This window comes from Argiope bruennichi, chromosome 9, assembly GCF_947563725.1.
Source record: "Argiope bruennichi chromosome 9, qqArgBrue1.1, whole genome shotgun sequence".
Lineage (NCBI taxonomy): Eukaryota > Metazoa > Arthropoda > Arachnida > Araneae > Araneidae > Argiope > Argiope bruennichi.
Genome location: NC_079159.1, coordinates 53,381,093 through 53,484,508, shown reverse-complemented (window position 1 = coordinate 53,484,508; position 103,416 = coordinate 53,381,093). Strand labels below are relative to the sequence as shown.

The following is a 103,416-nucleotide window of genomic DNA, read 5'->3' as shown; positions in this document are numbered from 1 at the left end:
CTGCTTCAAAATAGAACAAGAATAATACTCAAACAAACATCTAACTTTACAGCATATTACAAAAATAAGAAATTTTGTAAAAATGAAATTATTAATAATTAAAAATTCTAAGGACTGAACTATATAATAGTTATTAATGAATATAAACAGAAAAGATGTAATATTAAGAAAAAAAATTCAGAACATATTTCATTTCTTTAAGTGTTTATATATATATATATATATATATATAAAGTAACCAATCTAAAGTAAGAAAAAGTTTGAAAACGAAACAAAACAGTTTCGAAATCGCAACTAAAATTTATTACCTATTTAAACTAAAACCAAAAAGGAACTTCATAGTATTTAGAGAGCGCAATTGCAGCTACTTCTAAAACACAGATGAATTGATACAAAAGTATTAGAATCAAGTTAATAGGAAAAACAAAAATCAAATAAAAAATAAACCAAAAAAATTATTAAAAAAATATTAAAAAAGAATCCGGCCTGAAGACTTTTTCAAGGGTCACCCTCAGGCAGGGATTCAAATAAAGGGATTTTTTCTGTGAGGACATACAGACATAAGTCTAATAATGATTCCTCGTGACCCGAAAATCCCTTGAAATTATGCTCAAGAGATATACCATTTTAACAGAAAGGAAATACAAAATAACAAATTAGAAAAAAAACCACAAAGTAAAAATACAATAAAAACAAAAACAGCATTAAAATTAAAAATGAAAAAGCCAGACAATACCATCCAACAGTGAAGGAAACTTTAAACAATCGATTGTGATTTCCTGTTTTTAAAAGTTAACTGTAAATTATGTAAACAGAGGTAGGCACCCAGCGCCATCTATTGAGTGATCCAATTTGCAAGTAAAGTTCTATTTTTATTTGATTTTTGTTTTTCCTATTAACTTGATTCTAATACTTTTGTATATATATATATATATAACCTTTTTAACGAATATCAAAAGAAGACTAAATATTATTAGATAATTAAATGTGTGGTTATTCATGTGCCAATATAAGGAACATTTATAATTTATCTATTAGTTTTTAAAAAAATTATTGAATACTTAAATTACAGTTATGGTAAGAGACTGAAACATGAATATTTCAAGTATTACTTATCATTTTCAGTTTTACATCAGTAATTAATTTTAATCGAGATTGAAAAAAAGCATTATCGGGATTACAGTGGAATTTTTCAGATCTGTAGATATATGTAAGTTTAACAGCAAGTAGATTGAATAAAATTGATGAAAGCACATTTTCAATAAATTGTTTTATATTTTCACACTACAAATATATTGGAATTTTGTTTCTACTGCTTATGACAACCCCCAACAAAATTAGGAAATATCTAATAATTCTTGAGGTAACAAGGTCAAAACCATAGAATCAAACCTACAGATTCATAGTGTTTATTATGTGAAAAGTACAAATATAATAAATTAAATATGGTGATATAAGTTACAATGCTGAGAAACAGATTTCAAAATGACATAATATAGTTTTGGGTAAAAGAAAAAAAGGAGTTGGCATTTTTATTTTAGCATTGTGTATTTTAGTCATAAAAAAGGTACTATTCTAAAAAAATAAACATACAGTATATGTAAGATTTTTGTATCAAAAATTTTGTAAGGGGCCATTTATGTATTGAAATAAGAACAAACTTATGGAATTTGAATCCCTGGAAGAACTTTTGAATTTATAAGTCTAAGCCCATTCATTTCAGAATTATGAGGTAATAAAATTTTGATCTCCTAATATTAAAATAAATTTTTTTACTTTTATTTATATTGTAAAAAATAAAAAAAAGAATTTACCTCATTAATTATATTTTGAAAATATTAGCTACTCAATACATTTTGCATACTTTATTATCATCAAAAGACTATTTTTAATACAATGATAAGTTTCAAAATTAGTGTTAATAAAATTTTTTAAACAATAACACACTTAAGTACAAGTGTAAATCGAAGGACAAGGACATGTAAAATTTCAACTTATCGCTAAAGGTCATTTTTCTGTTACATTAAACTTTCTATATTGCCTGTAAAATAATGTATTTAGGAACACATTTCAAAATGTCAAATGCCACTGATCATGTATTCCTTGAATCAAATATCATTTATCACACTGTTATAATGTGAGAATATCTTTAAAAAAGTTTATCAGTTGAAAGAATAAGAAATCAAAGAAGAAAAAAATACTTTCCATTAACATAATATCCATTGATCTATCTCAATTTTTAAATGTGGGAAATCATCTCTTGTTGTTGTAGAAGCTAAAAAATTTTTTTCTCGTTACCTCATATAATATTACTTACAGAATACAAATTACTTAAATAAGAGAATTTTACTTTCTAATAAATACTTTGTAAGATTGTAATTATTTAATTTTTACCAACATACTGACCAAATTATTTTTCTTTATAATTAATGCATAGCGAACTCCATATTTTGTAGCAAGAAAAGAGCTATATGGGTTTAAAATTATTAATATTTGCATGCCAGGTATTTCTTGCGAAAGTCCCTAATTTCATAAAATTAAGTTTCCATAATTCTAATTATTATAATATTGCATATAATCATAAATGGAATAAAAAATCAAGCATCAAAATATTATTAGATAAGATATTTATATTAATTTTGTGAATGCAAAATTTGTTTTACAAATATTTATTGTATATACAAAAATAAACAATTTTAAATTATTCACAAAGTATTAATTAATGTTTTAGTTTACAACTACTTCTGCCAGGATACAATTATATATTTTTTAATTGATATTTAAAAGGCAGAAGTGAATCAAAGAAAATTTCAATATATTTGAATACAAATTTCAGTTTACTTAAATGGATAAATTTTTTGGAAAATAAAAGTTTTGTGAAAACTGCTCTTGATAAGCAAAAATATTTTTAATAAAAAAAAAATACAATTTCAAATGAAATGTACTTTTAAATTATTATTTAAAAAAAATATTTGATTTTTTTTAAAAAAAAGAGTTATTAGTGACTTTTTTTATAAAATATTTACAGTCATTTCTTAGACCACAATTTTATGAAGAATTATTAATTATGTATGGCACTGTTCTTCTACTCCTTTTAAAAAATGTAAACATTTAAGAACGAACGCAAAAATTAAACATATCTTTTATCAAACTTTTATGTATAATCATGGTGTTAAATTACATTTAGATATATTATAATGATTCGTAATCATTTTTATCTATTTTATTACACCATTTAATGTATTTGGTTAAAAAATGTCTATTAACTACATTCATTTTATTGTGTTTAATTTTAAAAAAAGTTCTAATATAAATTATTAAATTGGATACTTTTTAAAGACATTAAGGAATAAATATATATAATTATTCCTATAGTTATTTGTTTAATTATATATACTTATTCCCATAAGTATGCCAGGTTTTAAATTTTTATTCATATCAAAAACAACAAAATGTGTGATAAATAATAGTTTTGAAAGGACAACAATATTGGAAATTTAAGATACACAGACTAAATAACTGAATATTAAGAATGATGTTCTGCCGTTTTGTGATGCATATTTGTATACATGTCTTGATATAATGAAATCATTCGCAATCAAAAAACATTTATTTAGAACATTAAGTTCCTGATAAAGAATGGAAGAAAAATTATCCATATTCATCAGTAAATGAAATGCAATACTTTTTCGCATGTGCATAAAATAAAATGGTGTGCCCTTCCATGTCTGTTTAAACAATGATGATAAATTCAGTATGTACAGCAATGAATCTCCAAGAAAAATCATAAAAAGAATAAAAATAAGTTATTTTGTTTTATCTTTCACAATCAGTATGATATTAATTTTAACACTATTATTAATATATGTTTTAAATATATATTAAATTTTGCTTATGCAACAAAATTCTCCATTTTGATACTTTCAATATAATTGCAATTCAGATTCAGATGCAATTTAGTATGTACTAATAAAAGACGAACACAAAGATTAAATATGTCTCAAACAAGACTTTACAATGCTTTTGAAAATTTCATTACGGAAAAGAATCAAACTTCTCATAGTTATATTATGTTATGCAGCAATTAATTTTAACATGGAAATTAAACTTAACAGTTGCTCTTAAAGCTTCACAAAAATTAAAAGGAATACAATTACTGATATCCAGAGAATATATAAATCTTACAGTATAAATATAGAAACAACCCCTTAACATAAAATGTCAAATAGTGTGGTAACATAATTTGTATTCTGGGTATTTTTCTATTGGGAATCTATTCATGACATGGAAAGAAAAAGGAGTTGGAAATTTCAAAGTTTATAAAATTTCAAACATGTAGACAGTCTGTTATGTAATTTATAGGTCAACATCTTTTAATATGTTACTAACTTTCAAATGATATTTTTAGTTTTCATTATGTAATGATCGACAACCAAGCTAGATGGCTCCTTTTTTTCTTGTGACTGTACTATATTACAAGGCCTCTCTTTAAAATTTTTCAGATGATTTCAGTTCCACAGTTATTAACAACCTTTTTCAAAGTCAATTTATTTTGATAAATTTGTGTAAATGTTTTTTAGTTATTATGAATGCATGACACCCATGCAATATTATTAAGCAAGGAACAACTTAGCTGATATTCTGTATTTATAAATATCACAATATCTGAGTGAACATAATTAAGCAGAAATGGGAACTGGACAGTTATATTTAATAATGCATTATCGTAACATGTTATAATTCATAGAATTCATATTTTTTACAAATTTATTTATCTCACAACTAGACTAATAATGCCTTTTCAATCAATTCCTTCAAGACTAGGTGGCTAACCAATAGAAAATCTGCCAGTGACAATATGCATAATTATATTTTAATGCCAGTTCCTTACTTTTTCAAACTATAAAATGGTCTAATTAGAAAACATCTTTTCTTTGAGTACATCTTTTCTCGTATCTCTTATTAATAAGTTAACAGTTTGATTTATATTTTACTTATCAAAAGTAAAAACTCCTTCTTATTTTTAACCCCAACTGTTTGTTGATGAATAAAATATTCTGATGGATAAATGTTGAAATAAAGGAAAATATGATTTTGATTACCTTTAAGCATTTTTATAAAGATTTAATAGAAATAGATATTCTTTTTTTTTAATTGGTGGTTTTAATAATGTTTACATTCACTTCTATAATATATAAATACCATTTTCTTTCATACAATGTATTAATAAAATATTTGAAATGCTTTGACTGATAGGATCATGTTTTCCAATTCTGGCATGTTTTTTTTTTTAAGTCTATTCTAATACCTGAGTATCAATGTTTATAATTCTCAAGAAACCATTCTAAACTCAATAATTATTTATCTGCAACATGTTATTAACACAACAATTATTCCTTATGTTTAAACATTTTTAATATCCAAAATATTCCTCATTTGCTCTAAATGAAAAATATTAGGTGGTTGCATAAAAGTTAAATTCCTTTTTTTTTTCTTGCTCCCGAAAGCTGTATAATATGGATATAACATTTATTTCAATAATTTTGCAATTAGTATTAGAAATTTAATTATGTGATATCAAAGATCTTGTAATTATACTAATTCATGCAAGAGAAATTAGTTCTTCATGGACAGATCTTTGTTTTAAAAAATTTAAAAATGGACAATTTTTTTTTTTTAATGCATGCCAAATTTAACAGTACATTATGAATGAATAAAATCCTGCAAATTTTTGACTGATCATAAATCTATTTCTTTGCCTTAAAAAATTCAGAAGAGAAATTTTTTTTTTTAAATGGACTCAAGTGGGAAGGTGGTATCAATTTCTAATGTGCATTTTACACCTAATTATATCAAATACCAATTTCTCCAACTGCATGCTATTTTCCTTAACAAAATCAGTCTTACTAATTTGCATATAAATGTAAAATATTTTAAATTGTAATTACAGCATATATTTTAAGGACTATTTTAGAATAGATATTTTTTTTTCATAAAATTACTTAGTAAGTTTCAGTTTAGGCAAAATGGCCTTAATGAAGCATTTAATAAATTACTGATATTATAGAAATAATTAAACTGACATCGTTGAAGTAATCGGCAAAAAATGTAAAATTTTAGTAAATTTATTGTGAAAAGATAAAACAGAACAAGGTGTAAAAATGGTTTAAAATTTGAAAAACAAGCTAATAATTTTTAAGAATTCAAAAAAGCAAATATCAGGTGCTTGACAGATGTGATTAATGTAGACAGTCTCAAATGCTGGATTTTGCAGATATCAGATATAAGGGTGTGATTAATTGAAATGGCACATTTTCAGTAAAAACTCAAAGTAGGATACTTAGCAAAACATAACAATCTAAAGTGTAGATAACAATCTCATGATTTTAGCTAATATTAGATTACCACTTTTCAACAATAGGCATCCATGGAATTAATTAACATCTTACCCTGATTGTTCTTGCTATTTTAATTGTTAAAGAGTATTAATAAGTAGTTTTTTTTTATCACGAACTGATACTGGAGTATTTCAAAATGGGCAACAGAATGATAATTATTGTCAAATTATTTCCTTTGATGTTCAAATGAGATGGTACCCAAAAGAATTTAAAATCCTTTGGATGGGGGGGGGGATAGCTGAAAAATTGTCTCGGAAGTGTTACAATTTATTTAATAATCCACACAGTTTAAATTTTTATGTTATTCTGCAATAAAGTAACACTACCATAAATCTGCTTCTCACTATAGGAAGGTTTGAGAATTATATCATCACAAAGCTGCATTTTAATAATAAAATAATTTACACAAGAAAACTTGACAATGAACTTATAGTTAACAGTTTTTCTCAGAGCCAGTTCAATGTACTTACAAGTTTTACTAAAATTTTAAGCCCAACTGGACATAGGAGAAATGAATAATTATTATATAGCACAATAGTAGATCTTTATAGTGAAGATCTGTTATATAATAAAATACAAATATTTCAAATATAAGTATTTTTTTAAAAAAATTATTTAAAGTAACTCTCAGTTCTTTGCTCCACCTCTTGAGAAGTTACTTTCAATAATTTATAGTAATTAATATTTGATATAAAAAAAATTTCAATTTTTTCAATTAATAAGAAATAATTGGTTGAGAATTTTTTGACCATTACTTGACGTTTGTCTTCTTTTTAATAAGGAATATTCATTTATAATTAACTACCAACTCATCTATTAAGATCATTAATTTTTCAGCATTGGAAAAAATCAAATTTCTCCTCCAAGTGTCTTTTTATATTATTATTGTGAATCATCTCACTTGGGCTGGCATAATTAACGGAGGGCTCAAGGTGTTAAAGAAGCACAACAGCCATCACTAAGGTGACCTTCAAAGCACCATCACCAGAAATCAAATTTAGAACCTATTAAATGACAGTAAATTGCATTTATAAAAACTACCAGAAACAACTCACCTCCATTCATGGTTCATTTAAAATATAATCAAGAAAATACCAATGTTAGAAAACAAGAGCTCAGCCAGAGGACAAAACTACTTGCCATAGATTACTGATCTTGAATGCCATAAATTACAGATCTAAATCTTGAATGCCATAGATTACTGATTTGCTTCTGAAATGGCCAGATAAGAAGAAGATAATTTATATTAGTAATTTTTTTTCTTTCCATAGATATGAAAATTGTCAGATTTCAAAAATTAAGTCACACATAAAATTATTCACTCCAAAAACTTATTTCTCAGAGATGAAAGTAATATAAAAATAAATGTAAATTTGGATTTGCAAGATCTTCTTGTACTTAAAGTTACTTAATATTTTTATCAAAGCATTTAACTTGTGAAATCTTCCAAAAAATTTTTAACAAATATAACTAATAAAAAGAATTTATAAATTTAAGTCTGCAGCTATATTTTTATCAACCTTCTCTTTAAAAATAAATTTAAAAGTAATAAATGTGTTAAGTCAAATTGTACAAATAATAAACAGTATAGATAGAGAATTGGTATTTTACTTGTGTAAATGATTTGCTATAATAAACAGTAGCTAAAACTGAAGTGAATTTTTAAATTAGTCAGTCAATATAAACAACATATATTGATTTCCTAATCCAAAATATGCACCAAAGTCTTTAAAAACAAGAAATAATTATATTGATGATTCTAATACTTAAACTATTATGATCAAGAAATCAACTGAATTTTCACAAGACACCAAAGGCAAAAATAATGTGCTACATTTCATAACCAAATTATAATTTTTAAAAATAATTATATTTGGTTTCTAAGTAACTGATAACAAAAAATAATTTTATTATTACATTTGCTTAACTATATTGTAATATGATCTTTTAGGTTTTTTTTTCCTCCTGTCTTGCATGACAATTTAAACTAGCTATAAACAAATTTTCATGACTTAATAGCAAAAAATATCTATAAAAACTATATTAGTTACAGGTAAAAATTTTAATAATATTATAATTCCCTTTAAATTTAGTTTTTAGGCCATACAGGAGTTAGGAGAGTTTTAATAGCCTGGCTAGAATTTTTCCATTTTCATGCAAAAGCTAATAACCAATTTGACTATTTTACAGGTGTCTAAATGTTTTATTAATTAGTACTTTGTTATAACATTTACCAATTACATTTTAAATGAGTAAAGATGTCAAAAATGTCTATGATCAAAGTTTTGAAAAGAAATAAAATGAAACACATATATGACTTATTTTCTTTATCGCTTCACACAATTCCATTTTTAGATATTACACAGGACTGTATCTACATTTCTTTTAAATTACAAGCAACACCAATTTAAAAAAATTTCAACTATAAAAATGAATTTAAAAAACAATAGTGAGCATCATATACATCAAAGAATCAAAACTAAAAGTTAATTTACATTTACTGGTAACTGCTTTGCTGTAAAATTAATTTAAATAAATCTGAAACAAGAAAGGGAGAAAAAAAAATGGCACTAAAATTAATGAGTACAAATCCAACAATGGTTTTAACACAAGTTTCTTTAGAAGTTGGAGCAATATTTTTTACACACAAGTAATCACACATTAAATTTTACAGATCATGATTCCTAACACTTCACATTCCATCATCTTTGAAATTTTAATACACTTCACAAAGAAATTTTAGTTTTATGTTCTTAAATTTATCCACTGCACGATGAATGCCCTACTTCCAATGTCTCAAATAGCATACATGGTTGCACACAACTATTTATGTTAACTTGTACTCTTATAAATTATAAGAGAAGTTTTTGATCATCAAAATCTAACTTCAGTGATGGCTTCAGCTTTGACAACAACAAAAAAAAATGCCACAGAGTTTTACACATGTGCAGATATTCTTGCAATGAATATGGAAAAGTATGCAAAAAATAAGACTTTTCAAAATAAAAAAAAAGTATGAAAGAAATAGAACAGTACTGCACAACACAGCCTAAGACAGCTCGGTGGCCAGTTTGCTTTGCACTATAGAAGTTTTACGTGCAGGCAAATCTTCCGGAGTTGGTATAGCATTACCTACGGGTGCCGCGATTCCAGCTTGCTGTGCCACAACAGGCACTGCTGGCCTTGCATTACCTCTAGCTTTGGCCATGTTATAATCACCAGAATCAAAGTACTTTTGTCCTTTTTGTAATCGTTTCTGGAGAAAAACAGAACCACCAGGTCGAAGAACTTGGGGATACTTAGCACGTAGTTTGGCCTCTTCGCTCTTTTCGGCCTCTTTCATCTGATTTTCAGAAGGGTTTTCTTCGCTTACCTGGCTAGCAGCTTCACTTGCATCAGTGTTTGCAGACATATTCACAACTATGACAAATCAGTTACTAATGTCAAAACCGGTAATGTTTTAAGATTGGTCTGATTGAAAATAACGTCTAGTTTCACTTAAATAATATTAAAAACAAATAAAAAATAAAGAAAAACTTCTTTAAATGATAATGACAATTAAGTCAAAATCGGTTAAAAGTTAACCACTCTTTGTAATACAGAAAAAAACATTCAGTCAAAAAGACACAACATGAACATCTGCAACAACAACGGATTTGCAATGACGTCACAGATCGTGAATGCTGCCAGAAATTTCTCTTCGGTTCAAACGCTAAAAATGGAGAAATGAAGAATGTCCCTACGTGCTCTCACAGCGTTTCCCTAACAAATAATTTTATTTTGAAAATCGTATTTAAATAGAAAGAACTGCTACCTTAAACTAATTAATATATAATAATTATTTTCATGATAAATAAATGAACAGGAACTGTATCATAAAGCAATGGCTGAATTTCGGTTCGAACTCAAAAAGATTCTAGAAAGTTATGCTTTTTTTTAGGTTAATACTTTTCTAGAATTTCTCATTGTTCTATTTGCTATGATATGAAGTCAACAGTTCTGAAAAGTGTTCGTTAGAATAAAAAGTTTTAAGAACTCTTTTCGGTACTCTGCTGAAACTCAAGGCAAATTCCACGTCTCAAGAATAGATTTAGATGTTAAATGACAAGAAACATTCGTTCTCCAGAATTTTTTTATTTTTTATCTTTTGGATAAATCTAATATAAAATGTCCACATTACGAATAATTCTGACTGTAATTTAAAAAAATAGCACATTTAAAGAACTGTTAGCATTCATGCTGAATACTGAAATGTATGCAAAGGTTACTTTCTGACTCGAATATTAATTAATGCAACGTTTCTAATGCAGTACCTTGAATTTTTTTCCCTTCAAAGTAATCAGTTACAACTGTTCTATTTTCAGATAAATATTAGTTAAAAAGCAGAAATAAAAATAAGAAAAAAAGTTTTTCTTACAAAGCTATTGGGTAAATTGTAATTTTATGTACTCTTATTTGTGGTACACAAAATTGCATTAATGCTTAGAGAAAATTTACAGGCAAATAGGTGACATAGAAATCATTGGTTAAGAGAATGCTATCTAATAAAAAATTTCATAAATTTTATTATATTCTCTTTCCAATTAGGTTAGATCCATCAATGGCTCATTTACACATTATTCTGTCCTAGATAGTGAACAATATGATTTTTTTCCTTTAATGAACTAATCAATTTAGTTTCACAATTCAACTCTTTTTTAAATTTTATCAAATTAATAATTGTTGTTTTAGATTATCTTTCACTTTCTCGAACATGAAATATGCAAAGACAAAGTATTGTAGATATCAAAAAACTCAATTTTTAGATTTTTAAGAATCTGTACATTTCCGACCATCCTAAATGCGCAAAAACACATTTTTGAAATTATGCATTAATCTTTCTATGAACACTATGACTCAAACACTTTTTGAGTAGACAAATGCAACTTGGCATAAGGTCTTTACACCAAATTTGTAGGATTCTATCAAATTTTAAACGAAATCTGGCCGTCTAGTATTCCAAATACAAGTAAACACGATATTTTTAAAACTTCAAGATCTAAATAAACAGAATTTAGTACATCGATTTAACATCTAAAGACTAGATGTGTATTAAGTTTTGAAACAAGTAGATTAAATGGTTAATCATGTATTGGTATGTACTTTAACGCAATAACTCAAAAGCATAATTATTTAAATAAATGAAATTTAATACATGGTCTTAGCATTTAACATATAAATACATATCAAATTTTGAATGAAATTTGTCGAAGAGCTGACAGTTTGTACATTCTCGTACATGTATGCACGGAAATTAAAAAACACAAATAAATGAAACTTGGTAAATGATTTTGTTACAAAAATCGTAATTCTGTATTAGATTTTAGTACCAATCGGTTAAAAATAAGGTGTCGAAAACATATATTTTTTCTATACTATGAAGTACAAAATGATCATGTACAGGAGTTTGAAAATAAAAATCTGAATGCTAATCATGTTCTCGGGCTTACTCAATATCCACATTTTTTATAAATGGATGCATAACGCACCTACTAGAAAGTATACGAGAAACTTTCGAGGGGACTATACCCATTGGTTTTATTATTTATTACGATATATAACTTCCGCAGCTTACATTTTATACACAATTATATTTAAGCAGACTTTTCAAAAACATGAAATTTTTATGTAACAGCTGAGACTGTTAGAGACATAAGGGATTTTGTGACACTCTGCAACAATTTAAAAGAAGATCTGGCAATCCTATCAATTATATATTCATATAATGTAAACACATATTTTATTAAGCAATTTCGTGGCCGAAAAAAGAAGACACTTCGAAATTTTTTAACTTCGCTTCATTCCATCCCTGGAGCCATAATTTATGTACAAGTAAGCAGCGACGAGACACATCAATCTATAGCGCAACACCTGAGCAAGAGAGCGAAATATTTTCCCCCGGATATTATATACTATGAGATTCTGATAGGGATTTCTTTGCAAGTGTCGATTTAAGCAAGGGAATTACAGGTATCTTTTAAAAGAATTTGTGTAGCTTGACAGATTTTTATCCCTTCACTTGGAGGGTGGGAACTTACCAATTTCAGCAGTTTTATAAAACTCGTGTAGCATTAATTAAATAAAAAGAAGAGGGATCAGGAAATAAGAGACCATTTTAGAATTAAGTTAATATGGGTTATATTAAGATAAAATTTAGGAAATAAAGTAAATAAAATTTAAATTAGATTTAAAAATATAATTACATTCATGTATGATATTTTGTTTTAAAAGTGATGATATGCATTGACTCAGAAGATCGGAAGAAATTTAATATCAAAAATTTGTAAACGAATGAAGGCAGAGGGAAGCAATTTGCACAGAATGGATAAAAATAAAAACTTTTTTTTTTTTGTATGTGTGTGAGTAAGAAACCGAAATTCAATGGCTATATAATATAAATTAAATTTCAGATATATCTATTGTTTGAAGAATGACCAATTTTATAAAATAAAACCTTTGTAATTCTCTTCAAATAAAACTCATTTCTTTCTGGTGAACACCATTTTATTTTCGGACACATTTTTTGTGCCTCTTCAGGTAGACTGTTGCAGATTAGGACACCAATCACAAATGGATGCCACGATTAGATCACAGAATCGTTCCTACTCACTACTTCCTATACAAAAAAGAATTAACAAAAGCTTCTTACTCGACAGATACGCCATCTATCGGCGTGAAGCTCTAACAACCTTGATTGGAGTAGGTAGCGAATTAAGGACTTTTGCAGTCTTTGTTTGGCAATGCTCGCTATGAAGTCCCTCTTTTAACATTTGGACAATTTACATTTCAATAATTGAAATTCAATACACATGTCTGTTGTTTTAGTCTAAATTTTTGTATTTTAATAAATTTGTGAAAATTATATGCTTTTAATTATTTATTTATTATGTGTGTATCATGGAAAAAATGATTAAATGATTTAAGTAAGTAAGAAAATTCTCAAAAAAATATCCCTCCCTCCCATAATTATAATTAATGATTTGCTTAACAACATATAAAAGTATTTCTTCGCAATGACATTTTACAAATGATTATTAAACTTCAAACAAATATGACTATTTGTTTGAAGTTTAAATATGACTATTATATCATTATAATAGTCATGAACAAATATGACTATTAAATATCACATTAAAATGAACAAGTATGACTATTTTATTGGACTTTTTTCAAGTCGAATTTAACATTACCACTTAAAAGAATAATTAATATTCTAATACATTATAAATAAATAATAATTTTACTTAATTTTATTTAATGATGAATTCAATGTAAACATGTATTGCATTCGTAATAATTTACAATTCATAGATTTTTTTTTTCAAATTGTTTGTGCAATTTGGCAACTAGGCAAATAATAATTTTTAAATCAGTCTGTAGTTTTTCTCGCCTAGCTGTTTCGTCAGAAAACTATAATAGATTTAGTTATATTTACAGTCTGTTTTGATGATATATAAAAATATTTGGAAATTGACCTTGAAATTAACGAGGTTGATAAATAAACAAGAGCCCTCTCTGAGTCACACCATATGGAGTAGTATATGACCTTGACGAAATTAAAATGCACTAGGTTTGTTAATACGGTAGGTCTTCGATTTTTAGTTAAACTACTGATATTTTTTAGAGACAGAACAATAAAAAGTTGACCAGACCTTTCATTCACATAGCTTATATGACTTGTCCATATAAAGATTCAATATTTATAAAAAAGATAGACTCTCAAAACATAAAGGAAATAAAATTGTAATTGAATTATTTTCTTCGAGTTCTTAGACAATTTTATTCTTAATTTTTCATAATTTCAGTTTGTAAAAATTTGAATAAAAAGTTTGTTCAACTACACGAAAAATGGTAAGGTATCTTTGAAATATGATCTAATATGTAAAGAAAGCTCGAGGCCTTCGAGAAAAAAACAGAGCAATAAAATACAAATAAACTGTTGAATCCAAAAATTGTAATTGTTACAACAAAATATATGAAGTTATCATGTCATTGTAAATAATCATATTATTAGTGAGAAAAAAAAAAAAAGAAAAAGAAAAAGGAGAAGAGAAATATTTCGTCTGGATTTCAAATTAGGAATGTCAAAAATGTTACGTAGCTAAGATGAAGGTACATTTTGTGAATAAAAATGACCATTTTTGTAAAATAAATAACATATGAATTTAGTTTATATTCGCTCTAGAATTTTGATTTTATTTTTACTTTTTGTGTACGTAGTATATACGAAAGATATACGTAGTATATAGAAAGAAAGTATTGCAATCGTCAAAAAGTTCGGCCAAGAGATTTTGATGAGTCTTCTCACATCAGAGTCCGAAAAATACATTTTTGACATTTAATTATGTCTGACTGTGAATACGATAACTCAAAAATGTTTTGAGCTAGACTAATGAACTTTAGTATGTGGTATTGTTGTGTTGTGACTTATGGCATTTTACAAGCCCGCTGACAGTTATCTGTCAGCAATTTAAGTCAAGTGAGTATGGTCTCTTGTTTTTTCAGTAGGGCCAAGAGTACGATTTAGCTACTTCATGCGTCACATTCGCTTGCACAACCCCTTTTACAAGAGGGCACATTCACACACCTCACAGATAGAACACAGAAAAAGAACAACCATGCCCGAACCGGGACGCCCAGATGACGGGAAAGACGCGCTACCCCTATGCCAGGACGCCGGCATATGGTATTAGTTTGATACTTTTATATTAAAGGTGTAGATTTCTTTCCCGTTTTGAAAGAAATTTATTCTGAGGAAGTTTATGCCTTTGACTCTCCGAAAGCAAGCGAACACGATTGCTACAAAACATAAAGAGCTAAATAGATGAGATTTGCTGCGCAACCTATACTTTTAACCCTCATCTCCGACTAGCCCGAAGGCACACGAAAAAATCTAAATGACCGGACCCCCGCAACAGCAACACTGGCGGGAATTGTGGCTGAATCCTGTCTTTAACCGGCCATGGTACAACCCTTCCCTTGGGAAATGCGTACTGTCATCGATGGGAGGCAGTTGACCCCCACCTTTTTTTGTACCCACCAGGGTGGTAGAACCAACCACCATATCGGAAGTTTCTCACCCTCGATTGCTAAGGTGCTAAAAAATAAGACCAATCAATGGACTCTTGGAAGATACATTTGCATGCACGCAAATACAACAACAAAAGAAAAAAAAGATGAAGGAAGAAAGAAAGACATCTGAGATAATTAAATTTAGATAAGATCTTGCTATTAAAATTGTAGTTCAGTGTCAAACTTTAATCGTTAAAAAAAGAAAAAAAAAAAAAAAAAAAAAAAAAAAACCTGCGCAAATGTTATCCAAAATGCATATTTAGTTTTTTTTTTTTTTCTTTTTCTTTCCCTCTTTCTATCTCTTTCTATACCACCGAACCACAAAACGTTCATAAGCAGGTCTCCGAAAATAAAATTCTGCACTTTAGTAGCATTGAAGCCATTGCCCAAGGTGACGATGATGAAAGCTGGACGTAGAGCTACAAAATATGGCACAGATATACTTTGGATGGTGTGAATGTGCATTTCGGAGCAATGTTTTTTGAAATCTCAGTTAAATAGAAATTCAGTTGAATTTTGGCGTTTTTCCGAAATAACTTACAAAAATATTTATGCGTAGAAATCGATTTTACACCTTTTCAAAATTTAGAAAATTGTCTTTTTAATGATATAAATTTGCAAATTTCCGTTCAATTTTGGCAATTTTTGAAAAATATTATTTTTAACAATTTCTAACAATAGATTGCATTGTTATCTTGAAATTCAAATTGTTTTCACGGTTTCATCTGCTATCTATCTTCTCGTGTGATTTTTTTTCCTCACTGTCAAAAGCTAAAGAAGAAGGAATCTGTATAACATTTGTGAAATTTTCAAAACGAATAAAAATGTAATGTTACAATATCGCAATGTTACAATATACAGATGGCAGATGACTCAGATATTTACATTTTTAATACCAGTGTGATGTTATTGAACTGTTTCCATTAGAAGAGTTCTTGCATACAGTTAACAGAAGTAAGACATTTAAAATTATGAATTTAATATCAAATAATTTCGCGGAATCATAGTCATGAAATTATATATAAGTGATTTATTAGAAATCAACCATAACCAATATTCGCGTCGAACTAGCTGGCCGCCAGAGGCAACTAGTTCGAAAATTATTTTTAAAGAAATATGGGCCTAAGTGAAGATTAGTGTGCACCAGCCGATTGTCGCCAATATTGCAACCCATCGGATCCCTCTTATAGCAACCGTACTGCTGTTTTGTTTACTACTTTTTGCAATGGTTGAGTTGTACTTAAACTACAATTAAATTATGAAAAATGTTAAATTAAAAATATTAAAAAAATATCGATTAAAGATTTTACTTTTGTTATTTATTATAAAGAAATTTAAGCTTATAATTAAAAGTTATTTTCTTCTTTCTTTTTTTAATGTGAATACGAACAGAAAATATTTATTCTTTTGCAATTTTTAATTGTCAGTATTCGCTTTAAAAGAATCGTCTGCATTCTCACTTTCAAAGACAGCTGCAAATGGAATTCTTCGCAGTTCTCGTAATTCTTTTGGTGTTATAACGGTTGGTTCCCTTCATAATTTGTTATGTCGGGATTATTTCGAACCTGTAGAATGAAGAGCGAGTTAAATATGCATACATATATATTTTACGAGTTAATGAAATTAGGAAAGGATGCTTGTTTGAAATTTTGTATTGAGAATGGTTTGATATCGAACCGGCAGAATGGATGGAAGGTGAGTGGAATATATTCTTTTACAAGTTGATGAAGGTGGGGAAAGTATGTTTGTTTGAAATTTTGTATGGAGAATGTTCCGATTGCTTATTTATCCGTTTTTTCTTTTCTCTTGGTTATGTACTGTTTCTGTTTTCCACACAGTCTTTATGTTCAATGTGCTAGCGAAGCTACTAGGTTCCCGCTCCCGCTGCTAGCGAAGCCGTAGGATGTTTTTTTAAGTTAAAAAATCCTGCCCGGTGCCTTCTACAGATGCCGAAGGCATCTGTAGAAGGCACCGGGCAGGATTCCCTCTGAAATCCGTTCGTACAACATCATTCTTTCTTTTCAATTGATTATGTACAGTTCATGTTATCCACACAGTCCTTATGTTCAATGTTCTAGCGAAGCTACTAGGTTCCCGCTCCCGCTGCTAGCGAAGCCGTAGGATGTGTTTTTTAAGTTAAAAAATTCTGCCCGGTGCCTTCTACAGATGCCGAAGGCATCTGTAGAAGGCACCGGGCAGTATGAAAAAAAAAATACTTATCAGTAAAAAGTTCTAATTAGATGGCGGGAAATAGTAACCGTAACTGTTCCGCGGAAGTATTTGTTTATTTTGTCCGCCATCTTTATTGGCGACTTGGCATTGTTGGCGCAGTTGGGTGCAAACTAAAATTCACTTTTACCGAAATATGAATTTTAACTTTGCCGATTTTCTAATATGATGAATGTAATTGAGTATAAAATACGAATAAATATTTGTTTCCACTATGCAGTTTATTATGCAAAAATATATGAAAAGAATAACTTATCAAAATAAGAATATATGATGGCATAAAATGTTTAACGAAAATAATAAACCCACCATAGATGAAACACGTTCTTCCTGACCATTCACTTCATTCTCCATAAACATATCGGTTAGATAAAACAATTGGGGTACTTGTCAGTTTTAACAGCCACCAAAAAGCGCCGAGAAAAAATGTCGCCAAATTATAAAAATAAACTCAAGTGCATAAATATAGATCAAATCACGTGCGAATTACTTGCTATATAGTTTGACAAATGAAATCGCCAAACTGGCGAAATTTTTTCTTGGCGCTTTTTGGTCGATCTGATCAATAGATAACTTAGTGATTGCTGTTTAACGATAAAAAGCCATTATTAAATAAATTTTTGCACCGAAAACAAGCTGGGGTGGATCCTAGGACAGCCCACCTCTTGTCGTCTTTTAAGAATTCTCGCCATACGAGTGCCGATAACGTCGCCAATGTGGCAACCTAGATGGATTTCTTAATTTATTTTTATTTTTTATTATATTTATTTTATTTTTATTATTATTTATTTATTATTTTATTATTATTTATTTATTTATTATATTCATTTTTATAATATTTATTTTATTTTATTTATTATCATTTCTGGCCTTCAAGTATCGTTTTTTAATTGAAAAATAATAATAATAACAAATATTCAATTAGTAGTCAACTTGGCGAGATTTCAAATAAGTCGCCAAGAGATGGGCCCATCTAGGATTTTACCACAAGCTGAATTACAGCAAGATAATAGTGGATTTAGCACTAAGATAATACTTCTTCTCAGTGTGACATTATTATTCGCGCAACTTTTGACTAAAAATTCAACAAACACACAAATTGCGTATGTAAAACATATTGCACCGTTTGACATTTTTTTGTTATAGCCACGGCTAAAACTGCTTTTTATGGTCACCATTTTGAGTTTATTAATGCAATAAAAGAAAATTCATAATGAATCCCGAAGAATGTTCACGAAAACGAATTAAAAACATACTTAGAGGGTCGGGGAAAAAAAATATGTTAGAAGTGCATTACAGTTAGATGATATTACTTTGAAGGAGATGCAATAAACATTAAATTGATAACTGTCATTTTAAGACAACATTACCTATGGTTTTACTTTCTCGCATACGAAGTATTCAGAAAGTATTGATAATCGTCAAAAAATTCGAACTCGAGATTTTGAGGAATCACCTGTTTCAGACTTTCCTGAGTTCGAAAAACACAATTTTGCGAAATGTCTGTCTGTTTATCTGTGACGAAGATAATTCAAAAACGCTTTAACTGACGGTTGAAATTTGGCAAACGGTCTTTACAATCAAATTTTCAGACTTCTATCAAATGTTGAGTAAAATCTTTTCAGAGGAAGTCCGTCTGTCCGATTATAAGTTAACATGATAGTCAAAACGAAAAGAACTTTACAAATAAAAATTGGTGCACAGAATTAACATGTATAGCGTAGACACCAGTCAAATTTTGAACCAAATTCAAGATGAGGGTAGACTGTTTGTTGGTCTATACTCTCAAAAACATGTAAACGCGTTAATTTAAAAACGTAATGATTTAAATATAACAAATTTATTATGAGATTTTACGACTACAAGAGAAGTTTTGTGTCAAATTTTTGTTTTAAACGTGTCTAAAACACAAAAACCATTTTGCCATACTGGACCAAAATGCCATACTGGATACTAATAACGCATGCCATGGGCTAATCGCCAAATAACTCGCCAAGGATGACACAATAGATTCAATAAAAATGGTATATTCATGCAAAAACATTTCGTAACTATTGTACGCCAACGCCATGATAGGACAAGTTTATTAGAGCATACGAGAAATTTCTGGGAAAACCACTTCCGCTGGTTCTATTTCCATGAGTCCATTTTTAAGTTCATTAATGCAATAAAAGAAAACTCACTATGAATTCGGAAAAAATTTAATGAAAATTACTTTAAAACTTATTTAGATTATCGGAAAAAAATGTTAAGGTGAATGGCAGTTAGATGAGATTACTTTGAAGGAGCTATAATAAATATTAACCCTTAAATTGATAGCTGTGATTTTAAGACAACATTCCTTATGCTTTTTTTAATTCCAGTAATATGCATATAATATTTATTAATGCATTAGTGCTGAGAAAACAAAATGGATCTGACAAGAAACTTATTACAGCAAATAAGAAACATCACAATATAACAGCATAAATATCATAAAATTGACATTTATCTAATTCAAAATCATTTGGTATTCCAGAACATCAAACGATAAACAAAACAGTGATCACGTAGGAAAAAATCATGTATACATATCATGAGTTCAAGATCTGATATCGTAAAATGAAACGATAGCATTATCTGCTTCTTTCATTGAACTCTGTTATCTATTGTACTTCAAAGGGATTTCCCAATTTAAGTTCAAGCGATACCTTTTTTTTTTTTTTTTTTACTTCCTCATACACTAAGCATACAAAAAGTATTGTATTCATATATATTTTTAAAAAATGCGGGAATGATCAACCAAAAATTTTCTCGCATACTTTCCAATAAAAGTGTTATTTCTGAGAATGCCTTGCATGGCATTGGCGTAGTTACGAAATATTTACCTTTGGCATGAATTTAACGTTTTTATCGTGTCAGCCTTGGCGAGTTTTTCAATCTTTGACATGCGGTCAATAGTATCCTAAAATGAAATTTGTATTTTACACGCGTTTTTCCGACGATTGAAATAAAAATTTGACACAAAACTACACTTGTAATCACAAAATGCCATACGAGAGTTGTTATATTTAAGTCTTTCCGTTTTTGAGTTGTCGCGTTTACATTTATGAAAATATTAACCGACAGACGGTCAACCTCTTGTTGGATTGGATACTGTGCTATAGATGTCAAGTCTATGAATAGAATTTTATTTATCTAGCTCTTTTCGTTTTGTAGTTATTTTGTTAACTTATATTCGAATAGTCGAACTTCCTCCGAACGGAGTTTGCTCACAATTTGATAGAAATCTACAAATTTGGCATAAAGACCGCATTCCAAATTTTATTCATCTAGCTCTAATCTTTTCTGAGTTACCTTGACGGATATTTTCCAAAAAATGCGTTTTTCGAACTAAAAGAGGTTTAAAACGTGAAAATTTTTTGACAGTTACAATATTTTTTTCTATACTACGTATACGAGAAAATAGAAAATAAATAAATAAAAAAAGTTAAAATTTTGATGTATCTTCCAATTTCAAACCTTCCCGAGTCTGAAAATCCAATTTTTCGAATTATGCCTATTTGTCTATGAACACGATAATTAAAAAATGTATTAAGATAGAAAGATGAAATGTAATGTGTAATTTTAACACTAAATCTGTAGATTTATATCGAAATTCGGATGATATTGTTTGAAGGGAAATCTGGCTTACAGTCTCTATGCTTGGAAATGAAAATAATAATTCAAAAACTCAAAGAACTATATAGATGCAATTTGAGACACAGATTTATCCTCATAATTGTAGACGCGAGTAAATTTTCGACCAAATATATAAAAATGGAAGCCATTTCTTGGTTTTTATATTCATATGCACGTGAACGCAATAAATCGAAAATTTAACACCACAGATAAATAAAATTTAATATATGAAATTGTGGCAAAAGCTGTATACCTGTGTCAAACCTTAGGTCCAATCAGTATATATGCAAGTCCAAAATGCACACTCAGTTTTCTTTACTATATTACAGAGCACAAAATGCAGTATACTGCGTTATTACGAGAGGAAATTGAGATGGGGTGTGCACTACAATTAAAATTCCAAAATTTGACGCCTAGCTCTCTACCATCTCATATATTTGGGTATACAGACAAGGACAGATGGAGAAAAATTAGAGAAAAAAAAAAAAAAAAAAGATGCAATATAGTTTAAGTATACGGAAAAGTCGAGATCAGAACACTTTTGCACACTGATTACTGTTTGAAACAACCACGTAATGTGTAATGTATTTATTATAAAAATATAATAAAATTCTGATAAAATGTGAAAATGCTGGTAAAGAAAATCCAAAGGGTATAAGATGTAAAGACTAACAGGCTCTGAAAAGACAACGACGTTTTATTCTACACAAAAGCAAGAAACACATGTAATAAAACTCATTGTACACTTGCAGTAAATAGCAACACACATGAAACTAATCGCTATTAAACAGCAGCAACAGCAGAAAGCTTTCAGAGAATTGGTAGATCTGTACTCCAAAGAGAGGTTTCGGTCAGTAACTTACTTGAGCCATGACTATAATATAATAGACTTGAGCTCAACGCAACTGAATATTGATTCTTTCGTTTATGTGCCTTTGATTTTTATACCTCCCATGACAGAATGAATATTCTAGAACAAAACAGGAAAGTTCGAATGGAAATTTCTTCTTTCATTTTTATTAGTTAGTCACCTCAGGCGACCAGATGGGTCGTAGGGAGTATTGACAATATTTGTTTCCAGATAAATCATTTGTATTTAACTCCGTGTTCACGATCTAATGGAAGATTCTGGATCCTTCAATTTTTCGCCAAATAGGTGCGAAGACTAAGGGGTCACTAACCCGGCAAAATTGGAGCTACCTCTCACCCTTCCCAAGAGACTACATAAATGAATTCGAATTGAAGGCATAGTTTTGGAAATAGAATAACCAAATTTAGCACATAGTTATATTTAGATAGCAGGCAATTTTAATAAGCTTTCGTAAGAAAAAGTTTTCCAAAAGTCTTATTATATATATATATATATTATTTGTTGTGAAGCATGATGCAGTTTGAAGACAATGAAGATACTTTTAATTTCGTGACGTCGTTTTATTTCACTATGAAGAAGCAAGCATATGTACAAGCGATGCGCACACAGAGCGACACAGAAACGAATGAGGGAAGAGCTCTTGGACATTTTATCCCTGGTCTTATATAACCTATGATTTTGATAGGGAAAACATTTCTTCACAGTGCTAATGTATTATGAGATTTCGATAGGGATTTTCATTACAGGCGCCGAGAAGGTAGGGGAAACAAAGGGAGATTTTAAAAAAGAATTTGCTTGATCAGCGGTATGTTATCTCTTCACGCGTAGTGTGGGAAAGTTAGATTTTAGCTGATTCAACAATTTAACAAAGCTTCTCTTGAATTAATTAAGTAGAGACTGTGGAATTGGATCACGAAATAAGAGAATATTTTAGAATGAAGTTACTATGGGCTAAATTAAGATGAAGTTATTATGAAAATTAATTAAATTGAAATTAGAGTTAAAATATCATTACATATATATATAGGATTTAATATTTTTTCTCAATAGTTTCGGATTATACAATTGTACAAAAACCATATGTGTGCACCATTTTAAAATTCCAAAAATGAGTTCGTCAACAATACTATTTTTTTCCTGTTACAATTTGTTTTCCTAATTTCAAAATATTTTAACAATTTAAATATATTTTATTACAATTGTTATTATTATTGAAATGAATAAAGAGGGATTTTTAGCAGCAAAGTTTGTCAATATCCGAGTAATAAATATATTTTTTTAAAAATTTCAATGAACGAAGAAAATTTTGACGACAGCATTTAAGAATAACATTTTTTTTTTTTTTTTTTGATCAAACAGATTTTACAACACTATTTTCAATATTTTAAATGCTGAAATTGCACTCCAGCGTGTTTTTTCAAATGCCTTTTTTTGTGTTCACTTTGTTACTGTTATACAAATAAGGATATCTTTATCTTTATTTTTAGAATAAAATAAAGTTAGAGGAATCAAGCCTCAAATATCATCGTGCTACGTTGCTTCATATTATAAGCTAGGAGATCTTTTTTTTTTTTTTTTTTTTTAAGAATTACAATTCAACATCACATTACACTCACTAATATCAAGATGATGATAACGCGGTAAATAAAAGGTCTATCGGTTCTTTACAAGAGTTAAAGAGAAAAACATTTATGGCCGGTTGTCATGAAGCTGAAAAATAATTGCTCATTCCAGTTCAGCTGTGCAGATATCGAAAATTATTTCGAAATTCAGCAAATAGAAGTTACAAAATGAAGTAGTTGATATTATATAAATAAGACTTATGTTTTGATAAACAAACCTAAAATACTTTAAATGTAAAATTCATTTTGTAAAGATAATCTGAACGAGAATATAAAAGAAGTTTCTTTAAACGGAACTAAACAGTGTTTGCCATATATGACAGTAAATATGTTATTTGACATATTGAATACTAGCCGCTTTAATCGATCAGATTGTTCACCAGCTTGACTTTTTAAGCAGAGAAAAATTAATGTGGATTGCATTATAAGAAATCAACATGTTATTTGATACAATTGAAAGACATGAATTTAATAAAATCAATCTATTACAATTTACTGGATTACAACATATTAAAAATGTATTACTACGGAATAAAAGTGGAAGTGAAAATCCTATTAATTCAAAGAGAACAATTTTTCAAATTTTAATATTAACTAATCTTTGGCAAAAACACAAGATTGAGTGTTTTGATGGATGTGTTTGAATTTCATCCTAACCGAGTAGAACCAAAATAATTTTTTTAAAAAAGGTATTAAAAATACTTAAAAAAATGTACGAATGTATGAAAATGATATAATAATAATATAAGTTTATAATTATAATAATAAGTAATAAAATAATGATGTAATAAGTTTATAATTAGCTGTTCCCATTCGATAGTAAGCAAGAGCGATTTCCCTACCTCGTACATTAGCGTACATATATATATATATATATATATAGATAGATATAAATAGATAATCTATTTACATATAGGGTTGAGCATATGATCTCGAAGTACTGAATTTGGAGGTTGAAAATATGCATTTCTAAGGGATTTTTCTGGAAGGATGGGGGGGGGGGGATTTTGATTAGAATTTTAATTTAAAGACAGTGGGGGTGGTATCCCCCGAACTTTTTTTCCATACACTTTAATAAAGGTGCTATACCCCACCACCCTACAAAAATTTGTGAACTTTGGATAAAGCTGAGAAGAGCTTGTAAAAATTAAATTATTGTTGTTTTTCTTAATTACACAATAATTTATTCGATAGTGAAGATTGTGTCCTGGGTGAAATGAATTGAAGACACAGGTTGTCTTTTATGTGGTTTATTGGTAACATCAACAACAAAAGGCACATGATTACGCCATAGTGTAGTAGGCCTAGAGAACTACACATAAAATTTCTCGGGAGAGTGAGTGAGAGAGAGCCGAGATCACACTCTCCCTAGTAGAGGAGTCAAGTTCCCTTCTACTGGAAAAAAGGTATACTAACATCAACAGGGAGACCATGTAATATTTACATGATTGGCAGCTAGCTCCGCGCAGGAAGACCACGAGGTTAACTGAATTCTTAACACAGCTTGCATAGTACAAAATAGATGATAAATCTGTCCATCGAATTTTATTCATCTAGTTAATATCATTTTGTAGTTATCAGGTAAACTATTATTCAAACATTCGGATAGATAGATTTCCTCTGAATAGATTTTGCTCAAAATTTGGTGTTAATACCCTATACTAAATTTCATCTGCCTAGCTCAAAGTGTTTTTGAGTTGTCTTTATCACAGACAGAATTTTTTTAATGTGTTTTTCGAACTCACGAAGGTCTAAAACGTAGAAATTCATCAAAATATCGAGGTCGAGTTATTTGACGATTACAATGCTTTCTTTGTATTTTGTATATTAACTCTTTCTAGGGCCGTGGGAAGTATGCTTTCCACCAAATTTATCAATCTTTGTATGAAATTATATAGGTTGGCATAAGTTCTGACAAATTTTTTTAGTAAGTCAGAAACTTAGAGGCTTCAGTTCTTTATCTCAGATAAAATGATGTGTCTTGATTTGTTACTTAATTATTAATTAACCAAATTAATTAATTAATCAAATTAAATGTATCTAATAAGCTAAATGAATCCCTTTTCTTATTCTAATTTCAAGCCTAAAAATATTTTAACATAATATGACTAGAAAAAAATGGCCTTTTAAAGGGTTAAAAAGCAAAAATTAAGTGAGATTTCTGCAATTTTCCCAAAGATAACTTTCTAATTGTTATGGCATAAAGTTGATTTTTTACTCTATTTTAAAAATTTATATAACTGTCTTTTTAATAATAATTAAGTTTTCATTCAAATTTTTACCAAATTTTGGCAACTTAAAAAAAGTATTCTTTTAAATAATTTTCAACAACAGATGTCACTGTCGCAATGGAATTTAAACTGTTTTAATTGGTCCATCAAATATTTAATCGCATGGTATTTTTTGCCATTGTTGACAGCTAAGAAGGAAAGACTTCATTTTTTTTTTTTTTTTCTTTGATGACAAATGAGGAGGAAAAAGACAGTGAAATTACATTATTGCAAAGGACAATGTGCAGTTTGAAATAGATTACTCAGACTCTCAAGTCTTTAAGGTACTATGTTGTCATGAGTCTTGACCCCTTAGGAATCTTCATGTTATTAAAATAAGACAGCTTTAATGGCTGACACAATTCGATGTTTGAAAGACAGTTTACAAATTTTGCATTAGAAATTTAATTAAAATAGACACAACCAATATTTCCTAAAAGCCAGCTGTTGTTGAAGGTGGCTAGTAAAAATAAAATAATTACATTGAAAACATGATATGTTACAGAGGTACTAATCGAAGTAAATAGGAGGGGGGGGGGAGACAGATTTCGATGCTGTTACGTCATATTCTTTAACCCTTACCATAATAATCACTGTTATTTATTTCTTGCATTCAAAATGAAGTAATGCACACATAACATTATAAGCAACTGCGATGAGATCGTTTTTAATAATAAAAAATAATTATTGTAAATTGTCCCTATCCCCCTATATTTTTATATAGGGGAAAAAAGATTTCGATGGAAGCTACTGATAAATAGATAAAAAAAAAAACTTATACCATTGTTTCAATACTTACTGCAACTAACAGGACATTATTTTATGGATATGCGAAGTTTTAGTTAATGCGTCACTGAAGACAAAAGAATTAAATAGACTGGAAGGTTTTTAATTTTTTTAAAAGAAATTGGGAAACTTTACTCAAGAATTTCGAGAATTCTGGTATTTAAAAGTGATTGGCTTAAAAATAATTTCATAAAAATAAATTATATACTTCATTTTGTTTCAATTCTGTGGATTAGAAAATTTGCAGGTGTTTTATTTCCCATAAGGCAGGTGGAGTTAACACACACATTTCTCTTTATTATTAGTAGAATTGGATAATAAGGATTTATTTTGTATTAAATAATAAATCCTAAAAAATAAATTCTATCACTTTTTTTTTCACAATATTAGTTCTATAACACCGACTTATTTTGAACCGATATTTAGACGCAAAATTTTAACAATATAATCGAAAATCATAACAGCATAGGTAAGCTAAATGTTGTAAGAGCACAAAAATGAACAGCAGTTTCCTCTCAATTTTCTCATGTATTTAGGCAACCCAACATTTTTGTCTGCTTTTTTTCTATCCTCCTCTACTTATCTGGATATATAGCGAGGGGGTAGGTAGTGAAGGGAGGGAAGCGATAAGCCCTCAAAGATCAAGGCAGTTCGCAAACCTGAGTGACCTTTTTTTGCCTAGTGATACAAAAGCCTGGCCTTTAGTCCATTGTACCTATTATTTATATTTGGGTTCCACTCTTAAGCGGCCGCTCCACGTGAGAGTGCAGTTTATTCTTCACCCAGTTGAGTGCCGTATTTGCGATAAGGCAGACAGGGGATGTGACAGGCCTGCGCCATCTAAAGAGGTCCCAAGCCACTGAAAATTTAGATTCTTTTTTTTTTTTTTCCCTGAGCTCAGTTAGAATTTCCCTTCCTCTAAAAAATGGCCCCATCTAATTCTGAAAGAAATTAAAAAATAATCCTTTTTATTGGATTAACTTTCTAAATATTTTTTTCAATTCAGATTTATTTTCGCGTCGGTAATAGAAAAAGTTAAAATTCTGCACAGGCAAAAGGAGACAATAAGGAAGTCTCTGTTTTCATTTTTAAAAATATTAAAAAATACTAAAGCAATTTTAAGTCAAAATTATTTTTCTATTTCTAGATTATTATTATTTTTACTGGAATACTGTGTGGAATGGAAGGGGTGGTTCGCTGTAGTGAAGATTTTCTGAAAACTAGGATGGCTGACTTACATTTATTTCCAAATTCTCTACTAGGCTTGTCTCAATAACACAATCTAGATCATTTTGTGCTTGTAATATAATGAAATTGACGTGTTTTGATAGTCTTTCCTTCCATCAAATAGATCCAAATTTTTTTTGATTGCATAGCAAATTTAATTTATTTAAATCGCTGTATTTTTTAATCATCGCGTCCGATTACTCCTAAATGTACAGTTCAACAAATAATCCCCTCTGTGATGTTTGGCCGCCAATGGCGACGTCTGCGGAAAGAATTAGCGAGATTCGCCGTCACCGTTTTTTTTTTTTTTTTTAAGATTATATATATATATATATATATATATATATATATAGAGAGAGAGAGAGAGAGGAGCTTGTGTGGCGGAGGGAAAAGTGCATGGTTGCGTTTTGATTTGATTTGATTTTAAACAGATATTTCTTAAGAAAGTCGGAGTGGTGCCTTTGTTTGAGATACGTTTTTTTTTTTTCCCCTTAAGAATTATAACACGCTCGTGTCATTACCCCCCCCCCTTTAACAGATTTGTTCCAAAATTTAAAAAAAAAAAAAATATTTTGAGATGTGCACTTCTATTCTCCGAATATATATACGCTAAATTTGGTAATTCTAGACCAAAAACCTGCTCAGCTGAGTGCCAACATACTGTTACAGAAATTCAATTCCACTAAGTTCAAAAAGTCAACGGGTTCGCCTGCAGTGTCTATAAAACAGGGCTCGCAGCAAACCTCGTAAAACAGGCCTCAATAGCAAACAACGGCGTTTATTAACACATAGACACGAATATATAGTCGATAAATAAGACGAGACGTACACACGCAATACACAGAGCACACTTAGAACAAATAGCAGCCCACAAGTAGTAAGCGGTAGTAAACAACAACCACAGCACACAAAGCGGCCAGACAGAATTCAGCAGGAGGAGGGAATCTACGTAGCTACTCTCTACACTCTCTCCAAATGTCTGCTATTCTTCACTGTCTTCTCGCTTATGCTGTATTCAACTGACGACTCACTGCTGCTTCTATAATAAAATCCAAGATTCGGTTCAAAGCTGAATTCATCAATCGCTCGAGTTACACTCAACGCCTGCACTTCGCTGGAATGATACTGGACTCGCTATACGATTTCATACCAAATACTGGACTGATTTCAGCTTGGGTAGCCAGCATTTTATATCTTCCGGAGGAGAGCAGAAATGATTATCGAATAATCAACATATTTCAGATCCTATTGGCTCTACCGCCAAAATTCTTGAAGATTCTAGTATCATCCATTTTGTCGCCATGCCCGGGGATCACTGATCCGATCAGTATCTAATAGAACTGATCGTAAAACAGTCTTTTCGACGATGGAATAACCATGTTGGTAAGCAACATTGTAGATTGTAGCAAAACATTCTCCTTTAATATCAGTAGAGATTGAACTTTGAAAAATGTGATGTAGCAGTTCTACTCAATATGAATATAATAGTTGAAAATTACATAGTTGGCTAAAAGAATTCTCATTTGCTATTTCATCTGAGGAACAACAGATGAAATTTTTAAATAGCACGGCTCTTTTACTTATTTGGCTACAACCAATCTTCTTATAACTTGTCTTAAAATTCATTGCCATATAGACAAAATTAGGCATTGTCTTGCAAGTATTATGTTTATCAATATAAAAAAAAATTTACTTTCATATCACTAAGTATCAAACATTAAAATCTCAGGGAGAAAAAAAATTCTTAATTTTTAAATTTTATTATCTGTTATGCAGAAACATTTGTTGCACAAAAATGATCACAAAATCAAAAATTATATGAAAACTAATTTTTAAATAATGATATTTTTCTTTTTGAAAAGCTTTTTTGTTCCCAATAACTTTTAGAACAAAAAATTACCCGGATCAGTTGCTATTTTCCTCCTTCAGAAGTGGTGTTTCGTTTTTGAATCCTCTTTTTAAGTTAGATAGCAGACTTTTGATGATTTATTAGAAATAATGTACATTTTTCTTATATCTGAAAATACAACAGATAGCAGCTCCTCTTAAAAAGGATATTAATTTTGTTAAAAGACAAATAATTTGTTTTTAGTTTCAGTTTATTCATTCATTATCACTGTTTTTGCACAGAAAAATAAAATATCTGTGCCTTTGCAAAGATTAAAAAAAAAAAAAAAAAAAAGGATGGGTCTAAATAAAAATTACAAAAGTGTTTTACTACTCATTAAGACATTTTAATTAAAATACAATACTGTCCAAGTCAATTGTGTATGTGTCAACATTCCAATAAAAACAGATAAACAAATACCATTACTTTATACAATAAATTATATTACAAGCTAAAATAAAGTTACAGTTATAACTTTTTCTTTTTTCGTTTCTTTGTTGAGCCATTAGACACATTCTGTTTAGGATTTTCATTTTTATACACAGCATGCCCACTTTCCTTTAGATGCTCAAACAACTTATTTCTTGACAAGAAGTTTCTATTGCATTTTTCACAAATTGTATTAGGCTAGAATAAATGTAAAAAACATTTATATTTAAACAAAGAAATAAAATTTTAAAAACTGCATTTATTAGATGTAAGCTTTTTATGGGTGGTGGGGAGAGGAATCTCATAAACTGTGGATTTGAGTAATTACAAAAAAAATTATTACCTTTTCTTTGATTTCTTCCTCAATATCTTCAGAAGGAGTTTCAGGAACTTTTTCTTTCTTAACTTTGATTTTCTTGTCCTTCTTGTTAGATGTATCACTGCAATAGTTAGTTATTATGAATTAGAATGGTATCTGTATTATTACTTAGAAATTATAATGCAAACAATTATTTTTATTATGAGGATGCTATATTATATCTGTATGACAATGGTGTGCAATTATAAGTTTATACATGGAATTGAATCATAAAAGAAATTAAAATAACTTTTGATAATAACAGAAAATTTTGATATCCTAGGTTAGTTTTAATTCAGGAAGTAAAAAAAAAAAAAAAAAAAAAAAAAAAAATACACAATAAAGGAAATACGTTAAAAAAAAAGCAATTAATTTCTGGCAGAATAAAAATGAAACATTTGTTACAATAATTATATTTAAAATACAGAAAATGCTTTTTCTGAAGTAAATATGAACTTTTGAATCTTAGTTTATTTATAACATTTATATTTTAAATAATACAATTGAATTAATTTTTTTTTATGGTTTCTTGATGTAAAAGTAGCATATAAAAGACACCGTATTTTTAATTAAGAGTAAGCAAGTAAGCAAAAAATAAAAATGAACCTCAACTAATTAGATAATTTTTACTTCGAATTATAATTAAAGTAGAATCAATTTCATATTTTATTAACACCACAATATATGTATCTTCCATACAATATTTTTTCAATTTAGTTTATTAATAAATCTATAAAAGAAAGTTTTTTGTGTAAATAATTTTTTGAAGCAGCAAGCTAATATACATATGGAACTGTTTTAGGACAAAAATCATTGAATAATATTAAAAATATGTTAGATAGTATAACTATAAAAATTTCAATATTTTAAAAAAGTACAATAAATGCATTACTTTTTGGGTGGCACTTTGGTATTTGTACAATTTGATTCTTCAGGTGGATCTACAATGGTTACTTCTTCTAACTTAGAACTCAATTCTTCTTTATTTTCAATATCATCCTGGAATGTATATTTGATCAATAATTTTTAATTCTTAAAGCAAAGGTACTTTAAGGCTACACATGCCTAGCAATACTAGAAACATTTTAGAATCTAATGCATTTTCCTTCAAGTTATTAACTAAAAAATATAATTCAGATAATGTCAAAAAATATAATCCTTATATAATAACTAATTTTACAAGAATTCTTTGTGTGTTAAAAAACAATTTAACAACTAATTATTTTTGATGTAATTATGCTTTAATAAGAATTATGTAAAAAATATATATAATATAAGATAAATCAAATTTAACAGATCCTCCCCTTTACTGCGAATAGCTTAATATATAAGAAAGGTAATTTTTCATTTTCATTTAAAATTTAATTTCAAAGAAAATAATCGATTATTCAGATTTCTGATAATAATAGAAATTTTTTATCTCAGTTATCAATTATTCTATGTTATCTAAAAACACAAGTTTTAAAAATATGCGTAAGAATCCCAAAAGGCTCATGGAAAAAACATTGTGATTGTGAAAAGAAAGTCTTCAACTAGTTCATTAAATGCTGAAAGCATGAACAGCTGAGAAATTAATTTTAAAGAAAAATTATTAAAATTTTCCAGACATTTACTAAAGAAAAACAGTATTTTTATGTGTTATGATTGAAGCTTGCTTTTCAGATGCTTATATTTTGGTAATTCAATTACAGTTCTTGGATAAAATCAGCCTAAGAAGTATTTAGTTTCTATTAATTAATATTTTTTCACAAGACCAAGATATAATTTATCTAATTTTATTATAAACAAGTAAACAAGATTATTTTATACACAAATAAAAAAAAAAACTTTTTATAGAAAATAATCTTACATTTAATGTTGTTTCTGCCAAAACATTCTTATTTTTCTTCTTCTTCTTTTTACTTTTTGAAGAAGAACTACAAAAATTTCATATATTTTAGTTATATAATAATTATTGATGAGAATATAATATATTAATAATATCACAATTAGCGAGGGTAGAACCCTTTTAAGACTATGCATAATTTGAATATAATTATCATCATTAAATAACACAATATTACAATTTGAATCATTAAAATTTTCTTTTAAACATAATTTTTGTATAGCAAGACATTTTAAACTATGGCTTACGCTATCACTTTTTATAAAACAGTATTAAGGTAGCAAAATTATCCAAAATGCAGTTTTCTTTCTTACAAATTCTCTAGCATTTGAAAATGAAATTTTTTTAATTACTTTTATTTGAAGTTTTTAAAAATCGTTACTTATTTACATCTTTTTCAAAAACTTTTCTTCTCTTTCTTTCTTTTATTGTTATTTTTCAAGAGATATGAAAAAATTTCTAACAAAAATGAGTTCTCTGAGTTACACTGAAATCCAATTAAATGTATATGATTTTGTGTTCTTACCTTCTAACTAATTCCTCTAATAATGCTTCACTGGTTTTTTCAGCATCAGAATCGGTCATTGGAGGATTCTCTTCATCAACAGCATTCTCCTCATCATTTTGCAAGCCTGCTTCTTCTTCTTCCATTAAATATTTCAGAAGAGCTACATTTTCTTTGTGCTTTTTCGAATTCTCGTGATTTTTCATTCTGTTAAAAAAAAGTTAAAACCAGTAAATTAAATATTTACAAAACTAAAGTAAAATACAAAATACCATTATTAAATAAAAGTTTATTTTTTCAATTCAACTTAACTTAAATTGGTTTGTTTATCATTTAACCTCAAAGAGTATAGAAAAAATATATGTCAACATATGGTTGATCATATAGCATGTATTATATACAATAATGTAGAATAGAATAATTACTATTTTGAATTATTAAAAAAAATTAATCAGTTTTCTTTTTCTTCTAATGAATAACTCTAAGACAAAACATGATAGTTGGATTATGCTTTACATAAAAAAATAATATTAAACATATGGTTTTATTTTAAAAAATAAAAGGAAAGAGAAAACAAAACAACCAAAGCCTGTCATTTGTGGAACACTCAATATGAGAAAAACAAAAATTTGAAAAAGATTTTTTTTCCCTATAAAATACACTAAAATGTTCTTAATTTCTAATTAATATATACTCTAGAAACAATTTCCAAATCATTTGGATTTCATCTCCAAAACCATAATTTCTGAGTTGCAAAAGTGAATATTTTCTCATAAAATCAAATTTTCTTAAAATCATGAAGGGTAAAAAAATCTTTAAAGAATTCCATGCTTATTTCTCCAAAGTGTGTTACACACATACACATGCACACACACAAGGAAGTAAAATCTTTGATAAAGTTTTAAGAACAAAAATGCAATTAAAGGTTTTGATGTAAAAACAAAAATTTTAAAACATTTGCCAATAAAATTAACTAAAGCAATAAAATGATAGTCACAATTATTTGCATATGCTATCATAAGGTCAATCACGATTAAAGTCATTACATAGACGCTTAAAAATATTAAGAGATAATAATATAACATCATATACAAAAGTTTTTTTGTTTTTTTTTCATGATAGAAACTTTTTTTAAATTTAAACAAAACACTTTTTTTATACTAAACATATCAACATTTTTTTAAAGACAGAATAAAGAAAGTTATAAAACTAAAACATTTTTTTCTTCCAGATTAATCTCAAAATATCATTCACAAACAGTTAAATAATAATAATGATGCAATTTAATTAATATTTTAATTTAGGGACTTTTAAATAACAGCCGTTAACAAAGAATGATATTAAAATGAGAGCCTTTAAATATTGCACTTGAACGAATTATTTATTTCAAATATTTGAACTGCTGTTTAATGTAATATGCAACATTACGAAGATAATATATATACATACAGATACACATATATATACATTTTTGTTTCATAGAAAGATTCATTTCCTTTTAAATAAGAATGGTATATACGTACGCTTTTTCAGATCTAAAATCCTTTTCACAAGCAACACAATACAAAGCATCTGGTTCCTCTTCCTCTTCTTCATCTGCATAGGAACAGTATACATATAATATATATACATAAAATTTACAAGTGCATATTTGCATCTGTTAAATGTCATCATCTTATAATTAAATCATATCATCTCTTATTTACTGTCATTTGTAAATTCAAATATATGAAATGTAATAAGGAAAATATGTCAGATATTTTGAAAATTTTTATTAATAATACAAGTAAACAGTAACCGAAAATATTATTAAGGAAAAATTAATTAAAATGATAAATTTCATTATAAAGCACAATATTAATTAAATATTTAATTTCTCATTAACAAGGAAAAATGTTTACTACTCTGGATTTTCATTTTAAAAAAAACTCTGCACCAACCTGCATCATTTGTAGCATTATCACCAAATGTTTCGTCTATTGCAGTTTCAAGTTCATTGAATTTATTTTCTAACTCTGAATTTGACAGCCATTCAGATTCTTTATAACTTTCCAAAGACCTAAAAATATATATTCCTTATAGAAACATTTAAAAACAATCATACAAAAATTATAGAGGTAATTCTATAAATGATTTTCATGTCACCTATACTATTGCTGTTTTTGTTTTTAAATAAATATATTATTTCATTTATTTATATAACAAACATTTTTTTTAAAAAATTGTCTTAAAAATGAATACAATTTTAAGGCTGAATCAGCAGAACAGATTCCTTTAATAATCATTGTTGATAAATGAAATTGTAAAAAGACGAAGAAAGATGGATTGATTGGAATGCTTTTTCTCTAATGGCAGAGCTTAACGATGAATAAATTTTAACTGACTGAACTTGTCTTTGAAACATTATTGTTGTTACACATCCTCCCCTCAACCATGATCTATATAAACAAGTAAATACCGGTTTTGGAAAAGAAGAATTAATAACGGAATGATAAAGGAATAAAAAGGCTTTGAAACTAAAAGTTTTCAAAGAAATTTTTCTTTTCAGTTCAAACTATGATTAAGTAAAACCTGAATAAAACAATGTGCGATTTATTTAAATTCCCTCAACTGGTTCCTTCTTTAGCTTAGTTACAAAATCTGTATTAATTTTCCTTCAGTTCATATTAGTATACCTTTTTTAAAAGTTTATGAATACTTTATTTTCATTTAAGATGGCTTTAGCATACATTTATTTAGAAAATTGAAACTTTTATTTATCATTAAATTCACAGAGCAAATTAGTCACATTTGACAACTATTTGATTCACCCTTTCTCTAAAATGAAGTAATAATTCAATTAAATTGATGAAATAAAATCTGTTTGTTGTTTAAAATAGTTTATATTTATTTACATTAATTTTTTTGAGTAAAATCTATATAACAATAATACTTCAAATTGTACAATACTTACTGTACCAAATAATCCCTTATTTAAAAAATTAAACTTAAAATTTACAAGATTGATTTTTATTCAATAAATTAAATTTTAAAGAAAGTCAAATGAAATTTTAAACGAGCTAATGCACTTCAAAATATGAAATCAAACTTAATTCTTATGAAATTCCTACAAAATTCTTGAAAAAATGAAACTTTTAGATTTATTAGTTAAAAATTTGAAACCACTTTATATAAGTAGCTCCTTGAAAAAATATTTGACTTTGTGTGTGTGTGGATTTCTTAAAGAAATGTACAGGAAATTATGCCCTTTGCAACTTTATTCAGTGATATATAAAATCCTCTTAACATTCCCCAGAGCTTAAATTAATATAATTGAAAAGTTAAATTATGGCATTTAAAGACATTACCAATCAGTAATCAGATTCTCTCTTTTGCAGAGGGTTTATTAATAGTTGGGACTTAGATACCAACATATTGATATTGGGTTAAAACTTTTTATGAGTAGTGGGTGTATGAGTTGTATGATAATGGGGGCCATTTTGCATTCACCTCAATACCTGACTATGCTGTTGTGATGGAATGACTTTTATATTTCTCTAGATACATTAGCATTGTGGGAGAATGATTGTAGTTATTGCAATTTTAATTAGTATAAATACCATTCTCATGCAATAATTGTTTCAGAAATTATTAACAAAAATATGCATAATTTTAAATTAACTTCTAATTTAAATTCAATTAATTTTGCATTTTAAAAATCTGATAGTATTTTTATTTATTTTTTTTAAATTGCACATAACAAATTTCCTCAAGATTGAATTAAAAAAATTAAAATATGTATTAGTACTTATAGTACTAATCATACATATGCATATCAGACAGTAAAAAAATTCATCTTGTAACTTAAATAATGGACTCTAGAATCTTTCAATTTCTCTGTTTCTTACACTTTCACAGTGAAATAAATATAACATTAAATGCAATATTTTCTTTAATTCTGTAGGCATTCTCAGAATCTAACAGAATCATTTTAATATTACATTTTTTTCCCCTTTAAAGAACATTTATCATATGCCTGGATTATAATAATATGAATAACTAATTACTTACCTACTTTTAAATGACCATTTCAGCTGGAGGGGGGGGGCCTTTAAAGCTTATATAAATATTTTGTGGATAAAATAACATTTTTGATTTTGCAAATGTGCCTTTTTTTTTCATTAACATAAGCTCAGAAGAAAAATAAGGGAAAATTATACTCTAATCAAACACTATTAATCTGCATACATATTTGTTAAGGTATAAAAATTCATCACTTGTTTCGTTCTAAAAGCTGCTGCTTTCGTATTTCTTCAGCTCGCTTTGCTTTCTCTATTTTTCTTTCTTCTTCTTTTTTCTAAAAAATTACAAAATAAATATAAAAACAAATAATATAATAATATTGAAATAGTAGCACAATAATACAGACTTCAGACACCAGAAGTATTCATATTTTTAAAAATATGCTGCCAAACACACTCAGAGAATATCTTATAGAACCTTTCAGATGCAATATTCGAAATTTAAATCAAAATATCACAACAGTAAGGTGGATAACTTAAATTCTATTATTTATTATTTTTATTTCATTAAAATCCAGTCAATACATTGCAAATGCATCAACATTATTTTACTGTAGTTTATGTTCATTGTAATATAAGATCTTAAAAATTTGGTACTGCACAAAATGAAGAATAATCATTGCTATTTAATTTAGGAACATTCTAGTTATTTTTGCAAAGGAATATTTTAAGCAAGCAGAATAAAAATCAGAGAGGATAACTTACCTTTTGAGCTTGAACTCGTTTATCTCTTTTTCGAACAAAAGCCACTAGAGCCTGTAAAAAAATTATTTTTATACATATAGCATACTGACATATAGATCTTTCTATACCTTTTACATAACACAAATGAAAAAAGAACTGCATAAGTTCTAATCTGACATAGATAATGAAAGAAAATAATTTTAGGGCAAAACTTCTTGTAAGTTTATGAAGAAAATTATACTTATTTTAAAATCATGAAAAGAAAAATACCATTATTTATTAATGTGAATATATATTACTTTACAGACAGAGAACACATAAAGCAGTTGAAGCCTCTTCTTTAAATTTTTAAAAGTACTTATATTTCAAAAATCAGTAATGTTTTAATAATATCAGCAAGTGATTTATCAAGGTGCTTTTACACACACACACACACACACACACACACACACACACACACACACACACACACACACACACACACACACACACACACACACACACACACACACACACACACACACACTTAATTTTAATTTAATTCTATATTTGTTTCAATGATCTTTCAAATAAATATGAATTGTAAGAAATTTGTTTTAATAATAAGATTGGAAGTTCTTCTTCAATTAACTTCATTAATATGTACTGAAATTATACTTCATGAATATGATTTCATCACCAGATTATAACCACAAATATACTCAGATTGACTGCAGTACAAAAATGTTACTCAAATGTGTTATACGTGGATAGTGAGAATGAATTGTTGATCCAGTTAGTTTATAACAGCTTATATCACAATACTGAGATATAGCATATATATACTGAGCATAATACAGGAATAAGAATATATTACCAAAAATTAAAAATATGCTGCCTTTTAAGAAGTATTTGAAATAAACATAAATTTTTCTAAATTAATTTGTACGAATGATCAAAAATATTTCACAGTACAATTTGAATTGATTTTTTAAATGTTGCTATTAACAGACAATAATTCAATAATTAAAAAAAAAAAAATCCTTTAAAATATTTTAGGAAAACTGAAGGAATTTTAAGTTAGAATTTATTTTAATGCATCTTAAGAATTATTTCTAAAATTCTGAAAGTTATTTGAGTTATTTATATGGAAAGGTCTAGATCATTAGTTTTATATAAAAAAAAAGTAATAAAGAGAATTTTTATTAACTTACTCGGACTTCTTCATTTCTAGCCTTCTTGAATTGCTCTCTCAGTTTCTTATTATCTTTTTCCATTAAACGAATGACTTGTCGCCCAGCTCCCGATTTTCGAGCCTCTGTTAGGTCATACTTATCAACCCATGAGTAAGACTTGGCTGTACAATAGCTTTGCCAATAAGCATAAAAATTATGGACTACCTAAAGCAAAAGATTAAACACTGTTAGAATATAATTAAGAACTGAATACTGTTTACCTCAAATTTTAAGCTATTTTTTTCCTTCCATTCTTTTACAAACTTAGAAAATTAAAAAATAAAAATTTATTATAGCCTAAAAATCATAATATATTTTTTAAATATTTACTGAAAAACATTAAAAAGTGGAACTCAAGATATCAAATTGTTACAGTAACAAATATAATGTTTCTATAAAAATGCTGTACCTCTTCATATGAACTATATGAATATCCAAAACTTGGCACTTCAAGTTCATCGTCAGAATCTAGAAATGGTTTATCTTCAGCAGCGATTTTTTCAAATACTTGCCTATATACAGTATAAAATCCCTGCAAGCAAAATACAGTTATAAATAGAATATTTCTTTAACACACATAAATATCAAAAACAGGAAATAATAAAAACAACAGTAGAAAATGCAATCTTGAATAATGAAATAAAAATTTTACAAATAAATAATTTTATTAACTGAATTGAAAAAAGTGAATAACTTTATGATTTAAAGAATTAAAAATTACTGTAAGCAAGCATTAAAAAAACATTTCATTTAATCAAAATAAAATTTATAATTTTTATTAGGTTACCAACTGTAATTATCAGTCATAATTATTAGTACAGAATAACAGACAATAAGTTTCCCCTAAGCATATTCCTTCCATATTTAAATGCACACACACATGCAACAACTATAGAAAACTTATGAAAAAATAGCCAAGACTGCAAAGTTTCCAGAATAAGATTGATTTTCATTGGAGAATATTAGTTACGTTAAAGTACATAAAATTTCAATCAAAAGAGCAAAAAAAAAAAAAAAAAAAAAAAAAAAAAATCCCACTCTAACTTGAATTTTAAAATTTTTTAGATTACTATATGAATAGAATGGCTTGATAATTGAGATTAAATTTAGCCATTCAAAATATTTTAAGCATATTTTCAAGAAAGTTTTTATTTAATTCCCAACATAAACAGAAATAAAAAAATTTGTAACAAAAATTATTTTACCTTTTCTTCATCATTGTAACCTTTAAAACAACTGGCATTAAAATACTGGTAAACATTTAAAGAATCATCCTTATAAGCTTCTTCAGCATCTAAAAATACAAATAAAAAATAATGATTCATTAAAATTAACAATGATTTTGGCAGTTAAAAATGTTCTGCAAGTATCTTTCATTTGAAATTTAAAATATTAACCTCTAATTTATCTAAACATTTCTCAAGCATTGTTAGATTACATGCTTCAAAAAAAAAAAAAAGTAAGTAGCATGAAATATAGCTAGTTTTATATAATGCGACGAAATACTGTAAAAATTGAATAAATGAAAAGATATGTTATAGAGTTAAAAATATAGGTTCAAAAAGGTTTTCACCTCCTCTTAAGATTTCTTCTTTATGACGATCATACCAAGCTCTCTCTTGAGGATCTATAAGAGTTTCATAAGCTTGCTGTATAAGTTGAAATGTTTCAGTTGCTTCACTAAGCCTATGAAGGTTTTTATCTATAAAATAAGTGAAAATATTAATTGCAGACTTGGATAAAAAGAGAATATTTTATTTCTTTTAAAAAAAGAGAGTGAGAATAGAAAAAGAAAAGAAAGTACACTAACATACTAACCACCTCATCAAAAATATTAGTTAAGTTTAATTTCAATTAAATCTCTTATGTATAACATGATGTTCATAGTTTTTCTCAAAAAGATAATTTTAAGCTTCAAATTTTAATAGACTACTATAGAAATAATTACATATTTACTGTGCAAATGAGCATTTTTTAAATCTAATGTCGTCATACTGCCAGTAAAAAATATAACCACTTGGGTAATGTACCTTCATACTGCCTATTCTTTTCACAATAATGATTCATTTTTTGTTTTTTGTTTTTCAGGTAAGTGCAAAGAAGAAAAAGAGATTCTGTTTTTATCTTTAAACAACATATAAAGAAATCATGAGATTTAAATATTTGATGAAACAGTAAAAATGCTTTGTATTTTATTACAATAATGAAATGCATGAAAAATTTTATTGTAATATATAGATAGTAAAAATCACTTTTGTGCTAGAATATTTTTGGATGCAATAAAAAAAACTGCTTTTTTTTTTTTAATTAACTGAAATTCCAAATATTATTTTTTTTAAAAACCCTTCTCAGATACACATTTTTCCACTTTTCAATTTCTACCTGTGTCAAATTTAATGACTGCAGGTCTAATAGTCTATTCTGAAGATTCCAATACACTCACATCTCTTTTACTATAACATAACTTCATACTGAGAAAATTATCACATAAATTGAGTTGATACAATCTACTCTAATCCATTTTACAATCTCTAATTATCTAATGATTTCTGATAGTAGAAACGAATTTTCTGAATCCAAAATATTAATTATAAAATGAATTATAGTGCATATTTTTAGTATAAAAAATTAATGACATAACTAGAACATGTCAAATAAAAGAGATATGGAAGAAAATTTGGGTGTTAACATATAACATTCACAAGTAAATTTATATTATTAAAAATATATAAATTTACACATTAATTTAAAAAATATGAGATTCTTTAAAGGTTGGAAATTAATGGAATGATAAGAAATAGAGATATTTACAACTGTAATTGAATTAAAGAAATATTTAATAACAATTCCTACATATTCAAATTTTCATAAACTGAAACTAGTCTTAAAGAATGGTCCTTAAGAGTATAAATAACCTCGTGAAAGGAGTAAAAGAATTACTAAAGAATTATATCTAGATCAACAACGTAATACAAAATTTTTGTAAAATTTCTTTTATTTTAAAAGATAAACTACCTTAAGCGCGATCATCTGAATTTCCATTTAAAAAAAAGTCAGCAAAATCTATAAATTAATTTAATTAAAAAGTTTAAAAAATAAAAAAATGAACAACTAATTGATATATTTAATAAACATCAAAATGATGTTAGTAAAAATAACCTCAAATAAAGAAAAAATAATAAAAGTTGTCCTTATTTTTAACATTACCAGGATGCCATTCTAAAGCCAATTTTCTGTAAGCTTTTTTTAAATCATCGGATGTACAATCTGGTGATACTCCAAGTACTTCATAGTGACATTTCATAACTGCAAAAGTTTTCTTTGATGCAGAATAAAAAGGTTAGTATTTATTACTGAAAAGCTCAGTATTTTGCCGCGGTGTCTTCTTTCAGTTTACACAACATGCATCACGGCACATGCTCGTCATGAAGTAGGAGTGTATAAAGCCTGATCTACAAACATTGTATACGTCAGGCAATCGCGTATAATTGGCTGAAAAATAAACCAATAAGAAAAAAGCTTCGGCTCAATTGTAGCTACAGTAGTTTTTGTCCAATAGTTCGTTTCCATTTAGCATTGTTTCGATTAAATGAAAAGTTTTCGATTAATACTTTTTTTGCTTCCTGGACGAACAGTGAACGATAACTTTTATGTATATCAATCCGAAACTATGAGTTCAATTAACATTATTTCAAATCCCTCTGTTTTTCTAGAAGTTTATCTAAATTTCAACAGTGGCTGAATCTTTCTAATATCAAATACGGTGAAACATTTCGGGATGTGACTTCTATAAATCAATGAATTGTATGTGAAAATACAACCTCTATTTACTACATCCCGAATAGCTCGTTATCTGATTCTAAGATAATATTACTATTTGCTCATTATGTTCCAAGATATATATTATTTTAATTTCACTTCTTTAAATTTCACAAAAAAAAGAGCAAAATATTAAGAGAATTCATTAATTAAAAGGATTACTCCATTATATATTAAACTTGGTAACGATTTTTCTTAACAGAAATATTTAAAATGTTGCATTGTTTTTTAATAAACTAATGAATATATTAGGTCTATAGTAATCCATATAATAGAGTAACTTCCAGTTTGTAAAATCAAATGTTTCTGTAGATTGAATTAATTGAAATACATTTAATTAATCCCGTTTTTCATCCACTTTATCACCAGCCGTTAATATGGAAATATTCACAAACGAAAAATACATTCTATATCATACCATGGAATTTGTTTCGAAATAAATGATGTTTTATATTTTAAAATTATTATAGACTCGCTTATAGTATGAATATTAAAAATGAAATGTTTATTCTACTTGTTATGATTTTTAATCTTATTATTTTAATTTTTTTTGGGGGGGGAGGGTGCATTTGAAGAATTAACCACTTATTTCCTGCAAAATAATAACAACATTTTTTTTAATTGCAATTTTTGTAATTTTTAAGAATGCCTTTCTTAACATTTCTCGTTAAAAAATATTTAATCAAATACTACACTCACTAAGAGACATGCGAATAATTTTTTAATTCCATAATAGGAAAACACTGTATTTAAATTTTTGAAACTGTAATTAAATCTTTTTTATTATTATTTAAGATTTTTTTATCACATATTTTGACATCTTTTCTGTCATAAATTTCTTGGAAGTCAAATTTTCTTTTTCTAGAAAAATATTTCAGAATTCTTTTCTTTTTAAACTTCAGTTTAAGATTTTATTCTGTATGTTAATTTCTTTTCTTACACCTACAAATTTTACACTTTCTCATATTACAAACTAAATTAAGTTATAGAATATCTATATCATAATAATGATATTGAAAATGCAAGAAATTTCATTTATTGGAAAAAACCCGAATGTTTCTGAAAACGAAATCGTTATTTGTATTTCAATGATTTTATAGTAATACTTACTTGCACAAAAGTAAAGCCTGTAAAATATTCGTTTGATAAATAGTATAATATCAGAAGCATGATTATTTTAAAACAACATTCTGTAAGTTTAATATCCGAGGTGAAATAGCGCCCAGTTACCTGGAAAGGTAATTAAACATATTATCTAATATTTAATTGCACGTAATCTTACGTTATTCTATGATGTCAATTTCTTTTTTACCTGATATAAGATGAATATTGGATTCCAAAATTAAATTTGCTTGCTACACTTAATTTATACCACGAGTATGAATTGATTTTTACAAAAACTTCGTTTTATTTATTTATGAATGTTAACTATATTTAAATATTAATAAAACATTTTTGCCTATACAGATTATATTGTTACAGATTATATTTATTTGATGATCAGTTGTATATTTCGCAAATGCGTTTAATTTGTTCTTCATGCACAATACATTATATTTTTTATGTGTAAATATACAGGGTGGTCAAAAAAAAACTTCCCCTATATATGAAACCCTAGCGGCCTATCCACTCAACCAATCGAACCAAAATTTCAGACATGGTTGTTTGAAGATATGCGCTGGACATTGTGATGATTCTAAACAAAGCAGAACTCATGGTTACGGTTACAGTGAGAGAATTTCGAAATTTTCTAATAGCAACGCCCACTTTTTCCTTGCGCAAATTGATCAGCGTATTGAAAAACCACAAATGGCGTTGGAACGATTAACGTGTGACGAAAATTGCCGGAGTAAAGCATTTGCAAAGAACATTATAAAGGACTAATGACAATACAGGGAGGAAAGAAAAAAAAGCTTTTATTGGAGTGGAAAGTTATAATTACAGGTTTTCAACGTGTTCGCCTTCGCAGGCGACAACGCATTGCATTCGGAAGATTGTGGACAACAATGTCGAACATAACATGAAAGAAGGAATCTGCATAACTTCACACGTGTTATGACATCTTGCAATTCTGACACATCTCGTGGACCAGGCGTGTACACCTTAGATTTCAGATAACCCCAGAAGCAGAAATCCATAGAAGTGTGGTCGGGGGATCGCGGTGGCCACGAAACCGCAAAGTTATGAGAGATGACTCTATCACCAAAGTGTTGTTGCAGCACTCATCGAACACATTGGGTGACGTGTGGAGGAGCCCCATCTTGCATCCATACAATGTCACTAATGACATTTCGTTGCTACTGTTTAACCCTGTGAATTATGCAAGGTGCGTCAAAGCTTCCCCTCTCTGTGTTGTCATTAGTCCTTTATAATGCTCTTCTTTGTAAATGATTTACGCTGCTAATTTTAGTCACACGCTAATCGTTCCAACACCATTTGCGGTTTTTCAATACGCTGATCAATTTGCGCAAGAAAAAAGTGGGTGTTGCCATTAGAACATTTCGAAATTCTCTCACTGTAACCGTAACCGTGAGCTCTGTGTTGTTTAGAATCATCACAATCTCCAGCGCATACCTTCAAACAACCATGTCTGAAATTTTGGTTCGATTAGTTGAGCGGATAGGCCGCTAGGGTTTCATATATAGGGGAAGTTTTTTTTTGACCACCCTGTATATTATATTCACTAAATATTAGAATTTTTGTTCTAGAAGGAGGGGGAGGTAATTGAAACTGGGGGCATAATATGATTTTTTTTCTTACCCCTTGACATTATCAGTGATATTACAAAGTTAAATAGTGCCTGCGGCATATCAATTTCTATCCATTTGTCATATTTGGCCTAGAAAAAGGGGCATTTTCCACGAACACGCTCTAAAACTGGCATCCTTAGCATCCTCTTATATTCGATATGTTTCCGATTCCGTTTGTTTTAAGAAATATTTAATAATTTAAAAACCTTCATTAGCCATAAGGAATTTGTAAAAAGATGGTGGCTAAAATTTTATAAATTGAATTAATATCTTTTCATCTTTCCTGGAGATATAAATGAAAATAGAGCATAAAAATCTTTTGCCAGTTAATTGTTAATTAATAAGATTATGATAATTATTATGATTAATAAGTAAGTTACAGAAAATGAAAGCGAAAAAAACTTAATGGAATCTAATATTCAAAAATATATATTTACAAATTTGAATTATTTCAACAGGTTTTTATTTTAACTCGCTTTCATCTCTGTATATTTGTATGTTTGATACAAATTTTTCAATTGATTTTAAACTAAACTGAAAATGAATTAAAAATTTGAAATTTAAAAAATAACTCAGAACTGTACGACAATGCATAATTAAATCGCTTTCTTATATGTTCTTACAAAATTTTGTCATCTGGTGTAGTTTGCCGAAGCGTTATTTTAAAATTGATTACAAAATTTCACATCTACAAACTAAAAAAAAAAAAAAGCCTCACAAAAATAATTGTTTAAAAAATTTTTTAAAAAAAATGTACCACGTTTTTAAAACGGACTTTCAAAAGTATGAAATAATTTCTCTTGATTGCGAACAGATTCCTAATATTACATATATTGTTCAGAAAATTTGTGGTTTTTAATTTTTAAAATCACATGCACAAAGAAATTAACTCCCCGATTTTCAATACATATGGAATTAAGGAATACAAAAATGAAGCTGAAGATCATTTTTTTCAAAATAATGAGACCGATGGAAAGTTTTGTTTAATTTTTTTTATTAAATAATAGTTAGCCGTTAATGATGCAAAAAATAAATTATTTTGAATTATTTTTACATTGAAAATATTTTTGAAGATTTTAAATGGAATATGTTTTCATTAAAAATTTTGTTGTACAGTGTTTATCAAAGAAAATATATTTCATGGATCTAGTACTTTATTTTCACAACAATTATTGAGTTATTTTCATTAAATTTGAGGAAATGCAGGAATATAATCCAGGAACCGAATGTCACAATCATTCACCAACATATAACTGATAAATAGACTTAGAACTACCAAATTTAATGAAGATACAGTTTGAAGGTTAAAAAATGTCCATTTAGGAGAGTTTAAAAAATTTTTGCTGGGATTTTAATTATCTAAAAACTAACCAAGACATAACGCAATTTATTATATTGCAAAAATAATTAGTTTCCCAATTAATATAAAATTTAAAAAATATATATTTAATAATACCATTTCCAACTATTTTCCATCTCCTCCCCCCAAATATTATTAAATTTTCTAAAATAAATTACTAATTAATAATAAAAATTACTAATCTTACTCTGTTTCCATTTCAGACACTAATGTACTCAAAGTGAATGGATACTATATATATATATATATATATATATATATATATATATATATATATATATATATATATATATATATATATATATATATATATATATATATATATATATATATATATATATGGATTAAACAATATAAATATTTGAAATTATTTTACTAAGGGAATTATGAATATTAAAGTATGCATAAGATAATAAATTAAAATTAAACAAAATCAGCATTGCCAGGGAACAAACTTGTCAGTGAAAACGATATTTAATAGCAAACATACATTTGATAAAACTCATTCTATATAAGGAATAAGGGAATTGAATCACCTCATATCAATATTATATCCACTAGGGAAGCAAGAACAACCCACTATGAAATAAAGTTTCTCATGCCCATATCTGAGGTATTCTCAGGTGGCATCAGCAAGTACAGTAAAGCTGCACTTTATTTATATTCATGTTCGTTATTCTATAGCTTTTAAGTATGATGGAATGTGAGATCTTCGTTTGTGATAACTACTGGAATGAAGTTCCTAAAATATTAAGTAAATGAATAGTAATATTTTTTTTTCACATATTATTATTCATTTTCTAAGTTAATAAATAGCTATATCTGGAGGCATTTTTATCTTATCTCTATTTTTAAATGGTAGCTATCAACTTGTGCTTAACCTCACTTGTTTAAATGTCAGCACCAGATTAAGCGCCAAAGGCGCCCTTAAGCAATGAAAATTTCGGGGAAATCCTTCCCACTGCAAAAGTTTCAAAACCAGATATTTACTAGCGATTTTAATTCAATATATATATATATATATATATATATATATATATATATATATATATATATATATATATATATATATATATATATATATATATATATATATATATATATAAGCAGATTTTAAGCAACAAATATATCGACAAACAGAAATAAAAAAATAATTAATTCGTGAATCATCTTCGATAGTGTTCATTTCAGCATTTCGGTATAAAAAATTTTAATTAAAAGTTATTTTGAAACAAAGTGCTGAAGAATTTTTTAACAACTTCTAAATATTCAAACATAAGGTTTATCCTGATTGTTGACTTGAGAATCAGACAACCAAACAGAAAAAACAAACAAACGAAAAAAACAAACAAACTATATTACTGATCTGCCAATGAATTTTAAAGCAAATAAAATATCTAAAATTTAAAAATCACTTTATTTTAAATTTAATATGTTCTACGACATGGCTTTTGATAATCTAGCTAAAGCACACCATTAAAACTGCATTCAAAATACTGCAAAAAAATCTCAAGGCGTCGAAACTCTTCAAAGCTATTTTGCAAATTTTTGAAATCTTTTTTTTTTTTTTTTTTGAATTTTTGAAATAAATAATATTGATAAAAAAGAATAAATTAGAATTTTTTTTTTCAATTATTTTTAATACTTTTGAACATATTTTGTGTTTAAAATCTGTTTTAAGCATTTCAAATGCGAGAAATAACCCTTCTATTAATAATAAACATTCTTTTTGTGAGATTTTTCAAATTTTTAGCCTATATTCAAATTATATGTTGAGCAACTTTTCAACGAACTCATTCCGAAACTACAACTCGAATAGAATAAATAATAGAACAAAAAAAAAACATTTTTTTTTATTGTTCTTAATTTTCTTTTAAATACTCTTCAATATGAATTCAAGTTACAAGGATTCTGACATTTTTTTAATTTCAAATAATAGTTCTTTATTTTATGCCATACTAGCCGCCTTTGGTAACCAGCTGGTCCGACGGGATTGATTGGTACTAAAATTTCCAATTGAATATTTTATGTAGCTTGTTAATAGCTTCCTCAGCAAATTTACACGTTTTAATAGATTGTAACATATACTATTTCTTTAAATCTGCAATGCATCTCCTTAATTTTTCTGTCATTTTATCTAAAATTTGAACTTTAATATGAAATAGAAATGATTAATCTAAGTTAACTAATGCAAAAATTTCTTGCTGAACTGTTTAGAAAGAGTAGCATTTCAAATTTTTTTCTTCATTTCTGTTTGTGCAATGAAAGTTTAATTGTTCATAGAACAAATTTTTAAAATGTTTATAAAAAAATCTACTTAAAACAAAAACCTGCCTTGGAAAATAGGCCACATCTTTCATAACAATATAAGAAAAATCGAGTATGAAATATTTGTAGCAATTTTGAAAATGATACGAGTTTCTTCACAACAGTGATTGCATTATTATACTGAAAGCTTAAAAAATGCATTAAAAAAAAAAAGGCAAAAAAGTATTGCAATTAAATTGGTAATTATTTAAAAGACAATTTTTTTAAATTTTAATATGGCGTAAAAAGTTATTTTTGTATTATAATATTTTCAGTAGTTATGGGACAAAACGTAAACATTTCGTTTTTGTTAATTAATTAAAGTTTCAAAAAAAAAAAAAATAGTTGCACATTCCTACCCATCAAAATACGCGCACACACACATTTGATCTATGATCTTTCAAAACAAATCATTTTACTACTTACTAAATTTCAATGGGAAATTACTTCATCAGATAGCTTTAACTCTGAATTATTGATATACAATGAAAATAAGAAGAATAATGACTAATTTTAAAGATTTCCAAATGTTAAGTTTTATTGATATCACTGAATCATCATGATTGATAAATTAGGAAAAGTCGTTGAAAGAGGCTAATTATACTAATGCAATCTAGTCAAATAATCAAAAATATCAAAATATGAGTAAAAAAAAACTGCAAGGCAGCATTTTTATTGCTTTAAATTTTTTTCCCCAAAATATACCATTGTGTCAAACACCAGAATATTCGACTGAATAAAGGAGGGATAGAAAAATAAATAAATAAATAAAAATAAAAATAAAATTGTTTTTTTTTTTTTGCATTTTAATAAAAATATGAGAAATTTTTTTAAAAAAATGTTATCAATTTTAATAAAGTTTATAAAATAGTTCGTCGAACATTAGGATAGCTTAGTGGGTTTAAGAGTTTATTATTCTTTTTGATTAAACGATAATTGATGAAGGTTATTAGTTTTTTTTAAAGTTGGATTTTGAAGTTAAATTAAAGTATTTAAAAAAAAAAAAACAACGTATATTTATTTTTTGTTAGAATATTCGATTTTTACTTCTTTTAAAAACATGATATTTAGGCAAAAATTAGGAAATGTTTTATTTTAATTAAAAAGATCCATATTCACTTCCGGAAAAAAATATATTTATTCACAGAAATATAACCAAATTACAACCAATGTTTATAAATTTTAACATGCTCGGAATTTTCAATCAGAATTTTAAAATATTGAGTTTAGCCACCAGTGAGGATCGAACTCACGACCCCTGGTTTACAAGACCAGTGCTCTAACCACTGAGCTATGATGGCTCGATCAATGTGGCATTTATGATGTACTAACGCGATGTAGGAATTTATTTGGTAAAAATCAATTATTCTTTGAAATAAATTTAATAACATTCTAATTTTTTAATGAAAAAAATTTAATTCACCGAACATATACTTCGTTTCATTGATAGCTAATATGCTAAAGAGCCTTTGAATTTTAGTACCAATTATGCTTCCGCACGGTTGTAAGTTTTTATTCCGCCTGTTTTCAAATATCGCTTGTCAACAATTAATTACAAGCGGTTTTTTAGAATTCAGGTAATTTCAAGATTTGAAAAATCAAAATAATGAAACGTTTTACTTCGTCTAAAAAAAAAGCAGAGAAAAGGGTAGAAGAAATCGGAAGAAAATTATATAAATTCCTTTACATCCGAGATTAAAAATTTTAATAATAATTACTAAAGTGAACGTTATTATTTCCCGCCTTTTTCACTAAAAATTCAACAAAGTAATTGAAAGGGGAAAAAAGAGATTAAAAATGTTTTGAAATTCCCTTCAATTGTAGTAGAAGTTTATTTAAGTTTCATTCAACAGATGGTGCCACGTGTTAATTCCTTCGTTACTTATGATCTTAAATTATGCATATATTTTTAATTTAGAGTTTGAAGAAACATTTCTTGTTAATAGGCAAAATTTCTTTTATTAGATAAAATTTCTTGTAGTATTTTAAATGTTTTTTTGATCTAGTTGACTTTAGTTCCAACAGTCATGTATATTTTCTATTGAACTGCTGAGTACTACAAAAATACATCCGTGCAATTTCTCTTTACGTTATATAAATCATGAAATCTTTGTTGCTATGTATTTTATGATGAAAAAAAAGCTTTAATATGGTTATAAAATGAGAATTTTGTTAAAATATTAATACTTTCCATAATATTTAAGAAAAACAATGTTACATAATTGTAAAATATCCAGTAAATCATGTATCACAATGATTTCTCTCACATGATAGGCGTCGCCACCATAGCTCAGTGGTTAGAGCACTGGTCTCGTAAACCAGGGGTCGTGAGTTCGAACCTCACTGGTGGCTGCTTTGAAGATTTTTTTTTTTTCTTCTTTACATTTTTGGCACTAATACAGAAATTATTTTTAGGCTTTAGAATTAAATTAAAAAAAAAACACTGTAGGTACACAAAATTACCAAATATTTTCTTTAAAAAGAAATTTTTAAGAACTTTTTAATTAAAAAAATATTTTAATCAAAGACATGAATATGAGCAAAAGAGATAAAACATTGTTTTATATAAATTTATAACGATTCCCCCCAAAAAAAAAACACTTAACTTCGACCCATTTTTTTTTCGTGTAAAAAGCATTTTTGACTTGACGAATTTTCAAATAGTTTTTCTTACTGGAGCTATTAGAATTCGATAATGAAAATGTTTCATAATTAGGTTTTCCATTTAATTTTGAAATATAGAGATATTGATACCGAATCTCTCTTTAAAGCATCAATGATTTAACGAAACTTATTTCATGGGATTCTGATTCATCATGTGATTTCTTGGACAGTACATCAAATCACAAAAAAATCTTCATTTGAAAGAATTAAATGACGCTTACAACGCTGTACTCTACAACGTAAATTCATACAACGCATTACTTATTGATTGTTGGAAAGAATTCCATTCAAGGTTGTTTGCTTGTGCTCCGCCGTACTTTTCTTTATTGTTTATATAAATAAGTTTCCAATTGTCTATTTCGCTGTATAAAACGGTAGTTGAATACACACAAATAAATTTAAAAAAAAAATTGTAATTTTGTAAAATTTTATCTTTTACAATATATATATATATGTCCTTTAAATATTTTTAAATTCCTTGCTTTTAAATTATTTTCTATTGTGAAACTTTATGAGTAATTAAAAAGAATTACCAACTTTTTTAACGACATGAAAAATATATTTTTAACATTTTGAAATGTTATGATATAGTCAAAGAAGTAAAATGCTACAACCCCACCCCCCGTTTTTGAAAGATGTAAGCATTATTCTTTTGACTTCAGTGAGAGTAAGGACATGAAATTCTGTCATGAATATAAACTTGCATAATCGAAATGAAAAAATGTAAGACATTCATTCTGACCGAAATGGAAATGCTCTCTTTGGGGTGGGGCGCAGTGGAAAAAAAGAAAAAAATACATTCAGTAGAGCTAAATATATGAAATAAAAATTTAAAAAGGTTGCAGTCTTCTTATATTAAAAGTTAAATGAAGCTATAATAAATATTAATACAATTTTATATTAAAAAATGAATAAAACATATAATAAAATATTATATATATATATATATATATATATATATATATATATATATATATATATATATATATATATATATATATATATATATATATATATATATATATATCACCCCACCGACCGAAGACTCACCGTGTACATGGTAGCTGGTGCACATATAAATCTGCCGTAGCCACGAAGTCCTCCGAGACAATACCACTGAGGGTACTGAATCAGAGGTAATCGTTCTCTGATTCAGATCTAAATTACGATCTGTGGATGAGTGAATGAACTGTATGAATGAGGCTCACGCCCTAGTGGCACTTGGTTGATTTTAACGTTTTTGATGTGAATTGCTTTCTGATGAAACTTTTCTTGCTGACAAAATTTATACTGATAGTAATTCGAATTTATTTATGCAATAACGCTTCCAATTTATTAAGGGAAAAGCGTGGAAATTTTGAATTTTTTTTTTCTTATCATTTATTTCTCAAAGGTTTATTACCTGCCGAATTTGGCAACTTTAGCTCAACGATCTGCTGTATAGAGAGAGTATTTTAAAAGATTTTTCTATCATACATGTCGTATAAAAAATTTACAAATATCATGACAGCTGTAAATTGTATTATTAAAAAATGTTTCATTTAACAAATACAAGCTTATATAGCGTGGCTTGGGCTGAAAATATATTAATGACTAATTTTATTAATATATGTAATAATTTTAATATAAAGTATATTTTTACGTAAAAAGTTATAATTCCTAAAATTTCTTATTGTGCACGATCCTTTTGAATATATTAGTTCCTTTTGAGAAAAATTGAGTACATCAGTTCCGCCAAACAATTTTTAAATTTCCTAGGATTTTTGAAAAATTAAATTGTACCGAATATATTTTTAGAATCACCGAAGGTAACTTTTTTTTCATGCACTATTGCATCTAAATATTAATAAAAATTATTGTGGTTTTTAATTAGGAGGAGATATGCCTTTGTTCCACATCTCCTCCAAATAAACATTGTCGAATGCATTTAAACTTTGCACATTTAATATTTAAAACATCCTCAAGAATCCTATTAATTTTTCAAAGTGCAAAATTCAATTAAACTTTCACTTAATTATAAATTGATTAAAATTTTCCACGCTAACTTAGAAACAAATAATCCCGCAAGATTTTTTTATTCCCTGTTAAAATTCAAAATTTTACCTTTTTAATGATAAAATTTTAATCAACAACAAATTTCTTGAAATTTTTAATAATTTTTAAAAGTTTAAAAATTTAATAAACTCAGACGATTTTGAAGTGTGGAAACTAATCAGCGATGGAACTTGGAATTACTCCTAGCATATATCTGACATTTCTGTTCTACTTAAAAAAAAAAAAAAAAATTATAACATTTTCCTTTAATTTTAAAAGAATTATAAAGTTTATTCCATTAGATTAAAAAATTATTGCAATTAAAATCTGCTTTCATTTTTACTTCGGTTTTCTAAAAAGTAATAAATAATTAATTGTATTGTAATTGAGGCGGGTATGAGTAATGAGATCTTATACAAATTTTAAGTTTTTGTCCGATCTTCAAAAATTTTCGCACATGTGGTCTTCGAAATAAAAGGAAAATCTCTGTTAATTTTTCAAACCCCAGAAGTTAACTAAAATTTCCGTTGATCAAAAACTAAGCTAGATTTTTGGAATATTTTCGTCATTTCTTTTGAAAATGTTGTCTTTCAAAGATTATTTTTACGTTATATTAAAATTCAAAACAGTAATAATAATTTCATTTTGTACAAAGATACTCATATTACTAAATTTTTCAAAATTAATTTTTTGCATAGTTTGTAATAATATTTTTTAACGTTGAAGAACTAAAAAATGTTTGAAGAATTGTTGGCAGAACATATTACCAAAATTCCGGGAGAATCTAAAGGGAAGAATTTAAAAACAGACGATTACTAATTTTTATTCAGAACAACTCTTGATTTAATTCATTTTCAAATTTTTTTGTAAATGAAAATTAATTACATAATTAATCGTTTAAATAAAAAAAAAAGAATCTATAAAAAAAACTTCTTTAATAGCTATAAACAAAGTTGGAGCATTTATACAACAAATAATAATAATTTTTGGAGAAAATTATCTATCAGTGGTTTTTAAAAATTGTTTTGCTCAATTGAATATGCTCATTTTTTTTTTTTAGTCAAAAAAGGCTTTAGACAATGAAAGGGTATTGTGCATTTGTTGTATCATGTTGTTAAATCCAACACAGAGAACCAACTGAACAGTGTAACATTTATTTATTACATAAATATAAGAAGGAATAAACTTGGGTTTTTTTAAAATACAGTAAAGCGTGTGAATACACACAAAAAGGAGCCATATTATAATATATATTATATTATAATGTGCATGTTATAATACTTCATACAAAATTAGTTTTAAATTTAGAATATTGAGCATGAAAATATCACAATTTAGAGTAACACCATATATATTAATTATTAATTTATAAATAATTATGCAAAATTTAATTGCATTGGAATAAGCTTATCGATGATAAATAAATAAAATGGTCAGAAATTTCTATAAGCTTTTATTCGAAACAAATGTACTAGCTAACGATAAAATAATTCTACTTATGTATGGCAACATATTTTTTTTAATGAATAAGAATGAATTATTTAATGAATTACTGCTAATTTTATTTATTTTGCATTAATTTTTTTAAAATCTTTAAAACATTAAAATTTTTATTTTCCATAATATTTGTAAAAAAAAAAAAATTAAGTTTCATTTCAGAAACTTTGATTTCTATGTGATAAATATCATTTATCAATTTCAATTTTATTTGCATGCATTATTTATTAAACACTGGAATTAAAAGAAGTGCTTTGGTTTTAGTAAGAATTCAACGGAATCAGTTTTAATCTCAAATTGAAGAACGATTCTATTTTTTTTAAAGCATTTACGATGACTAATTTTTTCAATTGAAGAGAATGGCAACGGAATGAAAAAAATTGAAAATTCCAGCCTGTATTAAGCAATCATGAATTCGAATAACTGTTAAAAAGATATCTACAAATTACTGTGATGATTTAGAATAAAAGTACATTGTATTTTTATCCATACGAAGTTTTAATTGGATCAGGTGAGAATATTTCCATTTTATTTTGAGCATTAAGTCAAATAATTTTGAGAAATATGATAAAAGAAAGAGAATTCAACTACTTTGCTTATATAATATATTCTTGTATCATATACAATGGCTCCCAACAAAAATCAATTAAAAACCTAATTATTTACCATTATATATTCTTATTTTTACACGAAAATTTTTTGATAGCATATTTTTACAGTTCTTAATAAAGCAGTGAAGAATAAATTTTAATTGCGATGCAAATAATTTTTTTAAAAATGACAATAAATAAAATTGCACAAAAATAGGACACAAATGTGATCATACACTTTAAAAAAACATCACTAAATATGAAATTTTCTAAATTTTTATAAATGTTTAGTATTTAGTAGGATATCCTTTATTCTTTATAACAGCTTTTAAACGTTTGGGCATAGATTTAACTAAACGGTCGGTTACTTCTGCACCGATATTGTTCCATTCTTCGATCATTACTGCTTTCAGTTGAATTTTCGATTTAATGTCGTGACTTCTTATTCGCACCTCTAATTCTTTCCAAGTATGTTCTATAGGGTTTAAATCCGGTGATTGAGCTGGTGTTTTAAGGGTTTGAGGGCAATGATAGAGGCAAAAAAGACGAACATTCATGGCCGCGTGCTTAGGATCGTTGTCTTGGTAATACACAAAGTTGTTTAAAATGCCCAATTTTTGTGCTGACATTTTTAAATTATTATTGAGAATATTTTATAAACTCTATGATCCATTCTACCGTCAATGAATACTAAATTGCCTACTCCAGCCGCTGACATACACCCCCAAACCATGACACCTCCACCGCCATGTTTTACTGTTCCAACTAAATTCTTGGGATTAAGTTCTTCGTTTTTTTGTTTTTTTTTTTCTCCATACAATGATTCTCCCATCCGACCCAAAGATGTTAAACTTACTTTCATCTGCAAATAAGACACGATTCCAATAGCTCTCTGGCTGGTTTATCATAGATTTGGCAAATTTAAGCCTAGCAATTCTGTTCTTCTGACTTACAAAGAATTTTCTTCGTGCAGAGCGGCCATGTATACCAGCATTCCGAAGAATTCTACGAATAGTTTCACAGGAAATAGAAGTTCCATTTGATTCATTATATTGTGAAGTAAACTTTATTTCACTCAGACGTGGATTTTTTAGAAATTTACTCACAATATTTCTTTGACTTCTAGCTGACAGAATTTGAGGGCTACCATTACGAGGCTTGTTTGCAATCCTTTTTCCCTCTCTGTAACCTTTTATTATGCTTTGCACCGTTGAATGAGGTAGATTAGTTATAGTTGCAATGTCTCTAATTGATTTTCCAGCTTTAAAATGAAATATAATTAATTTTCGTACGTCTAAACTCGTTTCTTTACGAATGCGCGTCATATCTAAGAATAAAGTAAATAGAATAAATAATTGTGATATTAAATACTGAAATCAAACGATTTTAGTGTATTTTTCAATTAGAAGAAAAATAAGCCTCAAAAGATATTTTTATGATGAATTTAAATAAATAATGTTTGGATGTACAAAGACTTTTGTGTTCTAATTTTGTGACATTTTTTATTTATTTATTTTTTAGAACAATACTATTGGATTTTTTATAAAAATATTTGTTCAGTTTTATTCAGAACTATTTAAAGATGCTAATTAAAAAAAAACTAATAAAATGCTTTAGTAAGAAGTATAGAACACAATTTCTGCAAATTTCTTTAGTGTACGAACACTTTTGGGAGCCACTGTAGAAACCTTAAAAATTGCAACCTCAAAACATTATACCATGAAATTCGGACAAATTTCCATATTCCAGATCAGTCGGAGTCCAAAAAACACAAATTTTTTGTTTGTTCTTTCTGGTAAATAGAAAAAAATGAGTTCACTGAAAAAATTTTAGGCATCATTACGCTGTTGCGCCTGAGTAACTGGAAATATACATTTTTAATTTAATAAAGAAATAACTACTTAATTATTCGTTCTGTAACTTTCGTTGAACCTTTCTTTTGCTTTATATTTTGCATAAAAAAATTTCAAAGAAAAATTATTTAGTAGTTTGAATTTTTAAAGGAAACAAAAATTTAGGCGTTTCAATTTTATTTATATAAATTCTAATCTATAAGTTAATGCTTCTTAAACTTTCAACACCATAACTGTTTTTACTTAAATAAAAGTCATTGCAAGTTTTATTTCATTTCATAAACTTTGTCTTGATCTTCCGTTCTTTGAAGTAGTGGTTCAGAAATAATTAATTTCTGAACCGTTAGGTGAAAGATGTTTGAATTCCAGGTCAACAATGTAATCTATTGTTGGAAATTAGGCAAAAACGCATTTCCAAAAAATTGTCAAAATTCAGCAAAAATTTTCTTGACTATTTAAATGTTGTAATTAAATATATATATATATATATATATATATATATATATATATATATATATATATATATTGAATTTTAAGAAGACATAAGAAAGAATTTTGCTTTGTAATAATAATATTGAAGAAAAATGCTAACATTTACCATAACTTTTAATTAATTAAAATTTTTTAAAAATAGTTCCGAGGTGCACATTCCGATCTTCAAGGTACATATATGCCAAATTTAATAGCTGTAGGTCATGTAGTCTGGCATGTAGAGGCCAGCACACACACACACACACACACACACACACACACACACACACACACACACACACACACACACACACACGCACGCATTTTTTTTTTTATCATTAGTATAAATTATTTCAAATAAAATTTTTGCCTAAGTAGGAAAAGACCAAAATCAAAAAGGCAACCAATTTTTCCTTTATTATTACTCTTTTAATGAAATGAACAATAAGCTAACATTTTCCCTCCGAAACAACGCGCAACTTGTCACAAACTGTCTAAAAAAAAAGGCTTCAATGATTTAGAAATATTACTTTGTTGATTAGAAAAATGTCTTGAAATATCCGTTCGTTTTATACCGATTATTTCATTTTTGCCTGTGTTTTTATTTCTCTGAATGTCTGACAAACTGACAGAAACAAAACAAACAAATAAAAATGAGTTTCGGAATAGAAGTCGAAAATAAGTGCCAAATTTGTGAAAGAAATATTCAGCACCTATTTGATATTTAGTAGATGAAATTTTAAAATAGAAAGTGTTTCTCAAAAATAGATATATGTCTGCCATTCTGCTAAACAGTCAAATTTTTTTGAGTAAATATGATAATGAAATCAACATTTCTTGAAAAGACCAAAATCTAAAATCAGTCGTTTTCTTACGAATCTTTTATTCTCCCGCGCAAATTTTAAGTTTCTTCAGGAAAGTAAAACGTGAGTAACAGCCTGTTTTCTATTGTCTTTTTCTAAAAAGTAGACAAATAATATTAATTTTTGCTCCTAAAGATGCATTAAAACTTATTTTCTGGGGTTGTTTTATTCTTTCAAGCGTAATTTTCATTTAATAATGTAAACGAGTCATGGTTCATGTACATGAAGGAATTTACGATTGATATTGCTTTTCTTCCAGAGTACTTCGATTTCTACTGGTGGTCTGTTTAAGTGTGATACTATTGCAAGAACAAATGTTTGAGAACAACCAAGAATTTTATTCTTCTGTCAACATTCCAATCACAAATGATATCCTCCAAATCAGTAAATGTTGGTTAGCGAACTGACCTTCACCTGACCTTTACTTTGTTCACCTGATAACCGAGATTATCATTATTTCCGTATCATTCGAAATTTTTCTCTTTCCAGAATTCCTTCTGCTAGAATTTTCTTATATTCGTTAGAATATGTCTTTACTTTTCCATTCAAAACATTTCGCCTTAAAGATTCATTGAATATTGAAAATTTTAATTAATCGTCGGAATTTCTTTTAATGTAGACATATGTTGTTCTGACACTTCGATTAGTCCTTCGGCAATGGCATACATAAAGCTAATGATCTTACTTTGGGAATAGAACCCCAAAAAAATCATGCTAGTACTTATTTTAACGAATTTCAGAGAAATAGGTAATATGCTCTGCGGGAGACTATGTCAATTATATCAATCAAAAGTATGAAATGAATTCAATTTTACATTCTCTTGTTCTGTAAAATAATGAATGGTTATCCTCGATAAAATAATGAATGGTTTTGTATAATTTAAGGTGGCCAATCTAAGCATGAAAGATTTATTCAGCAAACATTATAAGAAATGCGGTATGAGCTAGTATTGTAACAAAATCATTCCATTTTTACTGAAATCTAGCATAATCAGCTGAAAAGATAATTCTATAAATATTAAATTGATTATTTGCTACCTTTATAAATATTGACGGCTGATTTCTTAATAGAAGTTAGTGAATACTAAAGTTTCAACTGAGTGTGTACATCTATAGCACGAGAAGAAACTAATCAGTGATGCGTAATAGAATCTAATTTTCTTCAAATAGCAAAAACATGCGTGAATATTTTATTAAAAAAAAGAATCGGATAAGCATTTTAAGAATTTTGTATTTGCATTTAGGAAGCCATGCCGGAATAGATTTTCCTCATTGGGTCCAAAATTTAATATAGGTCTATAATCTTGAACTTAAGATCGCATAATAAGCATAATTTATGTAGTTAAATGTTTGAGACTTTTTGTTCATATACAGATAGACAGGCAGACATCCGATTGACGGATTCTGCCTGAAATTTTGACAGAGTCTGCAATTTTATAGTAAAAATTACAGGCCAGATTTCATATGTTGATACGCATATGTTTCATATCAGATTTCACATATCTATCCATAAAAGTCTAATGCGTGATCGTTTTTTAACGAATAAAAAGCTTTATCTTTTATATATTGTATATGAAAAAACATGAGAGTGTGTGTACGAGAGAGAGAGAGAGAGAATGGAATGATAACTGGAACAATTATATATTATTCTAACAGTTATCTTGATGTAAAACATTTTTCAGTAAATGATTTTTAGAAAAATATTTGTATGTCCAATATCTCTATTGCTGCTTTGAATACTTAATGCTTCTAATTAATTCTCGCATTTTTAACAAAAACGAGAGTTAGTTTAATCCTCCAAATTCAAAAGATAAAATTGCATTATGATTTGATAAACGTATAAAATCATTTTAAAGAGCAAATAAAATTATTTTCACATACAAAATATACATCTATTTACAAATCTTAAATCGCAATTTAAAAAAATAATCTAAAGTTCATATAAGTGTTCTTTGGTTTTACCTGCTTCCTATTAGGAACTAATTTCATGTGTGTATGTGTTTTACATTTTAAATATAAATTATTACATTAAATATTAATTAATTCTAGATATTATTAATTTCTATATTAATTTAACTGCAATTTGATTATGATCCCTAAAAGCTCATTAATATTAATTCTCTCTGCTTTTTATTCTGGTATATAGTAGAGATGTATACAAAATTTATATCTGGAATTATACAAAGAGAAAATATTAAAATCGTCAAAAAATTTGAACTCGAGAGATTGATGAATCTATCCGTTTCAGATCTTCGTAGGTCTGAAAAACATAATATTAGATTTATACCTGAATGTAAATTTGATAAATTTATAACAGTTTGAGCTAGGTGAATGAAATTTAGAATCTGAACTAAATGTCAATTTTGTTGATTCCTGTTAAAACTCTCTCTCTCTCTCTCTCTCTCTCTTTTTTTTTTTTTTTTGCTAAATTACGATGCACGAAATGTTTATGCGCGTGGGATTCTGAAATTAAAAATCTGAGCACTCATGGTAGTCACTATATTGACCAAGGTCCAAAATTTTGTTGCGGAGTGCATCTCTTTATTAGAGAATATGGGAGAAAGTTTCGGAGAGTCCATTCCATCCTCTTGCATATTTTATTCGATAAAGATTTATTTTTTTTCAATAAAATTTAAGCATCTCGTTCAACAACAAACTGTTTACAAATTATTTCAAAATCGTTTGTACAGCTGATATGATTAAGAATTTTATTCAATGTGAACAAATGTGCTATCTTATCTGGAAAATATCGAATTTTTATAGTTAGAAAAAGTGTGTCAGTTGGAATTTAACAAGACTGAAAAATTAATTGAAAATTACATAAAAAATTAATTATAAATTTTGAACTTATAACCATGGGAAATACCCAGGCGATCTGTATATCTGTTAAAATCCCGCTTTTCAACTTTTGGCCCATTGCCAAAATGGTAGGAATATCTCAGATTTCCTTGCTTTTTTAATTAAAAAAAACGTTAGTAATAAAAAAAGATTAACTAGATTTCATTTTTCTGAAAGTTGTTTTTTAGAGAATATTTTCCCTACCAATTTTTAAATATATTCACCCTAATAAGACCAACGTGAATGAATCAGTCTAGAGAAAAATCAAAGGCAAAATAGATTATTTATGCTTTTTTAAATCTTCATGATTTTTTAGAAATTTTTAAAGAATTGGCTATTTATTAATTTTTAATTTTTTTAAAATTTTAGTTATATTTTTATATATATATTTTGTATTTCGTCTATATTTCCGCAGTTCCCACTAGCCAACAATCCTGAATGAAGCTGAAAAAATCTAATCAATCGTAATTTCAATTATTATTGCAATCTGAAAGGAAAGCAAACATTGATATTTACTCTAAAGAAATCAATCATCAGCCATAATAGTGCAATATTTCTTGTGGAAACTTAAGGGAAATAATACGACAGTTTTTGAGACGTATACGAAATAAAATAGCACAAAGTAGTAGTTGCAAACACGCGATGACAGCTCACGTAGATGAAGACATTGATGGAAATCTTAGAAATGATTCTTAACCTGATAAAACAGCATAGAATTCCAAAATTTACTCAAGTTATCGCTCGACAGCAAGCCACCCACACGTGTTCGTTTATCAGCACTGGATAAGATATCAGGCGCGGGTTACCAAATTATACTAATAAAAGCTTGGACAGTGGTCCACTATAATTCCGCTATTGATATGAATCTTTCAACAACTGGGCATTTTTCCAACAGGGATATTATATATTTTTCCCCTTTCAGGAAAAAGAATTCCAAAGATATTGTTACAAAAGTGATATATCTATGATCCTGGGCATGGAACAGACTAGAGAATAAGTTCCTCAGATAACAAATTTGATATTTTCAAGGTTTCAAGTACAGGTACTCACGTTTTGAGGACATATTTATTTATTTACGAAAACACTTTTCAAATATCAACATCTATCCTAGTTTATTTTAGTTTATTCAGTATTCGATTAATCTGTTATCGTTGGTGTTCAATAACTGGAATAATCGCCGTGTATCTAGCTTTACCAATTAAATGTTGTTCAGTTGTCCGGCTGTATGTGCCAGAAACGCTAAGCTTTGAGACAGGTATCTGCTTCGTTAAATGGCCACTATTCAAAATCTGGTTGTATACAGTGGCGTAACTGTAGTTTGGTACGACGGGGGAAAATGGCAGCCGTATTAGGAGATCTTGTAACCATAAAAGCAACACAGATTTTTCTACTGTCCTAACTTCTGAGATCGGAAAATTAATATGATAATAAAATATATTCTGTTCTGAATCACGTAAAATTTAACTATATTATCGTGCTTACAGTTAGTGTTAGGCAAAAGTGTGATTAATACAATACGATAACGCAAAAGGTGCCTAGACATTAAACATTTGCCCAGAGTTCCATTTTCTCAAGTTATGCTACTGGTGATATAACTTTGAAACAAAACTTTTATAAAACAGGTAAAATCTATCGTAATATTATTCAGAAGAATACTATCAGATATCTTTTATATAGATTTAAGTAAAACTTATCAAAAAGATAGTTATAATAATAAATTTTACTCACAAGTAATATTACTTAGAAATTGAATGATGTCTGCGTTATTATATCAATCAAGTAAGTGCTAAATTTTCATTCAGTAATAAGGAATTTGATTGACCTTCTATACATTTTGCACCCAGTTTTATAAAGTTGAAAAAGAGACTGAATATAAAATTCTGTATATTCTACCAATCCTTATTATAAGAATAATTAAAATATCAAGTTTAAAAATTTTTATGCATAGTCAATGTTTTATCCAACTGTAATTGATTCCCAGCAGTCTTATTACTGGAAAGCAAATATCAGGTTAAAACAAACAAGCAAACGATAACAATAAAGCAAAAACACTAGATAACTCTTTTTTAAACCCATTTTTAAATCTTAAAAGGTTTCTTGATTATTTATGTCCAATAGAATTCCACCTGAATTGCCTTTGCACAGAAAAAATTTCCAAAGGTATACAATCTGCCAAAACGTGTCCGGAAACTGTTCGCTATTCTAACATTAATTATTACAAAATAAAACTGTAAATGCCTGTCGCTGTAGAAATATATTCTCTATATGAAATATTTTTTCACGCAAGAAAACGTCTTCATATTTAGATACATGCAGGATCAATTTTCTTCAAATAGCAATACCCAATTTCAAATACATACACAAAATCTCCAGATTAAAATAGTACGAATACATGTTGTATTTTGTAATTTTGAGTAAACTCTTGATTAACTGTAAATAATTGAAATTTCATTTCCTAATGTTGAATGAGAGGCTTCTTTTTTTTCAATTTATTTCAAGATAAAACGGAACGTTGATGATAATTATTTTTTTACATTAAAATACTCATTAAAAAAACGAAAATAAGCCTTTCTAAAAATATAAAAATTTATTATATATTTTATTATTAATTTTTAAATTCATAAGTTATAAATTTTTGAATCAAAATTCACAAAAATCTAAAACATCAATGTCCCGAATTCTATGCGATTCCATCAAATATTTTTCAAAGATATAAAACAGTAATGAGAAAATAGCATGATTATTGTTTCTTTGGAGGGAGAAGGGGTATTTCAACTTTACAAAAAAATCTCCAGCATGAATAAAGAATTGCTAAAATAGAAAGGAAAACATAGCATGTCTTTCGAATTTGTTTTAGATGCATTTTTCTTCTTTTGAGATAATTGTGAAGGTAAGGGAGAAAAACATCGATACATGTAACAGATTTTACTCTACTTACATTTCACGCGAAATATTATTTAGAAACAAATGGGAGCTGGTTATAATTATAGAAATGACTTGCGAGATCTTTAAATAATGGGAAAAAAACAACAACACAAAAGTAAAATTTTAAACGAAGTGCGAATATATATGATATATTGTTAGATGAATGAATGAATGAAAAGTTATTGAATAAAATAAAAAAAGTCATTTTGTGTGGATAATTGTGTCACTAGAATTCGACAAAATGCATTTTTTTTAGCAAACCAATCAAAAATTTAAAAATGTTTCGTTAAATGAATTGCTTTGATTTAATACTCTTTTTGATAAAAAGCTGGTAAATGAAACTCATAAAAATGATTTTAAATATCGTTTGGTGGAAACGTGAACATACAAATCGTCAGTATTATGATCTTTAGGTTTCAGTTATAAAGGAATGCTTCAGAAAATAAGCATTTGAATTTTATTTTTCAGCAGCTTCAAAAACTTTTTTGTTTATGTTTGTTTTATTACTATTAATTGCCAAATTTATCCAGAATTTTTATTATTTTAAATGATATGTCAAGGGAATATTTTTAAAAAATTTATTTGTAAGTAAATATTCAGATACAAAACATGCATTTCGATTTCTTATTTAATCCAATTTCACATCATTACGAAAAGTAATACCCCCGCCCCCAAGTCCACAAAACACAAGTTATCACAGATAAATTTATTTAGTAATTCTATATTTAGTTAAAGAAACTTTATAAATAATGCTATAAAAGATGTGAAGCTTTTCAAAAATTTTTATTTATGTTACTTATATCGGCTGGGATGCAAAGATATTGGTTGCGAATTGTATGAGCGCGACAATGGCGGATTCAGAAGTATCATCGTTATTGGAATAGCTTTTGTCTAAATTTAGAAAGACCAATCTTTAACGCAATATCTCACTGCACTGGACTGATGAAAAACCATTGCCAAAATTTATCCCTTAGACATAAAACTTCTCTAAATTTACGAGTTCATTTGGCACAATGACCATTCGAAGATCTATGGTATATTTATCGGTTCAGCCGAATTGTCCGAAACCAATGATTTATTTCTGCAATAAAAGAACTGGGGAAAAACAGGGATCTAACTATAGGTAATTTAATGATTAATCAAGTTACTCAAATCGCTCTGTATTGTTTGATGATTTTAAAAATAGAAGTTTGGAATTGCAATATTATATTTAATGGTTCGAAGGCAGATGCTCATCTCTGTTTCTGGTAATTCAGTCCATATCTATCTTCTTAGACGTACAACATGTGAGCAGTTTTATTTCAACACTTTGTTCTCTCTATGCAGCGTTTAACACAAGCATTTGTTTCTAGACACAGATAAGGCAGGATAGATGTAATTATGTAGGTTAGAGAGTCTGCCAGAATACAAGTACAGTCATCGCTATAACAATGAATAAAAGAAACGATTGTAGAGTTCAACAACCTCCTGAATGGGAAAAGATATGATTTTCCGAAATTCCTTTCCCTTTTGGGATTCGAATGGTTTCCTGATGTATCAGCGTTTACTGTTCGAAGTCCATCCATGAAACGTATTTGGCAAAAAACGTAGCAAACGAACAAAGTCTTCTGAAAAAAAAAATAAAAAAGAAAAAGAACTGAACACTCGTGGCAGTTAATAGATTATATTCTAGAAATAAGAGCGCGTGGCAGAGTTATAAGTTCTATTTTTACTGCATTTGAAATTAGGCAACATAGTGATAATAACCACCACCACTACACTAGTTACATTTTATCTTCTTCGCTGTGTTCTTCTAGTGAATAGATCATTTAGCAAAAAATATGGTTTCTGATAAGCGGTTCTTAGAAAAAGCTTTAATTCATAAAAGTTTTTCATTAACTTTCTCGAAAAAGCTCATAATTCATAAACATCATGAAAATACTAGACATGATTTAAGAGAATTGGAAGCTTCTCTACGAGCATATTCACCATAATTTCCAAAGTACTCTGATTGGAGACTTATTATGAATAATTAAAAGAGAATTAATCAACATGAAATAAATATCATTGCTCATATTAAATATAATAATAAAACTATTTTTTTTTAAATTAATCTTTTGATTTTGGATTTTATTTAAAATTTAACCAATAATAGTTTATAATACGATTTTTTCGCCTTAAAGTTTTTAAATTAGGATAATTTGTTTAATCAAATTTATTAGTTTTAAAGAAATACGAGTAACATGTACAAAATGGAATGATTTCAATAACTGCTATACAAAAAATAATATTTCAAGTGAAATTTAATTTTATTGCTTAAATAATGATTCAAAATTTAAATGAAATCAAAAGAACATGAAAAAGTTAATTTGTGAAAGTTAAAAAAAAGTGGCGGATTAGTTTAAATTAATTATATTTGATTAATATTTAGTAATAATTCTAAAACGGGGAAAAAGGCACAGGGAGGGGTGGGGGGGGGGATAATAGAACACTGAAATGTGTGAAAAAAAGGAATTATAAAAAGCTTTATATAAAAATTGTATGTCTGTGTTATTTCCAAATATAGAGTTTTTTCCCCCGATTTATCTTTTGATAAAAATCAAACGTTATCTATTAATAACAGTAATCGTAACTGGGATAGGTTTATAAGGTAGTATTTGATAGCGTAGCATTTGTTTTAGTTGTTTTTATTATAAACGAACTTGAAATATAAATGTATATGTAAGTTTTTTTGGCGACGTTAAGATGTGAAATAATAGCAACAACGAAAAAAAAAACTTAGTTAAAGCATATATACAATTGGAAAAATGTATATGAGTTCATAAATCTGTTTCACTCGGAAGCGGAATTAAAGTACACCAACTCTTCTTCTAAAATAACTTCCAAATATTGCACACCTGCACTTTTCTACACTTTATTTAAAAAAATCTAGATCCATTTTCCATTTAATAACTACGGGATTTTAAGAAAGAAGATGAGAAATTCTTTGCATGGCTCTAAAATTGATTTCAATAGCAGTTGTTAAATGGCTTCCATCGAATAAAAAAGTGCGATTGCTATATTTATATGAGAAGCACCAGGAGAAAGTTCTCAAAATAACCATAAAAAATACTCGAATTTTTTCCAGACGTATTTATTAAAAAAAAAAAAAAGATCAGAACTTTTTGATTATATTTTAATTCTGCCAAAAGAGTTAATAAATGTGAAAATATTAAAATTGCTGGTTATTTTGAATAGGAATACTGATATATTTCTTAACTGTTCTTAAATTAAAACTTCTTTATTCTTCGACTAATATATTTGTAAAATGTTATTGCGGAAATATGTCCACTTTTTGTAAACAATTTTAAGTTCTGCAAAATTTAAGATTGGAATTTTCTTATAAAATATGTCTTAAGTAATATTTAAAAATATTTATTTTTCCAAAACGTTGGAAGTGCTTGTATTTAAAATGTGAAAGAGATAGCAAAGTTATTAAATTTTAAAATTTAAAATATTTGAACTCAAGCATTATATTTAGGAAAGAAAACTGTTTTAAACGAGTAGAAATCGGAATAAAGGTACTCTCAAAAAGCTTTTGTCAGTTTATATCGCAATTTAGAAATATAAAAATGACAAAGTCTAAGAACTTTTTTAAAATTTAAATGTTCCCCTACCAAGATCTGAAGGACGACTTCAAATATCCAATAAGAGTAGTTTTTAAACAATGACGATGGCAGATAAAGGGCATATGGTAAATAAAACTAGTCGCAAACAGTAATGTTTTTAAATGACGAATGAATGTTTTTAAATGACGCAGGTATTTCATAAACACTCCGTGTTAATAAAATACGACATCTAATGAAAAGAGAGAAAAAATAATTTTTAAAGATTTGAAAGATATTTTAATAGTATGGTGACAATAGTTGTTTTGGCATTAAAAAAAATTCATTCTTGACAAAAACAAAATTATTATCAAATATTCTTAATGTTTTTATGAGGAAACATTAAGAGAACGGATAATTATTTAATATTCTGATGACTTAAAAGTTTTGGAAAAACAAAAGGCAAACTTGTAATTCGTATCATCAAAACTAGTAGTTTCTGCTATCATTTGCTAATATAAGAAGTTATTTTTGTACATCGCTTAAGTATAAAAATCTAATTTATTCTCGATGGGGAATATTCGATTTAAATACTAATTTATTCGCTTCGAAGATTGACAGAACAATAATTGTCGATATTAAGAGCTGAATATCCGTTGTAGTGTATAGCATATGGAATTTCAAAACAAACAAATCAAGATATTTTGATTCAGTAGTAAAACATTGTACTGTATTGAAATAAAATATTTAATAAATGCATTTTTTTTCTTCATATACCTGCAACGCATCAATCAGAGAATATTTATCGACTTCAACGAATGTTTTGAAGATTTTATTTATGATGCCAAACACATTTTATAATAATTGTTTGAAGCCTCGATGAATGACTTTCGTTATCAATTTAATAACTGAAAAATAGTAACTATTCTATGAGGTTCGAGCTAGTTTTCTTTTGTTCTTAAGTTAAAGATTAATAAAATCTAGTTTTGTGACTGAATTTTCTGCAAAGTCGGAACGTTTAAAAGTTGCCATAGCATAAATTCGTTCATCGGAAACCTTAATCCTTATCTAATTACTGATTTTAAATGTGGCGATTGTTCTCTAATAAATGATTGTGTGTATGGCGACTTTCAAACGACTTTCAACCTTCTCTTTCAAAGTCGCCACACACACATACACACACACACGCACGCGCATTCACACATTCATCTTTATTATAGATTTAATGCTACGAATTCAAATTAATTTAAAAGTAATAATAGTAAGGATAATGCTAATATATGACTACATTGTTCTAAAAATAATACAACAATCTTTATTGGACATTTTGTGCGCTCATTATACAGCTCTTAAGAATAATGTGCATGGTACAAGCATTTTATTAAAAAAATCAATGGTCGTTTGACGTGCTATTTGTCTGTGAGTATTAAGAATTTATGAATGTATGTATTGAATGCTTCTACACTAACGTTTTCGTAAATAAAAAGTTTAAAGCTTTGCAGTGGAATTCTTTTGGCTTTTAAGGAAGGTTTGACTTTTTCCCATTCTTCTTCATCGTTGCTTAACTTAGGACTCGAGAATTTATCTATTATTGATTCATCTGTCATATTCAAAAATCTTGAAAGTTTTCACCTTAATACGACAAAAAAAAATAATAAAACTGGAGCTTTGAATTTTTAAAAGATGAAAAACAAAACAATTTTAAATTTTTGAAACTGAAACTTACATCATTTGCTTCGTTTAAGATATTTTATTTTGTTTTAGATATTTTATCATCAAAATGGTTCCGAATAAATGGGGATTGTGATGAAACGATGTATAAATAGAAATATATATATATATATATAAAAGGTGCTTTAGCATGATTGAATTTCTCCTTCCCTCAAAATTAGTCACAACAAAAATGATTGTTTATGTTCCTACTGGCGTTAAGATCCGTTAATAATTAATTATAAGGAACAATGAATTAATGAGCGTTCTGTGAAGAATTGTAAAAAATTCATTTTTAAATTTAAAAAAAGCATTTCAATTTAATTTAATTTTTTTATTATTTAATTTAATTTAAAAAGATATTAGCTCAAATTATAACCAAAAGAATTTTCTATGCGATGCACATTTCGTGCATGCATTCAAGCTTTTTATTCGTATTTTATTGGAATGATAACAAACGTCTTCAACACCAGCTCGAAACAGATAATAAAATTCACACATGACCTACTAGTAGAAATAGAAGATAAGGCCAAATAGATAAGAGATATAAGCATTGATTTTGATTTGCTGTTCAACGGAGGTGAATTCCAGGAAAAAATTTTTTTACTCACATGTGTCACGACGATCTTACAGATCTTCTTCCTGTACAGAAATATCCAGAATTTTCGCAATGAATAGTATCGGCGAGAAACATCTAAGTCGGACTTGCATGTACAGGAATCTAATTTTTCATACATGGGGACTTTAATTATTTAGACAAAAAGTTTGGAAAATACTAATTTTAGAAAAAAAAAGTACGCAATAATGTGGCTTTCTTTCCTATAAATGCAAAATAATACATATTAAATTAAAAGTTTAAGACAAAATTTAGTTCGAAGCTAATGAATTCTTAAAATCTGCAACTGTATTTGAGGAATGATTGATTTTTTTCATGCTTAAAATTTCTTGACAAGTTTATTTCTTACTTCTTGTCTTGTAGCTAGAATACGTTTCTCATTAGAAACTGTTATTTCCAAAATTTCTTCAACTGAGATTTTTCCAAGACTTTTTCAATTGGAAGCTGAAGTCTTCTGTTAAGTTTTCAATTGTTATATACTTTTCTGGTAGATCTGGGTGTGAAGTGTTGGACCGGTTTGAAATGACCTTTATAATGGCGATTTGTTCTGGCATCTTAATATGATTTCCGAGATTCAGCTCTTTGCCAGGTGAGTTCAGTAGTTCATTGATAACACTAATATCAATTTCCAATAATGGAAATTGATCGTTTATTTGCTTAATTAGTTGCCTTAGATCTAGATCTGTACCACATTCTAAAATTGTAAATGCTCGAAGCGACAATAAGGAACAATATAACTTCGGATGTGGGTAAGAATAGGTAGTGTGAATCAAGGTATCACTGTGTAACATCTGATGAATGAAATTAAAAAAAGTAATTAAAAATGTCTTAATAATATGAGTTAGTCCAATGAGGGTCGACTAAGCCCCTCCCTGGACGTGTAAATGTAGCCGCTTAGTATTCTATCAGATTCTCCCATGAAGATTTTGAAATAATGGTATAATAATTTAAAATAATTTTATAATAAGTAGCACAATAAGTACACTCCAGATGGAGTCAAATAATAAAGAACATTCAGAAATGCAGTTACAATTTCATTCATCACATTTGCATTAAGAACATAAATAATACTTTGACAGTAAAATAATATTTCTTAGAATTCATATTGAGTTTTATAATAAATAATAAAAGCCTCTACATTTTTTAAACCCATACATAATAAGCTTACAGATCTTTGTGTTAGTTCTTTCGGTAACCCAGTTGGTTATTGATTATATAGAAACAGACAAATGTAGTATTTTGTAAGACATGATTACATAACGACTCACATAATGTAGTTTAAGAATTTCAATTACTGAATAGTCGAATAATGAACCGGAATCACTATTTTGAATCAGATTAGGTTATTTAGAGTTGAATGGCAAAACAACCAATATTGGGTATGCTATACCAACTAAATGGTGATGTACAAGTTTGGTTAATGCGAATTGAGGAAAGGTATTTGATATTATAAGACAGAGAAAAATCAGAATAAAATTCTTTTTTTTTTTTTTACAACATGGCTTGAGGATAACAAGTACTACCATTTCAACTCGAACTATTTGAAACGAATTTCAAGTTTATTTCATGGTAAAACGAATTTCATAATAAACTTATGATTTATATTTATGTGACAGTGAACTAACTATCTTTCTGTTAAAGAAAGCGAACACAAGCTTACATGGAGACGAAATGAAATGAAAAATATATCCTGTCCTCAAATCAGCCCTGATGTATTGCACATCTTGAGTATAGATGATTCTTGATCGATATAATAATCCATCACTTAGTAAAGAAAGTATTTGTTTTTGGAGAAAGCGAAGAAATGAACTATAGAGAAATTTCGCATATGAGTCAGTTATTATATTTTTATTTGCACTTTTTTTGCTGTTTTGTAGAGGACTTTTTTCGTCGAATATATAAAATTGAAATTTCATAAATGGTTTGAACACAATTAAAAACCAGATTATTAAATAGATTAAAAAATTTTTATTACAAATATTAAGAACACATGGTAGGCTTTAGTGAAAGTTTCGTGATAATTAATTAAATTTTCAATTTTTTTTTTAAATTAAAAAACTATTTCCTTTGAAGGGCAATGTTATTTTCACTTTAATATTGCCATTTCTATTGAATGAAAGCATTATAGATATTTAAAATCACTTTATTTATTTTCTTTCGGGTGTTCGCAATGTTTGCCTGAATTTTATATAATTCATTAAAAAACCATTAATAATTTAAGGAAAAGAATAAATTTTGGAAATTTTTAAGAATCGTTTGGTACGGTAGGTAATTTTTTGAAAAATTAAAATATTTAAAAGTGTTTGATACAAATGCTATCCTCAATTTAATTAAGCTTAAAACAAATAAGTAAGTAATAAGAAGATTTCATGCATTATAATATTTTTTATCTCCTTGGTCTAATAACTAAGTAAATGGTACTTAGTAATCGTTTGGTGCACTGTAATTTTTCGAAAAAAAATCAAACGATTTAAAATGTGTTTGGTGTAAATGATATTTTCAATTTAATTAAGTTAATACGAAGTAAGTAGGTAATAAGAGGATTCTGTGCATTATAATATTTTTTGTATTACGTTGGTCTAGCAACTAATGATTACGGATGCTATGGAGTGAATAGATGGTTTTATTACATTCTTTTGTCTTGCCATAATAGGTTAAGTGTTCAAAGTCTCTAACCTATATTATTTGTTTTATTATATGAACTTTCACATTGCATTTGTAATAAAATTGTAACGATTAGTTATTTAATTGTATTCCTTATCCCAATTTCAAAATGGAAGAACAAAATGCACATTTCACACGTGCTTTATTGCAATATTTTCGAAAAAGCTGGAATGCTTCGAAAGCATACAAGAAGCTATGTATCGTAACACGCAGAAGCTTTGAAAGAAAGGAGGTGTTTGAATTACTTTGTCATATTTCATTCTGGTGATTTTCCAATCTCAATGATCAGTTCTGACAACCTGTCCTTTCAATTAAAGTTGATGAGATCTATAACGAGGCCAATGTCAAGTCAGATCTTCATAACAGAACACATAAGATAGCACAGAAGGTCAAAGCATCGAATACATGCATTTAAAAAATAGTTTGATTATGTTCAAAAACTCGATTTATAGGCCCATTATCGACTTATGGAAATTTGTTTGACGCACTGCATTAACATCAGCAATTCGTTTCTGAGATGCCACAAAATTGGCCCATTTCTGAAACTACTGATTACTGGCGACGAAAAGTAGAGAATTTATAACAACGCTAATCGAAAAAGGAGATAGGTGAATATAGGATGAAAACCCACTCAGAGAGCCCCAAAATCTGAAATTCTTTCAAAAAATAATTATGCTATCAAGTTGATGATATTATAAATGAATTCTACACTTTGAACTTTTAGCAAGAAACCAAACATTTAATTTATTGATGATTTGTTGACACAAACAAATGTTTGCATTCAACAAATCACCACACTGAGCGACACAGCTCAAGAAAAGCGGTCAGAATAGGCAAATTTTAGGAGTATTGTTTTCCAAATTGAAAATGCAAGGCCCACGCATTGTTCGGTCACTCACCAAAAATTATTGGAAGTAAGTTGGAATATAGCTCTGAACTTGCGCTTTCAGATTTTCATTTATTTCGCTTAATGTAAAACTACTGAAATAGTGAAACTTTTCTTTGATGTTGATGATGTAAAATTTCATTTAATTGAGTGTTTTGCCTACAAAAATTAGAAGATTTATGAATTTGTTATTATTACATTGCCTGAAAAAGGGCAAAAGATTCTCGATATAAACGGATTATACCTTTTTTGTATTTTTAAATTACAGCCAATCTCCCCGTTACCTCAGAACTAAGCCGTATAAACAGGGATTACAAAACGGACTTTATCTAATGGAATAAGAATAGCATTATTTTGCGCATTTATGAAATATTTTTATACTTTAATTTTGTGCATTTATAAATATCTTTTGCACATTAGTTTTGTATTATATTTTGTATAGTATACTATTCTTCGAGTAAACATTTTTTTTAATGTTAAAAACATTAGACAAAAATATTTTCGTCTCCGGCAACACGGGTTATGTCAGCTTGTATAATACACTTTTTTTTTCTTTTTTTCTGTTTATAATTTATGACGCAATGAGAAAAATTCCTTACGACGCAGATGCCATTCAAAACGCAGAAAATTGACATTGAATATCAAGTAAACATTTCTGTCTCCTAATGACGAGAAACAGCTAAAAGGTTTGAATAAAAAATAAATATATGATTCAAAACAAAATATCATTTTTGTAGAAACGATTTGCTTTGTTTATGTAAATTGTACAAAAAACAAAACTATCTTAATATAAATAAAAACCATTGTGGCAGTGTATATATGTATTTTCCACATCATCTTAACGACTGGATCGAATTCAACACATTTTGCACATTTATCATTTAGAATAACTGAAAAGATATTTCTAATTTTTCAAAATGCACAGATTAATTAAATATTCAATAATTAGAAATTAACCAAAAATTTCTCTTTTTCCCACTGTAACTTCGGAAGAAATTATTCTGGAAAAAGTATTTGGAAGAATATCATCTATCTTAAAATTCAAAATTTTACTTTTACAACGATGCCAGTTCCATTTTTGTGTATTTTTTCTTTGATTTTTAGTACCAGTTTTAAAAATTTAACGCAGACGACTTCGAAATAAGGAATTTAAACTGCCATGAATTATTTTTTATTTTTTAAATCTCACTTTTGTTTTTATTTGACGACAATAGCGTGCTTAGGTTATAAGGAAACAGCCAAAATATCGTGAGTGGAAAAATCGGAAAATCAACTTAAACTATAACAAATTTTGCAACTTTTTTAATGATACTAGATTCATTCTGTTTTTATTTTCCTTCAATTTTTATATTTTTTTCAAAATTTAATAAATAATAAACACAAACGATTTTGAAATAAGAAAATTCGAATATATTTAACAGTGATATTTTGAGTTACTTTTACCTTAATTTTTTGATATGTCTTTTTTGTTATCTATTATTGCCAACGACTTTTATTGGTTTAAAAAGAATGCTGAAGTTGATGCAAGTAGTTGAAGATGATCAATAATTGCTGCTTCTAAAATATACTTGTCATCTTTATCTGCATCTTCTAAGAAGTAATAAATGAATTATACTGACTTTAAGAAAAGAGAACGAAACTTTGAAAAGTAAAAAATTTGGTGCAGTGACTTAACTATGCTAAAAGAAAGTGTCCAAGTCCAACGCTCAAACTCAAAAGATGGCAAGGAATGGAAAGTTTTAGTGAGATAATTAAAAATCCTTTATTATTGAAGAACAAGAACATGTATGAGGAAACTGTTGCCAAAGCGCATAAGCAAAATTTTGAAACAAATTTAAAAACGATTAATAATTTCCATAAGAGTAACTATTGATTTGATGTAATTCCATATTATTATTGTAAAATTAACTATATAATTAACTATCTAAAATATTCTTTAAAACCTTTCCTATTTTTTTAATTATTTACAACAACCTAAGCATTATTTGAGCAAAACTTGCAAAACTTAACTATAACAAATAATTTATAGAGAAAGCTATTGTGGATTTTTAAAAATCTTCTGGTTTAATTGATATTCTAATTTTAATATTAAAAAATAAGGGTGCTAAATATATATTAAAAGGTTTTGTATGTTTTAATATTTTATACAAAAGCTTATTTCATAAATATTTTACATGAAAATGTTTGAATTTCAAGAAATGCCGGGTATATGAATTAATATAAAGATATTTACTGATGTTAATAAAGTTGTCTATAATCTGGGAATAGCAAATTAATACTTTAAAAGATTTCTCTATATACTGGTTATACATTTTTATAAGTAAATGTTCAGTTCTAATAATAATCTCAAGAAGATGTATATAAAATTTTGAAGTATAAAATTCGGAGCCGAAAAGTAGAATTCACATTAAAATTTAGCAAATCTTATTTGAAATAAATGATGTACCTCATTTATTTAATTTTATCGATAATGGCATTAATAGTTCCATTATTAACTTCTAAGGATAGTCCCATTAATTAACTTCTTTGAAACCAAATGCTTTTATCTTTTCAAATATATTTAGCAACAGCATTAACAAATACTGCTATGATATATTAAAATAATGCACGTATTTTCTAAATGCCATTATTTTCGTGAGTTAAAGCGTTTCATCTTCAGTAGCGGAGAATTCAATCGCTTTGTTTTGCAGAAACTGTAGTGTGTTCTTTGATGTATTACAATAGGTCTTGGAGTTCAATAACATGGCAAACAGTAAGCAATAAAAAGAGACATCTGTTATATATATTAGATATAATTTTCCTCTAATATTAAAACTCTTTATTTTCAGAAGCGGCGAATGTAATCTTTTTGTTTTGCAAAAATTGTAATGCACACACTTTGATGCATTAGAGGTTTTGGAGTTCAATAAACGACAAGTAGCAATAAAAATAGAATCTGATTTATACCTAAATATATAGATAAAAGAGAATGTTTGAAAGCCAGTTAAACAAAGTAGTTACGATAATTCTTGTACTCTGCGTGATTCGGTACCCTTTAACAAATTTTCGGAGCATAATTTAGTTGAAAAAAAGAATGCTACGACTGGCTTTTAGTTGTAAACTTTATGTAACAGACTTCGAAAGATGGAGACCAAGAAAATATATTTAGAAGAAGAATTGTTTTGTTCAAGAATTTGTGAATTATGACCCAAATCTATTTGTGATGCCTAATATATTTTGTAGCTTTTAATACATTATCGGAACATAGTTTAATAATAATGTTAATAATAATAAAAATGGAAAAGAGTCACTTGGATCGACTTACCGGCTTTCAGTTGAAAGACTTCAGTTTAGACTTCTAACAAGAGAATCAGGAAAACATAATTATACGACGAATATATAAATTGTTTTCTACCGGAATTCAAACAATAACTCCCAAATTTAATTATTGATAAAAAAATTGAAAAAGATCTAAGAATTTGATGACAGTTTTGGAGGCTATTCACGAATTAGTGATTCAATATAAAAAATTCTTATTTTTAAATACAATAAGACATATAAACATTTATTCTGTCATACATGATAAAAAAATAAAGCAAAATTATTTCTTTAAAACAAAATAGTAAGAACAACAACAACTATGAATTTTATTTCCCTTCCATCGATTCCACTATTATGTTATCTCTTTATACTATTAAAAAAAAACTTTTGTTCGAGATAGAAATGGAATGGGTATACAGCATTTTTCGTCATTGGAATATGTGGATAAGTGTATCAAAAATATCGTATTACATCCACGATGCTACCTATTTTTATCTAGCCAATTCTAACGATTCAAATTATATTTTGTTCTTTCTTTGCCTCCCGTTTTATATTTCAGAAATTTTTTCTGTCTTGCATTGCTCTTCATTCTAGAAGAAAGAAGTAAAAAAGTGACGAAATTATTTATAAAATCGTTTGACAGAAAACATACATAAATTTATAACAAACATAAAAAAATGTATAAATATTTATTTATTATAAAAAAGGTATCTGAAGATAATACGGCCACTTAGCAGTTTCAGAGTTATTTTAAACATTTGCAAAAAAAAAAAAAAAAAAAAAAAAACCTTATTGTCTTGAAAATAGAGTTAAGGATATGTTACAAAATTATGTAGAAATAAAATAATTTAATAGCATTTCATGTGGCTGAGGAAATCTGCGTTGATTTGCCTTCATCTTTGCTTACTTCTTACTCCTTGTGTATGTGGCTATTATATCTGCTCTTAAATCAAAGTAATGTAATGAATTATTTAATCTCAAAAGAATTTAATGCTTTTCAATAATATGTGATAAATTTTCACAAAACTTTTAAAATTCTTTTATGAATCATATAAGATTTCAAGAATGTAAGTATAGAGAAATAATCTATTGTGGCTATAGTACTTACTTGATATTATTCGATTAAAATTCAAGAAAATTTTTTTAAAAATTATAATTCTTATTTTGTCCTATTTGATTGTGAATTTTGCAGATGGTTGAAAATTTTCTTATCGTTTAAATCTTTGACAAAATTTCAGAAAATTTTGGATTTTTTTAAAAAAAAAATTACATTGTTGAAATAAAAATAAATAAATTATCTTTATAAAAATAACGAAATTCTGTCATGAATCCATTCTGCTTTTTAATCACTGCTTTTAAGCTTAGTTGAAATAAAGCAGAATGACCTTCACTGGTTTCATTACCTTAGAAGAAAGGTCATCAGTAAAATTTTAAAATTGAAAATGGAAGCAAAATTTTTTTTAAGTAAAAAAGAACTGATTTTAATATAATAATATATAATATATAATATAATAATATATATATAATATATATATAAACTAATATATAATAGCAGTTTGGATTAAAATTGGCTATATAATAACTTCGTTATTAAGAATTAACTTTTTGAATTTTTCCTGCTGTCTTGACCCAAGAAACTGCATCACTTATTTATTGTCGTTTTTTACCCCCCCCCCCTATTTATACTCAGAAGAAGAACTTTTATGTTTCAGTTCCCAATTCAGATAATGGGCAAATGAAAAATAAATCGTTTGGAACTTTATATTATTCGTTAAAAAATATCCTTATTTCAGTCCCTTATTCATGTTTTTCTTAATATCTTATCAATAAATTGCTATTATTATAACTTATAATAAATTTCAAAAATGTTTTCTTATATTCCGAAGATTTATTTATTTCCCCAAACGCATACTGGAAAAAAAATTAGACATTTTGAATTTTTTTAAAAATTAAAACTATGACATTCTGCAGAATTTTACGGATAATATCTCGCAGAATGATCTTTATATCGATCAATAATTTTATTTTGATAATTACATTACATTCAAGGGGAAAAAATAGCGCAAATCTTGAATAGCATTTGAAAGATTAGCTATATTTCAAGGATTATGAAATATTTTTCTCATATTTTAAAATATAACAATCAAATTGTTTAATGATTGCTCTATCTTTTCAAAACAACGCCATTTAGAATGCAACAAGATTAAATGATGCAATTAAGTAAATATATTGATATTGGCCTTACCATTATAATAATACCAAACATATATTAGAGTAGTGAGTTTATCTGTCTATATGGATATGGTCAATTCAATTCTAATTATTTCTTTTTCACTTTTTTTACGAAATTTTGAGATAATTAATGTCTTTAATTCATATTCTCGAAAAAATATGGACGTTTAAGATTTCAGTTTGACGAATTCCCATAATTAATCTTTTAAAATTCCATTTTCCCTCTTTTTGATTAATTAAAGCAGTTATGTTTTTTTCATGCGTATTTTCTTTTCTTTTAATTTTCGCATTTTTTTCTCTAAAATTCTTGGAAGTCGTCTCACTTTCACAGCTGGTTTGATTTGAGTAATTGCGCGACATTTTATCCAGAGAATGAAGTAAGACAGCAATCTGTCCGCACGTCTGCCATTGCGAACCATTAAGGTCAGTGCGACCCACCCGGCAGCTGTCATTCCTTCTTCCCTCCCTCTCCGCATCATACACACACATACACATCCTCCAAAAAAATATAGCAAACAATCGCGGGATCAGTGATTGCGATTCGGAGAAAGCACGCCTACTACCCTCGCCAATGAAAACGAATCTCTAAATGACGTCATCTCAAATAACAACATAGATGCGAAAACGCAAGTTGCCTTTAAAGTGAATTTATCGCCTGTTGGCGAAATATTTTGGTTGCGGTTTTAACTATGTTTTTTAACTTATTTACCTATTTGTTGAAGGAAGAAATTAAAGAGGGGGTGGGGGAGGAAGAAAGAAAAAAAAAATATGTCAGCATTAATTTAGAAAGTAAACCTGAGAATTTTTTAGCAAAACGTAATGACTGATTTTATGTCGATAAAATGGATTTTAATGCAAAGAAAAAAAAAACTATTAAGTCATTAATATGTGGATGATTATGCGAGACAAATTTTTCTTGTTCCAGATTTTAAATTATCAATAAATTTAAGTACAATTTCATGACAAGGAGCTTTCAACAAGCTATAATCATTTATATATAATAAAGTTTCATTTCACTTTGTTCATTCTAAAATCAATATTTTTTTTTCAGGTCTGCTGTTCTTCGATTAAATAAATACAAAAAAAGAAAAAAAAATCAAGTGTTATGTTTCACGTTTAAGCAATCTTTTTATTGCCGCAGAAAATAAAAACTGGGCTTTGATTTTAATTAACAAAGAATATTTAATTCCTAAAAGTTGGATGCAAATTAAATATTTTCCTGTACAGTAACAATTATCGTTTGGTTTTCAATAGCAAGAAATCATTAATTGGACAAGTAATATTAGGAATAGTTTTTAAAAATTTGAAAAAGAATTTTGAAGAGTTACTTTTCTGTCATAATGTGTTTCACCAGCTTTTGCAGGACAAAATAAAAACTAAAGCACCTTCAATTACTAAAATTTTGTACCATCAGATTTTTTTTATTCGTAAAAAATATATGGAACAAGGCAAATTTAATTAAGTAAAAAATGATGTTTACAGTTGCTAGAAAAGAATTTTAATTTAATTAATACTTTCAAAAATTTGTTTTTAATTGTTGCTTGCAACCTTACAAAAGCCGTTGAGCTGTTTAAATTGAATCGTGTGCGTAAACACATGAAATGACTTGCTTAGGTAAGAACTCATGAGTTATTGCACCGCAGAAATTAAGAATTATCTTCATAACCGTTAGTAACGTAATTCTAAAATCAAGAAGAGATTATTTAATTCCACCCTCCATTTTTTGTAAAGCTAAACTTGAGTGAAAGTGAAAGCGGAAATAAATTCAAAATTTTTTTTTTGCAGCTACGATTCGAATGACGGCATTTCATCACATCTAATTCACAGGCGTATAATTCTCATGTACAATGCTTGAGCTGTAATGTTCATTCACACCTTTTAAAAATACTTAAAGACAGATTAAAACTAATTTTAACATATTTTATGATCTGCATCAAGGCTTTTTTTCCATTTTCGTTAAAATATTTATTATATTTTAAAAAACTAATATTTGTTAATAATGTAATAGTTATTAAAATATTTGTTCTAATTAATTTTTAGGTTCTTTCGCAAATTTTAATGAAATTATTCCAAGTGTTGAATTTTTTCAAAGTTTTTGCGTCCCTAAATATATTTTACATGATCATGATCAGGGCTGAACTAAGTTCTGTTGGGCTCTTAGTAAATGCAAGTTTTTTTTTTTGTTTTTTTTTTAAATCCCTATATATAAACTCCTTCTGTGCCAACAAGTTACCACAAGGCTTACAAATGTAAGTCAATGCACAATTGATAGTAGAATAAATTGCAAATATAAGGACGCAGGCAAAAAATGAAAAGAAAAATGGAGGAAACAAGAAAATACAAAAATACATACAGAGAATAAAGCAAAATTGCTCATATACTAACAGAAACGTACAGTAAATGATATAATACAATTGAATGATGAGCATGATGAAATAAAAATAAAATATTTAAAATAAAATCTAAAATAATACTGGGAAAAATACTATTAATATATGTACAAAAGGAAATGAAAGAGGATTTATTCCGTACACAGACAAATAAATGAGAAGGCCAAGCTATATTGTTCTTTAGAAGGCAGTTCCTGAATTTACGTCATTCGAGAATAAATTTGGTGCATTCAACCATCAAATGCTTGACATCCTGGACTGCACCTCAGTAGCACGAACACCTATCAGTCGGCGACACATTGAAGCGTTTTAAATATGCTTTAAAGTTTCCATGCCCAGTCAGAAACTGGATAAGCTTAAAATTAGACTCAAAGTAGTTAACCTTTAAGCGACTCTGTATGGATGGAATAAATTCCTTAGTGAGCTGTGCATTAGTCGATGCTTGATATAAGGTATTTCATTCAGATATAACATTATCTGTAAAGATATTCTTTAAATAAGATTTCGGAATGTTCATAGGAATGAAATTAACTAGTTTTATCGCTTTTTTGGCAAGTCAATCATTGTCATAGATTCCCGTATGACCTCTAACAAAAGAAAAGAAAACTTGCACGCCTATGTCTCAAAGAAAATCCGGATTGGATTGTGTTTTAACAATATTTGGTTTAGGGAATCGATGCTATTTAAGACATATAAAGATGAAAGGGAGTCGCTGAAAATTAAGAATTTTGATGATAGATGTTTCATTATCACAAATCCAAGAAACTGCTTTTGCTATGCAAAGCAATTCAGCCTGGAAAACAATAACTACGTTCGTTTCTTATTCTGAATTGGCGAGTTTTAGTTTCAATATAATCTTAGAAAACAACAAATGCAAGCCCAACCTTTTTGTTAATTTTACTACCATCTGTAAAGTAGACAACAGGAAAGTTGTCTTCAAAATTATTATAACTAATTAAGAGGAAATCTTTCAGAAGGATGGGGAAGTTCAAAAATTTTAAGGGAGTCATCTAGACCCTTATGGGCCAAGTTCTTCGCTGCGTTCTTGAATTCATTATAATGGATTATAAAGATGTCAATAGGTGGAAAGCCGGAAATAGAAAACACAGCTTCATAAGACATCGTTCGATACCCAGAAACAACTCTTAGGAGTATTCTCCTTTGAATTTTTCTTGAGAGTCGACGATTTATTTTCTTCTTCAAAGCAGGTCCCCAGACTAGAGCACCGTAACAAATAAATAGTACAATACCTTGTTTGTAGGTGTGGGATGAGACATTAGATTTGAGTCCAAAACTATTTCTGGCAACTCTATTAAGACCAAGCATTTGAAATGTATTGCTATTTTTTCAAAAAAATTGCAAAATTATTGCAATTATTATTTAATTTCATTGCAAAATTATTAAATTGCTATTTAATAATTTTCATTATTATTTGAAAAATGTAAAGTATGTGGTTTTCAAGAGAATTTACTGTCAAGGACAATTCCAAGATATTTTAATTCCTTCACACAACAAAGAGGAATTCCATTAAGGGTGAATGCTATTGCAAGTTTTATGATCCTTTTTTTTCTAAGTTCCAAAACCAGATATATTTTTCTAACTTTAATTTAATTTATGTAAACAGTTTTTACGTAGCAAGACCAACCAAAATAACAAAAACAGCGAGCCATCTTTAAGAATCTTTTCCTTTTCAACATGAATTTAAAAAGTAATTTTATAAACAGAATGGTAAAAAAGAAACATGAAACATAAAATTTTTAACATATTTTAAGCATCTAATGCAAAGTTCCCAGAACTGACTTGTGAGTCAATCAAAAATCGTTCAACGGCAAAATAATAATAATAATAATTTAAAAAACATTTTCTGCAAACAATTTTTGAAAAAAAAACCCCTTAATATAAACATTAATTTAATCCAAATTTGTTCACTGAAATTAAAATTATACCTGTTTTTTACCTGGATGCGTAAAAGTATTTGGCATATTCAAATTAAAATCAAATAAAAGCACAAAACTGTTTAACCGTGAAAATGCTGGGGGAAAAAAATCAATCTCGGCTTTTCAGGAGTTTTAAAATTCGGGAACTTCCACACCTGTCAGGTCCCTAACATTTGTCTACTTTGGCTATTTAATAATCCGACCCTGTACTTTTTAATTCAGTAACAATTCATAAATTTAGATAATTTTTCTTCATAGAGCCCCGTCCTCTCTCTCTTTTTAAAATTATTTGGAACTCTATCAGATCATATTATTTGATTATTATTTCTGCAATTTTAAATAATTTTGGTTTTAAAATCTGATGATTTTATAATTTTTTTTATGATTTAAATATATTTTTAACAAACATTAGATTTTCTCCTCTTTTTGAATATTCTAAGGCAAAGAAAAGGCCAGAATAGAATATTGTTTAAATGGTTTAGAAATAGAATATTGGTTTTCAAAATGTTGGAAAGGCCATAAATGAATTTTAAAAAAATCTATTTTAATAAGTCGTAAAGCAGCCTTTTTTATGTAATACAGCTTGGAATCTCTTGCGAATCGAATCATAAAGAGGAGGAATAGTAGTAATAATCGAATCATAGTAGAGGATTATTGTACCATTCTTCATAGGAATATTGTGAAAATTCCTGTTGAGATGCCGATAGAAGATATTGATTGAACGATCTAAAATAGACCATAACAGTTCGATTATATTGAACTTAGAGAATTGTGCGGACTAAGGTAGATGTTTTACATATCTTCATGTTCATCAAACCCCGATTGGACAAGTCCCGCTGCATGAATAAGAGCATTATAATTCTGGAAAATTTCATTCCCTGCAGGAAAGGATGGATCTGATCAGCTAAAAATTCTTTATACTTCTCTACAGTGATCCTTCCTATCAGGGTTACGATTGGGCCTGCAGGAAATTTCGACACTGCTGCCTATACTATGATAGATCCATCTCCATACTTGAAAATGGAAGAAGACAATTACGATCATATGCTTGTGCAGATGTCTTCCAATCATATACATGTTATGTTGTGTAGAATGGTGTGAAAGATGATTCGTCTGACTATATATCTGTCTTCCACTTATCAATCGATCAGGTTTTGCGGTTATGGTACCACTAGAGACAACGTTTGGCATTAACATCTGTGACAAGTGGATTGTGAATTGCTGCTCTACCGCAAATGTTCTGTTTGTGAAGGTACCTCCTAATTGTAGTTATTGAAACTGGAGAATCCAAATGCTGTTTGAGATTTGTGGTCATTTTGACTGGCGTTGTTTTCCTTTTAGACATCGCAATCCGCTTCAATAATAGTCGGTCTCTTTCACTCGGCTTCTCTTTCAGTTCATTATTTTGTTTTGCTGAGCTTATCTTGCCGAGATGTGTGTGAGCTATCATGACATACCATTAGAAACATCTAAAAGCCGAGATGTTTCGATCACAGTTGTTCAAACTATTCGGGCGCCTTCAATGTGGTCTCTTTGAAAATCTACATTTATCCTTTCTGACGTTCTAACATTTTACCCTTTTGAAAAAAAAAAAAAAAAAAAAAGACGTATACAGCTTCACTAAAGCTACTTCATACTACTATGATGTATACTTTTTACATTAGAAAAACTCATAGCTAAGATTGTATTTTGATGCTTACGAGGTTTTTTCTTAAATGTCAATTTTATTCACAGGTGTTTGTTTCCATTGTTTTGATCATCCCCTGACTATTCAAATTTTTATAAACATTCAAATTTTAAGTTTTTATAAACATGGAACACTTTCTATTTTAGAAACATTACACCGTTCTGTTCATTGTGCTAAAAATGAAATCTATTAAATGAACGTATGATGCTATGTGTATCATCTCTAATTTTCTGCCATCTAATCTAATATATGAATTTCAATTTAAAACGAAGCTTCTTATGCTTCTGAAATTCAAATTTATTTGCAAGTATAGCAAAGTTTAAAAAAATAATTAAAAGAAATCACTAAATAGATACCTAACTAACATAGGGAAAGAAGCCGCATCTTCATATCTTTATTAACAGCAATGGAAGAAAAATTCAGGGTGAAATATTTGTTTCAACAATGATAAACGATTTGAATTTCAAATCAGCAATGCAAAATATTATTAATAATAAACAGGGAAACTTTAAAAAAACTAAATTGGTGTCAGTGAAAATATGATTTTTTGAATTTTAAGGTGACGTAAAAATAATTTTTCTGCAATGATATTTTTAGACATTATGGTAAAGAAATTTCAAAATTTCACTTAATTTTTAAGTAATTAAAATTTTAAAAATAACTCTGAGTTAGTCATTCCTATCTTCCAAAGTATCTTATGTCAAATTTGATAGTTCTAGGTTTAACGGTGTGTTTTGTAAAAGACTAAACGCATAGATTTATCCATCTTTATTCTAATGGAGATTTTAAAAAGAAATTTATATGCCGGGTTTGAGAAAAAAACAATTTATGAAAAGATAAAAAATTTGTTTTAAGAGAAAAATAAATAGAATTTATTTATTTTTTAAAGTTCATGTAGGAAATGAAAAAAAAAAGCTTCAATATTCACCAGATTTATAGGTTGTTCCTTCATGTTTTTACCCTCTTTATTCAATTTTTAATGATTTGGATTTTTTTCTTCGCTGTTTTTAAGATCCTAATTAAATCTTCATTATGGTTTACCATTCAATTGTTATCGAGGTATTTTTAATATTTCTTCTGTCAACTAACTTGAATATGCACGTTTCCTTATCCAATTTTAAGAACTGAAATCTGTCTATTAGATTCTTCTATGAATTTATTGTCAAAAGTTGAAGAGATTGATTTTTGATAAAATATTTGGAATGTAAATTAACATTTTGCATCATTTTTTGTGATATTAATAATTACTTCCATTTTTTGGAGCATACACCGCTGTTTAAGGATGTGAACTAAGAAACTGGACGTCAACCCTATTGGTAAATATATGTTTAATTTCAATTAGATATGTTTATTATTTATGTTAGGAAGCGAAAGTTTTGAAGAAGCGAGATCATTAAAAAATATACATTTAATATTATGTGATTTTCACTAATTATATGAATTTATACGTGGAAATTTTTTTAATTATTTATATCAGAAAATCAGTAAAGCTTTAAATTATGAGAAAAGCACCGTTATCTTGAAATTTATCAAATAATAAACATTTCAATTAATAAAAAAATTAAATTGAGAACACGGATAAAATTGCGCAGTTTATTTTATAATGTCTCTATAAAACTTTTCATTATTGTATAATAAAAATAATGGCATTTTTTGTACTATTTAATTTATAATTATGGGAATCTTACCAGTAAACGGCAAGCAATTGCATTACTATATGTTGCTGCTCTAATTTATGAACTGTAAAGAAATGTAGACGATATTTCAATCTTAAGATTGGCGGGTTGAGGTCCGATTACAGAGATTTCAATGCATCGACTAAAAATATGTTAAATTCAATGCCGAAGATCAAATAGTATGTTTCATCTGATGGGGTTCGGAAAATTTTGTAGAAAATTTTTGTTGTTCTCATCATATGACCATAGTTTAAAACCACAAAGATCCGCTCAAAATAGCTTTCGCATTATCAAAATGACATGCTGATAAAACTAGAAATCTACATTTTTTAAATTCATATTACGAAGCTGGAATTTATATTATGATTATAGTATTCTGAAAAAGAGACCTAAGAGTTATGGCAGAGCACTCAAGGTTGTTTTAAGGACATGTACCAATGTTTGAAATGGTCCTCTCATTAAATGAAATGAAATTCTTTTATACGACTTCTTTCATAATCTCTTACATAACCTCCTAAGTTTTCCATTTTTATCTTAATTCCTATATTTAAAGATTAAGCTTTCTACAATCGCAGTTTCCAATCAATTTGGTGCATTCAAATGTTAAACTAAACCTTAAATTAAGGATTACCACAAAGGCTTTCGTGAGTAATTATCAGAGATGAATCCAGAATATCACAAAGCTGGTAATTTACTCAGTAAGAGTCTTTTATAATCCACATTAAGCGAACTTGAATGTTGTAAAATATAGTGGTGGGTTTTTTATAGAAAACTTGATGGGAAAAAATCTACTCGACATTTTTTTTGAATACGAAAGAAATTGCTCGGGATTCTAGAATTCCGGGTGAAAGTTCAAAAACGAACTTAAAACGAAGGAGAGTTTCTAAAGCGCTTGTGAGACTTGGGTTATTTCACGAACCAATTTTAAGAAAATTACAGTTAAAAAAAAGGGAGAATGAGTATATTTCAAAGCTAAAGAAAAAAAATTATAAAGGATACACCAGCGAAAAAGAGGGCACTCGTGCATGCTAAGCTAATAGTCACGAATTTTTAACCTTGAAATTTTGAAGATTATGTAAGCTAATTTGTTAAGATTTCTCATGAAATAAAAGATCTCTACTTTTTACATCTAAAATAGAAAATGTCAGCTAAGTCAAGAAGAATCAGCACCGCAATGTTTTAAAAAAAATACTTAGCCTTCGATTAATACGGTAAACTGGATGTAGAAAATACCGCATGTATATATTTGAAAATATACTTTAGTCGTCAGGAATATTGCCTATTGGTTTTTCTGGAATAATGCCTTTACTGACTGAAACTATTTATATGGAATGCATTTGCTTAGATTTTACTTTTTTATTTGATGACTGAAGAGTATTAATCAGTCTACTACAGATTAATGAGCGCATAAATTGAAAAAAAAATATTTCCTACAAAACAGAAGTGAAGAGAAAATCCTTTTTTTCGAATTAATGCCAAAAGAAAAAAAATCATTTAATTTTGACACTGGCAAAAGAACATTATTGATTGGTTTGATAGAACAATAAAATAATTTTGAATTTCATAATAAAAATAAAATATTTTTGGAAATTTTGCATCAAATTAAATTTAAAAAAAATTATTAACATCAGGAAAAAACAGAAAATGTTCTAAAATTGTTTTTTTTAAAGATAGAATAAAATTTATTTTTGTGGCAGGTAATATTTTGGGAAGAAATTGCTGCAAACCACCTGAAATTTTACTTAATTTTTAGTAAACTGATATCTTAATTAACTTTTGCACTTTGAAAAGTTGGTAGTAACTTTCTTTTTGTTTTGAAAAGAACTTGTGGCACATTTCATGAAAATCGAACAAAGAAAAAGAAAAAAAGTAGATTTTTAGAAAAGACATACAAACACTCATCTTCATAATATAAATTTTCAAACTGTCCACACACACATACACATACAAACAACGCTCACTCAAATACATTTATCTGTACTGTCTTTACTTGTAACTAATAATAATGCTCTTTTCTTTTATGTTTCTGTCTTTAGTGACATCTATATTATAGCTAGTACTACAAAACTGACGGAAGTCAATGACCTTTTTTTTATTTTGAAGTTTGTTGTGACTTTTTGCGTGCATTTGTCTGATTTTAATCATTTGTAAATGGAATTTCTTTCTCATTAGTTCAAGCAACTTAAACAGAAACACAATCGAAATTTTCACTGTACGTTAAGGATTAATTGTGAATTTTAAATCTCTGTTTGAAACATTTCATTGATTCTTTTATATTCAAATATTTACATGGAAATCCTTTAACTAAATTTAAAATCAAACTAAGAATTTTTTCAATGAAAATTATAAATATTGAATTTATACCTCTGATGATTAGTATCTATTGTAAATGTAATAATTAATTTTATACGGCTCAAATTTAGTATACAGAATGCCATATTAAATTCTCGTTCCCAATTTCGAAACTTTAATAGAGTAAGTAAAAAGAATATTTTAACGGAAATGTTGAAAATGACAAAGATGTCTATAAAAGGCAACTGCTTGTAATTAATTAAAATTAATATAATTTTATAAACATTTCATTTATTGATTTGATGTTAAAGTTTTATTTAAAAGAATTTCGAAATTTTATAGATAATAATTTCATATATTTTTAATTTTTTGCATGAATTTAAATTATTTAATGAATTAGCTCTTTTCGAAAAATCCATTTCAATTTTGCTTTTTCTTCCTGATATATATTAAATCCTAGTATTAACTAAACTGATTTTTTTGTTGCTAAATCTAGCCAATTGAAACACAAAATTTCAATATCAAATGCCGACATCTACAAACATGAGCAATTCATAAAATCTCGCAAATCCAAAACCTAAATTTATGATGCATTAGCAGAGAAGTATTCATATTGATTAACAAGAGTTTTATTCTCTGCACTGGGAATACTCAGAAAAACTTTTATTTATTACGATCATAAATTTAGAGGTAATGAATGTGAGATGCGAATTTTAGAATCTGACCTTCGCCAAAAATGCATGGAATGTAATTAAAGGTTGATTAAATATCAGCACATCTTTTTGTTCTTGATACAAATGTTAATATCAAAAGAATATTTAAATGGTTAAGTGTCTAAAAAAATAATGTTAATTTTTTTTACCAATTTCATCGCCTTTAATCATAAAATTTATAAATTTTAGCGCTGAAACATGTAAAGAATTGCATGTACTACTTACTCTCTACTTGTTTCAGCATCGAAATGTAAAAAATTTATGACTAAAAGTGATGAAGCTGATAACAAAAAATGAACTTTATTTTTTTAAAACTCTTAATAAGATAAATATTCGTTTGGTGCTAACATTTAGAAACTTTATTTTTTTAACGATGTATTTCACAGCTGTCATTACCTAATATTTATTTTACAACGATGCATTTTACAGCTGCCATGCTCAAATATTTATTCTACGGAATTTTTTTTCGCAGCTGTTTTGATCTAATATTTTTAAAAGTCTAGTTTGTCATTTCATTCTGGGAGATATTTTACTTTCCTTCATTACTCTGTCTCAAAGATAAGATTCTGGGAAATATTAATGTAATTCTATTCAAGCTAAAAATATAAATTACAGGAAAATAGATTATTTTCAAATAATTCTGTAATAATATCAGGAAATTAAATAAATTAAATTAGAATGGAATTTAAAGATTTCTTAATCTTCTATAACTTTAGAGTATTTGTAAGTTTTATATAAATACGGAAGTTATTGGAACTTGCATCCGTTTATTTCGAAAATTAGAGAATAGGGCTGGCTTCAAAGACACTTTTTTTTTTAATTCAGAACTGACTGACTATGTAAAATTTATGTCAGTAATCCAGAGATTTTTTTTGGTCAAAACATTAAGGTGTTGCAAAAGGCTGAAAATTTTGATTTTGAGAAGTTAGCAATAAATCATACTTTGGATGAAAAAGAAAGCTACTAATAAACAAATCAAAGAAAAAAATATATCATGCATGCATTAAAAGGGGCGCTTTTTAAATCTGTTTCGTAGCTAATAAGAAATCTAGGTCTCCTCCGATGGCAAGTGTGGTAATAGCCATTGGCACATAATAATTAATTTCTTGTGACACTTGTTAAAATCGCTTATACAGACCATTTAATTTCAGATCAGGATAACACAAACCCATAAAGGGAGGTGACCGTAATAATTGCAAAGCACTGCAAAAAAATAGGGGGGGAGGGAAGGAGGGACATGAGAATAAAATGAATTTTAGAACGACGTTCCTTTTAAATATGACGGCAGTTGAGTCATAACTGTATGAGATATGTACTTCAATTATATAATATTTATTAAATGCAGTATAATGTTTAGTTTATTTGGTACATCTGTATATAAAAATCGTTTATGTGGGCGTAAAATTAGGCAAAATTTATATTCAATATTTGGCAATAGCTCGTGTGTTTGAATTGTTTAGATGCTTGCATTGGCTGAAATCATAGACAGTGTTATTTTTTTGAAGTTGGATAATACGAAAGAATGAATTTAAGTCCAACAGTTTTGATTATAAATCGAAACCGTTTGAAGCAAGAAGTTACGACAAATGAAAGTGTAAAAAAATCATTAAAAAAAATTAGGTGTTTTTTTTTTTCAATTTTCTACAAAAATATAGGTTTGAAATTAAAATGAACATCTAGCAACATGGCGCTTTCGTTAATCTTGCAGTCTTCTAATCTGCTATGTGCTGAATTATTGAGAGTTTGTTATAAAGATTAATTTACAGAATTTAAAGGGAATTATATTAAGTTTTTCTCTTTTTAATTATATGCTATAAGGCTCGTTTTTATTAAGATAAGAATGATTTTCATATCAACATAAATTCATTCAACTTTCATTATTCATTTATGTTTGATTTATTAAAGGTACTACTACCTATGACAAGGCTCCAAAATCCAAAGGGGGGGGGGGGTTAAGGTGGGCTCTCAGATTGGCAATTTTTTGTTGGGTTGGGCTGTAACGAAAAATAATTCTTTACTCGGACTTAAGAAAGCACACAACCAGTCCATGCAGGTTTTGTTTTCTCATAAGAATGCGTAAAAAAAGAGCCTAAGGCAAGAAATGCCTTTTGATGTTGAGATTGCTCGGCTTGAGTCATTCGATTGGATCGGCGCATCGTACGAGGCATTTCCGCTGCAATTGAGGCCGATCGTCATTAAGTGGGGCCCCATCCCTTGAAGCCTACACAGAGATTTCGCAGCTGCAACGAGAGAGAGAGATAAAAAAAAGTAAGAATTTCTGCGTCAATTAAAGAGAAAAGGCTTCTTTTTAAGATGAATAAGGCTAACTTCTTGTCCATCTCTCGCTGATAAGACAGAAATCCAAGATAGTGACGTAGAATTAGGAGGTGAAGCTTGGCAAGATGCTTAATGAAGTGATTTTTCTGATTAGTATTATTTCGGTGATTATCAAGATGTTTAGATATTTAATCAAATAATAAATAAAATCATAAAAGATATTTTTGATTTTGAATTCACAAAAGGAAAAAGAAGTGGGTATTAAAAATTTTAAAGCCTTTTTATAACTATTTGTTTCGAGAAAAATTTTCTGCTGCTAATATCTGAGGAAAGAACAACTCATGCAAAAAAAATCATAAAAAGGAAATAAAATAAATCCCACGAGATCGAAAAATAAGATCTGTCAATATGCTATACAATATCAACTATTAATAACAAAGTGCAATATTAAAACCAGAATGCCAAATGTAATCACTGAAAATTTTTAGAGTCCGTTTGTGTGTGTGTGGGGAGGGGGTCTTCCACATTTCAACGGGTGGTAAAAATTTGACCATCCAAATCAGAATAAGTGAGGTTCCGTAATTGAGGATGTGAAACTTCCGGTATGGTGAGTGGTTTTCATCACCCCTGCAGGTACACGAACAGGAAGGGGTCTGGCTCCTCCCATCAATGACGGAACGTATTTCCTTAGGGAAGGCTTGTACCGTGGCCGGTGATGGCCCTTAGGGCTTAACCACAGTTCCAGCCAGTATTGCTGTTGCTGTTTTCTGGTCATTCAAATTTTTACGTGTACCTTCCGGCGGGTCAGAGTAGTCGGTTTGGGATAGAATAAGTGGGCATAAGTTTCACATATATGACAGATTTGACCGAGTCGTGTTAACAAATCAGAACTCTCTTGTCCCCAAACCAAGCCCTTACTACTGTAAACAATAGAGATTATACGCGAGAGCAGCACATATGAGTCGTTTCAATACATGTTAGAAACTTAATATATATATATATATATATATATATATATATATATATATATATATATATATATATATTCTAGCTCATATGAAGATGACACTCACACAATCACTTGCACAACCCCTTTTTACAGGGGGCTCTATTACACCTCACAGATAGAATTCAGAGGGAAGAAAAAACCATGCCATAACCGGGACTGGAACCCTGGACCCCCAGATCTCGGGGAAGATGCGCCCCTAGGCCAAGACGCCGACATTTTCCGTTATTGTTTCAGTATGTATGCTCTATCATAGAAAACTTTGTGAATCTTAAGATAAGGTAGGATTCCTACATGTTCAGGGTACTTGGTCACCTATTCCTCCTTGTATTTTTAAAAAAATAAAAATAATGGGATTCCAACCACTCATTGGCTGAAATGGATATGGCTCCCCTCTCAAAATATATGACGAAATCAGCTGTCGTACTCAAACGATGGATTAGAAAAGGCAGAAATTTTGTTGCTGATATATTGAGATATTACTGGATTCAAACTATTTTAATTGTTTGTTTGTAATTACAATAAAAATAATTAAATCATTTAAAAGATTAGATTAAGTAGCCATATTAATTTCAATTTTTATTTATTAGTATAGAAATTACAAAGTCAGTCTAGAGTAAAAGGATAAAAAAAAAGGTCCGCCTTGTTTAAGAAATTTAGAATTACGTTTTATTTTTAGAAGAAATTATTGTGTTTTAAAGTATATTCATCTGCATATTTTTCAAGTTTTCAATGCAGCTTAGTTTTAACTCTTTGGCTTTTATTTTGCCAAAATTTTGTTCATAATTAGAATGGACTATTAAAATATTTTTTGGTCATAAATTTTGAAATAATTTTATGATTTTCTGTTGCCTTATTTCATCCTTTATAAATTCAAGCAAGTTTATAATTATTCTTTCATATAAAAACTATTTTTTTAGAAGATGTTATTGTTTTAAACAGTTCATTTTAGCTGCTTATAACTATCCGAATAAATGAGGAAAGAATATTATATTTAAATGGGTTCGTATTGGATTTAATTTTATTCGAATTTTAAAAATATTCGATGCATTAATTTATTTAGTATTTTATTTATTTAATTATTTTAGTCTATGGAACAATCAAGTCAACAGCAATAGATGAGTCAATCAAATATTTAAAAACTTAACTCTGAGGCTCGAAACCAGTTTTGAAAAATCGAAAATTATCATATGAAAACTTAACACAAAAATATAATTCCGAGATTTGGAAGAAATATGAGACAATATGATCCATAGAGGAAAAAAATTGAAGAAATCCCCTCACCCCCGAAGAAGAAACAAGAAAATGCTTTATGCTCTATATAATTTATAAAAGGAACAAAAAAAAAAAAGTATTCTACAGTACCGCTAAAATTAGGCGATAGACGAATCAGACATTTGCGTTTTTAATTGACCTTTGATATAATGGGATCGGTCTTCATCAGAAAGTCTCATTCTCACAATGAATAGAACGTATGTCAAACTAGTAAAATAATACGGGTTTTACGGAAAAGCACATATTATTTCTTACCCTTATCATCTTCTCTCTTTCTTTGACTCTTTCTCTCACACACACATATACGTTCATCTTCATTATTAGTAGAGATTGAACCGATGAGCTGTCCGCATAGTTCTCATTCTGGTATCACTTGAAAATGTGTATAATTAGTTGGAACTGTTTGCATCATCCTCTAAAATATAGTCTAAAATAATTCCTCCATTTCCTCTTTAACAGCCATGTTATCGCTGCTAAAATGTTTACTTAAAGGTAATCATAGACAGGCTCTAACTAATAATTAATTTCTAAGGAATTAGAGATAAGCTTATATTTTTAAGCGAAGAAAATGTTTTGAATGATGTTAAGAACTATATTTTATGGCATTTGAGTAAATAAGAGTTCCGTAAATAAATAATAATCAAAAAAAAAAAAAAAAAAAATTCAAAATAAAAATAAAAATTTTAAGCAATCTGCCGTTCCTATCTCCTTGTCTGTACTATTCTGTTAAAGCAAAATCTGTTTCTAGGTATGCTGGCTTTCTGCAGGCCAGACTGTTTGAACTAGAACTACTAAATTTGATCCAAATGTGTTCTGAGCAGTGGATAATTGGAATAATTAATAATCGAAGTGCAATTATAATTGACAATTGCACTTCGAAACGATTTCTTAGAATAAATTTTAAAACAAGCGTGTATATGATATTTCCCCCCAAAAATCTTACTTACTTATTTTTTACAAATATGGTTTTTACATCATTTTGAAATTCAATTCATTATCTTTTTCATAATTATTGTCTTATCAAATTAGTAATCGAACAATTTTGTCGAATTCCGGCATTTTTTTAAAATATTTTTTTGCATAACTTTTAATAAAAGTTATTTTGTTACAATGAGATTCAAACTATTTCCATTGTTTTATTAATTATTCAATCACACGATTTTCTACTATTCGTGGAAATTAAGGAAGAATAGCTCTGTTTAATATCTGTTTTGTTTATACGAGGAATAAAAAAAAATGAATTTAAAGTGCGACGTGTAGAAAGAGATATTACCTACACAGCTATCAACAAACTCAAAATAAATTCTTACGTTACATATTCACAAGACTAATATTTTTCTTTCCTAAATATATCTTCTATTTATTTGAATTAAATTTACAATGCACATAGTATGAAATCCAGTAGAGATATTTAATGTATGATATTTTTTAAATAAAATTATTAATAACATGATTGATTGTACTAAAATATTCAACCATACTTGTTTTGTCAGGCTGGCTAGATTTTTGCTAGAATGAACAATTTTTTATACAAATTTTATAACATTTTTAGTAAATATTTTCCGCTTTCGGCGACCATCTTCTTCGCGCAACATATTAATAGTATTTATTTAGTTCTGTCAACTAACTTTAATGAACAACATCCTATAAAAATCAAAGAAATTGTGTTATTAAATTATGCTTGCGCAATAAGCATAGAACATTGTCATTGGTTATCTATACTTGAAAATGGGAAAATAAACTGATGAACAAATATTTAATTTGTGGTATCTCTCAAAAATATTATCCAATTGTGTGTAAATGATCATTTTTGACATATCTAGAGATCATAAGCTTTTCATATGAAATAAATATTGGCGAAATCTGTAGAATCACTGGAAATGGGGAATTCTTATGTTTTTTTTTCTTTTATAAAGAATCTATAGTGAAGAGCATTTTAAAAATTTATCAAGAAAATAATTAGATAGACCCTGGGAGTGGGCGACCATTGATGACATATATCGAGCTCACATGTTTCATATAAAACAAAAATTGGTAAAATTGGAACAGTATTTGAACATGCAGACTGCTCTTTCGTTTCTCTAGTTATTTTAAGTATGTAGATTTTGAAGTTTTGATATATTTTGTACGTCTTTTAAGGATAATATCTTCAACATTTATACTAAAAATTGATTAATGCGTTCTTTTATTTAATGAGTAAACTGTTCTATGAAAAATTAATGTTTTTTGGCCGTTTATATTATGATTTATATTTCTCTATTTTGTGAATTTTGTATGTAATTGTTTATGTGCGTGTGTATGTATCTTTTTCTGTCCTTTAAATATAGTAACTGGACTTCTTTTCTGTAGTGCGCATTTTTAAACTGATAAATAAGTTATTAAAATAATAAACTTTAAAAATAAATACAAACGCGTTAAAAGTTTTGTCTTTCTGTCGCTCGGGAATCCCCCCCCTCAACACTCCTCCCCTTTTCCCATCACCACACTACTGACCTCACAGAACAGAAATTCTGATCGAAATTAAAAAGACCAGACGAACTCAAATGGCGTTTTTGTGAAAAACTAATAAGCGTGTGAATTAGCGAAATAATCATCTTTAGAAAAAGAAAGAAAGAAAATGCTTGTGACGCACATTCCACATTCATAGAATTGATTCTACGTGACACATATCAGCCGGTCCCCGAGTATTTTCCGTAATCAGCCAAACATTGCACCAGTTTGGCGAAATTCACGAAAAAGCTTTTTGCGCCAAACTTCTCTTTGGCAACCATTCAAATTTGATGTTTATGGCTGTTTTTGTGGCACGTATGATCGGCACGTGTATAAAAGTCTGAGTTATCAATGAACTCCCAATATTTTACGTTACGTTTCTCTTGAAGATTACCGAAAATGAAGCTTTGCGTGACTCTCTTACTTTGCCTTCTCTTTTTGGGAATGGACGCTCGTTCCATAAAGGTAAAAATGAGAATGAAATCATTTTGACATTTTCTGCGCTAGATTTTGATTTATGTATTGATTTTATGGATGCTTACAAGCTTTGTTGTTTGCAATCCTTTCGTTTTTTTAAATATATTAATATTGTTATTTTCAGATTTTAAGAAAAAAACACATTTTCACAAATGTTCATATTTTTTTAACTCATATTTCTAATAAAACTCATAAATAATTATAAAGTATTTTTAAAAAAATAAGAATTAATATTCAAAGAAACTGTAAAATTAAAATTTCATTTAAAAATAGTGTTTCGAAAAAATTGTTGCCACTTATCATGCTTTTTATAAGATATTTAGTGCATATTTTCTAAATAAATATTCACAAATATTAATTAAATTTAAAAGTTTATTTGTGTATGCATATTGTGCGTTAATTTCAGAAAATTCCTGAAAGTTGATTCAAATCTAGTGAAAAATATCGTAACAGGTTATGATTTAAGCTTTATTCTTCCGTCTTTATTTTATTTTTAAAATGTATTTTTTATTATACAGCTGCAGTAAATTGCGTATCAAAATTTATTAATATTGTCAGGCGTGTGTGTTTATACTAAAATCACCAACAAAAATATTCTAATAAAACCTAATTAAAATATTTTGAAAAATTTGTTAAAATATAGAGAAAAATTTGTGTGGAAATAAAATTGCTAGAATTAAAAAATTATTACTTGAATTCTAAAGTAGTAATAATTGTTTTTATCTTATAATATGCTTTAAAGTTATTGAGGGAAAAAAATCAGTTGATTTTCAATTAAAATTTTGACAAATCCGTTCTTATTGAGCACCTGTTACTCAAGAAGTAACTACATGTTGAATTTGGTAACTTTAGGTACAACGATCTGCCCTGCAGAGAATTTTGAATGATTTTTTTCTCTTATTTATGTCGCATATTTCATGACACAAGTATACCAACCTATATTATTGTAAACTCTAGAAATTCAAAAAACTTTTTCTAAAAATTTGATTCAGTTTATTTATTTTCCTTGATCAAAACTATATATCTCAAAAGTTTTGTATGGAATGAAAATTTATGTAATTTTCTGTGATTCCTAAAATTATCAATATGCGTTTGTAGCATATTAAACTAGTTGCATTTTTTTAACAAAGTGTTCCAATGGAAAAAAAGGGTTTTATATCAATCTCTTGAAATATATGTAGAGTTTATGAAAGATATTTTGTGAAGATCTCCTTCTATAAGAAGAATTGCTTTGAAATATCGAAGTTTTGTTTCAGTTATTAACTCACTAAATTGAATTTAATTTTTTTATATTACTAAATATAATACAATTTTTAACACTTATCTGAAGTTTCTGTATTTTAAGAATATAGTTCATAATTAATATATTTTTTATTAAATTTGTGTTTTTAAATTTTTTTCCTTTTGAAGTATGAGAGAACTAACTTTAATCGACTGAATATTCATGAAATAAAAAAGGAGCTATTCTTTCAGTAATCTTTTAAAATATTTTTTTAGAATATTGACAATAATTGATAGAGGAAATAAATACTAACTACGACTTTACTGTGAATAATAATAAATATTTTATAAATTTGCTAAAACGGAATAATAGGACCTAGTAACTGTATAAAAATTTAGACTTCGTTATTTTTTTCAAGTTTATTAATTGACTGAAACAACATAAAATCTAATTCGTAACACCATTTATAATTTTTTTATTCCAGCCTCTCTCTAATAATTTAAAAACTATCTATCAGACCATGATTGGAATAGGCACTTTTTTAAAAACACTATTTTTTTGTACTAAAACCTAAAAATGTTGGCAAAATATACACATAATGTGTATATTTTGCATTTTAAATGGCGAGGTAAATTTTCTTTTGTACAGTTTTGGTTTAATGCTTATGTGTGAAATGTAACGAAGCATATATTTTATTTATAAGCATTCAATAAATTAGAATATATCGAAGGCTGTAGATTTTTCTTATTAAATTGAATTATTTTTTTTTCAATTTCATGCTTTATTTATTAAATGCTGTCAGTAGGTATTTAAATTTTTCTTTCAGAAATAATTCCCGAATATTCTTATAAATGTTTATGAAAAATGGCAAATGCTTTTGTTTTGTAGAAAGCTTATGTATATCCAAGAAAAAATAATTAAAGTGATTAAAATTACGTAACATTTAATTGTAATTATTAGTTTACAGATAAATGTATTTAATGTATTTAATTATTAAGATGAATTATGGAGAAATAATAAAATTCACGGTTCAAAAAATATAATATTAAAAATTATTAGTTTACCGTACATACTAATACATAATATTTGAAAGAGACTCAAATGAATAATTAATATTGCAATATATTATAAATTAGTAATTAATTACTCTAGTGCACTGTAAATACGTATTGTAATCATAATATTTTATTATTAATAGAATTTGATTTTCTCATAAATTTATTTATGTAACATCTATGCTAATGAAATTTTTAATCTAATTACCTCTTTGCCACTCTCAATCCAGCGGCCTCATGCAAATGCGTAATGTGAAGTTCTCCATTGCAAAGTACTGCGCACATTTTATCAATGAAAATCACAATGTCTGAAGTTTAACATGGTTTTTGTTCTTAAATTATAAAAGAGCTTTAATAAACATGCGCACGAATATATGCCATCAAAATCAAATCTTTATGTGTATAATTAAAAATTAGGTTCAGTTCGCAATTAACTTTCATAAATAATAATATTAATAAATATCAGGCTTAGTTTAAACTTTCATAAATAATTGATAAATGAAAATTAAGTTCCTTTGAACTGCATTTATTTATTCTTTAGTTGAGCTTTTAAATTTATATCTTAGTAATTACATTTTCATTGTATTGCAGAGGAGCCCTGGTGACGGTCGGACGTTGTGCTCGATGACAACGCCTTGTGGGTGGGAGATTTACAAGCCCTACATAAGGACTGTAGAATACTTCATGAAAAGCCCGTAAGTAGTGTAATATCTTATATCAGACTTTTTTATTGGCGTTTCTATCTAAGTTTTTTTAAAAAGTTATATTGATTTTTTTTCTGTTTCAATTTATTGGAAAAAATCTTGCAGTTACAGGGTCTTTTTTGTATTCCTTTAAATGGATATTCATTTTTAACTACAGATAATTTTTTATTTCAATTTTCTAATTTAAATTTATTAAAAAATCAATATATAATAGGTTACATTTATTTATTGATAGAATGATATAGGTTGCTAAGGAGCAGTAGTTAACTGCATTGATTATATTATTTTAAAAATATTCTGCTAATTAATTATTTTGTTTAAATTAGCATTTAACTTATTAGATTAAGATATTTTTATATGGCGCTTATGCGTTATCCTGAGTTGCATATGTTTTTATATAAATTTAGACGTCTTAGCAATCCTTCTTTCCTAGCCACGTATTCGTTTAGTGAATATTATTATAACTGTGTAAAAAAAAAAAAATCTTATTTTTATGCAAATTTTTAACAATATATTTTACTCGAAGCAGTGTTTAATGCGGCAATTACAATTTGGAAGGCAATATTGATAAGAAGCTAATGAATAATAAATTAAATGTTTCATATCGCCATGAAGTATGTATAATTATTACACTTTGAAAAAAGAAAAGAAGCCGATTGTAATTATATAAAATAGTTTCAAGATGCACTATAAAGTTCAGTTTATTCTTTCTATATATGACAACTATTCTTTCTTTATATGATAAAAAAATCTTAGTGAAAAATGTGCTGCGATACAGAGCGCATTTGCAAAATTTTTCTTTTAAAAATGTGCAAAATCTTCAAATAAGATTTAATGAAATCTGTGATTTTATATTCGTGGGAGTTGCATTAATTTTAATTAATTTTGTTTTCACAAAAATTAAAATTTTTTCACTTTTTTTGAAGAAGTCAATTTAGTTTAACATCCCTGTCAATCTCAATCATATGCAAAATTATATCAAATTATTGTAGATTAAAGTTGCCGAAACACTTTATTACTGCAAAATGTTGGTATAGATTAGCTACATCTGCTCCTAAAGAGCCATGTGTTGACGCAAAATGCTATAGGCAGCTGATGGTTCCAGCTGCAACGTAAAAATTCCTATGTTTTGATGTGTATGATTTTTAACATGTGATATTCTGATATAACAGTGACGATTTCCGCATTTCTTTACATTGATCGATCAATATTATTTTTTCAGATGCGACTGTCCTAGTGGAACCCGTTGTGCGCGTTCCAGCGACGACATTTCCATATCAGCTTTTGTGTACCGTTGTTCACCTATAGAAGAATCCTGAAGCAAAAAATGTGAAATGTCTTAATCATGCCATTCATAAGATCTAATTTATTGATTTGTCAATCTGCATATTGTACATATTATTCGATGCTATTTATTTACTCCATTTGTATATGTTTTTAATGAAAAGCGTTTTTAACTGAATGAGTTAATAAAACGTGTTTTCAACTATTCGAAAAGTCTGTTTCTTTAAATTTTTCTTCCTTAAAGGTGTATGCAGTTGGAATTCAGCAGTTATTTCTGTTGCTGAGGAGTGATAATATTTATGGCTTACATACTTCTTGTAAATGGTGTTATGTGCAAAATGTATCACTCTACATGACAGACAGTTGGACATTATTGCTCAAAGTGATTTTTATACAGATTTAGAATTAAAAATGAATTAAATTTTTCAGAGGTGTTAAATTTAATTCCGTTTTACTCTTTCCACCACTTTTAATAAAATTTTCAAGATTAATTTAAAACTTAATTTACACTAATGTTTTTTTTATTGTTATAATGAAATTAAAATGAAGTTTTTTGCTTTAACATATATCTACCTCGCGTTAATGTTAGAGTTATGTTTAAACCACATGGAGTGCTGTTACCGAAACTGTTTTTGCATTCTGTTTAATAAAGGTATTAGTTCTCTCCTGTATGAAATTGTAGATCTTGAATAAGATCGGGAATGCTACGGGTGCTCTAATTTTTATTTTGCTATATGGGAATTGTGTGTTTTGTAGTATAGTAAAGAAAATTGGCACTTGTATATTAACTG

General features: G+C 27.7%; 3 protein-coding genes and 2 non-coding genes across 5 annotated transcripts; 2 read left to right on the top strand and 3 right to left on the bottom strand.

Moving 5' to 3' along the window:
* Positions 1 to 8,710: 8,710 nt before the first annotated feature.
* Positions 8,711 to 10,073, bottom strand: LOC129984103 (cAMP-regulated phosphoprotein 19-like). Its single transcript, XM_056093883.1, has one exon. It carries the CDS (start codon positions 9,808 to 9,810, stop codon positions 9,448 to 9,450), a length of 363 nt encoding a protein of 120 aa, XP_055949858.1. The 5' UTR covers positions 9,811 to 10,073; the 3' UTR covers positions 8,711 to 9,447.
* Positions 10,074 to 30,434: 20,361 nt separating this feature from the next.
* On the bottom strand, positions 30,435 to 42,625 carry LOC129984094 (dnaJ homolog subfamily C member 21-like). The gene is made up of 14 exons (XM_056093874.1): positions 42,406 to 42,625; positions 40,772 to 40,900; positions 40,404 to 40,492; positions 39,608 to 39,730; positions 39,178 to 39,363; positions 38,006 to 38,056; positions 37,496 to 37,575; positions 35,180 to 35,298; positions 34,763 to 34,835; positions 33,261 to 33,446; positions 32,699 to 32,765; positions 31,742 to 31,848; positions 30,835 to 30,931; positions 30,435 to 30,689 (listed from the first exon to the last, which is right to left on the bottom strand). The coding sequence occupies exons 1-14, from the start codon at positions 42,500 to 42,502 to the stop codon at positions 30,531 to 30,533; spliced, it is 1,563 nt and encodes a 520-aa protein (XP_055949849.1). The 5' UTR covers positions 42,503 to 42,625; the 3' UTR covers positions 30,435 to 30,530.
* Positions 42,626 to 50,662: 8,037 nt separating this feature from the next.
* On the bottom strand, positions 50,663 to 50,735 carry Trnat-ugu (transfer RNA threonine (anticodon UGU)). Its single transcript has one exon. It is a non-coding gene; the product is annotated as a tRNA-Thr (tRNA).
* A 978-nt stretch (positions 50,736 to 51,713) lies between these two features.
* Trnat-cgu (transfer RNA threonine (anticodon CGU)) lies at positions 51,714 to 51,786 on the top strand. The gene has a single exon. It is a non-coding gene; the product is annotated as a tRNA-Thr (tRNA).
* Positions 51,787 to 98,186: 46,400 nt separating this feature from the next.
* Positions 98,187 to 103,053, top strand: LOC129984421 (uncharacterized). Its single transcript, XM_056094297.1, has 3 exons — positions 98,187 to 98,348; positions 101,229 to 101,332; positions 102,564 to 103,053. Exons 1-3 carry the CDS (start codon positions 98,283 to 98,285, stop codon positions 102,658 to 102,660), a joined length of 267 nt encoding a protein of 88 aa, XP_055950272.1. The 5' UTR covers positions 98,187 to 98,282; the 3' UTR covers positions 102,661 to 103,053.
* The last annotated feature ends 363 nt before the right edge of the window (positions 103,054 to 103,416 follow it).

What these genes read in the sequence shown, in the direction of transcription:
- LOC129984094 (XM_056093874.1), bottom strand. Translation starts at nt 42,502, where the DNA reads ATGAAATGTCACTATGAAGTACTTGGAGTATCACCAGATTGTACATCC. An exon ending in GGCTTTAGAATGGCATCCTG is followed by an intron (nt 40,901 to 42,405) that starts GTAATGTTAAAA and finishes CTTATTTTATAG; the next exon opens with ATAAAAACCTTCATAGGCTT. An exon ending in GTTACAATGATGAAGAAAAG is followed by an intron (nt 39,731 to 40,403) that starts GTAAAATAATTT and finishes TTTTGCTTGCAG; the next exon opens with GGATTTTATACTGTATATAG.
- LOC129984103 (XM_056093883.1), bottom strand. Translation starts at nt 9,810, where the DNA reads ATGTCTGCAAACACTGATGCAAGTGAAGCTGCTAGCCAGGTAAGCGAA.
- LOC129984421 (XM_056094297.1), top strand. Translation starts at nt 98,283, where the DNA reads ATGAAGCTTTGCGTGACTCTCTTACTTTGCCTTCTCTTTTTGGGAATG. An exon ending in TGGACGCTCGTTCCATAAAG is followed by an intron (nt 98,349 to 101,228) that starts GTAAAAATGAGA and finishes ATTGTATTGCAG; the next exon opens with AGGAGCCCTGGTGACGGTCG. An exon ending in GAATACTTCATGAAAAGCCC is followed by an intron (nt 101,333 to 102,563) that starts GTAAGTAGTGTA and finishes TTATTTTTTCAG; the next exon opens with ATGCGACTGTCCTAGTGGAA.